The 111,543-nt window shown below is 44.6% G+C and overlaps 4 protein-coding genes and 1 long non-coding RNA gene across 5 annotated transcripts; 1 reads left to right on the top strand and 4 right to left on the bottom strand.

Moving 5' to 3' along the window:
* Window positions 1-2,632: 2,632 nt before the first annotated feature.
* On the bottom strand, window positions 2,633-59,160 carry NUDCD3 (NudC domain containing 3). Its single transcript, XM_081843353.1, has 6 exons — window positions 58,768-59,160; window positions 54,095-54,411; window positions 29,065-29,197; window positions 22,624-22,767; window positions 10,499-10,687; window positions 2,633-3,185 (listed from the first exon to the last, which is right to left on the bottom strand). The coding sequence occupies exons 1-6, from the start codon at window positions 58,963-58,965 to the stop codon at window positions 3,075-3,077; spliced, it is 1,092 nt and encodes a 363-aa protein (XP_081699479.1). The 5' UTR covers window positions 58,966-59,160; the 3' UTR covers window positions 2,633-3,074.
* A 2,751-nt stretch (window positions 59,161-61,911) lies between these two features.
* On the bottom strand, window positions 61,912-70,643 carry LOC309331239 (melanin-concentrating hormone receptor 1-like). Its single transcript, XM_081843350.1, has 5 exons — window positions 70,241-70,643; window positions 66,687-66,772; window positions 65,478-66,270; window positions 63,977-64,519; window positions 61,912-62,350 (listed from the first exon to the last, which is right to left on the bottom strand). The coding sequence occupies exons 3-5, from the start codon at window positions 65,936-65,938 to the stop codon at window positions 62,131-62,133; spliced, it is 1,224 nt and encodes a 407-aa protein (XP_081699476.1). The 5' UTR covers window positions 65,939-66,270; window positions 66,687-66,772; window positions 70,241-70,643; the 3' UTR covers window positions 61,912-62,130.
* Window positions 70,644-81,028: 10,385 nt separating this feature from the next.
* PGAM2 (phosphoglycerate mutase 2) lies at window positions 81,029-89,870 on the bottom strand. The gene is made up of 3 exons (XM_081843372.1): window positions 89,378-89,870; window positions 84,359-84,539; window positions 81,029-81,245 (listed from the first exon to the last, which is right to left on the bottom strand). The coding sequence occupies exons 1-3, from the start codon at window positions 89,789-89,791 to the stop codon at window positions 81,076-81,078; spliced, it is 765 nt and encodes a 254-aa protein (XP_081699498.1). The 5' UTR covers window positions 89,792-89,870; the 3' UTR covers window positions 81,029-81,075.
* Window positions 89,871-102,108: 12,238 nt separating this feature from the next.
* On the top strand, window positions 102,109-104,977 carry LOC309331315. Its single transcript, XR_014151811.1, has 2 exons — window positions 102,109-102,810; window positions 104,316-104,977. It is a non-coding gene; the product is annotated as an uncharacterized lncRNA (long non-coding RNA).
* A 2,089-nt stretch (window positions 104,978-107,066) lies between these two features.
* On the bottom strand, window positions 107,067-110,473 carry PPIA (peptidylprolyl isomerase A). The gene is made up of 5 exons (XM_081843395.1): window positions 110,262-110,473; window positions 108,282-108,312; window positions 108,081-108,169; window positions 107,661-107,833; window positions 107,067-107,380 (listed from the first exon to the last, which is right to left on the bottom strand). Exons 1-5 carry the CDS (start codon window positions 110,328-110,330, stop codon window positions 107,245-107,247), a joined length of 498 nt encoding a protein of 165 aa, XP_081699521.1. The 5' UTR covers window positions 110,331-110,473; the 3' UTR covers window positions 107,067-107,244.
* Window positions 110,474-111,543: the final 1,070 nt, after the last annotated feature.

Raw genomic sequence — 111,543 nt, 5'->3', positions numbered from 1 at the left:
AAACAAACAAACAAACAAACAAACAAACCCAAAAACTAATCCAGGTCATGCAGTCTTAGACTATTTTCACTATTAGGAAGCCCAACAGGAGGTCAGAAGGTTGGAGTGGACAGACCTAGTGAAGCTGGGCAGGGGCTGGGCTGAGGGGATGTACAAGTCCTGAAGAAACCCACCCCTTTGATATTTGTCAGCAGAGTCTTGGGAATGCTAGTCCTAGTCAAGCCCATTGGAACCACAAAACTCAAGGTGGTGGACACCCACAAATATTGACCATAAATCATACAAACCCACTGTGCATTAGGCAAACAGCTTAAGACTGTTGCCTAGTTGATTTTAGGTGCTTTAGATAGAATAAAATTATTGTTTTAAAAAGGAAGGGGGAACGTGTTGATGAGTGGGGCCATTCTTTCACCACCCACTTGCTTTCCTAAACAGTAGAATAATGATAGACTGCAGGTAGTAGGCCCACAATGTGTTTGGGAAACGTACTATTGTGAAATGCCCATTCAGAAGACAAAAGGTGCGGTGACATTCATGTTGCATGTGAGTAACAACCATCCTACTGCCAGGGACTGGTCAGGAAGCTGTGTGCTTTTCTCTCCACTTACTTTTATGCCTACAATGAAAGTCATATATGAATGACATATAAACTACCTGCAAAAATATTTTTTAAAATCACCTAGCCTCTCTTTTTCCAGCCAACATAGACATCGCAAGTTCTTTGTCATTCCCTTTGTCATGGATCAAGTCATTCAAGAAAGAAACAAAACTGGGTTGTAGCCAATGTAAGTTTTACTCAGAGGAGACCTGTTGAAATTAATGAGCCTAAGTTAGCCACATCCATTAAATTCAATGGGCTTACTCTGAGTAGGACTAACACCGGACACAATCTTCTGCTTCAAATGGCAACTGATGTCACTGGCTTCAGAAACAAGCATAGGCCCCTTGCGAAAACGAGTCCAGAAAACTCCTTGGGTATGTGTGACTGGGATTTCTGCTGCATCCACCACACTACAGCTGAAAATTTGCCAGCTTCAGGGACCGTTTTGTGATGTGGGGTTTTTTAAAAAACAGTGGTCAAACATATTCCTACCATATCTGGAACAGCCACCTTCCCTATTGGTCTCTTATGGTCAAGCTTTCTTTAAAGTTGTCTATGGTGAGCCGAGAATTCAGCTGAAATCTTGTACTGGAGACTAGTTATCCAGTTTTTTCTTTTGACTTGTCTGAAGTTGTGAGGATTGTCAGATTTGCTTATTCAGAAGCCAAGAGCTTTGTCTGGTATGTGCCCTACATCTCGCACCTAAAAGCTGATATACTGGTGGGCTCAGCTGAATTTTGCGTATTGTAATTCTATATTGGGTATCACAAGCACCAAGAATGTCTCACTGTACTATGCATTTTATCATTTACTTCCCTTCTTAAGTGTAAAATAGTGGAGATAACACTTACGCCTTTATATGGCCCACTAAGCAACTATGAAGAAACCTAAAATGTGTTTTACATTTTGACAGGTGATGTCGTTCTTGAAGCTTTGACTTTCTTGCCAATTTTTAATGGCAGACATGCGCATAATATTATTAGATCTGGAACGGGTGCTTTCTCTATGGGTCTTATAACAATTTTTTTAAGGTATGGATATTGCCAGAACAATAGGACAACTTCAAGATCCACATCAAGATCCTCTTCCTCAAATGTATTTCTCACTAACCCCTGTAACAGGTTGCCAGCTATATGACAATAAGCAGAAATAAGATTCTTAAATTCAAATGGCGCACCCTGCCTCCTCTGAAGCAAAATTTAGGGGAAGAGCCACTATTGTACTAAATGTGCTCATAGATTCAAGATAACCTGCTGAGGTGGGCCAAGTCATCGCTATCTGCAGTCATGAGCTGTCAGGTAAATTTAACCCTTTCTTCCAATGCTATCGTCCCATCAAACCCACCCCCAACCCTGCTGCCCCCACCTAAAAGGAAAGCTACATTGGCAACCATAGCATATATATTTTCTGATGAAAATAGCGGGGGGGGGGACGGTACACAGTACACAGGGGGAGGTTAAACCCCACCCTGTGGTCCCGATTTTCCATAAACAGATCTGTTGTTGTTGTTGTTTTGAAAAAAGTCAGATAATTAAATACAATCCCACACTTGCTGTATCAGCTAGTTCGGCCCTAAGAGAGGAGGGAGGGAGATAAACTAATGTCTACACTCTGAAGCTTAATAAGAAGCACTTTTGGATAAAACTAAGAACAGACTGAGACTCACAGAGAACTGCCGCTCTCTGAGCACTGCAATCATAAGAAGTCTGTGGTCCTCCCCCTTATTTTTCAAATTCAATGCCAAAGCGTCAGAGACCACCAGAGATCTACAGTAAAGATACAGCTATCAAGTGTCACCTTCTGTTCTGGCTCCTTTTCAGCTATTAGTCTGAGCCTGCAACATTTACCTCCCACTGCCAGGGCCTCAAGGACCAAACCTAGCAATTAAGATGCTGCTAAAATGACACTGATTGCAGATTGCTGGTGTTTAAAGGAGGCTGTGCTGCCTGGTGCCATTAGGAGATTGGGTTTCCTGAAAGATGGAACCGGGAACAGAAGACAGCTTCAAAGAAACAGGAGAGAATCTCGCCATCATTTGGCCAAACTGCATGTATTTCTGAAAAAGAGGTTGGGGGGGGGGAATACTGCCTTCAATCAACCCCCCTCCCCAAAGCAATCCATTAACAAGAGAGAAGAGGAAATGCTACCAGCAGCTGCTGGTTGCCGTGGTGACACAGTACGTAAGGCTGCTTTTTGCTAGGCTTCCCCCACATACATATTAAATGCACCAACCTGGTGCTGGAGGGAAGGATTCGCTCAACATTGCACTTCCCTCTCCCCCCTCCCCAAAAGCAAACCCACATTCTGGCTATTTTGAAGTCCTTTGTCATTTTGCAAACAAGCCCAGGTAACAAGGCAGGGACAAAGGGGCTGATTGACATCGCTGGCAGGAGGGGAGGAGTGTGGCAGTGGCATCAGTTTCATCCTACTCTCCCCGGCAGGTAGGCAGTTCTTCCCATCCTCAGTGCCATCATCAAAAGTGCACTGCCCCTGGAGAGATGTTGAACATGGAGGGATCAAACTTCTGGCCTCGGAACGGGGAGCCTTCGGCATCCCAGCCCTTCTTGAGCATCTCGTGGACTTTCTGAAATTAAGACAGAGTCATGTCACGGTCATGCAATACACAGAAACCCACCAACTTGATTAATCCTGACTTGCCGGTCAATGGATCAGTTGAATACAATCCACTGACCGCAGCCAGGTATTATCAAATTATTCAGTGAAACCAAGAATGGCACGGTATAGCTGCCAGCTGCTCTTCCTTAAATTTCATTGGAGCACCATTTGTTAGCAAAGGCAGGAGAGATGGTTCCTTGCTCTGCAGAAGGGTCGGAGGCCCATGTAGCAGCATAGTCAAGATTCCAAACTGGAACAGGGATATAAGCTTGGGGAAACTGGGATCCTGCTTACTTAAAATCCCTTAAATATTTTATTTCTGTTTTAATTTATTTTCTTCTCAGTTCTGTACCTGCAGGCTAACTCTGGTGTTCCACCATTAAGTAATCTTTGATTGCTATCACACAACTGCGCTAGGAATCCTAGGAAAATCCAGGAAAATGCCAAAGAGATATCTACACTGATAAAAGCCTTGGCATTTACTGTATTGGCCTGGATCGAGGCGGGTCAGGACTGCTGATCCTTTTAGATTTGTCAGCAGCCTTTGACATGGTCGATCATGATCTTCTGAACCACCGCCTCGCAGACGTGGGGATACAGGGCATAGCCCGTAACTGGTTGTGCTCTTTTATCTCTGTTTGGGGACAGAGGGTGGCGTTAGGGAGGGAAATGTCGTCGCGCGACTCCTTGGTGTGTGGAGTGCCACAGGGCGCAATTCTCTCCCCGATGCTTTTTTACATCTTTATGCGCCCCCTTGCCCAGATTATCCGGAGCTTTAGGCTGGGCTGTCACCAATATGCTGATGACACTCAGCTCTATCTGCTGATGGATGGCCACACCGACTCGGCCCAGAACACACTGACCAGATGCTTGGAAGCTGTGGCTGGATGGTTTCGTGGGAGCCGATTGAAACTAAATCCTTCGAAGACAGAGGTCCTATGGCTAGGTCGGGATGGCATGGGGATGAGGGACCAACTCCCTTCTCTTGCGGGGGCCCAATTAGTGCCATTGCCTTCCGTTAAGAGTTTGGGTGTAATCCTTGACGCCTCCCTTTCCATGGAGGTGCAAGTTACAGCAACAGCCAAGGCGACATTTTTCTACCTTCGCCGCATGAAGCAGTTGTGACGGTCACCTCCAGGCTTGACTACTGTAATTCGCTATACGCAGGACTGCCCTTGAAGCTGTCCCAGAAACTCCAGTGGGTACAGAATGCTGCAGCGAGGCTCCTCACGGGGTCTCTGCCATGGGAGCATATTCACCCAGTGCTTTTCAAGCTGCACTGGCTCCCGGTGGAGTACAGGGTCAGATTTAAGGTGCTGCTTTTGACCTTTAAAGCCCTGCACGGCCTAGGACCCTTGTACCTACGGGACCGTCTCTCCCGGTATGCCCCACGGAGAGCCTCAAGGTCCATAAATAGTAACACCCTGGTGGTCCCGGGCCCTAAGGAAGTTAGATTAGCTTCAACCAGAGCCAGGGCCTTTTCAACTCTACCTCATGAGACCAGGGCCCTGCAGGATCTGATTTCTTTCCGCAGGGCCTGCAAGACAGAGTTGTTCCGCCTGGCCTTTGGCCTGGAGCCAATTTGATTCCCTCTCTCCCTCTCTTTCTTTTTTCTTTTCCTTCGCCTCCTGCGATAAGTCTACATTTTAATATTTTAATGTTTCCACATTTTAATGTTGTATTTTAATTTTGTTTCTAAGTTGTAATCATTCAACTTGTTTTTATTATTGCTTGTAAGCCACTCTGAGCCTGGCCTTGGCTGGGGAGGGCGGGGTATAAATAATAATAATAATAATAATAATAATAATAATAATAATAATAATAATAAAATAATAATAATAATAATAATAAATATAAGCCTCACTTTCCTCCCAAATTCCAACCATGAAAAGCTAAAGTGCAGCTTATATTAGCGACCTTACAGTATGCAAACCGTCCCCTCCCCATGGATTTTAAAGGTGCAGCTTATATTCGGGTGCGGCTTATATTCAGGCCAATACAGTATGTTATAAATCTATGTAATTTCATAGTTTCACAAGGACAGTTAACCCATTTATTTATATAATTAGCTCAACTGCAAAACCTGTTGATAACCTGTCAATAATGTCTACCAAGCCACGGAACAGCAAAATATTAAGTCCTAAAAATGCTTCAGAAATATTATAAGCCTTTTTGAAAATATTTGTGGAAGAGCATTTGCTTTGCATGCAGAAGGTGCCATGTTCAGTCCCCAACACCTACAGGTAGGGATGGGAGAGACATCTGCCTGAACCTCTGGAAACCCAATGCCAGTCAATAAGCTATCTTGTGCAGTGTTGCAAAATCCTCCATTTTGATTTGCCATATTTAATATTCTATATTACTTTAATGAATGCTGAATGTTATTTTATTTGCATAGTGTATATTGTATTATGCAAACTGCCTGATTTATATGATGCTAGCCGCTCTGAGCCCGCCTTTGGCTGGGGAGGGCGGGATAAATATAAAATTTTATTATTACTATTATTATGATTATGATTCTTATTATTAGATTCCTTATAAGCAACACAGACTTACTGAAGAATGAATCATGCTACACCAAGGTGGGCAGAGTACAGGCTTACAATATCCCCCCTTCCCAATAGAATTCTGAGGTTCACCAACCAGAAAGAGGTGCAAAAATAGGGGCAGAGAAAAGTACCAGATTCGGAACAGTAACTTACTTTGGAAACAGCAACATACTACACCCCATGAGCCATACAATGAAATAACCTGCATATATGAGAGTACAAATCTACACCAGAGTTACAACAGATCAGAAATGTTAATGCAGAAATCTTAAATTGGCCAACAGAGCTGTAACAAAGCCCGTTTCAAAGGCAACCAATTAATACTCATTTTACAGGCAATGAACACTGAGGCTTTTAAAAAATACAATTTTATTTGCCATTCAGAGTCAGAAACCCTTGCTGATCCAGACTGCAGTGGGTCCCAATCTATTTTCTGCCTACCTCCAAATAAGAAAGGCAAAAGCACATTTCAATAACTTTTTGTGTGAAAAAAAGAGTCAGAAACCCTTGCTGATCCAGACTGCAGTGGGTCCCAATCTATTTTCTGCCTACCTCCAAATAAGAAAGGCAAAAGCACATTTCAATAACTTTTTGTCTGCTGGGGGCTTCCTTTTCTGTTTTTAGCTGAAAATTTTACGATTCCAGAAATGAACGTGGACAAATTAGAAGCAGATTCCAGGCATGATTTCCCATCACATCCCAACATCCTTACAGAACTTAAAACTCAGACAGGGAGTCTTAGAGGAAGGAGTGACAGTTTTAAAAGCCAGACATTGTTTTCCAACTTAAGACAGATTTAAGACAGAACTGTTTCTTCTCAGTAAATCCTCAAGACAGAAATATGCTGAAGGTTTTAGTGGAAATTTTTATTGAATTTTTATTTTCAAATTGTTTGATGCTGGTGAAGATGTTATGACATTTTGTATTTTATATTTGCTGCAAAGCTGCCTTGAGCCTCATGAAACAGAGGGCACAGAAAATAGTATGCCAATTTAAGCATACAAACATGGATGAGGGCTTTGGTGCTCACTCTAGATTGTGAAATCACACGGAGATGCTTCTTAAGTAGTGAAGAATAATAAAAATATCATAATCAACAACAACGAATAGCTCATTATGCAACAACATACATACGTGTACTGGGAAGACCCTATTCTTGCAAAGACCTCCCTAATCACCGAGTTTAGCATAATGGATGATTGCTGTAAATGGTGCCTCCTTGGATGATAGATCAATATTGACAATTAATATAGTATTCCCCATTGTCATTCTGCATTTATGGAATTAATATTCGTTGGATATTCACAAGACTCAATAGCCTAGTTCATTTGGAGTGGCTATTAAAATTTTCTTTTTCAGCAGGCTTTTACATTCCAAGTGTGATGAGAGTCAAGTTTGGCTGGAATTATTCTCTTTGCTGTTAAAATAACACAGTTGATTTAGTCTGTATTTTTAATGCACATTATTTGATATCATGACAACATGATCTGATATTATAATATCTCTGAGTCCAATTTTTTGAATTCCCCAAACTGAAAAGAAGGTTATAAATAATCTTATAAATACAACAGTGTATCTTTTTGCATGTACAAATATAAAGCAAAATAAATAACAGAAACACAGAATTATAGAACTGTGGAGTTGAAAGGGACTCCGAGGGTCATCTAGTCAAACCCCCTGCAATGCAGGAATCTCAACCCAGAACATCATACGTGACGACATCATTTGAAATGCCAAAGATTTTCCATCCTTTACAAACCTGTATCAAATAGAGGTCCAGACACAATTCTGTGTAAAAACCTCCAAGGAAGGAGAGTCCACTACATATCATGGGAGACTGTTCCACTGTTGAACAGCTCTTACTGTTAGAAAGTTCTTCCTGGTGTTTAGTTGGAATCTCTTTTCTTGTAACTTGAATTCATTGGTTCGGGTCCTTCAGCGTAGGAGAAAACAAGCTTGCTCCATCTTCTGTGTGACAGCCCTAAAAATATTTGAAGATGGCTATCCTATGTCCTCTGAGTCTCCTCTTTTCCAGGCTAAACATACCCAGTTCCTGCAACTGTTCCTCATAAGGCTTGGTTTCCAGACCCTTGATCATCTTGGTTTCCCTCCTCTGCACACATTCTAGCTTGTCAATATCCTTCTTAAATTGTGGTGTCCAGAACTGGACACAGTACTCCAGGTGTGGTCTGACCAAGGCAGAACAGAGTGGTACTATTACTTTCCTTGATCTGGACACCAAACTATCGGGACATTCCCCTTGATGTTACAGCCTAGAATCACATTTGGGTTTTTTTGCTGTTACATCACATTGTTGATTCATGTTAAGCTTGTGGTCTACTAAGACCCCTGGATCCTTTTCACATGCACTACTTGCAATCCAGGTGTCCCCCATCTTATATTTGTGCAGTTGGTTCTTCCTGCCTAAATGTACATCCTTACATTTGTCCCTACTGAAAATTATTTGTTAGCTTTGGCACAGTTCTCCCATTTGTTAAGGTCATTTTGAATCCTGATTCTGTCTTCAGCAGCATTGATTAACCTTCCAAGTTTGGTATCATCTACAAATTTGATGAGTATTCCCTCAATACCTTCATCCAAATTGTTTATAAAGATGTTGAACAACAATGGGCCCAGGACAGAACCTTACAGCACCCCACTTGTCACTTTTTTCCAAGATAATGAGGAACCATTAGAGAGCACTCTTTGGATTTGGTCAGTCAACCAGCTACAAATCCACTTAAGAGTTACCTCATCCAGTCCACATTTTACCAGCGTTCCTGGTATCAATGTCAAGTTCACTGGTCAATAAGATCTTCTCTTTCCCCCTTTTTGTAGATGGGGACAACCATTTGCCTGCCTCCACTTCACAGGGATCTTCAGGAATTCTCAAAGATTATAGACAGGAGCTCTGAGATTACATCCGCAATCTCCTTTAGTACCCCTGAGTGCAGTTCCCTTTTCCTATGTTGGGTTTCAGCTCTCTCCCTGCATCCTTTATTCTGTTATCACCAGGTTAAGCACTGTTTCCTTTAGGGCAAGGACAAAGTAGGTGTTGAGCAGTTTTGCCTTCTCTGCCACCCAGTAGCATTTCTCCATCTTCTCCACACAAGGGATCCACTACTTGCTTGCACCTGCTTTGGACATAGTCAAATAAACCTTTTATGTTATTTTTAATTTATTTTGCAATTTCATTCTGAGCTTTGGTCTGCCTGACCTTCTCCCTGCAATTGCTGGCAACTCATATATACACTTCCTTCATGATTTGTCCTTCTATTTCTTATATATGCTCTTCGTACACTTCAGCTCATCTGTAAGCTATTTATGCAGTCTTCCACTTTCTTTTCTTGTTGGAATTATCTGTCTTTGTGCCTTCAAAATTTCACCTTCAAGAAATTCCCCTCCATCTTGTGGACTCCCTTCTCTTTGACTATTTCTGATGAGAGTGCATGTCCAACTACACTTAACTTTCCTTTGCCTGTGTATAATGAAACCTGAGGGCATGATCACTTCCTCCCAAGGTTCCTTGTACTTTCAATTTGTCGATCAGTTCTTCCCTGTTGGTAAGGACCAGGCACAAGGGAGATGACCTCCTTATTGCTTCTTTTACCTTCTGGGAAATGAAACTGTCAGTGAGACAACTGAGGAATTTGTTGGAACTTACATTCTTGGAAAAGTCTGAGTTCCAACAGCTATTGGGGTAGTTGAAGTCTCCTATGACTACTATATCTCTTCTTTTTGAATGTTTGGTAATCTGCTCTAGAAAGGCATCATCCAGGTCCTCAGCAGACACCCACGGTAAGGTTGTTCCCTACAATTTTTACCCATATATTCTCAGGCTGCCTTCCACATTCCAAGTCATGCTGAGATCGAATGACCTGTTCAGAGCACAGCATTTAGGAGTGACATTTGGTAGACTCTGGTATTATCATACAGATGACAAATCAAGGAGCAAAAACACAGAGCTAGTTTTGCGCCGATCTGGATGCTTTCCATATTGCTCACAACCAAAGAGCGGAAAGTGGAGTTTTACTGCCATTAGCCCTGCACTCGGAAGATTACAGCAATAATCATTTGGCTAATGCCATAACACACCAGAGACACAGTTGCATCTGGCAAGTCTCTCAGAGAAAGGTTATACATTAAATGTTGTACACCTAGATGCCGTTTTGAGCACTGAAAACAGTGGCATTAAAATCAGGTTTGCAAATGAGTCTAGAAAAGATAATTTTGTTAAAACTCGGAACGTATCCCTGTTAAAACAGCCACCTAGATGATGTTCTTAACTGGAACTCCCCTAGTAAAAAGAAGCAGAAATCAGGCAAGTGGGTATTTACAAAAGTGATTTTGCTTACTACATACAAGTCCTACTTAGGATATTTGCTCCTGTATTATATCTGCCATAAAGGAAGATTTTCTGGAACTGGGTCACAGAAATTTCCAGGAACCATCTCACACAAGTGGAATTTGGCATTGTGTTTTTTATTCTTTCTTCCCCTCAAGCTGTGGGAGAAGCCCCATGTTACCTTAGATAGCCTACAATGGAACTGGGGGAACTGTCCTCTCCTTGAAGGACTATGCAAAGTTACCCATTGTGATTTGAAGCCTGAGCTATGGCAGAACCAAAGTACCACAATGATCCAAACAGTCTACCTACTGCATGCAGCACATTAAGAGAAGCAAAGAACTGCATGGTCAGCAAATCAAACAATTTCCTCATTAAGAAACATACCATCTCATGGCTCTGTGGCTTTCCCTGCAGCTTTTGGTGGTAGTCAAAGGATAGCCTGTCCAGCACAGCATGCTCTTCTTCATCCACCGTAGCCATTGAACGTTCTTTATTGATTTTACCAATGTCAATCTGCTCTTCACCTTCCAAGATGGCACTCCACCAGTATTCACCTACTTTGCTCAGGTTAATCTGGGAACAAAACAGAAGCAGCTGTAGTTCAGAGCTAGACAATCAGCAGCAGCCAGACCTGGTCTGGAGAAATATGTCACAGAATCATAGAATTGTAGATTTGGAAGGGAGCACAGGGGTCATCCAGCCCAACCCTCTGCAATACAAGAATCTTTTGCCCAATGTGGGACTCGAACCCCCCAACCCTGAAATCTCATACTCTGAGTCTCATGCTCTACCAGCTGAGCTATCTGTCCTGGGAGTCATGGCTGTGTTACTTAGAGATCTTAAAGGAACAGACCAAAAGAATAACCAGAGTTCTGAGGAAAACTCCAAATGCAGGGACACAAATCCCTATGCCAGAACAGAATTCAGCTGCACCTGCCATTCCAACAAGGATCTAGAAGAAATAACTTATATTATCATCATTCATCCTTTGCCAGAATAGGATACATTTATCACACATTTGGAAACCAATTTCCCAAAAACTTTGCACATTGACCTCCTCCCTGCTTAAACTATCACGACCATTTCTAACAAATGTGACACCAAGATTATTTCATTTCTTCCCAAAGGGCCTCAGCTGAGAAACCGTCTGTTTTATATGGATAAAGGTGAGTAATAATAGTTAAAAATTTACACTGCTTTATTAGCACTTATTAGACTACTCCGTGTTCACTGAAGAGCTCCGTTGTGAAAGCCAGAGGAAGTGCTCAAAATTATTCCGCATACTCCAGTTTTAACTGTTGTAGCCGTGTGCCGTGAAATCCTAAGGATGTATACTTTGAAGTATGATCGGTCATATTCAGTGAGTTTTACGCACAGATTAAGAGAACGCAAGACTGGAGCCTTTGGACAGAGTTCATTACCATACCCTACATCACTTGTTGTGCATCGCTTTATATAAGCTCGCTAAAGTTACTAGCCTGCAAAAAATTGCACTAGGCTGTAAGGTTCACAGCAAAAAAGGAGCAGCCAGCATGGAAACACTAGCTCATTTTAAAATGCCTTCTATCAAGCGGACTGGCAAGCCATTTCTCCCTCTGCCAGTCTGCTGTGCTTCTGCACTCGTCACAGAGGAACAGGAATACCATCTTTTATGGTTAGCATGGCAACCAAGTGGGCTGGCAGATCAATCCCTCCTCTACCACCCACCCTCTTGCCTGTATGGAATTCCTGGTCACTTCTGGCTACTAGGCAAGTTGTTAAATACAAGGCTGAGTGGGCATGAGAATAGGTATCAGAATTACACGGTGCCTCTATCGCACTTTACAATGGATCACTGTATTCCTTACTTCAATAGACATCATGTGTGCTACTGTGCTAGTACTGAACATCCAGAATTTCCAAGGGAATGAATGAATGAATGAATGAATGAATGAATCAATCAATCAATCAATCAATCGTAGAATTGCAGAGTTGGAAGGCACCCTGAGGGTATTTTATTTTATTTCTATACCGCCCTATACCCAAAGGTCTCAGGGCAGTTCACATAAAGGATCACATACATAAAATCAAAATATAACAACAATCCAGTAACACCCCCCCCCCCGTAAAAAGCCAGCATTTTAAAAAGGGTATAGGATATAGATCAGGTCAGGTAAAAGGCCTGGTTAAAAAGGAACATTTTTGCCTGGTTCCTAAAGGTGTACAACGAAGGCGCCAGGCGAACTTCCCTGGGGAGAGCATTCCACAGATGGGGAGCCACCACAGAGAAGGCCCGTTCTCGTGTTGCCACCCTCCTGACCTCTCGAGGAGGAGGCACACGAGGGGGGGGGGCTCAGAAGATGATCTCAGGGTCCGGGTAGGTTCGTATGGAAAGAGGCAGCTCTTGAGGTATTGTGGTCCTGAGGCATTTAAGGCTTTATAGGTCAAAACCAGCACTTTGAATTGGGCCCGGAAACTAATTGGTAGCCAGTGCAGTTGCACCAGAATTGGCGTCATATGCTCAAACTGTCTTGCTCCGGTGAGCAACCTGGTTGCTGAATTCTGTACCAGCTGAAGTTTCTGAACCATCTTCAGAGGCAGCCCTACGTTTAACGCATTGCAGTAATCTAACCTTGAGGTTACCAGAGCATAGACAACAATAGTTAGTCTATCCCTGTCCAGATAGGGGCGTAGCTGGGCCACCAACCGAAGCTGATGGAAGGTACTCTGGGCCACTGAGGCCACCTGGCCTCAAGTGACAGCAAAGGATCCAGGAGGACCCCCAAACTACGAACCTGCTCCTTCAGGGGTAGCATAACCCCATCAAGAGCAGGCGACCTCCCAGCCAGACCTCCTCTGGTCTGGGGAACCACCCACTAACAGTGCCTCCGTCTTATCAGGATTGAGATTCAGTTGTTGGCTCTCATCCAGTCCATTATCGAGACAAGACACTGGTCCAGCATTTCCACTCCCTCACCTGCAGATGTAAAGGAGAAATAAAGCTAAGTGTCATCAGCATACAGTGATGCCTCGCAAGACAAAATTAATCCGTTCCGTGAGGCTCTTCGTATAGCGGTATTTTCGTCTTGCGAAGCAAGCCCATTGACAGCTTAGCAGATTAGCGCTATTAGCGGTTTAGCGGCTTTTAGCGGATCAGCTGGTAAGCGGCTTAGCGGCTTAGGAAAAGGGGGGGGAAAGGGGAAAAAACCCGCAGGAACTCACAAGACATTTTGTCTTGCGAAGCAAGCCCATAGGGAAATTCGTTTTGCGAAGCGCCTCCAAAACGGAAAACCCTTTCGTCTAGCGGGTTTTCCGTCTTGCGAGGCGTTCGTCTTGCGGGGCACCACTGTACTGCTGACAACGCACTCCAGATAACTCCACCCAGCAGTTTCATGTAGATGTTAAACAACATGGGGGATAGAATTGAGTGCTGTGGAACCCCACATTGGAGGTTCCATGGGGCTGAAAAGCATTCTCCAAGCAACACCCTCTGCAATGCAGGAATCTTAGCTGGATTGTAATAGAATCATAATATAATGCATATCATGCTTGCGGGAAAACGTGCTCAAAAGGACATTTCAGCGGGCAGTGCTATCTTCCTATGCCCTTAAAGGGGGGGTGTATTACTCATTTTATTTCACCAAATTACTCTGCAAGCACAGCTTTGGGGTGGTTTCAACACCTGAGTTTCAGCTGTGTTATTGCCTCATCTGATCCATATAGCCAATGGGGCAACAGCAAGGCAGGTTGGCAAGAGCAGACATCTCTAGAGTGATGCCAGTGTGCCAGCAAATCAGCTTCAATTTCAGCACTAAACAAAGCACAAAGCATGTAAAATCTCTCACAGGACTATCTCAATGTACCCACCATACACAACATGACAGGAAGCACCCCATCCGAATTGGTATCGCTAATCCTCCCTTCCAGAGACACCATCCAAGCACTTTGATTGGCTAAGAGTGACATCATGCCCAGTTTTGTATAGCCTAAAAATTCAAGGGCCTGATTAATTTGCAGAGATAATATATAGCCATAAGTTATGGTGGCAAGAGGCCAAGCTTTTCAGCTATTATTGAACTACGCGTGGATACAGCCAATTGGCTTTTGGCTTCAGTCAGTAACATAATCCTCCTCCTATCTGGGCCAATAGCACAGAGCTGGAAAAAGGTACAGGAAAAAGCAACTAAACCAAAATCTATTGGGATGCATCCCCTTCTCTATGAAGAAAAGTTAAAGCCTTTGGTGCTATTTAATTTAGTCTGGGGGGTGGGGATAAGATCAAGGTTGGCATAAGATGTTTCTACACACTCACTCTCTCTCTCTCCCCCCCCCTTCTTCTTCTATCACTCGTAGCCAAGTAAGATTGTCTTCCATAAACACGTTTTTGGGTTTGGGATGGGTTTTTGGAAGACGCCTGTGCATGAATTTGTTTTATGCATGTAGATCAGTGCACACTGACCAACACACAGTCTTCACAGTAAGGCTCTATTCCAATGGGATGAGTATCACGGCAACATGTAGATTCTTATCTGAAGCCTTCATCTTTCTTCAAAGCATTGTAACATACCGCTTGTTATCTTCCACCTGTTCTGCCATTGAGGACTTCTTGGATCATTCTTTGTCTAGCTCCTCCCCTTTGACCTTACCGCCTTGGGTGACCCTGCTGGTAGTACGAGACTCCCGATGGCTTCGCTCACAAGGGTCATAGGAACATGCCAGCCCACTCACCACAACAAGGTGATGATGCTGTGAGTGAGACACACACACACACACACACACACTCTATATGAGCTGTGTGGAAAGTAACTTCTCCTTGTCTCATACTACTAGGGAGCACCCAGTAAAGCTAATTTGCAGAAGGTGAAAGCAATTTGTCTCATAACACATAGCTTGTGGGATCCATGGTCTTTCCATAAAGGACAACTGACAGATATGGCAGCTAATAGAACCTCCACATTCAGGGGAATTATTGATGCTGGGTATCAGATGCCTCCCTGATGTGCATCCTACTATTGTGCGGTGAGGAGAAGGAATCTGGCTAGATTAGGCAACCTTTGGGGCAGGATCTAGCAGAGCAGTCCCTCAAGTACATTGATTGGGGTATTAATATAATCTCGGCTAACTCTTGGTGGTGCAATGCTTTGCACCAACCAAGAGAGGCACTTCACACTTTGCAAAAAAGGCAAAAAAAAGCTATTGCACCAAAGCCCTGCAAGTTTCTTCCGAAGTGCACAGGAGTGGGCGGGAACAAGGCTGAAACGGGTTACACTTTTAGCTGCCACCCCAGCTTGACGGGGCTGCATGGCCTGGGTGCACTTGGAGATGCAAGAATCTGTTCCATGACAACAAAGAAAAAGTAGCTTCGGAGAGACAGTCTGGCAGGAAGAGAAAGCTGCTCTTTGCGAGGCTGCCGGGGAGAGAAGCAAAAAAGGTCACAAATTCCATATGCTGCAAGGAGAAGGTGAAACGAAGAGGCGAGTCACATATTCACTTAAACAACTTGTTTGTCGGCGGGGTGTGGAGAGACAGGATGCACCACAACAGCCCAGACTAAGAGAGCTTCATCTGTGGTAAAGCAATCACACCAGCATGGTATTTCTAAGAAAAGTTTGCATAAGGTGCTGGGAGTGAAAAGGTCCACCTGAGGAAGTTTGTGGGAGGATTCTTTGCCTTGGGAACTGAAGCTGCAAAAAGGAGGGCGTTCCAAGGGGAAATTGTTGCTTTTCTCAGAGGAACCCCAAAGCATAAGATAAAATACTTCCCAAAATTGCTATCGTTTTTGAGATTGCTGTGGTTCTAACCTGCAACATACACCTCTCCTTAAAGATCTTCAGGAACTCCATAGAATAGTGAGGATTGCAATGTCTTTCCGTATATGCATGATGCAGCCGCATTTGTAATATTATTTGTTCAGATTGATACTCTTTCAGATTGAAAGAATTGTAGAGATGGGGTGGTTTAGCTGTAGCCCTCCAGCTGTTGCTGGACCATGCAGCATGGCCAATGGTTAAAGACTACAAAAGCTGTAGCCCAGCAGAATCTGGAGGGCCACAAGAAAGCCACCACTGGAAGTGCCGGGAAAGGAAGACCAAAATGAGCAACAGTTTGGAGCGCCTTCAAGGGACACGATCGAGGTTTATGAAATTATACATAGTATGGAGAAAGTGGGTTGGGAGAAGCTTTTATACCTCTCTTTTTCTCTCTCATAACACTTGAAACCCAATGAAACAGATTGGTGGGAGATTCAGGACATACAAAAGGAAGTACAGTGGTACCTTGTGTTACATACGCTTCAGGTTACACGCTCCACTAACCCAGTAATAGTGCTTCAGGTTAAGAACTTTGCTTCAGGATAAGAACAGAAATCGGGCTCCGGCGGCGCGGCGGCAGCAGGAGGCCCCATTAGCTAAAGTGGTGCTTCAGGTTAAGAACAGTTTCAGGTGAAGAACGGACCTCCGGAACGAACTAAGTACTTAACCCGAGGTACCACTGTACTTCATTACACAAAGTCGAACTCATTTTTGGAATTCACACTGGCTCAGAATAGTACACAATATAGTGATGACACTGGCTCAGAATGCTTTAAAAGGAGTTGAGGACCCCCTTCCACTGAAATCAATGACATAGGCAATTATTTTCCAAAGCCCAGAATCCATGCAATAAATGAAACCATGTCCAACTCAAGCAAGGGTTACTGCCACGACACGTTTGACCTTTGCATCCCCATGAATTTATACCCTTCCTGCCTGCACGTTTACAGGTCAATTCCGCACCTAGAGTCTAAATGTAATTTGAAGGAGCCCTAGGCGATTTTACTTTCTCTTGAAATTTTACAACGGTTCCAAAACGCACATAAAACAGAGCACTTGAAAATGTTCAATAGCTGAACCGCTAATAATGTTAGGAGGATGGTTGAAAACAAAAGTTGGCAATGCGGCATTGTGAAAAAGTTAGGGTTGTGCTGTCACCATTCCAACCAAATAACGTACCATCCCATCTGTGGCACAAGATGGCTCGGTACAAACCGTGGTTTGGCACTATGTGAACATGCCTTATGCTTGCATGCTCCCCCCTCTTCTCCTCTTGTGTGTTCCAATTCAATTAAGCAACTTCATCTTTCAGTCATCTAGAAGTGGGATCTTAAAACTGAGAAGTTATTTTCGATCACCTGAAGATAAAACCTAACTTTCAGAATTTGCATGCCCCCCAGCCACTATATAGCATTATCCAATTTAGCATTTAGAACACCACTGAAAATTAATCTCCGGGTCTGCTAATATGAAGGCTATCAGCCTTCTCTTTACGTCAGCAATCTGCCTCACCAGAGATCTGTGTGTTCTCAATTGTACTAGAGACAGATCAAAGTAACTGTTAGGTTTTGTATTTTTCAAAATATGTGGGAACAGCCATTGTTCCTTTGTCCCAGCAGCCTCTGCATCCTAAAATCAGTTTACACCTAGCAATGAGTAATTTAATTCTGACTTAATCATGAGATTACCCTGCCCTGCTGCAATCTTTGGGATTTTTTTTTCTTCTGAAGTGCATACTACAGTTTGCCATTATATATAAACTGGAAAGCTATAGATCATCTGCAAATTAGGACTAGTTCATGCTAAAGAGAAGGGGAGTAGGTCAATTGGGAACACGCAAGGGGAGAGGGACGTGACTGAGCCTAGAGCACATTCTTCTGATAACATGGGTTTGAATTCTGAAAAAGTAATCTGGATAGCAACCTTTACTTCCTCACAGCTCTTCTCTCAAATCATGCACTTCTATAAATACTATGAACTTGCATAAGGTTTTTATTCAAAAGATGTTGCCCATAATAATCTTGTCAAATCACTCCTCTCAAAGCAAATATATATATAGTGCACAGAATGTATTCTTTAGATAATTTCCTAAAGAGGACAATAAACGTGGCATATTATGCATGAACATTTGGAAAGTTTTCAAATTAAATTTTTCCTAAATCAATTTTTTACTCAGCTGTTATCAGGCAGCATTTACATGCTCAACACTATAGTTGATATTGAGGTTCCTCCCCCCAAAGTGAGATGCTGCTGCCATTGTAGCATCAGGTGGGCTGAGTCTATTTGAACCTGTGGAATGGTTTATTGAACTGAGCCATTGGGACATTTATAACTTTTAATCTTGTAGGACAGGGGTCTGCAACCTTTAAGACAAAAAGAGCCACTTGGACCCGTTTCCGAAGGAAAAAAAAACTGGGAGCCGCAAAACTCGTCATTATAAAAATAACTTTTTGTCACTTTTTTATTATTTCTTTGTTTGACCCCTCAGAATTACTCCTCCTCATAGAAATAAACGTTAAATTAACAAGTTACCTTTTTTCGTGTGTGTGTTCTTCACTCCCCTTCAAAACAGTGACCAGCGTACATGCCCCTTACAATGTAGTGGGCGGGCGGGAAGGTGACATCGGGACGGTGCGTGACTAACACACGCACCGCCCCCATGTGACGTCACAGCCAGTACAGCGCCCACCACAGTGGGGAGTGTCGGGGCGCACAATGAGCCTCCTCCCCTCGCTAGTATCCGCCCCGGAGCCGCGGCAAAGGTGTAAAAGAGCCACATGCGGCTCCGGAGCCGCAGGTTGCAGACCCCTGTTGTAGGAGGTTGCGATGACCAATATGCTGTGATGCTCTTTGTCAGTTGTATAGTTCTGTTGACCTAAAACTGAATAAAACATTTATATATTTTTTTTAAAAAAAAAAGATGGAGAGAGGTTTTTCACATACATTCTAACCAAGCAGGTTTTTCCCGAGAGCTTGGAAAGGGGAGAAACAAAAGTGTTGTGCCCCACACCCAGCACTGGTTGCTAAAAAAAGCTCCTGTGAATCTATTTTGGTTACACTCTTTGACATACTAACTAGCGTAATGGAGAAGGGTCACACACAAAATTATTATTTACAGGACCAGAAGTTTGGAGAAGTTCCTTGTTCTCCCTTGGTCTTGGTTCTTGAAGCACAGTACTTCCTTTAAACAATTCTGAAAATGCAATTTCCTCTTAAGTCTGCAGTGCTTCCTTCCTGTCTAACAAGGTTTTCATTCTGTCAGAAAACAACACCTAGTCTACTTTGGGGGGGGGAGGGAGGGAGGGAGGGAGGGAGGGAGGGAGGGAGGGAGGGAGGAAGGAAGGAAGGAAGGAAGGAAGGAAGGAAGGAAGGAAGGAAGGAAGGAAGGCAGGCAGGCAGGCAGGCAGGCAGGCAGGCAGGCAGGCAGGCAGGCAGGCAGGCCTCACTGACTGCATCTATGACAACCAGTTCCATGATATACAGGTATGTTGCTAGAGCCCCCAAACTCTAAATTGATTGTGCAGCCAATAAGAGAAGAAATTTGCAACTGCTGATGGAGCTTTTCCACTGCTTCCTACTAGTCATCCTCTATACAAAGAGGTCCAAATGCCAACACACTTATTAAGTAGCAGATCCAATTAAAATCAGGCATGTATTTTGATTATCCATAAGGCTACTTGGGAGCATGGATTCTAGAATTTAACATCTTGAGTCTCTTGAACCCAAGGGGCGGGGGGCAAACACCAGTTGGATTGTCCACTCTTCCATCACATGAGACAGACAGATTCCTACTGGAAATCTCCCAGTCATCTTTTTGGATAATGCAATATCAAACCTAAAGATGATGAAGTTAACCACCAATCATTGCAAAAGATGGTAAGTCCTCTAAGCTGGTCCTAGGGCTGGATCAAATGACAGGTGAGTCAGGGTAAGATAAAAGCAGTAGGCTGAGTGGGTTTAAGGCATTAAAAGATGCTGCTTCTCTAGAGGTCTTGGAATTCTTACTGACATTAGCAACAGCTCCCTGAAGGAACTAACAAGCATTAGTCACTTGATTTAAACCACACAAGCAATGGTCTTAGGATGTTTTCAGCCGTGTCGACATTTTGCCACTACTTTATATCATGGGATGCAGTTCATAAGGTATCCAAATACATTTTTGGGAGTCACAGAAATACATGGATATTATGGTAACACCATATGTTCACAAAGGTGGTTTGTTTGTTTTTTAAACTACATTTCTTATTTCCAAGCAATCAGAAAAGTGAAAAATCAAAATTTGAAGCCAACTCCTGTGTACTTGCCTATCATCCTAGAGGTATCATTTGCAAATTAAACGCGTGGGCAGACACACACTCGGCGGCAAAACACAACACTACCAGCACATTACAAGAATGCCTGAACAGCTACCAATAGTAAATAGATGACATCACTGAACACTGGAGGATAGCTTGCCAATGCACTGCTGCAAGCTAAATATAATTATATGAAATCCCCTCCCCAAACTAATCCGCAGTTTTTTGTTGAAATCCTTTCATCTCATTTAGGGAAAAATTCACTGTCCACACTGTTGTGTATCCATATCTGAAAAGTGGAATGAAACACAACACTTTAAAGGTAGGCAGTAAACTTGCCTCACAATAGTGCTATTCCAGAATTATGAGAGTTCACAAGAATAAATGATCAGAAAAATTATGTTCCTTCTATGTCAGTGCAGACCAGGACCTGCAACTAATCTAAGTCACCTGAAACCACACTGAGAATGGAAAAAGTTAGATCGACATCTTGAGAGATGCCAGGAGGACAAGGCCTGCAAGGACCAATGCTTGGGCCTCCATCACACCGAAAATGCGATAACGGGCAAAGACCTTCATTTGAGCAGCATGTGAAATCAAGTGCCACTTGGCGAAGGCCGCAGCAATTGCCTAATTATCACTTCAAAAAAAGAGCTTGCAGCAGCAGATCAGGATTGCTGCAGCACCTGTCATTAGCACCAACTATCACTCATTATACCCAAATTTCTTAACTTAGCTGAGCCATGCAAATTTTTTTCTTCTGCAAAATTTTCAGTAGATACCTGCAACACCGCCCCCCCCCAAAGCCCACCATTTTCTTCTCTGATGTTTAAAGGTAAAGGTAAAGGGACCCCTGACCATTAGGTCCAGTCATGGCCAGCTCTGGGGTTGCGGTGCTCATCTCGCTTTATTGGCCGAGGGAGCCGGCGTACAGCTTCCGGATCATGTGGCCAGCATGACTAAGCCGCTTCTGGCGAACCAGAGCAGCGCACGGAAACGCCGTTTACCTTCCCACTGGAGCGGTACCTACTTACATTTTGATGAGTTTTCGAACTGCTAGGGGGGCAGGAGCCGGGATCGAGCAATAGGAGCTCACCCTATCGTGGGGATTCGAACCGCCGACCTTCTGATCGGCAAGTCCTAGGCTCTGTGGTTTAACCCACAGCGCCTCCCACGTCACTCCTCTGATGTTTAGGAGCACACAATCAAGACACTGCACTAGAGTTTAGAAGAAATCCCAGACCCAAGGGAGGCTGAACCAAAAAATGCCTCAGCTCTTTCTTCCTCGCCACCTTCATGTCTGGAACTCCCACAACACCTTCTTGTTGGCACCCCCATCTCTCTCCTGCTTCAAATCCCTCCTAGTTCTCCCCTTGGTTCTCATCACCTACTGAAACTAAGCCCAAGGACATGGAATTGAAAGGATGTTCTTCATCTGTTTGGTGTCAAATCTTTCTTTGTAGCCTTCCATGTATTCAAGTTTAAATTGTAAGCTCCTAAAGGCAGGGATCTGCCTTTTTTTTAACTCTGTAACACAAACAAGGATGGTGCTGCATTTTTATATATAAGAAACTGCCATGGGCTCAGGTTTTATGTGGAAGCCACAAGCCTAGAGCAATTGTTGCAAATATGGGCTAAAAAACTGTCCTGTAGGAAAACCTTGTAACCAAGGTTTGCATGGAGAAGATCCCAGTTCCAATCAATGGCACCTCCAGACAGGACTGGAAAGATTCCTATATGAAACCTTAGAGAGTTGTGTAAGACAATGCTGAACAAGAGAGACCAGTGGTCTCATTTGGGATCGTGCAGCTTCCTACATAGCAAGGCTTACCTAAGCCCAAAGAGATACGTTTCTGTGTACCGCAAACAAAAAATATCCGTTCTGATCCTCCCCTATTTCTGACCATCTGTGCGCTAAACCAGGAGGTTTTATGTTATTGCTTACTGTATTTTGACCCCACCATTTCTCCTAGTAGCGCAGGGTAGCAGACACAGATCCCCACCTGAGATTCCCCAATGAGCTTCATGGGCTTTAAAGGGAGATGAAAGTAAAGATAGGAATTAACAATAAGGTCAAGTGGAGAATAAGGGCTGAAGAAGCAGAAGGAAGCATACAGCCTAAAGTTAGAGCAACAGCAAACCTCAAGTTAAACAGATTGGGGCCCGATCACTGTACTGACGTCCATGCAAGAAAAGCAGGACAGCACATGCAAAATAGTAAGTGGATGGAGTGATCTTCTGGTGCAGCTAATTTGGTAGCTCTGTAGCAGAGCTAAGGAAGCAATGTCTCTGTTCCAGCCTTCAAGAAGAACTCTTGGCATTCCCAAATCAACCCAGAGGCAACTAAAGCTCAGAGACTTTCAAGGGAGAAGCATACATGTACCGAGAACACACATGCACAGTGAAAAGGAGAAATTGTGCTTACGAGGATACACTTTCCTGGTTCCAGACTCCAGACAGAGTTCTCTGTGTTGATCTTGTGAGTGAGGGTGCCTTCCATGAGCACACGGGACCCACTTCCCTCCACCACAGCCACGCAAATTGAACTACTACCGATGTTCACAGAAACCTGGGGGGAGGAAAAACGATAGAGAAGAAAATTAGAAAGGTAATTTCACCCTTTGTTGCTCCTTCCAGAGGACCTGAATGTGGGACAAATAATGAGGTTTACAGTAAAAGTACCCATGACCGTTAGGTCCAGTCACGGACGACTCTGGGGTTGCAGCACTCATCTCGCTCTATAGGCCGAGGGAGCCGGCGTTTGTCCACAGACAGCTTCCGGGTCATGTGGCCAGCAAGACTAAGCTGCTTCTGGCGAACCAGAGCAGCGCACAGAAAAGCCGTTTACTTTCCCGCCAGAGCGGTACCTATTTATCTACTTGGACTCTGACGTGCTTTTGAACTGCTAGGCTGGCAGGAGCTGGGACCGAGCAACAGGAGCTCACCCCTGTTCGAACTGAGGGGATTCAAATGCTGACCTTCTAATCGGCAAGCCCTAGGCTCTGTGGTTTAGACCACAGCGCCACCCGAATCCCAGAGGTTTACAGTGAGTAACTTAAAATATCTCTTATCGTTTGTTATCTTGCCTTTAGTTTTTACTATAAAGGGCCCAGGGCCACTTAAAAACACAAAACAAAGCACAGGTTTTGTTTTAAAAAGAACAATGATGGCATAGTGAGAGACTAGGACTAAGAAGACCCTCTCAGATAAGGAAAACTATAATTAAGCTGTCATTTCTACCATTATTCCAAGGTATAGAGGCTTTCTAAAGTAACCCTAATCATTCTAAGGGATCAAGACAAAAATAATTTCTATATACATTAAAATAACTCTTTAACATATCCTAGTGGAATTCCTTCAGTTAACAACAAACAAAACAGAGTGTAAATTATGGGGGGAAGCCTGCAAAGCTTTCTTTCACTGATATAGACATTGGGTCCGGAGGTTCTATGATCAGTACCATGATTGTGTACAATTGTCATGATGAACAGCGGAGACTGTCATATGGCAAATCCAAGATATGTGGGGCAGGTGACTTGCCGCTTGTCAAGGGAGGCATGGGCAATATAGTACTGCTGCATATTCAGTCTTCCTAGTCCTATATTTGAAAACATGGTGATGTGTGGTGAGGAAAGAAACTGACTCTCATATATGGTCTTCATACTGAAAACTTAAAAACCCTACCCACCCCCCTAAAAATCAAAGTCCTTAAAAGCATGAAAGTTTGCAATAGATATGCTTGCATGTTTTTGACTACTTTATTCAGAGTTTGGATCTCACTTGAAATGCTCATGTGCTATCATTGTTTAGGTAACTTTTGGTGACTCATCTTCTCAGAGTAAGAAGTAAACAGAGATGGAGACTGCTTCAGTAAGTAACTGTGTCGCAACTGCATTTGAAAGATGGAAAGAACTAAAAATAAAATGGGACACTTTTGAGAGATAATTGTCTAGAGCAGACTATCGAGTCTTAGAAGAGATGAATACCTTGTGCAGCAAGCCAGGAATGGAAAAGTAGGTTACTAATCCAGAACTTAGAAGAAATATGTATACTAAAAAGGGTTGTGTGTGCCTGCAAAGGAATGTCAGAAGGAGCTGCTCATCTTGCAACAATTTAGTCCATTTTTAGAAAATGTAGTATTAAAAGAAGCACTAACAAAAAACCAAAACATAAGTCATGAGGATAATCTTAGAAGAAAGCCCTGGGGAAATGGGAGGAGGAAAAGATGATGAAAAGAAAATGAGCTATAGGGCAGAATTTATCATTATACTACTGTAATGTGCTTTGCTTTTGGGACCCAATTTTCACTTTATTGGCACTGTCATGAGCATAGTTCCTTCCAGAAAGACAGTTGAAAATATTGGAGGACCATTACTTATGCAGAATGAAGAAGCAGCAATGAAGCCCCACTCTGACCACAGGAAGTTCTGTTTAGCAGAACCCCAACTTATGAAACTTTACCTTCCAGTGACCACAGTTCTTCTGCTGACCTAGTAAGGACTAAACCTTTTGTATATGCATAGAATATGCACAACCCTGCAACTGTATTGGACCAAATAACATAGCCTTTTCATCAGATTGGCTGGTCACAAAGAATTTTGATCACTGGACTGGACAGACTGCACACCTTGCTTGTATGCTGTTGTTGCAGGCCAGGTTTTCACAATCAAAATAAAGTTCCTTGCTTCGTTTATCACCAAACAGCAATAGTGGACTTATAAAAGTGTTATAAACAGGACACACTGCTATTATGCTATGATTTACACTTTTTCATGCACTACTGAGACTATGTATACTATGAAAATGAAGAGCCCAGGGCTCCAACAAATTAACCTTGACAGTGAAAAGGATTTAAAAAGGGTGCAGATTTGACACACACAGAGCTCAATAGTTGTAACAGCATTTCTTCAGCTGGGCAATTAAGTGCTGAGCAGGCACACAGGGGGAAGGAGAACGCAGTTATAGTCCTTTCTAGCCCCCTCACAAATGAATGCCATTCACAATGCACATCTGGAGGAGGGAAGCAAACCCTATTGTGTTTCAAAAAAGCAGAACAAAGACTAAAAACTTGAGATTTTGGTTCAGCTATAGTTATCACTCCAGTTGAAACCCACAAGTACGAAACATTTGAAGATGTGCTGTAGCTGTGCAGGAGGCAGTGCATTTTCAAAATGTAGAATCAGATGTTGAAGCTTCAGTTAAGAGAATGTCACAGGCCTTAGAGAGCTCAGAAATTAAACCCAACACTGACTTGGCTTTCAACCTCAATTGCTTCTCACAGAAATGTACCCACAAACGCCTACTGAAAGCATAGAAACAAGTCAACAAAATACTCTCCCCAAAATGAGAAGTGTGTGTGTGTGTGTTGTAAGCAAGAGAACTATTTTCTTCTACTTTCAAGCTTTCAGTGAATGCTTCAGAGATGACAGGATAGGGTTAAAATAACAAAGGAAACCCCATTCCCTGTTCTTTTTGTTCTGTTGCACTTTATATAAGGTAAACATAGCATTAAAAACAACAAATCAAAGGGCCAACAATGATTGAAATAAAAGCATGTTCAATCAATTTAGGTTTGTATATTAATAAAAAGAACAGTGCTAAGCTAGTTCTGTTTTCTGATTACAAAGATTAGCCTTTCTTCAGTGAAACTGGGTTGCTGTATGGCAGATGGATTCATATTCAGGAACACAAAATAAAATGAGATTGAAAATAACATGAAGTGACTACATCAGTTATCAAACTGTGGCTTTCAGGGACAGTAAGCGTACTCACTGCTCATGCTAGGCTGCTCATTAAAATAAAATAAAAAAGGACTGAGGGTGAAAAATAGAACCACAAGCTCTCTATGATTTATTGCTGCCCCCTTTTCTCCAAGCTAACTGAACCCTCGCCGTTCCTGCCTAGGTCCCTCTGGGCTCTTTAAAGAAAATCATTCTTCATATAATGCATAAGTAATTTATGGAGTTTTCTGCCACAAAATATGACTGTGGTCAATGGCTTGCATTGCTTTAAATGCAAATTTATAGCGGACAGGCCCTATCAAGGGCTATTGGCAAGGACAGCTTAATAAAGCCTACATATTCAGAGGCAGTCTGACACCAGATGAGGGACAAACAGCGGAGTGTGTGAGCATCCAGCTGGCCATTGTGAGAAACGTTATCCTGGTGTAGATCAATCTAACCCCGGAGGGCTCCTCCCTATGTTTTTCAGCGAATAATAAGATGTCTTGGTTCACACACAATGCTAAGCCACAGTTTAGTGTTATATGCATGGGTACTGGATTCATGCACTCCCCCTTCTGTTATCCTTCACCTGCTGAACTGCAAGGAGATTGGAAACTTTTGCTTCTGCCTTCAGCTAATTTATTCATTAGGTCCTGAGAACTGTGGCTTGTGATAAATATGGTTTAGGAAACTAGCCAGGATCATTAACTACAGTGTGATGCATGGTTTTGCTTCCCTAAACCATAGTTAACGCTAATCACAGTTTGTCCAGGTTTGGATATAAATGAGCAACCATAGGCAGTGAAAAGCAGAAATAAAATTTTCAATTCCCTCCTTGCGGCAACTCCAAAGGAGCGGGGAAGGAAGGGAACACAAGACTGATGCTTGCTATTGCTCGTGCACATACAACTGAATCATGGTTTAGTGTACCATGTGAACACGCCAAATGTGTTTGTATTTAATGTCATGCAAGAACAGGAGGTTGGGAGAGAAGAAAGAATACTGATCCCACGCAAGGATTTAAACAGAGGAAAATGCAAATAAACTAGCCATGAGCATGGCAAGTTCACAGCAGGAAGGGAAGTTTGTGCTTTATTGCACCCCCTGCCACGCTTCAACATCTAGGCCGACATTCTGAAATTTTGCTTTGTCGTAAGAATGATAAATAAATTGCATTTTGAGCTTCCTCAACTAGCTGCCCTGTTACTGTTAAGTGTGCTATCAACTCTTACCCCTAGGTCTGTACTGTCAATGTCAATTAATGCTCCTGCAACAACAGGGCTATTCTGACATGACAAAGAGCTGTGTAGGTTGAAACTGATGTACAAAACTAAGTGTGCTCAATTCAGCTGCCCTGAATAAACCGAGGGGAAGAAAAACAAGCCTTTTTTTCCAGATGGAAAAACACACGCACACACAAAATATCACTCCTCCCCTCCCTTCTTTTAACAGCTTCTCTGATAGCAGGAAGTGAAAATAAGCCCTCACTCTAACCACTTCAGTCAGTAAGTCCGTCTGTGTACGTCTCTTCAACCTCCCCCTCAATAATGGGGCTGCAGTAGAGATATGCCTCTCTCAGACTGACAAAATAAATTACATCATTCTTCTGTCCAGGGGGAAAAAATATTATGTGTGTGTGTGTGTGTGTGTGTGCCTGTGTGCTGAGGCAGAGAGAGAGAGAGAGAGAGAGAGAGAGAGAGAGAGAGAGAGAGAGAGAGAATGAGAATTAAAAGGGTGCGGAATTTCCACCGTCACCACCTGGGAGCCCTTAATGTTACAAGCTACTAAATGAACGGGGAGGAAAGAGGAACCTGTGAAGCAAAGTTAGTTTTCTTTTCTGCAACCATCAGGCTTAACATAAACATGTTGGGCTTCTCCACAGCAAGCTGATCACATGAGGTTTATTGATGCTGGCCTGTCTTCCAAGGAGAAAGTTGGATAGCGAAGCATGCTTAGACCAAGGAGAAAAAATATATGCCTGCATTTGCTACGTGCTTCAGCAGCAGATACTGTCTCTATCTGCACGCATCCTGCAAACAGTCTTTGCTTGCAGAATCAGAAGATTCTCCAGCAAGCAACAATTAAAAATACTTCACACTCCACAAGGCATGAGTCCCAGGGAACACAGCAGAAAAGGAATCCTGGGAAATAACATCCCCCAGGAAAAACCATCTCAACATCAATGAAGCTGTTTACACAATAATGGTTTGATATCTTAGATCATCAACACTGAGGTGATAATCATGCAAAAGGTAGACTTTGCTGATCAAGTTGGGCTCTTTCACTGTGGTTTTATAGGGAACTGACAGCCAGCCAGAGGAGATGATAATCCTGCAGTCATTTTTCCTTAGATAAAAGAAGCGAATCAGGACCTGGCCACAGGACAGTGACTTTCAATTCACTTTACACATTCAAGGAGGGATGAATCTGAGTAAACAAGCCAGAAACAAAAAAAAAAAAGGGGGGGGAACCTTGGGTAGTTGTCCCAAGGCAATTCAAATGTAATATTTATGGGTGCAGACGAAAATTGCAGGTGGTCATGAAGGTGGTCTCCCTGATTCAATTTTAAGACTACTGCAAACTGCAGACTAGGGCTTTCCTATTCTGTCCAGCAACATCCACACACTACTGCCAATGCTAGCTGGCAGTCGCGCTCTCCTGGGTGTCAGGCAAAGGATTCTGCTAACTGGTGATGCCAGGGGTTGCCATTTGTTCTACCACTGAGGAATAGACCATTCTTTTCTTTTGGATCTCTAAATTTGTTTAGGTACAGGTCTATTTTGCATAACTGTGCAGATAATTTTTTGCGGGGTGGGGGGAGAGCAAAAAATGTGCGAAACGTTCTGCTGATAAATCAGAAGCAGAGCTCTGAAGTGTTTGGTTAAGTATGGAGGAGAACATGCAGAATAAGGAGCGGCCTGCTAACAGCTGTTTTCTACAGGCCTCTCAGCTACATGCCTGCATTCTGCTGCAGTCGAAAGGCAATTTGGTGTGGCCCTCTGGTGGACAGCTAGAGACAACTACAGCATAAAGTACGCTTGTACTGACCCAGACCAGCATCTCTATCCCATGCAGGCAAGATAGTGGGAGAGATTCTCACCCACAGTGGACCACCCAACAACCCCGTTCCTCATTATTATTACCTGCTTGCCTTTCAGAATGTGCTTGGGCACTGGGACTTTAATCTCCAGATCACTGTAGTCTTGGGACCAGGCGTAATTCTCCCGCACTGCTCCATTGTAACTGTCAGGATTTGCCTGGAACTGCTCCTGTTTCCTGGGAGAAGAAAGTAAGAAGCTGGCTATTAAAATGGATGAACGGAAGAAGAGTCAAAGACCAAAGAAAAGCAAGCAAACAAAATGAGGGACAAGTGCTAAGGTCTACTCTTATGCACCCAAGGAGAGCTCCAGGAGCCTCAGTGGACAAGTCCACATGTCTTTATATCAACCCTAGGATATCCTTCTCACTCCGATAGGGTGTGGGTGGTGCTGTGGTCTCTTGGGCTTGCTGATCGCAAGGTCGGCAGTTCAAATCCATGTGACGGGGTAAGCTCCTGTTGCTCTGTCCCAGCTCCTGCCAACCTAGCAGTTTGAAAGCATACCACTCTGAGTAGATAAATAGGTACCACTGCAGCGGGAAGGTAAACAGCATTTCCATGTGCTCTGGCACTAGTCACAGTGTCCCATTGCGTCAGAATTGGTTTAGTCATGCTGGCCACATGACCTAGAAATGCGGTCTGCAGACAAACGTCAGCTCCATTGGCCTGAAAGCAGAGATGATTGCCACACCTCATAGTTGAATCTGACTGGACTTAACCATCCTGGGATCCTTTACCTTTTGCCTTTACCTCTATTAGATAACAGGGAAAACAGCATGAAAAAACTTTTCCTCTCCCGACCCCCAGCCCCTCCCCCAATATTTACCTTGCATTTTCCATCATGCTAGTCCATAAGGATGACAAATCTGCTAGGTTAAACTGAGGAGTGCCAGCTGTTGTGCCACTAATAACATTTGTATTAAAATGGCCCGAGTGGCTTCTCCAGAGAGTTAAGACTAGCAAGTCACCCTTTAGTTGCCTCCAGTGCCAGAAAGTAAAGCATTGCCAATGTTGTGGGGGGGGGCCTGTGGGGGGGGGAGAGGGAGAGAGTTTGCATTTCACATCATGGGACTCAGTCACACTAAATGCCCCCCTCCCCACTCAATTCTGTCTAGCTTTGGGTAGCCTCCAGACAAAAGAAAAAGGTTAAAAATAGACTAAGCAAAAGGACAGCTGCGGTCAGTCATGGTAATGTGGAAAAACAACAAGAGGCAAATGCTTAAAAACAGAGACAGGACAATGGAGGACAGTGAACTCGGGGGGGGGGGAATAGGCAGGCAGCACTAACTTTACACAATTTATTACTTTTTTATGACAACTGGATTTACTTCTACTATTTGAGTTTGCTGAACAGGGTGACACATGAGCCATTGCGACAGAAGATCGGAATGGCATGGCCGGCACTCGGTGCTGCCCTTTCCAAGTCACTGGAAAGTAGGTGCACACACTCCTTGGCCTGGAATCACGCAGTTCCAGGATATAGAAGCAATCTCAGTTTTCACAGAACAAGCCTCTCTTCTCGCCCTGCTCCACCTCCCAAAGTGCTCCCACAGGTCAAAACAAAGGTATACCTAAGGAACACCTCCATAACACTAAACAGGTTCACACAGTCCGTTCTTAAAGCATGGAAGGAAAAATAGGCAAACTGCCCCCACAACCCCATTATCCCCCCTCCCCAGGTTCACCCCCCACTATTCCATCACACAGCACAAAACTTGGCAAGCCAAAGGCGTATATTGCCTACCAGACTTCTACAAAAATAACAAACTCTTGTTGACACAAGAAATACAAGACAAACTAGGGGACTATAAATATGAATCAGGGAGCTTGAAGCTCAAAGTATTTAAGAAAGAAGAAACTCATGAGCACCAATCAATCCTCTAACTTTAGAAGAACAAACATTAAAAGTTTGCAGCAGGCTAGGGAAATGTTTGGGCATTGCTTGCCCTTAAAATGATATGACTGAACGGCAAGGTAGTCAAGTTGCAGGAAACATCAAATTATGGATGGTAGAAACTCAAGCAGATGGTAAAACCTCCAAAAGAGTCCAAACTGGGTGACTAGGCAACAGAATGGCAGCTGGAAGTACAGCACCCTAATTTTACCTTTCTACAGACAATGTGTAATTGGCTCTGAATATCCAGGAACGTTCTTTGTCATAGTGGAAAGTTCGCTAAAAATGTCAACTCACTGTGCTGCACCAGTGAAAAGGGCAGAATCAGTGTAAGGAATTATTAGGAAAGGAGCAGAAATAACATCATGCACCTTGCCATTGCAGTGCAGGCCTAGCTAGAATACTGTGTACAATTCTGGTTATCCCCATCTCAAAAAAGATATTTCAGCTTGAAAAGGGCAGCTAAAATGATCAGAGTGAAATCATCTTCCCTAAAGATTTTGGGACCCTGTAGTTTAGGAGAGATGATTAAGTGGTGGGCTGGGGGGAGAAGAGAGGCCTCTCAGATCCTGAATTGCTGAGTCAATTTATATGCTCAGACAATAGCCATGACCAAATTTTCCTTGGCGCTCCATTTGCTTTGGTTACTTGGATCGGATTCACACTTCCCATGATAGGGCTAACACAGTTTTCAAATTATACTTTTTCATTGCAATGTATTTATATACTGCCTATTGACCCCAAGAAAGGCCCCCAAGGCAGCTTACAAAGAAATGTACCTGCAAACAATTCAGGTGGGTAGCCGTGTTGGTCTGACGCAGTAGAAATATATTTTTAAATTTTTTTTAAATTGTCCAGTAGCACCTTAGAGACCAACTAAATTTGTTCTTGGTGTGAACTTTCATGTGCATGCACACTTCTTCAGAATGCAAACAATATAAATGATACACATTCAAAACAAAACCTTAACATTTCAAAAGCCAAATATTAAAATCCAAATGCATTCTTGTTCCTTCCAAAAAAACGAAGAGCATCCCCCCCGAAAAATGTTGAGCGAGCAAGAGGGATAATATAAGCAGCACTTTCTCTTAATAAGGCTCCCAGGCAGGGCAGTGGGGCAAGGCAGGTGGGGAAGCTTGTCCTTTGTGCTTCCAGCAGTTTCTCCCTTGTAGCAGCAATAGGCTCCAACAGGGTCACCCATCTAATGTCACCATGACATCAGTAACCCAATAGCGCTTGCTGTAAGAGCCAATCAGTGCTATCAGGAAAACTTGTTTGGAGCAGGGATCCACTTGCACCTATCGGGGCTTGCTGTCATCAATGATCAGTGCCAACAGCAAGCCTCACTTGCCAAATAATAACTGGAAGCGTCCTTTAGGACTCCCACTTGTTCCTTCAGCAGCCAAGTCTTTGCCTTCTCTCCCAAGGAAAGCTAAAAGAAACCCTAGTTTTCCACCCTCAGCCTCCACTTACGGACCGTAGGACTTACTATTATAGCGATACATAAATCCGCTTTGATAAGGCATTCACAAAATGCAAGGATTACCAAAACAGGTCACCAAATAGACCTCTAATCGAGAATCCACATGCATCAATCCCTCTAACAGGCGACTTAAGTGTCTTGTGCTGATCACTAGGGATGAAAAATGGGCCCATCCTGTTAAGAAACTGAAGGTGACTACACAATTATGTTACTGCGGAACCCAGGGCAGTAACAAGCTCTTACTCTTACTTTGCAACAGTAAAATACAGTCTGATAGATCCGCCCAGCACACTGCTCAGCTCAGAGGAAGTACATCAAGATTGCCCTGTCTGGCATCCAGGCTAAGGGATGAGGCCCGACCCGTGCAGTGCAATTTCAGCTTAGAAAGAAAGAAAGAAATGGGAGAAACTGGAGGACTTGAACAGAAAAGTCTGCTGGTGGCTGGCAACATTTTGTTTTAATTTTAAAATAGGTTCTGAAATGGAGCAAGGATAAGGAGAGTGCTGGAACAGACTTTGCAAAAGTTCCCTCATTGGAGCTCCATTTCCATGGAGACAGTTGTTATGGCAGCATAGAACAAACCTGGCTGATTCCAGCTTCCTAAAATGCCTAGAGACTACAGGAGCCAAAAGGGCTGGAGGACAAATAGAACAGAGAAGCAGGGGGAAGCTATCAGATTTACAATACTCCCTCTCTCTCTTTCCTGGTAAGTGTAATGGATTTCAGGAGGATAAACGGACTAATACTCTTTAAAGCCTGGATGACTTTGAGAAGCTTCAGTTAGTGTTGAACACAACAGTCTGCCTCCTGACAAATCAGGAGCACATGGCACCCACATCAGGTCTTCACCATCTGCCAGTCCTGCCTTTCTGTTGATTTTCAGACATGTATCTAGTTGCTAGTTCTGACCTATAAAACCCCACAGAGGGCACTAAAATATTATTTCCTTACGCACAGGGGACAAGACAGGCATGCGTGGTCCCTCTGAAATTAGAATTCAGAGTTATTTAGTCTCATTGGCTTATTCGTTATTATATCTAGGATTTTTCACCATGTTCAAAGGCTTGGATTAGAATGATTTCAAGTTTCTGCAGGAAACAAGGAGAAAGAAGATATTAGAATTGTTTGCACCAAGAAGCTGATGGATTCTGTTAATTTCCAGAGGCTATTCTTCCAAAGGCCTAGACTCTCTCTAGAGTAGAGAAATGGCTTGGTCAACTGACATGTTCACCCTGACATGTCTTAGCTCAAGTTTTACTGAAGGATTATGGGAGATGAAACAGTGAGGTCTGCAAAGGCAAGAGTGGTGGAAGACTAGTCTCAAATTCAACCAACGGTAATTGACAACTAGGGCTGCCTGCTTTATTCGGTTTAGTTGGCAATCAAATAAATGAGCTGACAAATTGATGAGAGTGAAATGTAACCACAATGTGGCTGATTATCAAGTGTGTAAAGACACATTTATTTTTCAGGGTTCTTGTTGGCTCTTGTATGATTACTCTAACCACAATATTAAAGATCACCATGTCTTTTGGTTATTAAACTGTCAACTTTGCTTACGTTTTCTTTAGTATATCTAAAAGCAGTATGTACTGAGGTTTTGACGGCATGCACATTTCCTGAAAATGCAATGCGTTAAAAAGGCACACGATCAACACACACACATACTCACACTTGGCAGTCCTATTTAGAGCCTTTGTAAAGACATATTTCCTGCAGTGAGGGTAGCACAACTGTGCACCCTAGCAAAGAAAAAATGCTTGCATGTGCTCCAGCTTAAGATTCCACTCTGATTTTATGTCCCGTAACTGAAACATCTGGGCCCTCAGCTAAGTGCTGTTGTATGAATCATTTTCAGCTACGGTAACCTGTAGACAAGATGCTTAGAGAACTGTGTGGCCTGTTATTTGTTCCCTTTATAACTACATGCTAGGACCCCTTTTAAGGAAGGATATATTATCCTCCGTATAGTTAAAGCTATGGTCTGTATAGTTAAAGCTATGGTTTTCCCAGTAGTGAAGTGAGAAGCTATGGTTTTCCCAGTATGGAAGTGAGAGCTGGACCATAAAGAAGGCTGATCACCAAAGAATTGATGCTTTTGAATTATGGTGCTGGAGGAGACTCTTGAGAGTCCCATGGACTGCAAGAAGATCAAACGTATCCATTCTGAAGGAAATCAGCCCTGAGTGCTCACTGGAAGGACAGATCCTGAAGCTGAGGCTCCAATACTTTGGCCACCTCATGAGAAGAGAGGACTCCCTGGAAAAGACCCTGATGTTGGGAAAGATGGAGGGCACAAGGAAAAGGGGACAACAGAACGAGATGGTTGAACAGTGTTCTTGAAGCTACAAACATGAGTTTGACCAAACTGCGGAGGCAGTGGAAGACAGGAGTGCCTGGCGTGCTCTGGTCCATGGGGTCACGAAGAGTCGGATACGACTAAACAACAACAACATATTATCCTCCTTTAAACAGGACAGTAGTAAGAGGAAACCTTCTGAGACTTTAGATCAGGCTTCCTCAACCTCAGCCCTCCAGATGTTTTTGGTCTACAACTTCCATGATCCCTAGCTAGCAGGACCAGTGGTCAGGGATGCTGGGAATTGTAGTCTCAAAACATCTGGAGGGCTGAGGATGAGGAAGCCTGCTTTAGATATTACCAGCTGTTACCCAGTGTTATCCTCCTTCCTTTATGCTAGCAAAGAGGTGGGCAGTGGCTGTATAACTCTGGGCATGTCTAGACTCAAGGTTTCTTTATGCATTCCAGTCTAGTTTCTAACCAAGTTTCAGGACTGAAATTGCTTTGGCAGATTAAGTGCTTCAGAAGTCAGGAGAAAAGTTGAGAAGCTCACTGGGTCGTCTTGGGCCAGTCACCTTCTCTCAGCCTAACCTACCTCACAGGGTTGCTGTGAGGATTAATCAAGGAGGGGGAGAACCATGTACACCCTCCTTCAGCTCCTTGAGAAAAAGGTGGGATATAAATGCAATAAATAAATAAATAAATAGAGCAGTGCTCTTATTTTCCAGGGACCCTTCTACCATTTGGTACCAATGACCATCAGATTCTGTGATACTGTTTATGTAGGTTATGATTATGGTTTCCAAGGTGTGGTATTGCGGAAGTTCCTTGTGGGCCACAGCAAAGGTCACTTTTGACACCACAAGGTTTAAAATATACTGTACATTAAACTTTGGGAAGAGATTGCGATAATTGTAGATTTTTTTTTATCTGGTCGCTCATATTTTTTTACAATAATTTTCATCTTATTTTTGTTAAGTTTAAAACCTGCTACCTCTCCAAATTCAAATATTTGTTCTAGAACCCTTGGTACACTGGCCATAGGCTCCTCTACAGATATCACCACATCATCAGCAAATGCCTTAAGTTTATTTGCTCTCTGCTCCACTGCTCTCCCTTTAATCTCTTCATCAGCTCTAATTCTTCTAGCCAGAACCTCTAAAACCAATATAAACAATAACTGGGACAGGGAACAGCCTTGTCTTGTCCCCTTAGTTATCTTAAATTTTTCTGTTAAGACATTATTCACTATCAGCATAGCATATCCGTTAGAATAAATTGCCTCAATTGCTTTCAAGCATGTCTCTCCACAGTTCATATTTTCTAAAGTTTTTGTATTAAAGTCCATGACATGTTATCAAAGGCCTTCTCTGCATCTATAAACATCAGTGCTACTTGTTTATCATTTCTTACTTCTAGGTATTAAGAAAAGCCTAGAAATTGGGGAGGGATGAACTTGTCACTTATGGGGCGGATATCAGTGATAAAAATGAATTTGCTACCAAAAATGTTATTTCTGTTTCAAACAATACCAGTGATCTGCAATACAAGATGCTTTAAAGAAGGGCAGAAAGATATTACAAGATTTATCTAGAAGGGGAAGAAACCAAGAATAAATTATTGACAGACGTGTGATCCTGATGAGTGATTTTTGGCAATCCCCTCTAAAATAAGCTCAACAACTCCGGGCCAACCCCCCCAATAAAAAGCTCAACAACTCTGGGCAATTTCCCCCCATTTTCTTAATTTGGAGTCCCCAAAAATAGTCTTATACATAGGGGCGTGTTATACATGGAAAAATGTGGTATATGAAAACAATGTATTGTTGGTATTTAACTACTAGTTAATTAGCTAAAATGTATAAATCAAAGTCTAAAACATGCTGGAAATGTAAAGAGAAAGAGGGTACTTTTTACCACATGTGATGATCATGTAAGATGATAAAGGACTTCTGAGAAACGGTATATAATGAACTGGAAAAAAATGTTGAAAACAACTTTTCCTAAGAAACCAGAAGCTTTTCTCTTAGGTATTATAGGTCCAGAGATCCTGAAGGACCAGTTGAAACTATTCATGTACGCGACCATGGCTGCATGGATTCTGTTAGCCCAGAAATGGAAAGATGGTACAACTCCAACCAAGGAAAAGTGGCAGATAAAATTGATTAACTATGCTGAGATGGCAAAACTTACAGGAGGAATTAGAAACCAGGAAGAAGCGGTCTTTAATAAAGAATGGGGAAAATTTATAATCTATTTGAAAAACTATTGTAAACAGTTACACACATTGGTAGGATTGACAGAAAACATGTAGTAAAAATTTGAACTATGGAATGATAAAGGATATATAAGAATAGGGTTATGAAAGAGATGCAGAGGGAAAAATCGTTAAATTAAGATCCACAATTTGGGGGGGGGGGAGTCAAATGGGATTACATATATATGTTTTTATTTTGCTTGTATATGTAAAATAGAAAATGCATATATATACACACACACACACACACACACACACACACACACACTTTTCCTTGGGAATGACACACTATCTATCTATCTATCTATATCTATATATATATCTATATATATATAGTGTGTCATTCCCAAGGAAGTATTTTGAAGCTGTGATTGGAGGAGTACAAATCTTGATAAAGCAGGGAGGCTGATGGCTGCAGTTTTGGGAGCTGAGTGTTGCCAAGGAAAGAGGTCCCCTTTTCTGGAGGACACACGTTGTACAGCTTTGGAGCATTTCTGGACAGTGAGACAGTAATTGGGGTAAGGAACATGTTTTCCACTGGCAACTGCCTCAGTATTTAGAAAATTAGGATCTGGCCTTTGTCATATATGCACTGCTCGTGTCACCTGACTGCTGTGCTGGGTTCTACCTTATTACTGCACTCCACCAACAACTGGGAAAAAGAGCTAAATGGACAACTGCAGAAGATCACCACTGGAGTTTTAAATTCCAGATATGGTTATGTAAAGGTAAAGGGACCCCTGACCATTAGGTCCAGTCGTGGCCGACTCTGGGGTTGCGGCGCTCATCTCGCTTTATTGGCCGAGGGAGCCGGCGTACAGCTTCCGGGTCATGTGGCCAGCATGACTAAGCCGCTTCTGGTGAACCAGGGCAGTGCACGGAAACGCTGTTTACCTTCCCGCCGAAGCGGTACCTATTTATCTACTTGCACTTTGGCGTGCTTTCGAACTGCTAGGTTGGCAGGAGCAGGGACCGAGCAACAGGAGCTCACCCCATTGCGGGGATTCGAACCGCCGACCTTCTGATCGGCAAGTTCTAGGCTCTGTGGTTTAACCCACAGCGCCACCCTATGGTTATGTACATGCAGCCTAAACAAAATAAAGAATTCATTCATCAATCTCCAACAGCTTAGGGCTTGTAAGTTCCACACATTAATTAAGCCATGCTCAGGGTTTGGTCATCAATGAGGGAAAATACTCGCAAGTATCTATGTCCAAGTTCACCAAACAAGTGGGTCCCAGACTGAACCGCAGGCTTGATCTGAATGTCAGTTTTAAAATGCTTGAAGACTCATTTTCAAAGAAGTGGAATTCTTCTGGGCCCTGGCCTCAATAGTCTCCCTAGGTCATGCCCCCTACAGGCCCCACCATCCTCAGCTCTGCTCTGCACCCTCCTCAAGGGCTTTGACTTGCTGGAATGTAGCTGCACACTTAATTGTGATTGTGTCTCTTGCTTACCTGGATGAAAGATAAGAGAGAAACATCGGGCTTTTGGATGGCTGGAATGCAGCCTACTGCACAAAAGAGTCACATCTACTGGTCCACCTACTTTCATCTCTCGTCACACTCATGGGTGACCAGAGAGGAAAAGCCATGCATTTTTGAAGACCCACAAGCAAAAGCAGAAACCTGCAAATGGCAGACTGGGAGCTGACAAGCCTCAACGGTACCAGAAATTGCAATGCAAAGCTATTGTAAGAAGCATCAGAATACTTGGGGGGGGGGTGTCTAGAACTGGACAGATGCAGGGTGGCAAGCTTGTTTGTTAAGAAGCATCTTCAGAACAAGCAGAAAGTACCCAGGGTGCTTTAAGACAGTGATAGCCAACTTGGTGCCCTCTGGAAGACATTGGGACCCCAGCTCCTATCATCCCCAGCCAGTACAGCAGATGATCAGGGATAATGGGAGCATAGGTCCAGTAACATCGGGCTACCCATGCCTTAGGGGAATGAGCTGCTGTTGGCACCTTACAGACATTCAGGGAATGCATTTCTGGGAATCAATCATGCCTGTGCTGGAGACAGAGGGCAAGAAGGAGGTCTACTCAGAAGACAAACCCTAGGAGGAACGATCATGGCAATCCAAACCACCTGCCATGCTGGCCACCTAAATAAGAACAGAAAACCGCAGCGGTGGCCAAAAAATCAAAACTGTTGAAACTGTAGGAGGAGAGGGTTGGGAAACGTCAGCTTTTAAATAAAGGGTTCGGCATTGCTCATACTTAGCTGATGGTAGTGGGGATGATGGGTGCGTCCATGTGTTCCGCCTTGTTCTATTTTTGCTTCAATGTGTCATGGGGTGGTGGTGAAAGCTTGCTTATTTATTTATTTATTTATTTATTTAAACCAAACATAAACACCAACAAATCTGGTGTTCATCTCCTTTCAACAGCCATGGTCATTTGTATCTATCGTTCTTTCTCCTCCTCCAGCCCAAGAGTCCACAGGTGCGATGTGCCACTGGTGAGCACAGTGTTGGGGAGAATTGGCATCTTTCTCCTGAGTTTGGAGGAGAGAAATGACTTTCCCAGACAGTATGTAGAGCCGTGCAGATGCATGGAAAGCAGTGAGATTCCTTGCTGCTGTTCTGAGTGCGTGAAACTCAGAGCAGAGCAGAACTGAGGAGGGCAGCAGGGACTTCTTCATTCCAAGTAGCCTGCACTTGAGCACCAAAGGACATCAAACAAAGCACTGTCTTTTCCTCAGCAGAAAGGGGGAGTCAGCTTGACTATCAAGGCTCAAAGTTGAAGCCTAGAGTTGCTGTCCCTCGTGATTTCATTCATTCATTCTGTGTATATGGCACAGAACTTGGAATTCCCGAGAATCTTCATTTACCTTCTTTAAAAAAAAAAAAGGTGCCTTCCCAAACTCATGATTTGATGCAAATAGTTGCAGATCTACGTAACATGTGTAAAGTGATTTCAGCATTCTGGAGCAGTGTCAGCCTGCGGAGTTCTGTTCTTCCCACATTGCTCCCTGGCAGGCTGTTTTACTGCTCCATCTTCATTTCTTCTTGCACATTACTAAAATACTCCAGATTCTGCAAACACAGGGTTCCACATTTAGCTCTGGCAGCAGCGACCACCACTAAGCAGAATCAACTAAGCCGAATCAAAAGATTCTGCAAACACTTAAGAGATGCTCTTTGGAACATGCAAACTGAGCAAACACATGTAAAAAACAACAACCTGGCATGCATAAATGCTATCAGTTGACAGAATTCAGCATTTAGCATGTAATTCCGGGTTAATTATTTTTAATGCAGATTTTTCTTTCAAAAAACATACATCCTGAATAGCCCCCAATAGGCATTTCTATGTCTATGTTTTAGGAAAGATTCCTTATAGCATTAACAATGATTTTGCTCTCTGAAACCACCTGGGACATGACGTATTTTGAGTTTGCATGCTGCTAAAGGTTTTTATTACAGTGGCTTACTGTAGGAACCATATTAGACATGCAGGAGATTTCATATATGGACAGGACAGCAAATGCATGGAGGAGCCGGGGCGTGGTGAAGTTTGTCAAAGTTATACCCAAAGCCAGCAGGAGACATTCTCCAAGATGTTTGGAAAAGGTTTCATCTGTTACCTGCTCCTTTAAGCTATATATGTCAAGGGTTGAACCTGCATGCAGGGCATGAAGAAGAAGAAGAAGAAGAAGAAGAAGAAGAAGAAGAAGAAGAAGAAGAAGGGGAGGAGTTTGGATTTGATATCCCACCTTTCACTCCCTTTAAGGAGTCTCAAAGCGGCTAACATTCTCCTTTCCCTTCCTCCCCCACAAAAAACACTCTGTGAGGTGAGTGGGGCTGAGAGACTTCAGAGAAGTGTGACTAGCCCAAGGTCACCCAGCAGCTGCATGTGGAGGAGCGGAGACGCGAACCCGGTTCCCCAGATTACGAGACTACCACTCTTAACCACACCACACTGGCTCTCCTACCTACAGCAATAGCCCCCATCACACGTGCCCAAAGAGGTTCCTTCATCACTTTTCTGCCGCTTAACGAGCCCGAAGTCTATTTCAAGGAGGGCGAAACAGAAACCCCTAGCTGCCACTAGGCTGTCCCCAGGCACTTGAACGTTTTTTATCTCTAAAGCTACTCATCCAAACAGGAGTGAAAAGAGAAATCTTCAAGATTTGAGGTTGCAATCCTAAACAAGTCTACAAGGAAATACTTCTCACGGAAAACAGTAGACCTGAACAGGGCAGGTATCTTTTCAAAGGAAAGGAGTGGGTCCCAGATACTGTACCCACTTACTCTGGGTTACCCAAAAAGCACAGCAAGAACACGGAGTTAACAGCAAAATGATTCAGCTGAGAAATAACCAAGTTTCAAGCTAGCATGAAAACTGCATGAGGTCCTTTCATAGGCCTTCTCAAAGCCAGCATGTAGGAAGCCTGGCATTTCACAGAAAGGCACCCTGCATAGGAAAACAGACTGGAATTTATTTCAGTGGTCAGGCATTTAAATCATCTCTTTGACAGCAGCCTACGGCAAGAAGAGCCCATCAAAGTAATTAACTAGGAGGTCAGAAATGCAAAGGAATGAACCGAGGACAGTAAGGAACATTTCATACGAGATATTCCTATTGATAGATGAGCAGCAATGGAAAGCAACTAATATAGTATTTTTCCTGAAATTGGTTCTTCCTCAACTGTCACCTAGGAATGGGCATTCCACCAAGGTACCTAAGCTAGTGCCATCCCTGTTGGTTGTTAAAAGAAATGTAACTTTAAGAACTTGTGCCTAAATTTGCTTGTTTCCTTTCTCCCGCTCCATTCCTTTTTCCATTAGAATTTTAAGGCCATGTGTTTAGGTTTTTATTGACTTCCAAGCTGCTCTAGGAGAATAAATACATGGGTGTTGCACCAAGATTCTAATAAGGCACTCCAGACTTCCTTGTGCAAGGCCACAGAAGTACTCAACACTGCTAAAAAGCCACTAAAAAGCCCCTTAGAAGTCTGAACAGCCCCTTAGAAAGGGACCATGGGTTACAAATCAATAAGGTTAATAGAGCGAACATGTCTCAGAGAAGAATACAATACCACCATCTACTGGTGATCCGAGGAAGACACAAGGCTAAGAAAACTTATTTGACCATGAGTCAATAAAGAACGTTTTTGCTACTGCAAGATACGGGGTGTGCAAATATACACCGAAAGGACTCACATGTTTGCACATCAATTGGATGTACCTATAATGGTCACTGCCTGCACAACACGAGGTTGTCACTGCTACAAATGCTGTACTGTGTTCACTTATGGCTAGGGTGGGGAACCTGTTGTCTGACTACAGCTCCCATCAGCCCCAGCCAGCATGACCTATGGTCAGGAATGATGCATTTTGTAGTCCAACAACATCTCCACCTCCATCGTTCTGCCCGTACACTGAGGTCCAGCGTCGAGGGCCTTCTGGCGGTTCCCTCATTGCGAGAAGCAAAGCTAACAGGGAACCAGGCAGAGGGCCTTCTCGGTAGTGGCGCCCGCCCTGTGGAACGCCCTCCCATCAGATGTCAAAGCGATCAACAACTACCTGACATTCGGAAGACATCTTCAGGCAGCCCTGTTCAGGGAAGTTTTTAATGTGTGATTTTAGTGTATTTTTGGTTTCTGTGGAAGCCGCCCAGAGTGGCTGGGGAAACCCAGCCAGATGGGCGGGGTACAAATAATAAATTATTATATTATTATCTAGGGGGCAGAAGGTTCCTCAGCCCATTCACTAATAACATTTGGAGGTTCAAAGCTGCCAAGTCTAGCCCTGACATAAGGACACCGAGGTTCCTGTTATACATCCAACAAGGCTGGATCAGGATTAGGACACCACACGTGCTGGCTTTCTAAAGTAACCTTTCTGTTAATTATTCTACAAACCAGGGAATCATCATGTTTTCAGAATAGCAAGCAAGTTACGTCATGTTGCAAAAGAACACAACTTACAGTGGTGCCTCGCAAGACGAAATTAATCCGTTCCGTGAGGCTCTTCGTATAGCAGTTTTTTCGTCTTGCGAAGCAAGCCCATTGACAGCTTAGCGGATTAGCGCTATTAACAGTTTAGCGGCTTTTAGCGGATCAGCTGATAAGCGGCTTATCAGCGGATCAGCTGATAAGCGGCTTAGGGCTTAGGAAAGGGGGGGGGGAGGAAAAAAAACCCCGCAGGAACTCGCAAGACATTTTCGTCTTGCGAAGCAAGCCCATAGGGAAATTCGTTTTGCGAAGCGCCTCCAAAACGGAAAACCCTTTCGTCTAGCGGGTTTTCCGTCTTGCAAGGCGTTCGTCTTGCGGGACACCACTGTATTTTTTTCAGCTCATAGATGTGCTTGTCAATTGCATACGACTTGTGGCAGAAGAATGAAAGCTTCCTGATTTAATTTATGGCAGGGCCTGTGTTAAGGACTTAACTTTGTTGACACTGAATGGCTAAAATGCAGCCTTTAGCACAGGGGTAGGTAACCTAAGGCCCGGGAGCTGGATGTGGCCCATTTGCCTTCTCAATCCAGCCCACAGACGGTCTAGGAATCAGCATGTTTTTACATGAGTAGAATGTGTCCTTCTATTTAAAATGCATCTCTGGGTTATTTGTGGGGCCTGTCTGGTATTTTTGCATGAGTAGTAGAATGTGTGCTTTTATTTAAAATGCATCTCTGGGTTATTTGTGGGGCATGGGAATTCGTTCCTTTCCCCCCCCAAAAAATATAGTCCGGCCCACCACATGATCTGAGGGACGGTGAACTGGCCCATGGCTGAAAAAGTTTGCTGACCCCTACTCTACAAGTCCACAGACAGAAAGATGGACTCCGTCGTGGCTAGGAAATTTGGGCCAAGGGCAGTGCTTTCAATCCTCACACAACGCTTACATACACAAACTACCAGAAAGGAGACTTTAAAGACTGTATCAATACATTAGAATTAGAATCAGGCTTTTCACCCAAGGAGGACCAATTTTATTTTATTTTTACTAACAGTGATTTCAATAGGGGCCTTTTTCAAACCTAGACATCCTGAATTACCCACTTCTAAAGCCACAATGCTGCATTGAGGGAACCAGAGTTTGTTTTGGAGAGGGTTTCACTGAAGTTTCTCCATTTTAATGAGCAATGATTTTAAGCCAAGAAACCATGTTTTATTTAAACCAAGTCACACGCTGTCCTCTTGCCTGCAGCAAAGGGAGTTTTTTCTTGGTTAACAAAACAGCAGGAAGAGAGAGCAAAATGTAGGTTCAGTTGGGTTTTGTGTCCTCATTTCCAGAGTTAGGCACCCAGATCCCAAAGCAAATAATTGATATGGAAGACATGATACACTCAAGCTCTGAAGCTGCATTTAGATTTCCAACAGCCGATTGAAGTTGTAAGTCTTCATTAATACAAAAGAAAGTTATGGGCCTTAATTTTTTTGTCAATGGAACAAAAGCACAATCCAACCTTGCCCACTGACCAACAGGAACGTTCCTCATTATTAATTAATTAATTAATTAATTAATTAAATTTATGTACCGCCCTATACCAGAGGGTCTTATATACCCACCCTATACCACTCAGGCACAAGATGCAGCATATTTTAGAAAGTCAAAGCTTAATTTATAGCCATTTGCAGCCCCCATATTTTTTTACTGGATGTCAAACACAGCCTGAGGCAATGTGGAATCCAAGATGAACTCAGTTGTGGTCCCTCTTTGATTACAAATGAAAAATACATTTCAGAATCATGTCCTGACAGTTTGTTTTCAAAATATATGTATAAACTATGCAAGTTACCAGCGCCAATTCAAATAAAACAAGCAGCATTGAGTACAATATTGTATACTGGACCCATTAAAACAATGGAAACACATTCTTAGGCCCATGTGGATAGGACAGAAAAGATGCTATACATTCAGGATGATATCAAACAATTGGCTCCATCTTGTACCCCATCTGGATAGCTTGTAAACCAGAAAGTGGTGGTGGTGAGTGGAATAAGAGGTACCAGGTAACATTTTGGATCGGCATTACAATCCCTCCTTTGGACTGTCATGCATGCAAATTCAGCATGCCGCCATTCATACAACTCCATCTGGAAGTACCTTTGAAAATTTCAATTTCTAGGTGCGGCAGAAGGTATGGCAAAAGTAAGCCCCATCTACCTTGAACCTAAGAAAATAATCTCTCTTCCTTGGGTTTGATTATCTGTATTTGTGACAACAGTGTCAGGCTGGATCTGTACACCCCAGACTGTACCATTTCAGGCTATGGGAGGGGGGTATAACTTTTGGCTGCTTCCCCACCTAAAAGATCATTAGCAAGTAGAATACTATCAGGAAGTGTGGATCTAGCCTAGTTCTAATACTATTCTGTGTTCAGAAACAAAACAACAGCAATAACAACAAACAAAGAAACAACAACAACAACAAATACCCTTCCTATCTGACTGGGCTGCCCCAGCCACTCTGGGCAGCTTCTAACAGGTTCCACAGGGTTGGTGCCACTACCAAAAAGGCCCTCTGTCTGGTTCCCTGTAAATTCACTTCTCACAGTGAGGGAACAGCCAGAAGGCCCTTGGAGCTCAGTGTCCAGGCTGAACGATGGGAGTGGAGACACTCCGTCAGGTATACAGGGCCGAGGCCGTTTAGGGCTTTAAAGGTCAGCACCAACACTTTGAATAGTGCTCAGAAACGTACCGGAAGCCAAAGTAGGTCTTTCAGGACCAGTGTTATATGGTCCCAGCAGCTGCTCCCAGTCACCAGTCCAGTTGCTACATTCTGGGTTAGTTGTAGTTTCCAAGTCACCTTCAAAGGTAGCCCCACATTGCAGTAGTCCAAGTGGGAGATAACCAGAGCATGTATCACTCTGGTGATATAGGGCGCAGGTAAGGTAGGGTCTCAGCCGGCGTACCAGGAAGTTCATATCAGACAGCAGTGCTAACCTTTGGGCCTTCAGATATGGTTAGACTACAGTTCCTATCTACCTGACCACTGGTCATGCTGGCTTGAGATGATGGGAACTATGGTCCAACAACTTCTAGAGGGTCAAAAGTTAGCTACCCCTGACATAAAAGACCATTCAGAGTTGTAGTCATCAGCTTACAGTCTATTAAATTATTCCAGCATTCTACCTCATTACCAGGGAAACAACCACCAGCAGTCATACATCAGGGAAACTGAACATACCTGCAAATATAGGCTTAACGATGCAAATGTGCAAAACATATTGTTTTAAAATAAAGCCCAACCCACTTTAAAATTGGCTGCATGCTTCCAAAACTAGCATTTGTGATTCATGCATGGATTTTCAATGAACTAGCACCCAGAGGCTGTAAAATGCCAAAGAATTAAAGTTTAAATAGCAGGTCCTTTTTGACTTTGTTATCACATGGTGCCACAACATAGACATAACGCTTTGATCAACTTAAAAAAAAATCTAGGCTTCCAACTGTTTCCAGTTTCAATCAATTTTTAGAAGCCAGCTCCACATCTTGATAGTTTGCCAGCCTACCCAGTCAGCTGAGCGGACATCTCTCACCCTAACTCAACACGACATTAAGAGTTGACAAGACAAGCCTACCAGAGAGCCAAACCCAGCAGACACTATCATTATTTGCCTAGCAATAGACAGCTTGCTCTACTTAAGCGTACAAAAAGTAGCAGGGAGCCTACAGACACAATATGCCTGGTGCCCTAGGAGGAATGACCAGTAGCACATTGAAAAGAACTTAAGGAAAATCTCAATGGACAAAATCGTCCTTTGATCGATAGATGAATCTTTTTATCCCATGTAATTTTTTTCCATTCTGACTCACTGCACCTAATCCAGGATTGGGGCATGATTGACTAACACCATCAGAAACGCAAGTTTTTTAAAAGCACCATCACTTCTGAAATACATAGGTAGGTTAAAAAACAAACCTTGGTGGTTTATTATTATTATTATTATTATTATTATTATTATTATTATTATTATTATTTTGGTTATTTAAACATTCCAGCAGAGGACTGGAGCAACTTTTTCAGCCCTAGAAGTGCATTCCTTTCTGGGGAACCTTCCAAGTACTGCATGGCAGTTGAAAGCAGAGCTCCTCCTGCTGGGACTTATGGATGGAGATATATATATATATATACACACACACACACACACACACACACACACACACACAGCATGGAACACTATCCCAATACATGATCACAGCAGTGAAACTTTTATATGTACAAAGATGGAAAGATTGATCATTACCTACCATGGAGGAATGGTTGTCAAAATTACTGGACTTAGCTGAGATAACAAAGCATATACCTGTTGCCCTAACAAGAAAACAGCAACAACTAGCTGCCACATGGGTTGGATCCATAGTTTACTGGGATCTACCCTGATATGCTCCTAAATAGATACATGCCATTAGGTAGACACTTGAAAATACCCTGGCGTGAACCTCCACTATAAACCTATGATAGAGAGGTAGAGGGAGTCCTTCTGAAGCAGAAGTATCTCTCACTGCAAAGCCCAACAATGACAATCTTAATCTATTTGCTTTGTTCTTCATATCAATGGCCTGCAATGTCATAAATTCCTTCCAGTAGCACCTTAGAGACCAACTAAGTTTGTTATTGTTATTATAGTTGGGTCTCTAAGGTGCTACTGGAAGGAATTCTTTTATTTTGTTTCGAACACGGCTACCTACCTGTAACTACTGCAATGTCATGTCGCTGAACTACGCACTCCAGCAATAATGCCTAGTGCCTTTACCAAACCTGTGGTATACTGAAATAGGCATGTGTGCTAGAAGTTGGTGCCTTTTAAAGATATCCTGCCCATCTTACTTTTACGTTTCTAAGTTTACAGCTCCAATTCTGGGTCACAGAAAGCTTCCAGGCATGCAACACTTTTGAAAGGGAACAAACAGATCTCACAAGTGTGTTGATTCTGCTGTTCCAGCGTAACCCAGTTTTGCTTAATATAGCAGCTCCTACTATTTTCTCCTACCATGGAGAGGACAGCCAGTTCAGCTCTACTTGCAAGCAATCCCTTGTGCTTCAACTTACAAAGGCACCATCGCTCCTGGCTCTACTTCAGAAACCTCAACCACCTATGCTGCGCCACACTTCTCCGAAAAGAGCTTATACTTGCTTCTCATCCCTCATTTCCAATAACTTCAAGAGACGCAACTCTTCCAATACCAGGCCTATGTCCAAGCAGGTCTTTATGAAGGAAACTGACTGGTTTTTTAAAAAGCTGGAGAACTTGAACAAACAAGTGTGATCATTTCCAAATTTTCTCTTCCTCTTGTTAGCTACTTATCAGCTGGCGAGTTTGTGCACTAAATTTCTGGTGGAAGAATCTCATCTCTTTCAGGGATTGAGGTGTGGATTCATATGTCATGTACACAAACAAAGGTATATATCAGCAAAAAGAAAGGAAGGAAGGAAGGAAGGAAGGAAGGAAGTCTTCTGTTTGGGGGAGCTTAGTGTTCTCCTCTGTTGGGTCAAATTTTCACCTTCGTTGGTTAAACTCCCTCAGCCTAGCCAATGATTAAAGCATTTTCCAATCCTGTGGAAGGCTAAAATAAAAGAGAAGCAGATGCTCCCAGCCTGGTGCCCACCATACCTTATGACCACTTCTCTAATCATACCTGACCATTGTCCATGCTAGGGCTGATGGGAACTGGAATCCAACAACATCCGGGAAGCACCAGGTTAGAGAAGGCTGGCCTGGAAGCAGTCAAGGTGTAGGGACATTCCAACATGAACCAACTTCCTGGTCTTAAGAGAGATGTAACTTAGACCCCAGTTCCATAAATGGGGTGAAGAAAAGACTAATTTATGCAGCTAAATACACCGTGGATCCTCTTGCTCAGACAATTATCACCCAGTAGTTTGTATTGTTGTGCTTTTGATTTTTTAAAAACTTCTTTTCCCCCCAATGCCATGGAAGTGCCAATTTCACTTTAAGCGCCTTCCACTCAGGCCACTCCACACCAAGTCAAATTACTAAGAAAGCTGTCTGACTTCCAAAGCGTCTGCTGTGCCAACAGAAAAATAAGGCAACCAAGAGAGTTCAGCCTTCTACATAAAAACAAAGGCGCAAATGAGAATCGGGAGTCAAACAATGTAAACAGAACTCAGGAGGCTGACTGATCTGTGGCACATGTGACACTATTTTAAATACTGTGAGGCAAATGTATGCAGAGTAAAATCTAAAAGAGGGCCAAGTGAGAAGGCAGCACTCAAAATAAAAAAGGAGCTGAGCTCAGACATCGAGAACGATGGAGAGAGCTGCTTGTCAAAGCAGATGGAAATGTCTGGGCACAAAGAGTGTTGCAATTCACAGCCTCGCACTACCCAGATGGCAATAAAACAGGCACACTTTATTCTGATCTTTCTGAAGTTGGAGACATGAAGATCAGATGGCAACATTTCCTACATAGGATCTTTTAGGGATGGAAGCCAAGCCAATATAGGCTTTGGCAAGAGCATCAGAAAAATGATATCCCATCTCATTCCATTAAGCATTTGTTGCAATACTACTCAAAGTTGTGATGTGCTGCATCTAAATGTAAGACCAGAAGGAATGAGGAGGAAAGACTGCATTGTATGTGTCTTGTGATAATGAGAGGCCTCTATATAGCTGCCAGGTGATGATTACTTTGTTGGCATATTGCATGAGAAAAATCTACTTTGAGATTAGATTCATGTTTCATTCTTGCCATCTTCCAGGAGGAAGAACACGGGTGAACACAAAAGGTTTTAAATTTTAGATTCTACCTGTACCAAGTCTATCTAGAAGAAGAAGAAGAGGAGTTTGGATTTGATATCCCGCCTTTCACTCCCTTTAAGGAGTCTCAAAGCGGCTAACATTCTCCTTTCCCTTCCTCCCCCACAACAAACACTCTGTGAAGTGAGTGGGGCTGAAAGACTTTAGAGAAGTGTGACTAGCCCAAGGTCACCCAGCAGCTGCATGTGGAGGAGCAGAGACGCGAACCCGGTTCCCCAGATTACGAGACTACCACTCTTAACCACTACACCACACTGGCTCTCCAGTGCCACTGGCTCATAACAATACTATCTAGATCAGTATTGTCTAGACTGACTGACAGATTTTCAGCATTTCAGACAGAAGTCTCTTCCATTCCTATCTCGAGATGCCAGAGATCGAACATGGGATCTCTTGAATCCAAAACATGTGATTTATGGTTTTCTCCCAGTCAAGTGATATGGCACACACATTTACCACCACTTCTGTGCTTCTAAGTTCTAGAAAAACATACAAAGATATAAGGACGTTTCGGGAGATAAGAATGACCATCCTGCACAGGGGCTGTGCACATTTGTGTAAGGTGTTAACCAAGGTCCAAATGCTTTTAGCCAGCTGCTCTTGTACTCTACCTGTATATTTGATTTGGCCTGGAAAGACATTCTATCACAATTACTGAAAGTGGCAGTAATTAAGGCATTTCAACTAACAAACTAATTCAGTTTTCACTGAATGCATATTTTATCGTGCTTGAACTTGATTTGTACAGAAAGGGCTAGAAAGCACGTGGGGATTGTTTTGGTTAAATGTTAGAAAAATGAGAGAAATTTGGGCCTTCAGCCCAGGAGCTACTACCACTCGTACACATATATATAGTAGAATCATAGAATTGTAGAGTTCTATACAAGGGTCATCTAGTCCAACTCCCTGCAATGCAGGAATAAATGATGCACCTCCACATATTACTGCTTCCTCAAACACATTACTACTTGCTATTTTCTTTCTATCATCTAAACATGCCCCACATTTGAAGAAAACACCATATTCCTGAAACTACAAGAGCAAGTATACTGACTTTTTGTACAAAATAAGAAGCAGAGATATAAGCACACCTCATCTACATACCAGATGAAGACTAATAATGTTCATCTTATTCACAGTTTGCAAGATGGTATATTAGAGACATGTTTCAATTTCTGGGTGATGAGACTTGGGAAAACTATGTTGTCTTCATGTAAAGAGAGTTTGAAATACTATTGCAGAATTTCAATTTCCATCCATTTGTTGCTAGAAAGGAACATCATAGCATCTTGCTTAGCCAGGCTCTCAGGAGCGAATTTTGTCTGGAGGGAAACCTCAGAGACCTCACATATTCTTCAATATGCTTTAGAGTCTATGTTATCCATTTAGTGGATGCCAACACCACCCAGTGGCAAGCGTATACCAACTACAGCAGTTCTGCAAGAAAAGTTGGATGGCACACAATTCTTGAACTTTTCAGGAGCAAAAGCCTGCATATTAGCTAAACAAGAGGGAGACATAATTGACCAAAAGCTGTATGTTTAGGGAATCTTCTGGTATTGGTGTAGTGATTCATTAATATAACCCTACCAAATACTAGACCTGTACAATGTATCAATACCCAGGACTGGTATGAGGGCCAGAGCTTGATGGCTGCTTCACCTGGTAGTATATTGCAGGTGAAACCACCGCTGCCGAGTCTCTCTACCATCAGCACCAAGTGTGTGAGGGACAAACAAGCTCAGAAGCAGCGGCAGTTTCACCTGCAATATACCACTGGGTAAAGCAGCCATTAAACTCTGGCCCTCCTACCACTGAGGGAGGAACAAGCTACATTGCCCCCACCTCTCCCCCAGCTTGCATGAGCCGGAGTTGGGGAGGTGGCTCCTTTACACTTCTGTGTTCAGGGGCACACAGCTGCTTGGGAGACTTCGGAGCTCGCTCAGCTGCAGAGCAGGAGCCTTCCTGCCCCCCAGCTGAGCAGTGCAAATAAGCTGCCCCAAAGGCTCTGGGGTCCCTGCCCCAAAGGCTCTGGGGTGAAAGCGCCTCAGCTCCCGTAGTGAGAGCTGCAGCAGTTTCACCCCACAAATCGCAGGCTGGGGGCATTGCAGCTCATTTCAACATTGTAGTGTATCACCAGATCATGATGTTTGGGCTGGCTAAAGGCAGATGAAAGGGACAGCACTGCTACCCAAATGAGCAGCCATGATTCATATAGGACATTTCACACCTTCAAAAAGCCTGCTCCACACATACAGTCTCAGTAACTCTTACAAAGCCCTATAAGGTAGGTTGATCATATTTCAAACAGAACAGTGGTTTTCCCAAGATGAAGCCAATGGCCAAGGCAAGATCTGGAGACCAGCTCTTAGCTCACACTCGTCATCACTATGTTAAACACTGCTTTTCTTCCAGAGTAAAAATGCTCCATCCTCTCATACATCAACACTAGAAAATAGTGCCCAACAGGATCTTTTCCCCATGTAGGATGCTAAACCCATTCCAACACTCCACAGGCAATTGTGAAACCATCTTGTTCAGTGTTTGAGATGCAGAGATTGGTGGTTTCTGGCTTTTGGCAAGCTGCCTTTCCAAACCAACAGGAAGTGCAATGTCCACAATGGATGTCAGGATTCTAAGAGATTCCTATGACAGTAAAGCTTCCCCCATCCTGCAGCCATACCATCAAACTGATAAAAAGGTAAAGATAAAGGGACCCCTGACCATTAGGTCCAGTCGTGACCGACTCTGGGGTTGTGGCGCTCATCTTGCTTTACTGGCCGAGGGAGCCGGCGTACAGCTTCCGGGTCATGTGGCCGGCATGACTAAGCTGCTTCTGGCAAACCAGAGCAGCGCACGGAAACGCCGTTTCAAGCAGAAACTCAGTATCAAATATTTCACCTTGCCTTCCTAAGTGACTAGACTACCAACAAAGGACTTACATGGCAGTACACAAAAGCTTTTACGTTATCAGTACCTTGAGAAATACACTCACCAGCTGTGTCACATTCTGCTGCTAGCACATGCAGCTTGGGATGTCCGTAAAAAAATGCATTTCAAAAATTCCATTTCCAATATACTTTTTTCTATATTACACATACAAAGCTCCCTAACATGTCACAAAAGAATTCATCCAAAGCTAATTAGTGTCTACCTCACAAAATTAAACATAATTCGTCTTAATTCCACTCTGAAGTACTATTTCCAAGGTGATTAGTCTTTAAACATTGAAAGCATCTTCCCAGACCCATCTTTATATTAGCAGAAACTCAGATAAACATAATGTAAGTGACAGGAACTAGGCATGGGTGTTAAGAGACGAGTGGAGATATTTAAGAATCAGCAACACAAACTTTAAGTTATCTCTGGAAAAGCTAGAAATTCTATTGAAAAATAAACAAAATAAATGTTCAGCTTTTAGGTTTCACCTACAATGAAGAGCAGCAAGAAGAGCAAGAAAATGCACATATCAAGCACATAATAGACAGCGGGTTCCCCAATACTTGCAAATTAGGCAAGGTTTCTCCCTAAAGCCACCACAGGCCAGTATACTTGTTGTGGTGATATAACTAGTTTGGCAAGTGTACATCAAATAAATTCCATAGAGTATTCTCACCAAGATTTACATACTGGGTTGCAGCCTCTCGTTTAAGCCTAGTCTACACATACAAGAGAACAGGCCACACCACTTTAAACTCCCAGTGAAAAATCTTTTAGATGTTTACTCATACAGAAAAAAACCTGCCTTGATAAAAGAAATCTAATACATCAAGGAGGGAGATTCCAGCACAGCCCTTTGTCAGCTCTGCTGGTTTTCTACCTATACAGTAGTGTGTTTGATGTGGGAGAGCACGAATCTTGCACCTACATTCAGAAGTGAGAAAGGGCCATAGGTCAATAGTAGAGAACATGTTTTCCTTGCAGATGGTCTCAAGATCAATCTTGGCTTCTCCATTTTTTAAAAGTACCAGGTACCAGGTACCAGGTGATGGGAAAGAACTCCACCTGAGGCACTGAAGAACTTCTGCAACTCAGGAGTGGAGCGATGTCATATATTCCACCACCTCTGCTGTTTACCATTGCATTCTGTTGCACAGACAATGCTCCTGTTTCTTCCAAGCAATAGGCTGCCAGGCCCATGGCTGATGCCACCATGCGAGAAACAGCCACATGAAGGCTTAACTGTTAGCACATTTCTGTATATATCCAAAAGGCTGCTGCATAGATTCATCCACTGAAATAGCACCGGGGGCACTTGCTCACAAATAAACATGTTTCCCTAGTGGCCCTCTTAAGAAAAATGAACCCGTTCCAAGCCTACAGGCTAAGCCATATTATAGATACATTGTCAGTTCATTTCTCTTCAGCAAAATGTTCAACGAGGTCAAAGCACCATAGCGGTCACTCACCTGGGCAGCTCTGCTGGCTGACTTTCTAAAGGGGCAGCAACAGCCTCCGGTGGCTCCACGGCTGCATTGGCGGCTTGTGCATCTACTTTCTCCTCCACTGCCACGGGCTCCTGTGACTCTGTAGCCTTTCCACCCTCCGATACAGAGTCATCACCCACTGCTGCACTGATCTCAACCTCCTCAGCTACAGCTGGCACCACCTTCGCTCTCTCTCCTGCAGCTGCTATGTCCTCCTCTCTTTTCTTCACTTTTTCCTGAAGTTCTTGCTGTCTTCTGTCATCATCTTGGCGGGCCAGGTGTTCAAAATTTTTGAAAGCCTGAAAGTGATACAGCAAACAAAGCAACAGCCCAACCATTAACCTATAGATAACAATAAGAGAACGGATGGAAAGGGTGGTTTGTTTGGTTTTCAGAGGAGTGACAGAACTGCTCCTTGAAACAGACTGCTTTGTGGATGACCTACAGAAACAAAGCCATTTATATTTCTAAAAAAACAAGTGCTGAAGCTTTGGAAGGACAATCAGCCCATGGTATTATCACTGAAGAATGGGAAATTATGCAGAAAGAACTATACTAAACATAAACTTCTAGTGAGATGCTGTAGGGCAGTGGTGGGGGACTGGACACAGTCAGCAGGCCAGATCATCATCATCATCATCATCATCATCAATTTTTATGTATACCCTGCCCTCTCTGCCCAGGGCTGGGATCAGGGCGGCTAACACCAAATATGAATTACAATAAAACGCAATAGAAAAAGAAAAAAGCCTCACCCTTCATTGGCACTCACCTGGCACCACAGTGATGGCAGGTGACCTTTCTTTGAGCCCACACTTTTCTTTGGAATACCCAACAACCTTGTAAGGGCCCTGAAAGCCTTGCTGAGGGCCTTGCAAAGCACTATATTGTGAAAAGCCTTAAAATATTGACCAACCAGCTATTTGTCAGGTCTTCTGAAGCCCCATGCAAAGCTCTCCACAAGACCCAACAGATGATACTTGGGTCTTGCAGAACCCTTTGCAGGTTTATCAACAGTGCTTGAAAAGCCCCTTTCTGCTTGCTACCTACCCCACACATTACCTCAGGCATAGGGGAGGTGGGCATAGCTTGGCCAAAATGGCCTTGCAGACCAAATAAGAAGGCCTGGTGGGGACCAATTAGGCCCGTGGACTAAAGGTTTTCCACCCCTGCTGTAGAGTTTCCACAAAAACTCAGGGCCAGAGATAAAAAATACAAGTAGTATCTTTAAAATGCCACAACAGTATTTGTTGTGTGTGTTTGGTGTAACAGACCTGTTTAGCTACCCCTACAAAATTAAAACGTAATGACACGTAACTGCAACATCTTTTCTCATAGCCTTGTACACAACCATCTGCCTCATCACTATAGACAACAAGGAGTTAACTGAGTCCTCTTAAGTGAGCAGGTTACAGGAAAAAGGATATAGCACTCTAGCAGCCCACCTCATTTCTAAGCTGGGCAAAGTCCTTCATAAAGAAGATAAAATGCAGATTTTAAGAGAATAACAAGGGCCATCTAAACTGCCACAGGGATGAGGGTGAGGAAGAATAAATTGTAGCAGGCTCATCTTCCTCTCTAATTGCCATGTGTTAACTCCCACCCCTATCCGAACAAGACACTGAACAAAAACATATCCACCCGTCTCATAGCCACACGCACACAGGGTCAGTTATTTCACAAACACACTTGGATCTAAGTGTTTAATCTATTCATGCTTCTGATGCCCAGTTTTTATGAAGCAGCTGACAAAAATAATTCAATAGCCATTCTAGAACAGTCAACTGTTCCAAGAATAGACTGGAGAGGTCAGGCTGAAGTGGATATCAATCTGCAGGCCAGACTTCTGTCTGAGACAGCATTAACAAATGCGTGTAAAAAAGATACATGGGTAAGATGTGGGCAAAACCATAGTCCAGTATCAAATTGCAACCTGTAGTGTGCAGTAAAAAAGCCAAAGCCTGCTGCATTTTCACCAGATTTGCTACAAGAAAACCTGGGAATCTAGGAAGAAGAACAAGCCTGGGAAACAGCTAGATGACAGCAGTAATGAGATCTAAGGAAGGGTCAATGCAGGAAAAACAGCTAATTAATGCTAGACTTCTGTCCCACTATTTGCCACTGGGATCTTTCCCTCTCTTTTAAAAGTAAAGGAGTGGGTGGGTGGGTGTGACAAGAGTGAGAGAGACATGAAATTAAGAAAGCACCATTTCAATTTAGGATTAGGTACAAAAGAAAACTTTATTTAATCATACTCCTACAAGGAAGTAAAAGAAGCCCTAACACAGCTTTTATTTCTAGTTATCAAAAATAAAGCTCTTCTGGTGAGAAATTTAAAAAACTTCAGAACGAACTTTTCTCTAGTTTGGTTACAGAACTCTCTGGAGGTCTAATGCTAAGAAGATAAGCATTTCTAGAAATCAAAGGTGCTTTTCAATCTTAGTCATACCTGGAAAGAGACCCAATAAAGTCAATGGGCTTAAGGAATTTATTGGTACCATACATTAACTTTAAATAATAATAATTTGCTCAAATGCATTGTTATTACCTTAACTAAAATATATTCAACTTTAATAATTGATTCTTTTTTACAAAACAGTCTCTTATTTCAAAAAAAATGGTTGGACTTTTGCCAAAGACACCTCTTAATTCAAGTCATGTATATAAAGCCATTGTATATCCACCATCCAATAAATCACAAAGGAGGGGGATTCTTAATTATATTTTGGAATCACTAAGATCTTGCAAGAGAATGTTGGGTCTCATTGTTTCACTGATTTAGCCCCTTAAGAATGTGGGATATCCTATATTTATACCAATATACACTGTGAGAAGGGAGAAGAGCACCCATACTCCTCAAAAAAAAGTACAGCTGGTGCAATTTACAATTATTTTTAGTCTTATTTATGTTTATGGAGATGACAGAGAAAGTCACTTTACATTTCTGGCACATTATAAATTTAATTAATTAAGGCTGCAACCTTATACCCACTTATATGGGAGTAGGCATGTAAAAGGTTGCACTTAACTCTACACTTAAGACAGTGGATAAAGAGCAAGAATTTTGCATCCAGGGAACCAAGCACCCAACTGCCAAAGGTGGGTGAGCAAGGTGAGCTAAAAGAGAATTAAAAAAACCACAATCTAATTCTTATCAATCTAATAAAGACTGGGTTTGCAATGTGAATGGACTGGAGTGACAATGCCATCATAGGGCAATGTGTCAGAAAGGAAATTAATTCTGTTTTGTTTTATGTAAGCCATCATGGGAATTGTACCAGGTGAAGAGGGAAAATAGAACTGAAACAGACATATATCTGCCACCAAGGATTATACTTTATGCATGAAAGTGGGCTCTAGCCCAAAAGAACATAGCAGTGTAATTCTGAGTTTTGTCTGTGGCACCTTAGAGACTGTTTGTTGAGTTTGCTGTGACAAACTGACGCAGCTACTCCTGCGGAATGCGGTGTAGTTGTTAATGTTGGGCTAGGACTGGGAAGGCTCCTGGTTCGAAACCCAACTCAGGCATGAAGCTCACTTTGAGCCAGTCTCTCTGTGTCTCTTATCTCTCTCTCTGTCTCTCTCTCTCTCTCACACACACACACACCCTTCTCTTAGGCTGTGCCTAATATATCCCCACTGGGATGCTGCAATTATTAAAACAAGGGTGGAAAAAGATAACCCTAAATTCATTGAAGCCAGGGGGGGAAACATCTCACAGAGCAACGAATATTTGTATAAACAACAGATCGGCTACTGCAGAGCTTTAAAAATGGTCTGATTTGTTATTCTTTATTAGGCCTCATACTCACTTGTCTCCAAGCAACTTTGGACGCATTTTGTTGTTGTGTTGAAAGGCAAACCTACCTTGTAACTGTTCAAGAAACACCCTATAATTCCTTAACCATATACGGGCAAAAAACAATCTGCTCCGATAGAATCCACCACAAGAAACTCCATAGCATAAGGCTTCGTGGACTAAAGCTTCCCTTCCGCCTACGAAAGCCATGGAAATAAACAACTATCTGACTTTTAGAAAACATCTGAAGGCAGCCCTGTTTAGGGAAGTTTTTAATGTTTGGTATTTTATCAAGAATTTAATATTCTGTTGGGAGCCACCCAGAGAGGATGGGGAAACCCAGCCAAATAATAATAATAATTTTTTATTTATACCCCGCCCTCCCCAGCCAAGGCCGGGCTCAGAGCGGCTTACAAGCAATAATAAAAACAAGATGAATGATTACAACTTAAAAACAAAAATAAAATACAACATTAAAATAATGGAAGATTAAAATATTAAAATGTAGCCTCATCGCAGGAGGAGAAGGAAAAGAAAGAAAAAGAGAGAGGGAGGGAGGGAATCAAATGGGCGGGGTATAAATATATTTATTATTATTATTATTATTATTATTATTATTATTATTATTATTATTATTATTATTATTATTATAAAATAAATATTTATGGAGTCTTCAGAGATGCCCTGCCGGGACCGTGCTGCTTTTTTTTTTGTTTTTGTTTTGCTGACAGAGAGAGTTAAACCTCCCGGAAATGGCTACCTAAATAAGGATTCGTATGGAACAAAAACAAATAATTCTTCATTTTGAGTGAAGGGCAAGGGAGCTGGGCGAGGAGCCCCAGCCTCTCGGACTCACCCGAAGCGCCATGCACTTGGCCACCCCCGGAGGGAAGCCGAGCCGGTCGGCCGGCTGCACCAGGAGCCGGTAGAAGTCGGTCTTTCGGTACAAGAAGCCGAAGAGGATGTTCAGGAACTCCTGGACGTTCCCCACATGCTGCAAGATGCCCAGCAGCGCCTGGTCGTACATGTCCGTCATAGCGGCTGCCCGCTCCATGGAAGCCAGCCGAGGCGGGAGGCGAGGCCTGGTCGAAAGACGCCGGAGGACACGGCGAGGCCGGGCGGGCGGGCGGGCGGGCGACCAGCCTCCCGCTCCAAGCAACGAGCGCCTGGGAACTCCGACTGGAGAGTCCGCCGCTGTCACGGCAACCCTCACTCGGTGGGGCAACCCGGTGACGTGATGGCGGCGGGCACTTCCGGTCCGGCGCGGAAATGGGTCCGTCCCCGAACAGCTTCCCGGCGCGGCGGAGCCGGAAGGTTCCGCTTCGGCATTTAAAACGGGAGAGAGTCTTCGACGGCTTTGGGGAGGAATTTACTACATCCCTCCGCGTGGTGGAAGCAACTTTATTGGGCTCTGCCCATTTACCTGGGAGTAAGCCCCGTGGGGTGGCTTGCTTCTGAGCAGACGTGTGAGGTTGAATTATTGTTGTTTCTTTTTTTAAAATAAATATTTTTTATTATTGTTTTGACAAAGTAGTAATCATAAATGAGAATAAAAACGTGCACCCCACCCCCGAGACCATTGCATTGTACTATCCCGCCTCCCAAAATTTCATCGCCTCTTGCGATCGTTTGACCCCCTTTTCTTTTTAACAGTAGAAATTATGCAAACACGTTCCAGATCTCCTCAAAATAATTTCTCCTGCATATTTCCCATCTGCCTGGGAGTAAGCCCCGCTGGGTGGCTTGCTTCTGAGCAGACGTGTCAGGTTGCATTATTGTTGTTTCTTTTTTTAAAAAAAGTTTTATTTATTTTTATTTTGACAAAGTAATAATAAATAAATAAGAATAAAAACGTGCACCCCACCCCCGAGACCATTGCATTGTAACTATCCAACCTCCAAAAATTTCAACACCTCTTGCGATGGTTTGACCCCTTTCCATTTTAACAGTACAAATTCTACAAACACCTTCACTATCTCCTCAAAATCATTTCTCCTGCATATTCCCCATCTTACCTTAATAGCACATTAATTTATCATTAAAAGATATATCCCACACCTCTTTATACCATTCTTCCATTTTATATTCACCTTGCCCCTCTTTATACCATTCTTCCATTTTATATTCACCTTGCCCCTTCCACTTCCTAGCTATAATAACTGGTACAGCTGTCAATAAATTTGTGAGCCATTCCTTCCTAAACTGTTTATCTTCCACCCCATCGTAAATTGGTATAATGCTACCTCTAGACTTTTGATCAGCTTCAATTCAGGGATTTCTGTTATCTCCTTAAACACCGTTTGCCAAAAAAAATATACATATTTACACCCCCACCACATGTGAACATAAGTCCCAGTTTCCTGTTTCTAACGTTATTATCATCATCATTATCATTGATGGCTTGCATTCAAACCATTTCCAGCACCATTTGGAATACATGACTGTTCTTTCCCCCTGAGGTGGTATAATAGACCTGCAATAGTTTTTTTAATACCCCCACACTTTTTAAAAATCACCTGCAAATAGAAAACTTGCATATTCTAACTGCCTTCTAGCAGACATTTTACCTGTTGGGCTGATTTCCTCTTTGCAGAGAGTGGGCCCCCCCCCTTTATGGGAGCATTTAAAAAAGACATCATCCACCTGTAGTCTGAAGTGTTAGAGCCCATACTACCTTCTTAGCATTCTGTTATCATCAAAATTATCACATTAACCCTACTGTGTGGAAATCCCTTGCAGACAACTGCAGTGCCTGGAGACAAAGATGCCTTTCCCAACACAAAAGCAGGACCAGCACCCTTCCTGCATACTGCCTCTCACAGGGAAGGTATAACATTGCCATTGGAGCTAGTACCCTTATTGTCCATGAAGTTGTCTAATCCTCGTTTGAAGTCATCCAAGTTGGTGGACATTACAACTTCTTCTGAGACTGAAATCCACAGTGTAACTATGTGCTATGTAAGGAATTCCTTTCTTTCCTCTGTGCTGTATCTTCAGAGTGGATATGTACAGTGGTACCTCAGGTTACATATGCTTCAGGTTACACACTCCGCTTACTCAGAAATATTACCTCGGGTTAAGAACTTTGCTTCAGGGTGAGAACAGAAATCGTGCTCCAGCGGCGCAGCAGGAGGCCCCATTAGCTAAAGTGGTGCTTCAGGTTAAGAACAGTTTCAGGTTAAGTACGGACCTCCGGAACGAATTAAGTAATTAACCCGAGGTACCACTGTATATGATTACTGCCTAAAGCAGCCACAAGCTGCAGCTCTGATTTTAACGAACATCAAAACTAGGGGAGGATTTTTAACTCTTTGTCCCTGGATTACTTTTTCAATGTAGCCCTCCAACACCTCCCCGCAAGCTGCTATTAACCCTGTAGCGGGAAAGATACTGTTGTGTGTATTCCTTACCAAAGGAGACTGAGGCTGGATCTACACTGATCTGGAAAACGCTGTTAAAAAACAACCCAACACTTTAAGAAAAATATTCCTCCCAATGACTCAGAGTAGATCCGTTGCAGTTAATCAGCCTAAGTTAGTAATGGCCATTAATTGCAAAAGGCCTGCTCTGTGTATGGCTTGAATAAAGCCCCTTATCTGTTTACCATTTTGTTTGCAAATTGCGAACCTTTTTGCAAACCTAGCACGAGTGAATGAGAAAGCATTTCAGATAGCACACCCTCATTTCATACTCTGACCACCTGAGAACTACTAAGGTAACAGAAGGAATTGTGATAGGATAAACTTGATTTTAGCATCAGGTTGGTTGAACATAGCCAACTAACAGGTAAGATTGATAAATAAGCACTTTTAAGTGCTCTGGTCTAATGTGCCCATCGCATAGAAGTTCCATCAACTTGATAGATTTCTCTTTTGTTCAAGGGAACACCCTGGCAAGAGCAGTCAATAGATTAGAGGATGGATATCACGACAAATGATATTTACAGGACGATTAATTTGTTCTTGTAGACTGAAACAGAACAGGCGCATTGACTTCCAGACAAAGTGAATTATTGTTTAATTTAATCCGCTCAATGTCCCTTGTCTTATTAGTCGTCACTAACAGTTTTTCCACTTGCTGCCATGGTCTTACAACAGCCTTCCAGAATCAGGAGCCTTCCAGTCTGTATCTCTCCCTCATCACCACCTTAATCCTCTTCCAGAACTTCAGGGTGTGCCAATGTTTCAAGCTGAGATCTAAACCAAATCAAAGCGGGTCCTCAAAACCTAATATGTTCCTCATGTCCATTGACAACTACACTGAATCTGGTGGTCTCAGTTACAGAGCACAAAGGCATCTCTATTGCAAATGGAGGGTAGGCGATGCATGGAGACGCAGCATGGCTTGCTTCTGGACTGTACATCGTAGCTGTCATTTCTGGTATAGATAAGGAATGGCTTTCTCGTATTGCCCTCCACTTGGTAAACAATCTGCAATACCTGTAAAGAAAAAGAGATAATCTCTCAAGCATTATCTATTTAATAAGTGATATGCGTAATGCAATCCTGTGTGTTTTGACTCAGGGGAACGTTCTGCTGTGTTCAATGGCCCTTATACCCAGGTCACTCTCCACAGCAGGAGTGTGGAACATTTTCCAACCTGAGGGCCACATTCCCTGCTGGGCAATTTCCCAAGGGCCATAAGCCAATGGGAGATAGGGCAAAGGCGAGAATGGGCAGAGCAACAAAATGGCTGCAAAGCCTCAAGGACCGCCCCTTTCCATATGAACCTACCTAGACACTGAGAGGCTCTGAGGCTCGTCCTTGTGTGCCTCCTCTCCACAAGAGGTCCGGAGGGTGGCAACGCGAGAACCGGCCTTTTCTGCAGTGGCCCCCCATTTGTGGAATGCTCTCAGGGAGGTTTGGCTGGCGTCTTCATTATACACCTTCAGGCGCCAGGCAAAAACATTCCTCTTCAGCCCGGCCTTTAGCTGACTAACATCCGATGAGCTTTAAAATGTGTTGTGGTAGGGGGAATTATTGGTTTGTTTTGTTCTTATTTTTATGATGTGTTTTGGGGTCTTTTAATTGTAATTTTATGCCGTGAACTACCTTGAGATCTACAGGTATATGGCGGTATACAAATTATTACTACTATGACGATGGTGATGATATCTTACCTTGGGCTCGTTTCCATTCATACACCCCCCTCTTTATCCTCCTTCCCCACAAGCCAAGAAGCAGTGTCAGAGTTCAAGGATACATTCCAGTCCAGGCAAAAGCACTCCAGGGGAGAGCGAAGCAGGACTGGGGAGGGATGTGCCAAGTGGAGAGGGGGCGTGGCCTGTAGAGAGTCCTGAGGGCTGCACTGAGATTCCCCCTCCCTGTTTCACCCTTAAAATAAAGCTTGCAGCATCCTTCTGTTAGAAGAATTTTAAGGTCTCAAATATAAATTCATTAATGCACACATCTCTAAATATATAAACCATGTGTCTGAAATAGTACAGGAGTGCAATCCTGAAGCCATTTTGACTCTCCCGGTGACCTCAAATACTCCCTGATGGAAGGGAGGCAAATGGGGAAAGCCTCCCCATTGTCTTTTCTCTTACAAATCCTGTCTTAAAGGTGTATTTGTGCATGCATAGGGTGAGCCTGAGACCCGGATTCAGGAACTAAAGTATTAACGATCATGAAAGAATTGCCAGGCTGCCCAGGTAATGCAATCAGTGACCCTTATCAGGTATCCTGGCATGATTTCTGCTGTAGACCACCTCCTATGATGTATGTATGACGATTTTGGGGTGGTCTTTGGCTAAGGTGGTTGGGCAATGTCAAAAGTCCTTAAAGGTTCCTGCACACTTCTGTTCAGGGTCTCTCTCTCCTTGGAAGGAGGGAAGAGAACTCTTTTGCAACAGAAAAATAAATATCTGCCTTGCTTTCCACTGAATCCTGCCTCCATCCATTCTTCTGTGACTGATCATGGACTTAGGATACTCGGGGACCCATGGGGACTTGGGCAGCAAAAGCTAAACCCCAATTTTTACATCACTTCTCACAACAGGAAGTCACCCTCTACTGAATTAGCCCTTTCCCTCCACCACATCCCCTCCTGTTCCTCGTCCCCACCTTGACTGGGCCATCCTCTCGCGGAAGAACTCCGTGCAGAAAATGACAAGGATGGGGCTGACACAGCTGTGGGCGTAGCTGAGGCAAATAGTAGCCTGGTACAGGTAGAAAAAGGTGGCAGAGGGCGTGGCATTGAGGTTGACCAACTGCAGCACGTGGTACGGAGTCCAGCAGACAAAAAAGGCAGCCATGATTGTGAGGGCCATGCGGGTCACCTTCCGGCTGCGGGCGGATGGCTTCCGATGCACCCGGCGCATGGCACGGAAGAGGTGCTGCAGAGTCAATGAATACAGTACAGTGATCACCAGCAAGGGGAGGAGGAAAGCCAGCAATGACTGGTACAGGGTATACCAGTATACACTGTGGGGACCTGGTAAGTCAAGGAGGCAGATCTCCGTCTTGTTGTCCCAGTGCACCCGGGCATAGAGCATCGCAGGTGTGGCCAGAATTAAGCTCCCAGCCCACACACCAGCGTTGATCAGAGTTGTGCACCGCAGGGTCCGTTTCTGGCCGATGGTGGACGAGTACACAACTGCCACGTACCTGGAAAAATAAATGAACTGGCATCAGGGATACAGGAGACACAGGGCGGCACATTCCACAAAGGAGACGAGACGTATGTCCAAATATCCACAATAAACGTGCACAGTGACCATGGTAACTCATTGTTGGTGATTTTTGCAGGAGGGATGTGCTGTGTAAAATGGTTGCTGGGACTGCCATTTGCAACGGAAGAATCGGATGAGAAATAGAGCAGCTGTCCTTTTTTCTGCAAATATAACAGAAGGGAAGACAAACCATCCCCCCTGACATTAAGACTATCCCATCGATGCTAACTTAAACCTATAGCTTAATATGCACAAATAAATGAGATTGACAGTAATAAGCCATGTGTTCAAATGTAGAAAGGGCAGTGAGGACTTCACACTACTGGGTAGTGGGTGGTAAGTGTTTTGTCCCTGCAGGATCCATCTGTTAGCCTCTACACCACATGGTGGGTAAGAGGGCAAGAACGTCCGCAAATATCAAGGATTTCTCCAAATGACAGTTAATACGAGCAATAATTTATTCCGCTTTACTGCCTGTGCCATAACTTTCCCATAAATCAGGCCTAAACAGCTGGTTACTTCCAGATCAAGCATGGCACTCCAGCTGCAAAGGGGCCAGTGTCACTGAATGACTTTCCAGGATTTCAGGCAAACATATTTACCATCTCCTACTGCGGTCTTTGCCAACCTGGTGCTTTCCAGATGTTTTGGACCACAACTCCCATCAGCCCCAGCCAACAACTATGCTGGCTGGGGTTGATGGGAGCTGTAGTCCAAAATATCTGGAAAGCACCATATTGTTGAAGTTCAGTCCTTCTCACTGGAAATGCCAGGAACTGAACCTGGGATTTTCAGCTTGCAAAGCAAGTGCTCCACCACTGACCTATGGTCCTTCTAAGTCGCTTCTGAATTAGCATACCATGTTCATCCCGCTCTTCTACCTTGGCTCCTACCTGTCTACACACAGCAGAGTGACAATGCCCACGCTACTGAACTGGTTGTTGAGGTCGATGGTGGTCGCAGCCCAACACAGAAAGTCTCCAAAAACCCAGCCTTGCTCCTGCAGAAGTTGGTGGATGACAAACGGCATACCAAGCAAGAAGAGCAAGTCAGCTACCGCCAGGTTCAAAATGTAGATGTCGGACACTACCTTCTGCTTGCAGCCCAGAATGACCGAAATCACCATCCCATTGGCCAGAACACCGGAAGCACAGATAAGGGCATAAATGGTGGGCAGCACAAAGCGGACAGCTGGCCCCGGGAAGCTACTGCCAGCTGCCAGCGTGTGCTCACCACAGCCTGGTTCTAGCTCACAATCCCTTTGAGAATGGTTTAGTATCCATGGATTAAGAAGACCAGGAGATATGTTGAGGCCAGGAGAGAAGTCGCGGACTCTGTCCAGCAAAAGTGCCATGATGGGCCCTGGGCAAGGGATGGAGCTGTCCTGGTGAGCCAAGGAAAATCCAACATGGCCATTCAAAGGAGCAGAAGGCCTCTGTGCCAGAGATGAACGCCAACTCTGTGTCTCAAAGCCCAAACTGAAACAATGCCAGTTGCCTCCTTTCTCAGTAAAAGCTCTGTGGTTTGATGCCGGTGTGTACAGGGATAAACCTTGAAAGACTGTTGTTCATCTTTTGGCAGGAGACTCAGCAGCCCGGCTCCATTGTACATGGTTCTTCTTGTCTTGTCTCAGGTGCCATCTAGAGCACTCTAAAGAGGGAATGTTCCAGTTGCCTCTTTGACATCCTGGAAGACAAATCAAGGACTTAGGAACATAGGAAGTTGCCATATACCAATGATTCATTTACACTGATGGGCAGCAGATCTCCAGAATTTCAGTTGGAATATTCCCATCCCTTCCTGGAGAAGTCAGGGACTGAACAGAACTGATGCTCTACCACCGAGCTATGTATGTCCTTCCCACTTACATTAAAAGAACAGCCAGCTACCAAAGTCAACAGCCATAAGCTGTCCATTCATTAGGGGTAATGAAAAGCACGTAACATGGGGAAATCCAGCCAGACGGGCGTGGTATAAACAATAAATTATTATTGTTTTGGTGTGGTGCTGGTGGTAGGATATATTACCACATGATTCCACAGATTCAGCTAACAAAATTTTATGGTTCCTTAGTGCAATCAAGAATGAAAAATCTGTTTTACCCTCCAGATGTCAGTGAACCTCAGGTCCCATAATCCATGAACATGTTCCATTTTGGCTGGGGCTGATGGGAGCTGGACTTCAACATCTGGAACATAAGAAGAACCCTGTTGTATCAGGCTAAAGGCCCATTTAGTCCAGCATCCTGTCCTCCCAGTGGCCAACCAGTTGCCAATGGGAAGCTCAGAAGCAGGACCTGAGCATAACAGTATTCTCCCTGCTTGCAAATCTCAGTAACCAGCATTTGTGAGATTTTGACCAGCTTCGGCCCATCTGAAGCTGATACAGGCTCGTCTTATCTTGAGCCCAAGCAGAGCGTCGTCACACAGCAGAAGGATAAGCAGTATGTGCTACATTCTTAATTTTATTTACACTCTATCCTGAGAGAATACAAACATGCATCTTGCCTCTGTGAGAGCAGAGAAGCAACTCCTCTCGGAAACAAAGAACACCGAGAGAACAGTGAAAAACAGGAAACCAGTGAACGTCACATCCAGTCTCCCATTCCCGTGGGAATCCAACAGCAACTCTGACTGTGGAATGCAAAACAGTGTCTTGTGACTGCAGTTGCTGCTCAGTAAGGGAAATAGAAACCAACAGCATTCATAGGTATACTGACTTCAACAGTGGAGTTAAGGCATAAACATAATAGCCAGTAGCCACTGCTGGCTTTTGTCACCAAACTCTGCTCTAGATAAAGGAGTGTTCCATGCACCCCAATATCCGAACAGTGAGAGACTTCAAGGGTGCCAGCAATTATCTTGTGTTAAGTTTCCCTTGGAATGAAAGTCACAGGAGACTGTGGTGCCTTTTTGATATATGGTTTTATTTACACACACACAATGTGAGCATAAGATGGAAGGGCTCAGAGCATCAGATCTCGCTGCCCCACTAGGTTTTCAGGAATCCGCCACCAAAAACCATAGCTTTGGTTTCAGCACAGAGTGCAAGGCCACCCTCTGTATCTTTCCTGCTTTAGGTGAGATTACACCACACAGGCCCCTGGTCTATTGATCTCCAACCCCTAGGATGACCTGGTATCCAACCACATAGGTGGAGAAGGCTTATCCCCTCCTTCTAAAAAAACATCACTCACTAGTTATGTATTTCTATGACAACACATCTATTCTTGACCAACTATTTAGACATGTAAATAGGATGCTTAAGAGGCTGCTGGCTAGGACCATTAGCTTAACAAACAGACTGGTTTGTCCACTCAGTAGCTGCTTCTACTACAGGCTCCTGTCTTACAGGTATAACCACAGGTCTGGGGACCCAAAGACACCATCCACACACACACAATCCTGTAACTGGAGATTTCTTGCCTGATTTTGTGCCCTGGGCTCAGTGGGCAGCAGAGAGTCTCCCCTTGGTTAGGGTTACAACTAAAACAGGGTTAGGGGGCCCTCCTTCAACCTCAAATCCACATTACCCCATCCCCCAAAAGTCTTGACAGTGGGGGAAATCACCTGCACGTTCTTGGAACTGGATGTGACCAGTTACGAAGACTGACCCTGACTCCATTTGGAGCAATGATTCAGCAGAGGAAACACAGCCCAGAATAACTAAGGAGATAGTACAAGAATACTTGGCTAGTTTAGATGCATTCAAGTCTCCAGGGCCAGATGAACTGCATCCAAGAGTATTAAAAGAACTGGCAGATGTGATCTCAGAACCACTGGCAGTCATCTTTGAGAATTCCTGGAGAACAGGCGAAGTCCCGGCAGACTGGAGGAGGGCAAATGTTGTCCCTATTTTCAAAAAGGGGAAAAGAGAGGACCCAAATAATTAGCGCCCAGTCAGTCTGACATCAATACCAGGGAAGATTCTGGAGCAGATCATTAAGCAAACAGTCTGTGAGCACCTAGAAAGGAATGCTGTGATCACCAATAGTCAGCATGGATTTCTGAAAAATAAGTCATGTCAGACTAACCTGATCTCGTTTTTTGACAGAATTACAAGCCTGGTAGATGAAGGGAACGCAGTGGATGTAGCCTACCTTGATTTCAGCAAGGCATTTGACAAGATGCCCCATGATATTCTTGTAAAGAAGCTGGTAAAATGCGGTCTTGACTATGCTACCACTCAGTGGATTTGTAACTGGCTGACTGACCGAACCCAAAGGGTGCTCATCAATGGTTCCTCTTCATCCTGGAGAAGAGTGACTAGTGGGGTGCCACAGGGTTCTGTCTTGGGCCCGGTCTTATTCAACATCTTTATCAACGACTTGGATGATGGACTCAAGGGCATCCTGATCAAATTTGCAGATGACACCAAACTGGGAGGGGTGGCTAACACCCCAGAGGACAGGATCACACTTCAAAACAACCTTGACAGATTAGAGAACTGGGCCAAAACAAACAAAATGAATTTTAACAGGGAGAAATGTAAAGTATTGCACTTGGGCAAAAAAAATGAGAGGCACAAATACAAGATGGGTGACACCTGGCTTGAGAGCAGTACATGTGAAAAGGATCTAGGAGTCTTGGTTGACCACAAACTTGACATGAGCCAACAGTGTGACGCGGCAGCTAAAAAAGCCAATGCAATTCTGGGCTGCATCAATAGGAGTATAGCATCTAGATCAAGGGAAGTAATAGTGCCACTGCATTCTGCTTTGGTCAGACCTCACCTGGAGTACTGTGTCCAGTTCTGGGCACCACAGTTCAAGAAGGACACTGACAAACTGGAATGTGTCCAGAGGAGGGCAACCAAAATGGCCAAAGGCCTGGAAACGATGCCTTATGAGGAACGGCTAAGGGAGCTGGGCATGTTTAGCCTGGAGAAGAGGAGGTTAAGCGGTGATATGATAGCCATGTTCAAATATATAAAAGGATGTCACACAGAGGAGGGAGAAAGGTTGTTTTCTGCTGCTCCAGAGAAGCGGACACGGAGCAATGGTTCCAAACTACAAGAAAGAAGATTCCACCTAAACATCAGGAAGAACTTCCTGACAGTAAGAGCTGTTCGACAGTGGAATTTGCTGCCAAGGAGTGTGGTGGAGTCTCCTTCTTTGGAGGTCTTTAAGCAGAGGCTTGACCACCATATGTCAGGAGTGCTCTGATGGTGTTTCCTTCTTGGCAGGGGGTTGGACTCGATGGCCCTTGTGGTCTCTTCCAACTCTAGGATTCTATGATTCTATTCTATGATTCTATGATTCCACCGCTGCTCCCACTTCAGCTACTGATCCTGAGGTTAAAAGGCCACTCCTTCCATGTCCTCTGCCTGGTGAGTTTGGATACATCACACAAACCCCAGGGGGTCTCTCTCATACACCTCAAAAGATGCTACCTCAGTTTCCAGCAGGGGTGTCAACTTGAATAAAATATTTGGGAGGGGGGGCAGGTAAGCATCACCCACCCATAATCAATCACATGACACGGTGCATGCACATCATTTGAATGGCAATGCCCATCAACTTTGGGATGGGGGGCTGGACCCCTCAAATATTTTAGGGGGGGGTCCAAGACCCCTCGGCCCCAGCCGTTGGCTCCTACGGTCCCCACTAGCACAAATGACAATTGGAATGAATTATTCGTGTTACTGAAGCACTCACACGTTCATCTTCATGGGATGGAGGAGGGGAGAGGCAGAAACGCTCACACCCCACTAAAGAAAAAGCCGAGGCGCGGGTGTCCCGATGCGGGGAGGGGGCGCGGCGGCCGGCTGCCCGTTTACAGCTCTACCTCCTCCCTCTTCGCTCCCGAATCTTGCCTAAGCGGCGTCACTCCGCTTTCCTTTCGAGCGAGATGGTTCCAGTCCAGCTTGTCCCGGGAGCAGAGGGACATGGTGAAGAAGTAACCCCACACGCCCCCCCTCCCCTGTGCCTCGTGCGTTTACCCTTCCGTCAAGATCTCCGCGTGTACCTCCTCCTCCTGCTGCTGCTGCTGCTGCAGACGCGTGTTCGTGTGGATGCGCGCGGCGCGCCTCTCTCTGAAGCTTGCTCTCTCCCTGGCGCGCGCAGTTCTGCGTTCTGCAAGAGTTTGCAGGAGAAGATACGAGCGGAGGAAGGACCGTGTGGGTTTCTGTTCCTCCCTGCGTCAGAGACGCCTTCACCGCCTCGTCCTGCATTTCTACCCGCCCCTCGCTCTCCAATGCCTATTCCCCTCCCTCTAAAAAAAAGAGGAGGGGGGGGGAGAAAGAAAAAGGAGACATGGATTCTCATTGGGCTGAAACTTCTCTCTTCTGATCTGAAGCTCTGCATATATGGAGGGATGGTGGTGTGAGATGAAAGCACTCTGCACATGCTCAGGGCATGCACTTTTCCAAACAAGTGCCAATGACATTTCCTGCCAGCTTTTACTCCAAGGAGCTCAGCTCAGGGCCAGGATACATGCCGGCCACTTTGTCTGTCCCCCATACTGCCCCTATCAGTCCATCCTCTTCCCCTTTAACTAGGGTCTTGGTCTGCCACCAAGAAAATCCTTAATAAGAAACAACAAAACATCCAGGAGCCTGGTTGGGAGGGCAGTGAATGGCAGCCAGCATAGCTGGGCTGGTGAGGACTCCTTCCCTTGGCCAGGACCCAGCCTAGCTGACTGCAGGTGCCAGGTTGGCTGAGCCACAGGGGGTGTGGGTCTTCTCTGCAAGAAGAGGGCCTTTTAGAGCTGTCCAGATGCTTGTGGAACAAACAAGCCAGCTTCCCCTCGCCAATCAGCGCCGTCAGACACTTGCACAGTATGGCTGGAGCACCGCAGAGACAAAAGTGCAAATTGGAAGCCCCAGCAGCTGCATGCAGAGAGGGTACGTGGGCTGAGTCATCCGTTCATCCTGCGCCTTGCTGGCATCGCAGTAGGAAGGGGGCGTCAGAAATGTTTGACAGTTCAGCCCCTGCCTGTGTGGGTGAGAGGGTGGAAGAGCCAAACGCAGTGCTACAAAAAGGGTGTGCTGAGCAGCTCCAGCAGCAAATTTATTGGTACATTGGTACCTCGGGTTACAGGGACGTGGGTGGCGCTGTAGGTTAAACCACAGAGCCTAGGACTTGCCAGTCAGAAGGTCGGCGGTTCGAATCCCAGTGACAGGGTGAGCTCCCGTTGCTCGGTCCCGGCTCCTGCCCACCTAGCAGTTCGAAAGCACATCAAAGTGCAAGTAGATAAATAGGTACCGCTCTTGTGGGAAGGTAAACGGTGTTTCCATGTGCTGCTCTGGTTCACCAGAAGCGGCTTAGTCATGCTGGCCACATGACCCAGAAGCTGTAATCCGGCTCCCTCGGCCAATAAAGCGAGATGAGCGCCACAACCCCAGAGTTGGCCATGACTGGACCTAATGGTCAGGGGTCCCTTTACCTTTACCTTACCTTGGGTTACAGACACTTCAGGTTACAAACTCCGCTAACCCAGAAATAGTACTCAGGTTAAGAACTTTGCTTCAGGATGAGAACAGAAATTGTGCTGCGGTGGCCCGGCAGCAGTGGGAGGCCCCATTAGCTAAAGCGGAACCTCAGGTTAAGAACAGTTTCAGGTTAAGAACGGACTTCCAGAACGAATTAAGTTCTTAACCCAAGGTACCACTGTATTAAGAATATTGGAAGATGCCTTGTACCATGTCAGCTTGTTGGTCCAATTTGGTCCAGTGTGGTCTATTCTGACCAACAGCAGGGGACCCTCAAGATCACATGTAGTAGGGAACAGATCTCAAATATTCTTCTTAGGGAAGGTGGAGCGAGAACTATTAAATAATCCTCTCCATCAGGACGAAGGAGGGAAATAAGTGCTACAGCTTGTACAAATCCACCTTGCTGAATGCCACAGCTGCCCTTCCCCTCCATCCTTCTCATGAGCATGTGACCTGCTGGCACAGAGATTAAATGCTAGCAGATTTGCTGCTAACTTGTGGCTTTAATGAATACCTACTGGGATCTGCTTCTTCCCACTCAGAGGCATCATAAATGAAGCCCCATCATGCTGTGCTCACTGAGTCCTTCTCCCGCTGCCTTTCCCTGCAGTGCCAAATGGCTACTTTTAGAGAGTGCTTCTGCCAGTAATTTGTGCTTGACGGAGCGCCAACAGCTCTGCACATTCAGAGCCAGTAAAAAGTATCCAAAAATTCCAGATAATTGACCATGAAGGAATCCATCCTGCTGGCTTTCTGGGGTGAGGAATAGGTCTGCCAGTAATGGGATGGTAAGCCCCTCTCCTTATTTTCTTAAAGGGACATTGCAAAGCATTTTTGGTGGCATTATGGGTAGTATCCAATGCTAGTCAAATTCAGAGGAGACCCCTTTAAATTAATAGATATGGCTAGCTTTCAGGGAGTCTAGGAGTCAGTGGGTCTAGAAGTCAGTAGGAATTTGATCCTGTATTGTACAGTAAAGGATACAGACCTCTCTGGTTTCCAGTTGCAGGGTGGGAAAACCCCTGTTTGATGTTAGGCAGCAGTACATTTGTGCAACTGTACACAGTTCATTCTCACTGGGTACAACTGGAAAATATTGCCGATCAGAAGGTTGGTGGTTCTAATCCCCACGACAGGGTGAGCTCCGTTGCTCAGTCCCTGCTCCTGCCAACCTAGCAGTTTGAAAGCACGTCAAAGTGCAAGTACATTTCCGGCTCCCAGTACGTTTCCGAGCACGATTCAAAGTGTTGGTGCTGACCTTTAAAGCCCTAAACGGCCTCGGTCCTGTATACCTGAAGGAGCGTCTCCAGCCCCATCGTTCAGCCCGGACACTGAGATCCAGCGCCGAGGGCCTTCTGGCGGTTCCCTCATTGCGAGAAGTGAGGCTACAGGGAACCAGACAGAGGGCCTTCTCGGTAGTGGCGCCCGCCCTGTGGAACGCCCTCCCATCAGATGTCAAAGAGATAAAGAATTACCTGACGTTCAGAAGACATCTTAAGGCAGCCCTGTTCAGGGATGTTTTTAATATGTAATGCTGTATTGTTTTTAATACTGATTGGGAGCCGCCCAGAGTGGCTGGGGAAACTCAGCCAGATGGGCGGGGTATAAATAATAAATTATTATTATTATTATTATACATAAATAGGTACCGCCCCGGCGGGAAGGTAAACGGCGTTTCCGTGTGCTGCTCTGGTTCACCAGAAGCGGCTTAATCATGCTGGTCACATGACCCAGAAGCTGTTTGCCGGCTCCTTTGGCCCATAAAGCGAGATGAGCGCCACAACCCCAGAGTCGGCCACGACTGGACCTAACGGTCAGTGGTCCCTTTACCTTTAAGGCATTCAGGGGAATGGAAGTACAGTGGTACTTTGAGTTACAAATGCCTCAGGTTACAAACGCTTCAGGTTACAAACTCAGCTAACCTGGAAGAGTTACCTCGAGTTGAGAACTTTGCCCCAGGATGAGAACGGAAATCATGTGCTGGCGGTGCAGTGGCAGCAAGAGGCCCCATTAGTGAAAGCATACCTCTAGTTAAGAACAGTTTCAGATTAAGAACAGACCTCCAGAATGAATTAGGTTTGTAACTACAGGTGCCACTGTGACAGGGCAAATTATCATTGGAGAAGCAAAGGGCATCCTAGGATTGAGGCAGGGTATCTGCTGAGGCTCCACAACCCACTAGGAGACCCACAGGCAAAGCTTCTTGCACCTGCTTCCTCTTTTCACCACTGCAACCTGCTTGCTTGTTTCACCTGCCTCTGGCCTGGCCCAGACAACAGTGATGGTGAGAAACAGGACCAGCAGGTCTGATGCTGCTTTCTTGCTCGTTTACTGTCTACCTGGCAAGCAGGTGGCAGGTAGCAGTGATGAGGAACAGCCAGTAATAATGGCAGCAAGGAATATCACCAGTAGAAAACCATGATGGATGATTATGTCAATCTGTGCCTCCACTGGCCATCCTTTTTTGACAGGTCTGAACATCCATTTTGTGACTGGCGGGCCTCAATAACTTTCAGCCCTGTCAAGCAGGCCCTGTAGGTAGAGAGTTTGAGAAGCTCTGTTCTAGGTTACAGAAGATGCTACAGACCCTGTTCTAATGTGAGTAAGGTTGCTTTGATCTGCATTAATAGGCTCAATCTCTACAGTTTAGCCCGGACAACTTGATATGTGAGCAAGGTCAACAATAGTACATAATTGCTTCTCCTTGGCTCTGGAATGAGTTTTTGGAATGTTAATACTCAGTGGAGCTGGGGGAGGAGAGAGATGGCAATGAGGAGATTTTGACAGCTGGAATTTGTGCAGCAACAAAAAAAGAGTGGGGTAGAGCTGTGAACTGAATGCTAATGAAGCACCTTAGGTTTCAGTGTCTCATTGGGATATTAGAGGCTATGCTATCTGCCTGGGTAGTCTGCTTGTTCACAGTGCTTGGCTTGTGTGTGGTCTGAAGCTGAGCAGGTCTGAGTCTGGACAAGCGACTGTCGGGGAACCATGTGTAAATCTGCCTCGGCCTCCCTGGTGGAAGGAACACAGGCTACTCAACTCGAACTCGGGGTAGCCAACCTGGAGGACTTCAGGTGTTTTGGACTACAACAACCAGCAGCCCCAGCTAGCCTGGAATGATGGGAGTTGAAGTCCAAAGCCTATGGAGACTACAGTGGAACCTCGGGTTACAGATGCTTCAAGTTACAGACTCTGCTAACCCAGAAATAGTACCTTGGGTTAAGAACTTTGCTTCAGGATGAGAACAGAAATCGCACAGCGGCAGCGGGAGGCCCCATTAGCTAAAGTGGTGCTTCAGATTAAGAACAGTTTTAGGTTAAGAGTGGACCCCCGGAATGAATTAAGTTCTTAACCAGAGGTACCACTGTACTGGCATTGGCTTAGTGCTTTCCCTGGACTGCTCACTGCTCAGGGAAGTAGGAAACATGGAAAAAGCAACAGTGATCATAGGAGCCAACTCCAAGGGACTGAGGGGTCTTCACCCTCTCCCAATAAAGTATTCAGGGGCCCCTCTCCAAGTCAGGCACAGGCAAACTCAGCCCTCCAGATGTTTTGGGACTACAACTCCCACCATCCCTAGCTAACAGGACCAGTGGTCATGGATGATGGGAATTGTAGTCCCAAAACATCTGGAGTTTGCCTATGCCTGCTCCAAGTCAATCAACAATGCAATTCGAATGATGCGTGTGCACCACACACCTGCCCCCCCCAATATTTTATTCAAGTTGGCACCCCTGACAGTGATTCAAAACAAATTGCTCCAATAAAAAAACAAGACCATACAAGTCAGGGGAGGCTGGTGCAAATGGTGCACATCCCAGCCAAGCTCATTTTGTCCTCAGGAAGCCTCTTCCTCCTCCTTAGTCCCAGTGTTTGTATAATTCAGCAGGGAGGAAGGTGGGGACAAAAGGATTAATTAGCTCTGGCTATCATTGGTTTTTACCCTGCCTTACTGTTGATCCCAAGGGACGCGGGTGGCGCTGTGGGTTAAATCATAGAGCCTAGGGCTTGCTGATCAGAAGGTTTGAATCCCCACGACAGGGTGAGCTCCTGTTGCTTGGTCTCTGCTCCTGCCAACCTAGCAGTTCAAAAGCTCATCAAAGTGCAAGTAGATAAATGGGTACCACTCCAGCGGGAAGGTAAACGGCGTTTCCGTGCGCTGCTCTGGTTCAACAGAAGCGGCTTAGTCATGCTGGCCACATGACCCGGAAGCTGTACGCCGGCTCCCTCGGCCAGTAAAGCGACATGAGCGCCGCAACCCCAGAGTCGGCCACGACTGGACCTAATGGTCAGGGGTCCCTTTACCTTTACCTTACTGTTGATCCTGGCTCCACATACTGTTGCCCCCCCCCTCCAAATTCCATTGGGCAGCAGCACAGAAACAGATTTTGAGTATAAAGTTGTGTCTTCTGAAATCACAGGGGCTCCTTTTTAAAACAGCTAAGTTCCTAGCCCTCATGGGTATAAACATCTGCTCAAAAACATGAGAACAACACCTGTTAAAATCTCATAAACCATATGAAGACCTGAGAAGGATTCCCAAGGGCTAATTCATCTCTCTCCAGTTAGCTGAAGAAAAAGAATAAATTAAGCAAAAGAAGCACTGGTATGCAAATAAGCTTCATTTGCAACATTTCCTCCTGAGATAAATGTGGCTTGCAGGGGGAAACTCCTTTAGGGAATAGGTTTGTGAAGGTGTTGGGTATTACTTCATTAATTGCTGCAGAAAACATGCATTTTGCGTTTTGCTGGGGCCATGAATTTTAAAAAGACGCTTCACATTTCTGACTGGTTACATAAAGTATGGGACATTCTGGGAAATAATTAATCTGCTGTATTGGGTTAAGAAAATGGAAAGCCATCGCTTTAAAAACCAAAGCTTTCTAACATACTAAAGTGGGACCTGCAAAAACATGTTGCCCTATACTGGGCCGGCTCTACCATCAGGCAAAGTGAGGAGGCTGCCTCAGACAGCAGACGCTGAGGAATGACAGCTGCAGCAGCAGCTCCTTTCTCTTCCTGCCCTCCCCCCACCCCAACATTTCCTGTTAGTTTTTTCCAACATGGAAGGATGTGTTATGTACTGAGTTGAATAGGATCCAAAATGCAGTAGTCTGATTGGTCCTAGAACAATAGGATCCAAAATGCAGCAGTCTGATTGGTCCTAGAACAATGCAGCCATATGATTGGTCTGCAGGAGCCACCCAATCCAGCTCCAGATGGAAGTGAATCCACAACCTGATTGGCCTACAGAAGAATTCCGGAATTAGCCAATCACGTGCAGCCCATTGTGTAAATAAAGTATATAAAGCAGATACTTTGGAGGGACTTTCATTCCTCCTCACCACGATGAGCTGAATAAAGAGCATGAAATCCACTCTCGACTCTGAGTATATTTCAGGTGCGTGCATAAAATGCTCCATAGCAAATATTCACTTTCAGATCTGCTTCAGTTCTTTGGGTGGGGAATTTTTCACCCCTGTGGGAAGACAAGGCAGGCAGCATAGCAGTGTACATTATGTTCAGTGTCCCCGAAAGAAGATGGCGCCACTTCTGTGCATGTTCAGTGGTACTAACCACCTGGACTATGTGTGTTCGAATTTGCTGCTCTGCTTTAGGCATCAGAATGCCCTTACCTGCCAACCAGGTGTGCTCTTCTTTAGAGTACTGGCCAGTAGGCAACCAAGCCCTCCTCCAGAAAAAAGATCGATCCAGATCTACTGGAAAATCCCTGGGGATTTGCAGTAGATTACCAATAACTGCTGACTCCATATTGTTTAACAGTAGCAACAATTCCCCCCAGACCATCCCGTTTGGCAGCTGAAATGAAGAAAGTTTGGGGTCAAAAACAAGAATGGTTTTTCATGTGACAAAACTGGGACAAATTGATCTTTCAGTGTGGCAACACTTCTCCTCTGGAACTCTGGAACTCCCTGCCTGTTTGAGATTAGGCAGGCCCCTTTGTTGTCATTTTTGACACCTGCTAAACACTATGGGTTTTATCCAATGCTTGTCCTAGTCAGAGCAGGCCCATTGAAATGGATAGATATAGGATAGCGTTCAACTCAGTTTTACTCAGACTAAATCCACTGAAATGAGCAAACATTGTCTTCGTTAAGACCATTAATTTCAGCAGGTCTGCTCTGAGTAAATGTTAGTTGGTTTCAACCCTATTTTATTTAGGCAGGCCTACCCAAATGTGCAATTTTAGCATGTGCATTTATTTTTAAAAGCTGTTCATTTTTACTTATATTTTATAATCCTGAAGCTTGTTTTCATTGTTATTTCCAATCAATGTTTTATACCATTTTTATGTTAGTCACTTAGAAGTTGTTGGGTGTTTTTTTAATGAAACGACATGGCCATCTTGTTGAACAAATAAAAATAAACACTAAAAGCAAATCCCTGCACTCAGAGGAGCCCTTTTCCTTATCTAGCCCCATTTCTAAGCCATTATTCTGCACTTGGCTTCTGCTGGTGGTCCTTAGTATTTCAGGGTGGGGGGAATAAAGTTGATCCCGCAGACTTGACATCCCCCCCACCCCTGCACTCAAGATGTAGGAGGCAAAGCAGGTGGAGGGAGGGACAGAACTGTGTGGCCAGTGATAAGAATTTGCACTTTAAGCTTGACAAGGAGGATAGAAAAAGGACTGCGATGGGGCTGCAAGCAATTACTGGAGACCATTTCAGCCAATATTGAAGCGGCTCCCCTTGAGCCTTGCTTGATTTAAAGGTAGTCTCATAAGGCTGTTCCAGGCTGCCGGTTATTATTGTTATAACTCCTTAGCAATACCAGTTGCTAAGGAGCATCAGTGGGCAGTTTGTGTTGTTGCACTCAGGTCCAGCTTGCAGACTTCCCAGAGGGATATGGCTGGTCAGCATGAGAAAAGGATGCTGGACTAGCATAAGCCTTTGGCCTGATCTAGCCATAATAATAGTAGTAGTAGTAATAATAATAATAATAATAATAATAATAATAATAATATTTATACCCCGCTCATCTGGCTGGGTTTCCCAAGCCACTCTGGGTGGCTTTCAACAAAGTATTAAAATACAGTAGTACCTCTGGTTACATACGCTTCAGGTTACATATGCTTCAGGTTACAGACTCTGCTAACCCAGAAATATTACCTCGGGTTAAGAACTTTGCTTCAGGATGAGAACAGAAATTGTGCTCTGGCGGCACAGCAGCAGTGGGAGGCCCCATTAGCTAAAGTGGTGCTTCAGGTTAAGAACAGTTTCAGGTTAAGAACGGACCTCCGGAACGAATTAAGTACTTAACCTGAAGTACCACTGTACAGTGGTCTGTTAAACATAAAAAGCTGCCCTAAACAGGGCTGCCTTCAGATGTCTTCTAAAAGTCTGGTAGTTGTTCTTCTCTTTGACATCTGGTGGGAGGGTGTTCCACAGGGCGGGTGCCACTACCGAGAAGGCCCTCTGCCTGGTTCCCTGTAATTTGGTTTCTCGCAGTGAGGAAACCGCCAGAAGGCCCTTGGCACTGGACCTCAGTGTCCGGGCAGAACAATGGGGGTGGAGACGCTCCTTCAGGTATACTGGGCCGAGGCCATTTAGGGCTTTAAAGGTCAGCACCAACACTTTGAATTGTGCTCTGAAATGTACTTTTCTTCTGTTCTTAAGGAGTAGCCCTGGTGGATTAAGGCCCTTCACTTACATACTGAAAGACTGCTTCCTCAGTTACTGAGGCACATTCTTATTCCTTACCAAGCAGGGTATATATAGTATGACCTTATAACCACCAAAGCAAAGCACCACCCACACTCCTGCTGCAAATGGGGGTGGAATTATTAATTTCCACATAAGCTTTTCTGAGGGATCTATCAGCCATTGTTTCAGTGACTCACAAAAGCTGGTGCGTTAAGGTGATTATTCAACCAGACAAACACACTAGAAAGCTATGATTACTGTCAACCTATTTAAACTGGGGAAACAATGGCAGCAAAGAAAGAGGCATTCCTCTGAGGTGGCGGCGCTCTGGAATAAGTTTCCAACCTACTGAAATGCCAGAGCAATAATTGTTCTTGGAATGCCTAGTTTCCAAAGCCTCACTAACTGGAGGTGGCCTGATTTGGTCAAAAGAGCCAGTCCAAATCAAATGCTTTGGGCTTGTCCACACTTGTCCTGTGGCTAGAAAGCATGGGTCCAAGAAGTTTTCCCCTTGCCCCACTCCTTTCCCAGGGAAAACCTGCTCTTTAGTGCTAAATCGGAGAAAACGTCGGAGAAAATGGGGGTTGCCCTTTGTTCCAATTGAGCACTAAAGAGTGGTTTTCCCTGGTGGAAAGCAATGGAACAAGAGGAAATGTGGATAAAGCCCTTAGTGAAGGAGCTGTTCACAGCTAATTACTGAGTGCAATTTCAAAATCTAAAGAAGTCCATGGGAAAAAGAAGGTGGTGAGGCAGGGCTCCTTATACACAGTCAAATTATTTGCCAATCTATCTTGGCATTATCAACATAGACTGGCAGCACCTTTCCAGCGTTTCAGACAGGAGTCTTTCATAGCCCCGTCTGCAGATGCTGGAAATTGAACCCAGGACTTTCTGCCTGCAAAGCATGTTTTCTACTGCTGAGAACTATGAGATCCAATTCATAGTGGCAGGGGAACAGAAGGTACCATAGCTAATTAAGGGACAAAGAATCAAGAATCCCTCCAGCCCCACTAAACAGCAAACAAAAATGAAGGCAGGACCTAGATGCAGAATGCCTTTGGTTAAATGCTTCAGCAAACAGAACTTACTTGTGAATACACACTACAAAAGGATGTTGGTCAAGAGGAAGGGTAATTTCTAGATAATATAGCACTATATTACATGCTTTTCATTCTGCACCCAGCTGATTGTGGAAGAGCAATGCCCCAACAGCACCAATAGGCCCTATTGTGGATTCAGCCATAATTAAGGGAATGAATGTTCCTATTTTCAAAACCAACTGTACTCTTCCCTCTCTTCTTGCTGGGCAGAACTCTCAGGCTGACAGATCTCACACTCACGCAAGTGGGGTTTTCAAATGTTTATTTCACCAGTGGCTCTTCTCGCTTCCTCTCACTTTTTGACTTTGCCCTGGGCTGCCACAGCCTCCATGGCCTTTCGCACGGTCTCTTCATCACCCAGGAACTGCATGGGCTTCGTAGGTTTCAGGTTGTCATCTAACTCATACACAATGGGAATCCCAGTCGGGAGGTTGAGCTCCATAATCGCCGCATCAGACATACCTATGTGGTGAACCAGACAAGGTCAGATGGTCGCCCTCTGTGCATTGTCAAAGCACTGCGATTGTCAGAGATAGTGTCTTGCAACCTAACAACCACACATACAGACGGCCACTCACCCAGCTCAAGCGACAATACATCTGCCTGGGAGAGCTAGAAGGGGCCAAAAGGAGCCAGCGCTTGGCTCTAAAACCTAAACAGGCAGCCCTGTTTAGGGAAGCTTTTAATGTTTAATAGACTATTGTATTTTAATATTTTGTTGGAAGCTGCCCAGAGTGGCTGGGGAAACCCAGCCAGATGGGTGGGGTAATAATAATAATAATAATAATAATAATAATAATAATAATAATAATAAATTTGCAGTGAAAGAGCTCAGTCCTCAAACATAAAAAGTATGCCTGGTCTGGACACACAGAAACTGTTCTTCTGTGTCACCATGTTTCTAGTCTTCTCCTTGCAGCGTCCAAGAGGAAAGGGGAGGGGAAGCATGGAAGCCTGAAGTTTGCTCACAGTGACCACAGAACACCGGTCCTGAAAGACCTACATTGGCTCCCAGTACGTTTCTGAGCACAATTCCAAGTGTTGGTGCTGACCCTTAAAGCCCTAAACAGCCTCAGCCCAGTATACCTGAAGGAGCATCTCAACCCCCATCATTCAGCTCCGAGGGCCTTCTGGTGATTCCCTCACCGTGAGAAGTGAGGTTACAGAGAAACAGGCAGAGGGCCTTCTCGGTAGTGGCATCCGCCGTGTGGAATGCCCTCCCATCAGATGACAAGGAAATAAACAACTATCTGACTTTTAGAAGACATCTGAAGGCAGCTCTGTTTAGGGAAGTTTTTAATGTTTGTTGCTTCATTGTAGTTTTAATATTCTGTTGGGAGCTGCCAACAGAATATTCTGTTGGTTTCCCCCAGCCAGATGGGTGGGGTATAAATAAGAAATAATAATAATAATAATAATAATAATAATAGCAGTAGTAGTAGTAGTAGTGTTGGAGCATGGTTTAGCATGAAAGCCACCCCAGATTGTTTGTTATCTTTGCTGCAACATCCTGAAAAAGCTGCTCCTCTGGAAAGTATTACCGTATTTTTTTGCACCATAACACTCACTTTTTTCCTCCTAGAAAGTAAGGGGAAATGTCTGTGCTTGTTATGGAGGGAATGCCTACGGGTGGCATCAGTGGCATAGCGTGGGTTGTCAGCACCCGGGGCAAGGCAAGTAATTTGCACCCCCTAACCTGTGGATTTGCGCCCCCTAACCCTAACCCCCAGATGTTGCGCCCGGTGCGGCCGGCCCCCCCTGCACCCTCCACGCTACGCCACTGGGTGGCATGCCTACGGATTTTCCTCTTCTAAAAACTACATGCGTGTTATGGTCAGGTGCGTGTTATAGAGCGAAAAATACGGTAACCCCTGTTGCTTAATTTTCTTTTTTAAAAAAATCCACAGATAATTGTCTAGCGAGATGTGTTCCGTGCTGCGCTCAAAATGAAACATCCCCAAGCAACATACTGACTCTCTGCGGCCAACACAAGCAGCATATTGCTGTCTCCAAGGAAATGCCTAAGATACAAAGCTTCCCAAACCAGCGGTCTCAGCAGCTACCAGCAGAGGACACCAGGAAAGCTCAAAGGTGCTAGTGCCAGCTTGCATGACCTATAATATATGGTGCCCGCTCTTCCTCTAGAATTGTAAGCAGCCTCCTTGGTATGCCCGTGCCCTTTTGGGACAGTGCACATTCACAGAGGTCAAGGAAACAGAATCTCGGGGCAGAGATGTTCGACGATGAGGCTACCAGCGGGGCCTGAGATGGAGATGGCAGTAGCCAAGCCTGGGAACATGAACTCTGCCAACCTCAAATCTTGTAACGCGACTCCGGACTGGAAATAGCAACGCAACCTTCAAGCAGGCTGCAGGGTCACAGAGCACGGAGCTCTTTTTATCAGCTGCTTGAGGATATAGGATTGGTCAGGAGCAACCCAGGCCCGCTGAACCTGAAATACTAAATCATGTGTGCAGAACCATCACTTCTGAATCAATGAAACTGGCAAAGGATGCTGCATGCTTCTCAGCAATGCTTCCGGCAGAGAGAGTTTGGGTTTTTTTTCAAGGAGGCACTGAAACCATGCAGGTTAAAGTGGGAAGGATACAGAGTACATAGCTCAGAAGCCAGGGAGCTGGCACTCTGCCCCACTAAAGGTCACCTGTAAAGCGATACAGGCTTTTCATGATGGCCCCAGGCGTCTTCTCTGGTACCCTGGCCTCACAAATACCCCACAAGCATCCCTGCTAGATCGGACTGTGGAGCTGCAAGGGCAAAACGCTGCTAGGACCTGAGTTGGCAATTTTGCACTGCAGCAGCGGAGGAGCTGAAAACCGACCCCCTGTCTTGTATGTGGAAGTTCCGCAGTTCAGTTCAGTTCAGTTCATTTCCAGGCAGAGATCTGAAACCCTGGAGAGCCAGGGCCAATCGGTGTCCACAATACTGAGCTATATGGACCAATGGCCTAGCTCGGTATAAGGCAGTTTCCTATGTTCTTAGCACCTTCACAGAATCCCCTGCTTCCTTATAATGACGCTTATAATGTGCTCAAGCCCAAACCACAGCCTCCAGGGCAGGTTTACATTTGTTTAAAAAAAGAAGACGACGACCACAATTCAGCACCAGGCTAACTCAAATTCTGTGAGAGCAAGAGCTGTGTAAACGATATACCTTTATAATTTGCAAAAAATATGGCAATTTTGCATAACTTTTTCTCCCTCTGGTCAGCCAAAGTAGGGGGTGGGTAATTTTGCAGATTACCAAAGCTCTTTCCCAAATAACTGGAAATCCTGCTCAGAGCCTTCTCTGGCCCCTGAGATTTATAGCTGAGGACTGAAAACTTGACTTTTAAAAAGAAAGCTGAACCTTTTCCCCCCACAAGGCTTAAATACTGTACACTACCCCAATCAGTTGCAATGTTCATGTAAAAGCTAAAAGCCAAATGAATGGAGGTGGCCTTTTGCCCACAACTGACTGAGCAAAAATGCCCTATGCAAGTTATGAGATAGAGAAGATGGGAAAACGCAGGTATACATGAGATGCAGGCTGATAGGTGATGCAAGATAGCCCCTTACCTTCCAAGTGCTTGACAATTCCCCGAAGGCTGTTGCCATGGGCAGCAATAAGCACCCTCTTGCCAGCTTTGATCTGGGGCGCAATCTCGTCGTTCCAGAAGGGCAGGGCACGGGCAATGGTGTCCTTGAGGCTCTCACAAGAAGGAAGATCCCCAGCCTTCAAACCAGCATAGCGCCGTGCCTGGATGGTGCAGTGGGGAAAACAATGGTAAATTCTGGACTAGAGGGGAGAGGCTTAAGAGATCTGGCCCAACCCCAGGAGTTTTTAGGTGGACCAACTGGTTGGCAGGAGCACAAAGAGCATTCTTGTTAGCCTGTAGTCTCTGCCCATTGTGGTTCATCCCAACTTTAGGTGCTCAGAAATCTGGCAAAGGGCTGGATAACAATTCTGGGCTTGACTACATTGTCAATGGCTCTCTCTTTAAACTGCTTTAGGAGCCTTCAAAAGAACCAGTATATAGTTCCCAGTTATCAGAGGTGACTCTCAGACCAGTTAAAAGTAAAGGCTATAGAGGTCTGGGATATAAGGCTCCTCAACATCAGGAGGGTCTTCATTAATACCTCAAGAACTGCCTCTTTCCATATGAACCTACCCGGACCCTGAGATCATCTTCTGAGGCCCTCCTTCGTGTGCCTCCTCCTTGAGAGGTCCGGAGGGTGGCAACACAAGAACGGACCTTCTCTGCAGTGGATCCCCGTCTGTGGAATGCTCTCCCCAGGGAAGTTCATAATACACCTTTAGGTGCCAGGCAAAAACGTTCCTTTTTAACCAGGCCTTTGATCTGTTTGACATCCTATACCCTTTTAAAATGTGGCTCTTTTCTGCGGTGTGTGTTTGTTACTGGGTTGTTGCTTTTATTCTGATTATATATGTTGTGATCTTTTCTGTGAACTGCCCTGAGACCTCTGGGTATATAATAATAATAATAATAATAATAATAATAATAATAATGGGATATGCCACTGGGAAGGAGAACCTAATAGTCATAAAGTTAGCAGATCTGCTGGAGGGGGATGAAGAAAGCCTTTCAGATCACTGCTGGTGGTTTTCCATGGGATATCTTGCTGAAGGCTAGCCTGCAGAATTAAAGCAGAATGGACTCCAACTCCCATCAGCACTCGGCTTATCCCAAATAACAACGGGAAAAGTAGTTTACCCCTCATGGAGCTACAATTCCCAGCACCCTCAGCAGACTTCTTTGGGGGAAGTCATGTGCTTTAAATGTATGGTGTAGATGGGACCAAAGTGCATTGGAAAAGCATAAACAATGGCAACTTAAACTGATGGAATAGGCGCAGCTTGCAGATTTAACATATAGCATAAGAACAAGAAGAACATACGTTTAAAGAAGACTGGAAAATGTTTACTGATTATATGGGGGAAGACTGTATATTTAAAAACGCGGGTGGCATTAAGATAATTTCAACAGTGTAAATAAGTTTTGATGGTGTAACAATAGATTACTGAATGGTTTTATGCAGGGATATATGGTATGCAAAAGGACGCGGGTGGCGCTGTGGGTTAAAGCAGAGAGCCTTGCTGATCAGAAGGTCGGCAGTTCGAATCCCTGCGACAGGGTGAGCTCCTGTTGCTCGGTCCCTGCTCCTGCCAACCTAGCAGTTCGAAAGCACGTCAAAGTGCAAGTAGATAAATAGGTAACGCTCCGGTGGGAAGGTAAACAGCGTTTCCGTGTGCTGCTCTGGTTCACCAGAAGCGACTTAGTCATGCTGGCCACGTGACCCGGAAGCTGTACTCTGGCTCCCTCGGCCAATAAAGCGAGATGAGCACCACAACCCCAGAGTCGGCCACGACTGGACCTAATGGTCAGGGGTCCCTTTAGCTTTACTATGGTATGCAAAATGAAGCACGGAAAGAGATGGAGGGAAGTCATTGATTTAAGGTTGTGTAAATGAGTATTTTGAAATGTAATTTAGAAAACTTAATTTTGTGTGTGTGTGTGTGTGTGTGTGTGTGTGTGTGTGTGTGTGTGTAAAAGATTAGATTACAGGAAGGTGGGCTCCTAATAGTAACAGTAGTTCAACGACAGTGCCAGTGACCTAGAGGGGTGATGAGCCCTTCTGGCTGGAAGCTGAAGCTGGACAGCCATATGTTGGGGCCGCTCTAGCTCTGGACTGCCTGCATAGAGTAGGAGTGCTAGGGGTAGACTAGTCCACCAAGGAGGCTGGATCTCCAAGATGGGAAATACCTTCAGCCTGAGACCAGGGAGAGTCTCTGCTAGTCAGAGTAGACAGCACTAAACTGGATCCGCAGACAGCCTTGTTCAGTGGGAGGCAGCTTTGTATATTAAATATGTGGAAGCAGCAAACTGGCAGGATGTGTGGCGAGTGGGAAAGGAAGGGTAACACAATGGGTCTTTCACCGCATAAGCTGGCGGAAAGTTGCTTTGTCCTAATGGGGTCAGACAGGAGAGAAACAAGGGACAGCAGCACAGACAGGCTTGCTTTTCAGACCTTCAAGAAGCTTTCGTGGGCTCAGTACAGCAGCCAGGGAGATCCCTGTTTTATCCAGGCACATTCCTCAAGTGGCCCTATTTTTGCAGAAGCCAAACCCTGTACCTTGAAGCTACCGGAAGGGTATCCTAGCCAGACAGAACATCTCAGCTGCAGAACCACAGAAGACGTCTCACCAACCAAAGGATCCCCTTCTGTTCCACAAAGGCCATCATGTCAGCCTTTCTTGCAACATAACCCCATCTCACTGGTCACCAGCGAGGGTATTGTTTTTGGATTTTTCTTGGGCGTTTTTCTTCCTGTTATTAATGTTAATTTTTTGTAGCTACATTTTAATATCTTATGATTTATAGTTTATGTGGAAACTTGTCGATTTTGTTGTGTACTTTTTGATGCACGTTATTTATTGTTTATATTTGTAATTACCCTATTTTTTGCTCTATAAGACTCACTTTTTCCCTCCTAAAAAGTAAGGGGAAATGTGTGTGCGTCTTATGGAGTGAATGCAGGCTGCACAGCTATCCCAGAAGCCAGAACAGCAAGAGGGATTGCTGCTTTTGCTGCGCAGCGATCCCTCTTGCTGTTCTGGCTTCTGAGATTCAGAATATTTTTTTTCTTGTTTTCCTCCTCCAAAAACTAGGTGCGTCTTATGGTCTGGTGCGTCTTATAGAGCGAAAAATACAGTATGTATTTCCCCCCTATTGTATGTGTCACCTTGAGCCTAGTTTTATTTTATACAAATGAAAGGACAATGCTGTTGATGATGACTTTTATGTACCATTTCTGCATGTTGAGTAAAATGCAAGGCAATTTTCTCCTATCGCAACAGGCAAGTAAAAAAAAAACATTAGCCTCTCACAGCAGGTGTAGAGAACCTGTGGCCCTCCAGATGTTGCTGGACTCCAGCTCCCATCAGCCCTAGTCAGTCTGGTCATTTCTCAGAGATGATGGAAGCTGTAGTGCACTAACATCTGAAAGGCCACAGTTTCCCCCAAGCTTGTGTTACGGGCTCTGCCTTCATTGCTCTGCAAAAATCAACACCCATCATGTCCTCAAGGGTTTTGGACTATCTGCAGCAAAACAGTTCCTTTCCATCTGCTTATTACATTTATATCCCACCTTTCCTGCAAGGAGCTCAGAGTAACATGCACCCCCATGGTTTTTTTTGGGGGGGGGTTGGTTTTTTTATTAAAGATTTTGTTGATTTACAAAAGTATGCAATGTCTCTCTCTCATGTTCCCCCCCCCCCATGTAACATTTTTACAAATCATTTTCATTTGTTGAGACATTAGGAAGAAAAGGGGGAGAGAGGTGGAGGGGGGAAGATGGGGGAGAGTGGGGTCGGGTGGCGATGTTTCTATTTCACTTGCTATATGTAGGGTTTGGTGTCAGCGTTGCTTGTGCAGGTTCTTTGCTGTTCGCTTGTGTTCCTTTGGTGGTGAGAGAGGTTGGGGTTGGCCTAGGGTGTGGTTATTCATTTGCGGCTGGCTGTGGTGGTCTTTGTTTCATGTGTGAGTGGGGTGGGTGGGTGTTTCAGATCAGGTTAGCCATATTGATTTGTATGCTGTTGGTGGATTTTTGTCGTTGTCTTGTTGGGCTGTGTATGTGATGTCCTCAAGGGTTTTGGACTATCTGCAGCAAAACAGTTCCCCTCCATCTGCTTATTACATTTATATCCCTCCTTTCCTGCAAGGAGCTCAGAGTAACATGCACCTCCCCCCCATGTTATTCTCACAACAACCCTGAGAGGTAGGTTGTGCTCGGAGAGAGTGACTGATGGCCCAAGATCGCCCAGTGAGCTTCATGGCTGAATGGGGATTTGCACCCGAGTTTTCCAAATTCTTGCAGAATGCTCTTAACCACTATGCCAAACTGGCTCTCTCAGATCTTCCAAGTCTCGCTATTTTCCAGGGACAGCCCTGGATTTGCAGAAGCTGTCCCGGTTTCTGATTTTATCCTGGAATGTCCCACTTTTCCTTAGGACGTCCCTATTTTCATCAGAGAAATATTGGGAGGGTATGGAGTTATGAGACCCACGAGCCAAGGAGATAAGTAGCTATACAGTGGTACCTCGGGTTAAGTGCTTAATTCGTTCTGGAGGTCCGTTCTTAACCTGAAACTGTTCTTAACCTGAAGCACCACTTTAGCTAATGGGGCCTCCTGCTGCCGCCGCGCCACCGGATCACGATTTCTGTTCTCATCCTGAAGCAAAGTTCTTAACCTGAAGCACTATTTCTGGGCTAACGGAGTCTGTAACCTGAAGCGTATGTAATCGGAGGTACCACTGTACAACCTTTGGAATACATCAAAAGGTAGCACTGTAAAGGGAAGTTTTTTTAATGTTTAAAGTTTTATTCTGTTTTTATATATGTTGGAAGCCCCCCAGAGTGGCTGGGGCAACCCAATCAGATGGGCGGGATATTATTATTATTATTATTATTAATTATTATTATTAATTATTGAATAGGACGTCCCTATTTTCATCAGAGAAATGTTGGAGGGTATGCGCTCTCTCTCTCTCGCCAGAGTTTCATACCCAGCACTGACCTTGCTGATGATTTGATAGTAATCGTGTTTTTCATCCATGGGGGGTGGCGGGATGTCATAGGAGCGCCTCCAGATCTTGACCTGCTCTTCTCCATGCTTGGCTGCGGTCTCGGCCTTGTTGAGGCCCGTCAGGCCCCCGTAGTGGCGCTCATTCAGGCGCCAGGTGCGAATCACGGGCAGCCACATCTGGTCAGTGCCGTCCAAGATGTACCAGAGGGTGCGGATGGCCCTCTTCAGCACCGAGGTGTAGCAGATGTCAAACTCGTAGCCCGCATCCTTGACAGCCTTGGCCCCCCGCTGGGCTTCCTCCTTCCCCTTGTCGCTCAGCTCAGCGTCAAACCAGCCGCAGAAACGGTTCTCCTGGTTCCAGGTGCTCTCGCCGTGCCTCACGATCACCAGCCGGTGGGTTGGCATTGCTCTGGTGGAAAAAGAAGGCTGCACTCAGAAAGTCAAGCTCAAAACCCTGCCCTGAGCCACCCACGCCCCAGAATGGCTAGGTTCACACTATTTATACGGCTTCCCCCATCCACCCACTTCAACCCACACGGCCAACCGGTGCCCCTTAATGGGCAGAATGACAGCTGCAGGCAGCCATTCGCGACAACCCAGAGTGCACATGTTCCTTTCTGGCTAAGGCCTAATGGCTAAATATAGTGTTAGGGAGCTTTCTCCCTCCAGCCTCGGCTAGAAATAGCCTGGAAGGTCTGTGACCTTTTCCCTGGGGGCCTGTTGCTAAAGGAAGGTGTTTGGAGATGGGGAACACCGGGAAGCAAAACCTCAGCCTCACAGAGCAAGAGGGAAAACATATCCTCCCCTTTGCAAATTGCCACTTACCCCTGAAATATACTCAGAGTCGAGAGTGGATTCCATGCTCTTTAGTCAGATCATAGTGGTGAGGAGGAATGGAAGTTCCCCCAGGATGTCTGCTTTATATACATTATTTACACAATGGGCCCCATGTGATTGGCTAATTCCGGGATTCACCTGTAGGCCAATCAGGTTGCGGATTCACTTTCACCTGGAGCTGGATTGGGTGGCTCCTGTGGACCAATCAGACTGCTGCATTCTGGATCCTATTGTTCCAGGACCAATGAGACTGTTGCATTCTGAATTCTATGGTTCTATCTAGGGCCAATCAGACTGCTGCATTCTGAATCCTATTGTTCTAGGACCAATCAGACTGCTGCATTCTGAATCCTATTGTTCTAGGGCCAATCAGACTGCTGTATTTTGGATCCTATTCAACTCAGTACATAACACCCCTCTGGGCCAAAGCTGTAGCTAGGTGATCTTGTGCCCCTGGCAGAAGTGTCCAGATTGCACCCCCTAGTCACTGACAAATTAGCTCTTCTTTCTGCCTCTCCTCCAACACCCTGCCCCACCCTCTATTTAAAACCTTTTCTTATGAGGCAATAACCAACACTTTTATTTATAGACATATTTTTAGCCAATTTTGTGCCCCACCTCCCTGCAGCCTACGCCCTGGCAGGGGCCTACCTCACCACCCCCTAGCTATGGCCCTGCTCTGGGTTTTATGGTGGCCATGGCTGGAAGCAAAAGCCTGCCCTGGATTCACATGCTTGCAACTCCTGTCTCCTGGACAGAGATGGGGATAAGGGCTGGAGGAGGGAGCTGCCTAGGGCGGGGTGTGTGTCTGTTAGAGGCAGGGAGTGCAGGGTCTATTATCAGCCAGCCAGCTTGACTGCTCTTGCAGAGCAATCCTTCAAAACAACAGGCCTTCCCAGCAAAGCAAAGGGATGGATGTGTTATAAGCAGAGACGGCATCAGGGTCCGGCATCGCCAGGTACCTGCCAGGGGCCACAGTTAACCTCCATGGAATGCAGATCAGCCTCATGGTTCCTCTCTGTTGTGGCTGCCTTTTGTAACCTTTGCTCTCTGGGTGAGCAAGCAAGCAGTGGCACTGGCACAATGAGAAGGAGTGGCATTCTCTACGAAGCTCCCCAAACCTCCAGCTCTCCGTGGGCGAGTCGACCGAGAAATAAAGGGCCAACCCTTTGCTTTTGAAGTGACCCCTCTAGACTGATCTCAGCAATTTGGTGATAATGTTAAGCTCAATGCAGTGTTGCTGATTACAACATACCTACCACGTTTCTGTTGAAGACAGAAGCAACCTAGGCCCTCATTCCCCCAAAACAAAAAGTTTACTACTATACACCACCACCGCAGCTAGAACCTTATTGGCAACAAAGGTGGAGAACAAGTATAGTACCCACTAAGGAAGAATGGATGGGACGCGGGTGGCGCTGTAGGTTAAACCACAGAGCCTAGGACTTGCTGATCAGAAGGTCGGCGGTTTGAATCCCTGCGACAGGCTGAGCTCCCGTTGCTCGGTCCCTGCTCCTGCCAACCTAGCAGTTCGAAAGCACGTCAAAGTGCAAGTAGATAAATAGGTACCGCGGGGGAAGGTAAACGGCGTTTCCGTGCGCTGCTCTGGTTCGCCAGAAGCGGCTTAGTCATGCTGGCCACATGACCCGGAAGCTGTACGCCAGCTCCCTCGGCCAGTAAAGTGAGATGAGCGCCGCAACCCCAGAGTCGGTCACGACTGGACCTAATGGTCAGGGGTCCCTTTACCTTTACCTAAGGAAGAATGGCAGTGTAAAATGTTTGAATATGCTGAACTGGCTGGTCTGACGAACAGGATAAGAGAAAACGAAGACAAGGAATATAAGGAGGAATGGATAATGTTTACTGACTATTTCAAGAACCAGCATAGACATAGTCCAGCGGGGTTAACCAGAGGAAACAAAGCTCAATCAGGCCGGCCTTAAACAACGAGTCAAGAAATCCCGGGATCGCCAGGACAGCGCATGCGGAAGTGATATGAATAGGAAACACAGGTAGTGGGTTGGGTTCTCTAAACCACAGCAAGCAAAATTCTTTCCTTCCTTCAAATCTAAACTTTCTCCCTCCCTTTTCCATCACCTAATTTTCACCACAGGCCCAAATCCATCGGAGTTGCCCAGAGGAGGGTTTTGTGTGTCTCTTCCCCTTTAATTCTAGATGCTCACCTAATCCTTCGGTGGTCGTCCAGAGAAGGTCGTGTACTTCCCTCTGTACTGAAAACTATAACTCCCATGCGCAGCCGCACCTCTGCCATGGTGGTCTTTCTTAGAGATGACCTGTGAACAGAGAAGGCAAGGGCACCAATTTCTTTCCCCCTTTTTGTGTTTCTGAGTTCTCATGTGACATTGCAAGTGTGCAAGCGTTCAGTTGGAACTCTGAATTCAGATTGTAAGAGGCAGGAAGGTTGCTGTGGGTTCCCGGGCAGAGATTAAAAGAGGGAGGGTAAAGTCCCCTTTTGGAGATTGTCCAGGTTTCCCCTGTTCGGAGAGTGTCCAAAACCCCTTTCAGAGTGTGTCCAAAGTTTCCAGTTAAAGAGTTTTCCTAGGTTCTCCTTTCAGAGATTGTCAGTCATAGAAAATGGGTGGACCCCTGTCAAAAGAGACAAGTCCTAGGATTCCCAGGGAGAAGGAAGACCAATTGGCGCTTACTTCCCGCCTGGACTCTGACAGGCCCCTTCAATTTGTGTTTAAGAAATGTTTTTCCTGTGTTTAAAATGGCCTTAGGTAACATCCATCAGCTATCTTAAATGTGCCATCTAAAAAATAATAATAATGCAATTTTGCTTCAAAAATTTAATCTAAGGAAGCCATGTTGGGCCTTATCAATCTTAAACAAGATAAATATGAGAATGAGGTGTGCAAATGTTTGTTATTTGAGAGAGGCTCCAAAGGAGAATCTTCCTCCAATTGGTAGAAAGAAAAGAGAAAAGAAAAAATACCGTATTTTTCACTCTATAAGACGCACCAGACCACAAGACGCACCTAGTTTTTGGAGGAGGAAAACAAACAAAAAAATATTCTGAATCTCAGAAGCCAGAACAGCAAGAGGGATCGCTGCGCAGTGAAAGCAGCAATCCCTCTTGCTGTTCTGGCTTCTGTGATAGCTGCGCAGCCTGCATTCGCTCCATAAGACGCACACACATTTCCCCTTACTTTTCAGGAGGGAAAAAGTGAGTCTTATAGAGCAAAAAATACGGTAAATCCTGTGTATGTGCTTACCTGTGTTCTGAGAGGGGGATGGCCCCCCCTTCCCTAGACAACTAAAGAGGAAAGAAATTTGTAACTCTGAGTTTGCAGCCGTGTTCTAGTCTACTTTGGAATGCGCTGTGAGGTTAGCCTAATGTTTCTGCTGCAACCAGCCTAGTTGAGCATAAATGCTCTCGCAAGCTAGAATGCAGTATCGGTATTTCATTAAGCCTTAGGTAGGTCTCCTTTTGAGAGAAAAGTGTTGTTGTTCTGAGGAATCCTTGGAAGTATTATGACTATGAAAATATGGTGTTCCTTCTAAGAAAATTGTTATTAAAGGTAGAAATATGCATGCTGTATTTGGTATGAAGTTGTAAGTGGGACAGGGGGAGGGGAAGGGGGCTAAATATGCTCTCTGTTCCTGTTTTTGAAAATGCAATATATTATTTTTTTAATAAATAAAGGGCCAACGCTTTACTTTTGAACTGACCCCCCTAGTTTGATCTCAGCAATTTGGTGATAATGTTAAGCTCAAAGCAATGCTGCTGATTACGACATACATACCACATTTATTCCCCACCATTTATTACCCACATCCCACCAGCACATTTAAATTCTGAATTTAAAAACTACTAAAACCAATTACAGCCACATGTACACTATGGCCTGCATGCTAAAGAAAGGGCTTTTGTAAATAACAGTATCTTCCCCAGTGACACTGAGCTACCGGTATTTTGTGTAGCCAATGAGAAAAGGGCATACAGAACACCACTCTTTATGGTGATGCTGTGTAATATAATAAAAACAAAAACTAGAGCAAATCTTTGGTCAGGGCCACCAGGTGGCACCATTTTCCACACTGAAAACCTTTTACTATGATGCTATGATGACAAAAGGACACCATGTTGACATGATTATTTTCATTCAGAAGAAGCACCGATTTTGAGGGTTTCATTATACAGATCTGAGGAACTGTTTTACAGGCACTCTGTCTCTCTATGGGGAGCCAAGCCAAAGCGTGTCTCGATATTTTGCTTCTATACATACAGAATCATCTCTGGGTCCAGATCTGGCTATTTTTGCTAACTCATTGCGAGGGTGAAAAAGTCTTGTTCTATTCCCTCAGTGCTGCCATGTCAACATGAACTACTAAAGAAAACAAACCCATAAATGTCATTAGCTTATCTCATCACAAAACCTTTTGCAAAACACATGAATATAATCCATCATCGTGTTAAACTTTGTCTCTCTCTCTCCCATGTGTTTGTGTATGACATATTTGTGTATGTTTTTGTTTATAGTTAAGGATAATGCTTATTGAATCTGATGAAGTGTCCCTGGAAAATTATGCTACTATCCTATACAAAAAAGTGGGAGTAAGTCCAATTAGCTAATTGGCCCAATTCAAAGTGCTGTGGGAAGGGGGGGTATTGTTTTGTTGTTAATTATTTACTTGTGTTTTATCTTGTATTTTATTCTGTAAACTGCACTGAGACCTGTTAATAAAGGGCAGCATGTAAAATAAACAAACAAATAAATAATTGGAATCATTTTTCTGTTAGAAAAAGGGACCAATCAAATAGCAACTGTTTTCTGTTGCCTTGAGAGTATGTGTTGTTCATTTGTTGTTCCAAGTTGCTCTGAATTGCTTTTATAAAACAAACAAACAACTAATCGTGATCAGGGGAATAAAGGAAAAGGAAGCTACTTTGGGGAGGGGGTTACACAAACCACAGCTATAATTAAACCTTTGCCATTCCATATCATGGAGAACAGAATAAGGACTGAATTACTTACCTTCAATATAACAGCATTGCCCAGCAGTTCCACAAACACTAATTTCTTCCCTCCAGGAAGAAGAGAAGGAAGGAGTGATGGAAAGAAAGGAATAGACACTTAATTCACAGAGGGAGGGTGGTGAGTTCAGCTGAGTTGAGCGTAATAGGTGAACAAAAATGGTTGCATTGTGCCAGTTCTATTTAAGCATTATATAGGCATAAGGTATCTAAGACCTATTTACTTGCAAGAAATTGCTACTTATCTACCATACTCAGCTCTGTTTCTGCTACTGGTTTTTTTTTTTTTTGTTGTTTCTTTTAGCCAATTGGATTACAATATGCAAATGAGCAACAATGCCTGCTCACAGGCAGACCTAAGAGACATACCTCCTCCATTATGTTCCATCACAATTGCCAAGCAGCACCAAAAAAACACCATACATAGGTCCAGCATACATACCATCCAGTAAGGTAAACTACAGCTGTGAAGCTGTGGTCCTCCAGGTGTTGCTGGACTCCAAACACCATCAGCAGTAGACAGCATTGCCAATGATAAGGGATGATGGGAGCTGTAGTCCAAGAACACTGGATGTTGTCAGGATACTGTCAGTGGCTCCCAGCTGGTTCCCCAGGAAAGACAAGGGAAGGTTTCTAACCGTCCTTTTTTATTTATATCTTTTCAGAAAGAGGCTCTAGAACCCAGAGTCCTGGATAATGGTGTTGTCCCAAGTGAATCTCCACCTCTCTGTCTCTGCCACTTCCTCATTTGTCTATTCTATGGGTTCTGCTACTTGCCCTCTGTCTTTGAGCCCTTTGCTCTCCTACTTTCAAGGCTCGCCAGGTTCTGGGAGATCTGGAATTCTTTCTGTTATGTACTGAGCTGAATCCTAGAACAATAGGATCCGGAATGCAGCAGTCTGATTGGTCCGCAGGAGCCACCCAATCCAGCTCCAGGTGGAAGTGAATCAGCGACCTGATTGGCCTGCAGGAGCAGCCAATCAAGCTTTTGGAGGAGGTGACTCCACAACCTGATTGGCCTATAGGAGCAGCCTGGAATTAGCCAATCACGCAAATAATGTATATATAGCTAGACGTTTTGGGGAAAGATTCATTCATTGCTACTACGAGCTGAATAAAGAGCATGAAATTCACACTCAACTCCGAGTATATTTCACTTTCTAAAGACACCGTGTCGGCCAGCTGCCATCCTGGTCCTGCCTCTTCCTCTCCCATTATGTCCCAACTTTTTGCCTCATCTGCCTCTGAGCTGTGACTTCCCTCGAACCCCTGTTGTAAATCTATACTGTCTTCCTCTTCCTCCTCCCTGGGTGGGGTCAGGATGGGGAGGCGGTCTGTGCCATTCCTGCTCTCTGTCCAGTCCCTGACACCCTGCAACGTTTGGCGGTGAAAACCCCACATTTTACGGCGCCTGACAAAATTAGCCCTCTGTGTCCTAACCTGAGGGGTTACGGTTTCGCCAAAAACTCAATGTCATCCAATTCACGCCAAACGCTCGCAAATGCCCCCTCCAAAATGGAACAGAGCTATATGAATAAAGGAGGTAGGTGGGTCACAAAAAGCTTGACCATCAAAGGCCAATATAAAGAGGTAGGTCTCCAGCATATAGCAAAAAGGTGTACAGTGGTACCTCTGGTTAAGTACTTAATTCGTTCTGGAGGTCCATTCTTAATCTGAAACTGTTCTTGACCTGAAGCACCACTTTAGCTAATGGGGTCTCCTGCTGCTGCCGTGCCGCCGGAGCACGATTTCTGTTCTCATCCTGAAGCAAAGTTCTTAACCTGAGGTAATATTTCTGGGTTAGCGGAGTCTGTAACCTGCAGCGTATGTAACCTGAGGTACCACTGTACAATGAAGATGCTTGATATATCTCTATGGGGAGGAAGTTCCACAATTTAGGGGCTCCTACAGGAAAATGTCTTCTTCTGGACCACCATTCTCCAAACTCCTGAGGGTGGTGGAATTACCAAAGGAGCCCCATCTGCAAATCCTGATGCCTGAGAAGGCCAACAGGGTGTGATTAAACAACTGGATGAACCACGAATGCTGTGTTTAAACCCACACAGGTAAAGCACACTGAAAACACAACACTTCCCCACCAAACTATCCTTACAACTCTATTTTCCTCCTCACAGAGCTACAATTCTCAACACCTTTAACAGACCCCACAATATTTTTTTGTGTGGGGGGTGCTTTAAATATATTGTGTATACGTTGCCTCAGCTTTAGTATCTCATTTATGTAACTCATGCCCCAACAAAGTCCAACGGGCAACCATCTTTATTTTTTTATTATTTTGCGCAGCCACATGAAAAATTGCTTTTAATTGCCTGGGCCTTCTAATACTGTGGGTGGTCTTTTCTTTAAATCCAAATTTAAAACAAATACTTTTATTTATTTATTTTCAAAATTTTTATTAGTTTTTACAATATCAACCACAAACAAAAACATAAAACAAACAAGACATAACAAACATAAATCATAACCTTATTGAAAATAACTTTTTAGGACCAGTCACAGCTCCCGAATACCGACAGCCGGAAGCAGCCAGGCTGGACATTAAAGCGAAACAAAGGTGCAGAATCCCCAAAGTCTGTCATTGGGAACAGTCTTAAAAATGGAGTGTGTGAGATGAGTTCTGTAGACTAATAAAGGAAAATATTATCCTCTGCTATGAGGTGTCAGGCTGCACTGAGGACTACTGGGACAAAGCAGCAATGAGGACCGTACCCCCATTGTTATAATTCATTTATTCTGCAAATGTAAAACCTAGCAGTTGGTACTCTCAGGTCTGTCTCAGCCAACTTGAAACACACCTTTTCCCTTGTGAGTCAGAGAACAGAAGGTGAAAAACATGGTACTCTTTAGTAGGTCAAGAGTGAGAGAATGCGAAGCAAGTTAAATAATCTGAAGGAAGTTAAATACTGTAATCCGAAGGCTAGGCCCAAAGCCGAACATTTTGTGGTTGCCTGAGGGTGGACAGAGAATCATCGGAGGACAGCCAGAACATGAAATGAAATGAAATTAATTTATTACGGTCATAGACCAGAAAGAAAACAAAAAACAACGGTAGTTTACAAGGGGAGTAATGGTGTCAATTAAAAAAATTATACATAAAAGCAATACACATATGCACACACACACACACACGCACACACGCACACACGCGCTACAATATATGTATAGACTTAAAAAAAAGAGTGGGCTTGTCCAGGGGTCAAGTCTTTTACTTTTTTACAGCTAATGCCCTCCGCTTGATCGCAGCCGCAGAAAATTTGGCCACTTTCAGTGTTACTTCTGGGTTTTTATCTCCTAGTAGGATTTTCAGCCGCTGAGATTCAGATCGACCTGGAAATTTCTGAACGATAGGGGAGCCAGAACATAAATACAGTTGCCTTAATAATTATTATAAAGTTATTTATATGTATTATAAATATTATTATTATGTATTATATATTAACAAAAACAAAGTGTAGTATTATAAAATGAAAAAAATAAAAGGCCTGGTGCTTGTCAGTTATCCAACGTCTGTGGATCTGTGAGCGAATTTACACCTTAGTAGGCAATTCAGAAGAATTCTGCCTGTGCACCCACCTATTTCTCTTCCCACATATAAGAGGACTAGCTTTAAAAAAAGAAAAGAAAATGTAACATTCAAGGGAAAGGCTTAGAATGCCTTTAAAGGGGGCAAGGCCCTCCGCACCAGCCCCCAAGCCCACCCAATCTTTGGGGCCCGAAGAAGCTACTAAAAATGCTAATTTTTAGATTGCCAATTTGCCACCTTTGTTAGGATTCTACCAGGAGTTGCACGGGATTGAATCTGGGACTGTCTGCTTGCACAGCGTGTGTTCAGATATTCAAAGCTGAGCAGTAAATTGAAGATTATGCATCAACAGTCCATGGCTGTGAACAAGTAGGGTATAAGATACAGCATGTGCATTATTTGGGTTGGGGAAGGGCCATAGTTCATTGGTAGAGCATCTGCTTTGCACACAGAAGGTATGGGAGAAACCTCCCACCCACATCTGAAATCCCAGAGAGCTGCTGCGAGTCAGTGTAGACTATATTGAGCTAGATCAAACCATGGTCTGACTTAGAATAGGGCAACTTCTCCCATTTAAAGTACAGTATTCTGCCAGCATCTCAGAGCTTTTTCCACCAACGCATTTTTCATGATGGTGACATCCAGCTTTGTATTGAAGCTTCTGCCAAATCTTACAGAAACCTCAGCTTTTGGATCATCAGTATAGGTAAAGGTAAAGGGACCCCTGACCATTAGGTCCAGTTGTGGCTGACTCTGGGGTTGCGGCGCTCATCTCACTTTATTGGCTGAGGGAGCCGGCGTACAGCTTCCGGGTCATGACTAAACCGCTTCTGGCGAACCAGAGCAGCGCACGGAAACGCCGTTTACCTTCCCGCCGGAGTGGTACCTACCGTATTTTTCGCTCTATAACACGCACCTGACCATAACACGCACATCGTTTTTAGAGGAGGAAAACAAGGGAAAAAACATTCTGAATGAAACAGTGGATGTATCATTTTTGGGCTTCATGCTGTGGTCACAGACATGTGATCTAATGGTGAATTTGGGGTGACCCAATGCAAAAATCCTGAGAATTCCTGTGGATCCATGCTTTGTAACCACGTTTTTGCACCATTGCAGCCCCAGGCAACAGTGGGTGCGTGATTTTTTTGGTGCAGGCTGTAGCCATGGACATGCTATGTGATCTGATGGTGAATTTGGGGTGACCCAATGCAAAGATCCTGAGGATCCATGTGGATCTATGCTTTGTAACCACATTTTAAGTGGGGAGCGAAGGAAAAACAAAGAAGGGACATGAGAGGGGTGTGCAGAGAAGCAGCTGGCTAAGAATGCAGGAGAGGGATTTAACAGGAGGGAGGAAAGAAAGCCAAAAGTTTCCCCCCACCCAAGCCAGCCATCTCTCTCTCTCTCTCTCTCTCTCTCTCCCTCCCTCCCTCCCCCTCCCCCCTCTCTCTCCCTCCCCCTCCCCCTCTCTCTCTCCCTCCCCCCCCCCTCTCTCTCTCCCCCAGCAGCACCCGAGCACAGAGAGGAATTCCCCTCTGCTTGCCTGGAGGGGAGGGGCTTTCCCTGCTCTTTGTTCCGTTTCAGCAAACACAGCAACGAAACAGAGGAGGGTGGGCAGTAAGACCCTGAGGCAGAATGCAGGAAAGCAGCCGCTTCCTCTTTTCAGGTTTCGCTTCTCCGTGCAGCATGCAGCGCCGCGATTTGATTTTTGCCTGATTTTTCAGCTCCAGGGACCACACATTCGCTCTATAACACGCACAGACATTTCCCCTTCCTTTTTAGGAGAGAAAATCTGCGTGTTATAGAGGGAAAAATACGGTATTTATCTACTTGTACTTTGATGTGCTTTTGAACTGCTAGGTTGGCAGGAGCAGGGACCGAGCAACGGGTGCTCACCCCGTTACGGGGATTCGAACCGCCGACCTTATGATCGGCAAGTCCTAGGCTCCGTGGTTTAACTCACAGTGCCACCCGTGTCCTCTTTTGTTTTGAAGCTTCTGCCAAATCTTACAGAAACCTCGGCTTTTGGATCATCAGTATAAGACTTCACCATAAATCTATGAACTAGCAGGAGGGGAATTTAAATCTAAGTTGAACTGTATTGAAGACTCTCCCCCAAAAATGAGACTTTGAATTTTATTGGCCAATGGTGGATGTCTCTACCATGCGATGTGACAGCTTTAAGCGGGCAAGCTAATCGGCAAATTCTAGCCATTGCTACTGATCATGATAGTTATATACCATCTCTAGAATTGGAAGCTGCAAACCTCTGGATACCAGTTGCTAGGGAACAACACTAGGATAGGATTATTGCCCCCTGGGTCACATTTGACAGCTTCCCAAGAAGAATGTGGTTGGCTCCTGTGCATATCAGAGTGATGCAACTAGATAGATCTCTTGCCTGATCCAGCGGAGCTAATTGTATGTACAGTGGTACCTCGGTTCTCAAACTTATTCTGCTCCGGAAGTCTGTTCCAAAAACAAAGTGTTCCAAAACCAAGGCGCGCTTTCCCATAGAAAGTAATGCAAAATGGATTAATCTGTTCCAGACTTTTAAAAACAACCCCTAAAAGAGAAATTTATCATGAATTTTACTACCTAGCGAGACCACTGATCCATAAAATGAAAGCTATAAACAATGCACTCCAGTCACATAATCAATCAATCAGTAGCTTAACTGGGTTCCACACAGTCACAAAAACAAAACAAAAAGAGTCGCAAAAACAGAAACTCAAAATAAATAGCAAAAACAGACCGACCTCAGCGTAACACTCAAAATAGAAGTGTGGCACTCTGAACGGAAATGTGGCACTCAAAACGGAGCATGTTCGGCTTCCGAAAAAAGTCCACGAACCGGAACACTTACACTTGCTTCTGGGTTTGGGTTCCAAGTTGTTTGAGGACCAAGGCATTTAAGAACCATGGTACCACTGTAGTGAATATATCTACAGTGGTACCTCAGGTTAAGCACTTAATTCATTCCGGAGGCCCGTTCTTAACCTGAAACTGTTCTTAACCTGAAGCACCATTTTAGCTAATGGGGCCTCCCGCTGCCGCCACGCCACCGGAGCCCGATTTCTGTTCTCATCCTGAAGCAGAGTACTTAACCCGAGGTACTATTTCTGGGTTAGCGGAGTCCGTAACCTGAAGCATATGTAACCTGAAGTGTATGTAACCTGAGATACCACTGTACTCAGAAATAAATTCCACTAAAAAAAAAGATAAAAGAAATAAGTTTCACTGCGTGGCTTACATCTGACAGCCTTGCTCTGTTAAATTGCAATCTTGGGCACATTCTCTAGAGGGGGACGGGGCAGGAATCCATATCCATGAACAGTGGTACCTCGGGTTAAGTACTTAATTCGTTCCGGAGGCCCGTTCTTAACCTGAAACTGTTCTTAACCTGAAGCACCACTTTAGCTAATGGGGCCTCCTGCTGCTGCTGTGCCTCCACCGCTGCTCGATTTCTGTTTTCATCCTGAAGCAAAGTTCTTAACCCGAGGTACTATTTCTGGGTTAGCGGAGTCTGTAACCTGAAGCGTCTGTAACCTGAAGCGTATGTAACCCGAGGTACCACTGTAATGGGGACGAGGAACCTATGTCCCCCTCTAGATCTGGTTGGACTCCAGTTGCCATCAGCTCCGGTCAGCAACGCCATTTGCCAGGCTTCCCCCCTCCCTTCCTTCCTCAAAGCTTGAGCAGGTGGCGGAGAGTTTTCCCGACAGTTCCGAGGAAAGCTTGAGAAACCACCCGCAGAAATTCCCGTTTCACCTCCCGAACTCCAGAAATTCCGGGGGCTCGTCTTGCAGTAGCCAAGATCGGCCACGGAGGGGCGCTGTTTTGCAGCACAAATTCAAACCTGGGAGTTGCCGCCCAGAAAGGGAAACCACCCGAGATGCGGGGGAGGGAGGGGGGGGGGCGGAATCTCAATCTCCCTCTCTCTCCCCGGACTGGAAAGCAGGGAGGCGGGAGCGGTAGATTTCCACTAGCGCGGACAGGGCTGGGCAACTCTTTCTCGACCCCGCCCGCCCACGGAGCCGGGTGAGTCATCTGCACCGTCTCTCTGCCTTTCTCGCTGGGGGGCTTTTCCCGGCTGCTGCAAGAAGGAGCGTGTCGGGTTGCTGCAAAGCTGCTTGCTTTTCTCCTTGTGCTGCAGAATCCCTTCCCTCCTGCTGCCTTTCCCGTCCAGTTTTGCAGCCAGGAGGAGGAGAGCACGCACCGCGATCTTCTCTGCTGGAAATGCACGCGCACCGTGTGAATCCATCCAGGCGCTGCCGTGTTGGGTTTGTTTATTTGCTTTTTAAAAAAAAAAATTAAAATAAGATAGGCTACGGACCGCCCATGTAGGCATCGCCGTGTTGCATTGCAGCAATTTGCACGGCAGGCGCAAGATTGGGAGTTGCTACTCCGAGGTGCAGCTTCGGAGAGCAAGAACACGTCGTGCAACGAGACGTTATAAAGTCCTAGTCCTCATTGAGGTGGCAGAGCCGAGTTTGAGTTTCCGTCCATATCGGAAACGGGGGCTTAGAGGACGGAAGGTTCCTCTATGCCAAATACATTTTCCTGCACGCAGGAGACTGGTATCCTAGAAGAAAGGGCCCCGATCCAGCGTTATCTCTGCAATATTAAGCTCTGCAAGCCTTTTTCGTTTTGCATGGAGAGGCAGGTCATTATGGAAAGCCTCCAACGGCAGCCCGCAGTGTTACGCTTCGACCCCGGAGTCTTTTTAAGGGTTTGGGTGCCAGGCACCACCCACAAAATCCCCAGTGTTTTGCTTTAAAAAATAAAAACCTGTGCCTGCTTTCTTTTGGAGAGAAAAAAAAAAAGAACTGCCTTTCTGCTTCAAGGGACTTAAAAGCAGATATCGCTTCGGTTGTGGAACGCCCTCCCAACAGATGTCAAGGAAATAAACAACTATCTGACTTTTAGAAGACATCTGAAAGCAGCCCTGTTTAGGGAAGTTTTTAATGACTTTTTCAAGGTATTTCTAATATTTTGTTGGAAGCTGCCCAGAGTGGCTGTGGAAACCCAACCAGATGGGCGAGGTATAAATAAATAAAATAATAGATTTTTAAAGAAATGGACACTATGTTCTCCTTTTCTGAACGCGTGTGCATTCTTCTGCTCTTGGGGTCTGTGACCCTCCCGCACCCATCAGCCCCTGCCAGCGGTTAGAAGTGGTGGAATTTGCAGTCCTGACATCTGTCTGGTGCCCTGGTTCCCAGTCCCTGAATGACTGAGCCAGTATTCTTGGCAAGGTGCTCAGACACCAAATACTGCAGCTGTCTGAGAATTACAGACATAGCAAAATAGAGGGCATTCCTCAAGTTTGATCGTTGCACCAGGGTATGAAGTCCAGAGATAGCTTCCTGCTAGCGAAGCATTTGGCCCAGGCATACAGCTACTTTCTTGGATAACTTCCAAATGGTGTTCTGTAAAGTAACCAGAAGGTATTTCCTGCACTATGACTAGGAAGGAGCAAAAGCAACGCCACTACATGGTGTGAAGCTTTACCTTTTGTTGATATAAACCGTAATTGTTTACAGGGAACGGTAAGACTCCTGGCACTCTGCGAAGGAAGTCTTTAAAGCAGTGGCACCCATCTAGATGGGACTTTGGGGAAGCCCCCAAACCCTCGGATTGGAGTGTGACTGTTATGCCACAAAGCCATGTGGTGTTATCACTGGTGCATAATAGCATGGAATTAAAAAATGAGAAGTCGTGTGATGCATATGTGCCGTCAACCATTTATTTCATTGCTTGTTTTCATTACTCTCTCATTAGATTACCGCAAATGGGATCCAGTTATTTTCTTCCTCTGTTCTTGTGCCTGTGTCCTTAATACTGTTAGAGGATGTGATTCTAGAACATCTAGGATATTAAAGACAAAAGCAAAGGCCAGAACGGGGTAAAGTCTTACTGGCTGAGTTTGCAGTCTCAAGGGGGAATGCAGTAATAGGGTGGCCTCCAAATCAGAAATGCAAAATGTTTTCTATGCAGCTTAATAATTTCCCAGTTTTTTAAAAAACTTCCTTTGGGAATCTGATACTCTTGCTAGAAATCCTTGGCAAAATTTCTATCCTGCAGCAAACTGTGTGGCTATAAGAACCTTTTTAAAGATGGTTTTCAGTAGCTACATTATGATAGGTGCTTAAATTTCTCGTTCAGCAAGATGCTAGAACCTGAAATAAAATCCTAATTTCTCCTCCTGGAGTAGTGCTCTTTCTCTGCATAGCATCCCGAGCTACATCTGCAAACCTGGAAGGGAGGGGGAGGATGAAGGAATATCAGCAAATGATGATGTAACCCACAGCAGCCGCTTCCTTTTCCTATGTTCTCCCTTTCCTTTTTCAGCAGGCAGAATCTCCATGTTGTATATAATGGCTGTGAAAACTTCCAATGGCCTCAGATAGTGAAATTGGTTGGGGGGGGGGCACAGAACTGCAGACATGCATGTTCAGATTCAGGTTCCCACTCATGCCCCTTTTTTCATTTGCAAAAGCGGTTAATTCTACTGCAATTTTGGTTTCATGGTGAACAGATCCCTTTCCTAGAAGTCATATGCACACAACCCTGCTGAAAGATTAGTTCTGAGCCAGGCATCACTAGACACAAATCTTGTAAATTATATGCAGTTAATGCTTCTTTTTCTTTTTAATTAAGAACACTGCAGAAGACCAACAAAACCAGACAGATCAACAGGCAGATTAAACAAACAAGCTCATACCAATCAGATGGTAGAAAATTTATGCTCCTATCTAATCCAATTATGATATTAACATACTGGGGGCATTGAGAGTTGTAATATCCCATCTGAGTAAATCAGATTATAAATTGGATGTTACACTAGCAAGGGGAGCGTCTCTTTTTCTCTCTAGTGAATGTGAAAATAGCATCAAGTGACTGAATCCCAGATTCACACGTTTCGGACTTCATTCCTTCAACATTGTTCTAAATATTGCAGAGACACAAGTTGGATAATATGAACTCCAACCTTTAAATTTAAGAATTGCCCCAAGCAGGCTTATTCTATGTAAACCTTTTATTTTCCATTAAGGGCTCTGGCAGGGTCTTAGAGTCCCTTCTTCTCAAAGCCTAATTAGCACTTTTCCAGTCCTGCTGGAGGGGACCTCCTTAACCTCCTTGGAGGAAATGATGGGGTATATTACATATCAAATATTCCTAGCTTTCCTTTCCTGAAGCAACCCGTTTCAAACACCTTGTCCAATATAGAACTAAAACTTTTAGTTCAGTAATGCTGAGCTAGCTAGTTATCAACAAGCCCTTGGTAGATTAGATGTTTGCTTCAAGATCATGACATAGAATATGCATTGTATTGCTTGCTCCATCCTAGACTCCTTTCATCATCATCCTGAACACAAGTCCTGAGCAGGATCAAGTCACCCACAAAATGAGTGAGCCCCACCAAACAGCATGCTGCTTAAGTGAATGGTACTGTCATTTTCCATAAAGGGTTTTAGTGGCATCAAGACTAATGCCAATGAAACAGCTGAACATAAAAGACAGTATTACATGCAACATTAGTTTTAGTTGATCCTGTAAGTGCATCCGCAGGTTGCTGTCCCTTGTGAAGCCAACAATGTAACTTCTCTTGCAAATATAGCAATCATACAGCAATACTTTTGTGATTTACTTGCTAAGGGACACGGCCAGTGTTTAGTTCATAACATCAAATATACCAATGTTGTAATGTTTCTGACATCAGTTAGTACCACTGTGAGCAGAGAGCAGTTTAGAAGATGAAAATTACAGCTTGCTGATCCAAAAAAATTGTAAGAAATTGTGTAAGTGGATACTTGCCCAAGTAAATGTGTATTAGTTGGGACATTTGGATGTCTTTCCCCCCTTTAAGCAGTATAACAAGATATTTATAGAGCAAATGCCTCAACATTTTCAGCTTAATGCCTTAGAATTACCAGCTTTTATTCTTGGGCTAGAACTAGGCAGCACTATTTGGATCTTACGGCTTCCCTCTCATAGGATCACACACTTTAGTATATCTCAAACTATGTTCAAACAGTAACTTAGTTCTAACTCAGAGGCCCCAACTTCTATCAGCCTCAGTCAGCAGAGTATATAGTCTGCTATGGTGATCACTATGGGAAAGAACAAGTTTTCCATCCCCAAAGATTAGAATAAAGGTTACACAGACAGGCTTAATATTGCCCAACACCTAAGCCACCCCAAGGTTTGACAATGTTTTTAGGATTAGGACCTATCTGATCAGATTATAACATGCAAGGATTTGCCTTGGGGGAGAAAACAACAAACTAGCATGTGGTTTAACTCGTTTTATTTCACTTTGCAAACAAAGTTGTCTTCAGTCCAGCTGGACTTGTGAGGGAGCAGAAATTGAAACCCAATAGAAAAGCAGCAGTAAGTCAGGAGCACAAGGATTACAGGGGACTGACCCCAGCTACAGAAGGAATGGTTGATTGATAAGACAAAGGAATTTTATGACAGCTGCCCACAGTCAGAGATGGTGATCTTCTTGCTTGTCTTGCCGTTCCTTGACCCAAAGCGCTCCATTGCTTCCACAATATTCATTCCATCTTTGACTTTGCCAAAGACCACATGTTTCCCATCCAACCTAAGGAAATAAATTGGTTAGAACAATTTAGAATGCTTTTGTGATTTTTATTTCGTAAAGCTGTTCCAAATACATTTAAGGCTACCATCCTGTCAACATTCAGAAGATTTTAGGTGACAGGCAGCAGGCAATAACTATGCTAGCCAAGAAATTATGCTTGGCTATTATGTTTGGTGTAACTTTAGACAAAACACAACCTTCTACTTCAGGCTCAGGGTATTCTATTCCATTTGAACTCATGCCTAAGTTCACTGTTGAGAGTCTCAAACAAAGTACTCACCAGTCAGTTTTGGCAGTGCAGATGAAGAACTGAGACCCATTTGTATTGGGACCAGCATTTGCCATAGACAAGATGCCAGCACCTGTGTGCTTGAGGACGAAGTTCTCATCAGCAAACTTCTCACCGTAAATTGATTTACCACCTGTTCCATTATGACGAGTAAAGTCACCACCCTATAGGAAAACAATATACACATGTAGCTGAAACCTGACACTGGGTGATATATATATATATATATATGGGGGGGGAGATTCAGGATAGAAGAGCAATTATGCAAGCGGAAAAGGTCAAAGTCTAGGGACCAGACTATAATAAATCGTAAAACATAACAAGGCAGGACTGCAATACTTTTTATATGAATGAATCTCATCAACAGTGCAATTCAAATACTCTAAGACTAAAATCATAACTGCTACATACCTGGCACATGAACCCAGGAATGATTCTGTGGAAGCAGGACCCCTTGTAACCAAAACCTTTCTCCCCAGTGCTCAAGGCACGGAAATTCTCTGAAATCAGAGGCAGACATTTGTAAGAACAGCCTTCCAAATTTGCTTAGATCCTTGAAAAATTACTTCCAACAAACATGCCTGGAGATGAAGGCACTTCAAATGTACAAACCTGCTGTCTTTGGAACCGTGTCTGCAAATAGCTGTGGGACAAAAACAGAAGTCAATTAATGACATTCAGTTCGAATAGACACATTTTTACTTAACTCCCTTAATTTTCCCAGTCTCATTGATCCTTCTTGCTGTATTGCTTTACCAAGAGAAGCACCGCCTTTTAAAATATTTAACCTGGGTGGTTATGGCGTATAACAATCATTCAAGCTATCCTGTTAACCATTTGTAATTATCAGTGTCATTAATTCTAGCAACATGCACCAAAATATATGTATTGCAAGGGATGCTATAAACTGAAAACATCCTATTCTGCAAATCAAAACTGACTGTTGACTCATTTGTTGAACTGAACTGTGCAGGAATGATACAAGGCAGAAGCTAATTGATAGGATCAAGGCACATTAGACTGATACAGCATGCTTATGCCTTAGATTGAAGAGCACTCTAGAGGGAGCTCTGACAAACCAGAATCCTTCTAGTCTTCTAATAAAAATGGTCGACTTAACTGCCATCTACTGCTAAATATTGAGGCCAGCTGCAATCAGGCAAAAACGATTTACTGTCTACTCACCATATTTATTACCACCGGTTAAAAGTGTAATCCTAAAAAATCTACTTTACATACAACTGCATTTTGTTTTGGCACAACTTTAGCTAGTGTACAAAAGACATCCAACAAGGCAGAATTTTCATAATTTTCACTTTCACGAAGTGTTCCACCCACTTCCCAAATCCAATCGGCATACTGTCCATTTATTCTTTGCTGCAGTGACAGGACTCACGCCAGGTACAAATTAGCTGGACAACACTAGCGTGCACCGTGCTCAATCTGGCTCTAGCACCATTCGCATACGGGGTAAAACTTGCAACAGCCACCTCTGTGGTGCAATCATTTGTCGCACTTTGAAACCCCGCACTGAAATTTAACCCGCTTACTTGTATTTCCCCCCCGCACAAAGCAGACACAATCCATCAAACCGTTAAAAGGAGCAGAGATAACCTTTCATAGCCATCCCTAACCTCTGCCGTGGACTTGGGAGGAGTGAAGATTTTCTTACTAAAATCGCGGGTCAAGGAAAACAAAGCTACACTCGCAGCTTTTCGGTGCACGAATCTCCTTGCTCCACGCAAGGCATTACCGTGAAGAAAAGGAGCAGGAAACCCAGCTAAGGAAATATGCACGGGAGACCCCAGCCCGCCATTTGGTGCTTTTGAAAACCTGATCGGGAGAGGGGGGGAACAGAAAGCCCGAGAATCCAGGCCTTGCCTATACCTGCCTTCATGCGATCTAAAAAGGGGCTCGTCCGCACAGCACTTGCATTATAATTTGGGGGGGGTCCGTTAGAGACGCCCCTAAGGCAATCCTTAAGCCTCGTTTCACAAAAAAAAGCCCTGAAAACTACCACGGAAAATAATCCAAAAATGGAGGCTAGCCCCCCCCTGTCGCCCCCGGCCCTCCTCCCATCTCTGCAGCAAAGGCGTGGGGAGAATGGGCAGCGTCAGGGGCGAGGCGTGAAGAGCCTTGCCGGCGGCGACAACAACCAAAAGGCCTTGCAGGCGGCGGCGGCAGCAGCCCTTCCCTTCCCCGCGCAGGGAAGAGCGAGGAAGGCGAGGGAAACAAAGGCGGCGGCAGCCAGCAACCGCTTCCCCCAGGGCAGGCTGCGCAGGCCACGTGGAGGAGGCGACGCCCGTCCGCGCGCCCCCACTTCCCTTCCTCTGTTGCCGTCCCCCCCCCTTCCCAGCCCGGCCGGGTGCGCGCGCAGCCCCTCTCGCGCCGCAGTGAGGCGATCGCGCCCCTCCCCCCCCCGCAACCGGCGCCCGTTGCTCCTAACCGCCCCCACCCTCCCCGTGCGCGCACACACACACCAGTCCCAAAATGGCCCCCAACTCCCTCCCCGGCAGGAAATGGCGGCGGAGCCGAGTCCTCCTCAGGCGCGCCCCTCTCCCCGCGCTCTAGCCTTAACGGCTCTCTTCGTACCTCGAAGGTGACGCGCCCCAAGGGCTCGCCGTCGGCGCAGACTTCGAAATACACGACCGGGTTGACCATGATGGCGGGAATGAGTCGAATAAAGGAAGGGGGGTAGCTTTTAAAAAAAAAAAGGAAAAAAACCGGCGGCGGCGGTAACAGGCAGCACCAGCGTCAAGCCCTCTCCACACAGTAAGGAGCGCGGCACAGCAGAAAGAACGGCGGCCGCTCGCAGGGCTTATATAGCCGGCGGACCCCCGCCTCCGCCTTTCCTCACGCGACTTTCGGCCAATGGCAACGAGGAGAGTTTCCAGAGTGAAAGGGGCGTGGGGCCAGTCAGAGCTCTCGGTTCGGGGCGAGGGTGTTCCGCGCCTCTCAGTAAGGGCGTGGTCTCCGCGAGAGGCGGGAACCGAAGAAAGGTATGGGGGAGGGTTGTTTCTCTCCCCCCTCCTTTTCTGAGCATGCGCACTGTTGACTTGCACTGGGTAAGGCTAAGGTTGTCTGTTAGGAAGGAAGGAAGGGGTGGGGGATGGGGACGGGGCCTGCCCATCCCGCGCTTTTTAGTGCTGAGGAAGGAAACGGCTGTGGAAGCTATGCAGGCCGCACGCCCGTCTGCTCGGAAGCAAGCCTCTCGGGCTCCAAGGCGGCTTCGTCGCCAAGGCGCAGGGCTTGAATGGCAGCCGTGTTGCGGGATGGGGCCGCGCCGGGAGTCGAGGCAGGAGGGCGGGGGCCGAATCCAGGATGCAGAAATGCTGGGTGACTTGACTTGGGATGGCTGCTTGAACTCGGATAAGGAGGAACCAGCGGGGAAGGAACCGGGAGGGCGGGGTATCTGGAAGCGAAAATGGCTGTGTAATCGCACTAGCAGCAAACCAGTGATAGGTTTGGTTGATTTATTCATTTTTCAAGATCCCGGCTAACGTGTTTTTTTTAACTCACTCGACCCACCCGCCTCAGAGTTCTGGTCGACATGGAAAGCTTGCACACTGTTTTGCAACATCTGGAGGGGCCCTAACGCAACTTTTTGACCAGCTCTGGATTTTGGAAGGCCTCCACCTTTTTTATCATGAAGCTTGAACTCTCTCTTTCCTCCAAGGTGCTTATGGGGACCATAAATGGTCCTAGTATTAATGCTATATTTATTAAGTATCCTCCCTTCAACCCAGGGTCCCAGGTGAGTTACAGCAATTAAAACAAAATGTTCAGAATAGTTTACAACTTATAAGCCTCCAAATAACATGGGTCCTGAAAATATACCCTCTCCTGTTCCTGTTTTTGAAAATGCAAATAAAAA

This window comes from Podarcis erhardii (assembly GCF_964252035.2).
Source record: "Podarcis erhardii genome assembly, chromosome: 16".
NCBI classification, from domain to species: domain Eukaryota; kingdom Metazoa; phylum Chordata; class Lepidosauria; order Squamata; family Lacertidae; genus Podarcis; species Podarcis erhardii.
Note: the sequence above shows the minus strand (reverse complement) of the source record. Positions and strands in the feature narration are given on the sequence as shown.

Excerpts from the sequence above, each read along its gene's own strand:
- NUDCD3 (XM_081843353.1), bottom strand. The coding sequence starts at position 58,965 with ATGGAGCGGGCAGCCGCTATGACGGACATGTACGACCAGGCGCTGCTG. Across the intron at positions 54,412-58,767 it reads CCAAGTGCATGGCGCTTCGG|GCTTTCAAAAATTTTGAACA; the intron begins GTGAGTCCGAGA and ends TATCACTTTCAG. Across the intron at positions 22,768-29,064 it reads ACATTCTGAAAGGCAAGCAG|GTTTCTGTGAACATCGGTAG; the intron begins GTAATAATAATG and ends TCCTCCCCCCAG.
- LOC309331239 (XM_081843350.1), bottom strand. The coding sequence starts at position 65,938 with ATGGCACTTTTGCTGGACAGAGTCCGCGACTTCTCTCCTGGCCTCAAC. Across the intron at positions 64,520-65,477 it reads ACTCTGCTGTGTGTAGACAG|GTACGTGGCAGTTGTGTACT; the intron begins GTAGGAGCCAAG and ends TTATTTTTCCAG. Across the intron at positions 62,351-63,976 it reads GAGAGGATGGCCCAGTCAAG|GTATTGCAGATTGTTTACCA; the intron begins GTGGGGACGAGG and ends TTTTCTTTACAG.
- PGAM2 (XM_081843372.1), bottom strand. The coding sequence starts at position 89,791 with ATGCCAACCCACCGGCTGGTGATCGTGAGGCACGGCGAGAGCACCTGG. Across the intron at positions 84,540-89,377 it reads ACTATCAAATCATCAGCAAG|GCACGGCGCTATGCTGGTTT; the intron begins GTCAGTGCTGGG and ends TGCACCATCCAG. Across the intron at positions 81,246-84,358 it reads AATTGTCAAGCACTTGGAAG|GTATGTCTGATGCGGCGATT; the intron begins GTAAGGGGCTAT and ends TTCACCACATAG.
- PPIA (XM_081843395.1), bottom strand. The coding sequence starts at position 110,330 with ATGGTCAACCCGGTCGTGTATTTCGAAGTCTGCGCCGACGGCGAGCCC. Across the intron at positions 108,170-108,281 it reads CACGGTTCCAAAGACAGCAG|AGAATTTCCGTGCCTTGAGC; the intron begins GTTTGTACATTT and ends CTCTGATTTCAG. Across the intron at positions 107,381-107,660 it reads TGCACTGCCAAAACTGACTG|GTTGGATGGGAAACATGTGG; the intron begins GTGAGTACTTTG and ends TTATTTCCTTAG.